The 144,179-nt window shown below is 32.9% G+C and overlaps 11 protein-coding genes and 2 non-coding genes across 16 annotated transcripts in view; 6 read left to right on the forward strand and 7 right to left on the reverse strand.

The window, feature by feature from the left end:
* Nucleotides 1-5,247: 5,247 nt before the first annotated feature.
* Nucleotides 5,248-7,163, reverse strand: LOC144543809 (protein ROOT HAIR DEFECTIVE 3-like). Of its 4 annotated transcripts, XM_078292217.1 has the most exons (5): nt 6,908-7,163; nt 6,610-6,676; nt 6,286-6,380; nt 5,935-6,003; nt 5,248-5,355 (listed from the first exon to the last, which is right to left on the reverse strand). In XM_078292217.1, exons 1-5 carry the CDS (start codon nt 6,999-7,001, stop codon nt 5,342-5,344), a joined length of 339 nt encoding a protein of 112 aa, XP_078148343.1. In that variant the 5' UTR covers nt 7,002-7,163; the 3' UTR covers nt 5,248-5,341. The 4 variants fall into 4 exon arrangements, 3 of the variants coding, with proteins under 3 accessions (XP_078148343.1, XP_078148345.1, XP_078148344.1); XR_013508081.1 differs by lacking the exon at nt 5,935-6,003 and having other exon boundaries at nt 6,335-6,423; XM_078292219.1 differs by lacking the exon at nt 5,935-6,003 and having other exon boundaries at nt 6,335-6,380; nt 6,908-7,162.
* A 340-nt stretch (nt 7,164-7,503) lies between these two features.
* On the reverse strand, nt 7,504-9,137 carry LOC144576213 (uncharacterized). The gene is made up of 2 exons (XM_078326515.1): nt 8,738-9,137; nt 7,504-8,001 (listed from the first exon to the last, which is right to left on the reverse strand). The coding sequence occupies exons 1-2, from the start codon at nt 8,967-8,969 to the stop codon at nt 7,682-7,684; spliced, it is 552 nt and encodes a 183-aa protein (XP_078182641.1). The 5' UTR covers nt 8,970-9,137; the 3' UTR covers nt 7,504-7,681.
* A 237-nt stretch (nt 9,138-9,374) lies between these two features.
* On the forward strand, nt 9,375-19,116 carry ABCF3 (general control non-repressible 3). Its single transcript, XM_078326512.1, has 18 exons — nt 9,375-9,716; nt 11,000-11,215; nt 11,686-11,875; nt 12,498-12,706; nt 13,484-13,627; nt 14,077-14,205; nt 14,300-14,401; nt 15,736-15,882; nt 16,277-16,339; nt 16,462-16,508; nt 16,624-16,683; nt 16,941-17,023; nt 17,233-17,327; nt 17,836-17,922; nt 18,028-18,115; nt 18,203-18,288; nt 18,436-18,498; nt 18,858-19,116. The coding sequence occupies exons 1-18, from the start codon at nt 9,513-9,515 to the stop codon at nt 18,978-18,980; spliced, it is 2,136 nt and encodes a 711-aa protein (XP_078182638.1). The 5' UTR covers nt 9,375-9,512; the 3' UTR covers nt 18,981-19,116.
* A 16,335-nt stretch (nt 19,117-35,451) lies between these two features.
* LOC144543936 (NAD(P)-binding Rossmann-fold superfamily protein) lies at nt 35,452-38,587 on the reverse strand. Its single transcript, XM_078292382.1, has 6 exons — nt 38,270-38,587; nt 37,918-38,077; nt 37,135-37,322; nt 36,770-36,893; nt 36,390-36,520; nt 35,452-35,935 (listed from the first exon to the last, which is right to left on the reverse strand). Exons 1-6 carry the CDS (start codon nt 38,489-38,491, stop codon nt 35,804-35,806), a joined length of 957 nt encoding a protein of 318 aa, XP_078148508.1. The 5' UTR covers nt 38,492-38,587; the 3' UTR covers nt 35,452-35,803.
* Nucleotides 38,588-42,293: 3,706 nt separating this feature from the next.
* Nucleotides 42,294-48,850, forward strand: LOC144543722 (DEAD-box ATP-dependent RNA helicase 48-like). Its single transcript, XM_078292096.1, has 11 exons — nt 42,294-43,057; nt 43,168-43,274; nt 43,506-43,561; nt 43,935-44,071; nt 44,607-44,694; nt 45,111-45,317; nt 45,814-45,897; nt 46,557-46,652; nt 46,951-47,166; nt 47,599-47,781; nt 48,510-48,850. Exons 1-11 carry the CDS (start codon nt 42,336-42,338, stop codon nt 48,735-48,737), a joined length of 2,124 nt encoding a protein of 707 aa, XP_078148222.1. The 5' UTR covers nt 42,294-42,335; the 3' UTR covers nt 48,738-48,850.
* Nucleotides 48,851-49,390: 540 nt separating this feature from the next.
* On the forward strand, nt 49,391-49,462 carry TRNAP-UGG (transfer RNA proline (anticodon UGG)). Its single transcript has one exon. It is a non-coding gene; the product is annotated as a tRNA-Pro (tRNA).
* A 56-nt stretch (nt 49,463-49,518) lies between these two features.
* On the forward strand, nt 49,519-51,143 carry LOC144543618 (uncharacterized). Its single transcript, XM_078291948.1, has 4 exons — nt 49,519-49,779; nt 49,913-50,035; nt 50,210-50,317; nt 50,753-51,143. The coding sequence occupies exons 1-4, from the start codon at nt 49,642-49,644 to the stop codon at nt 51,104-51,106; spliced, it is 723 nt and encodes a 240-aa protein (XP_078148074.1). The 5' UTR covers nt 49,519-49,641; the 3' UTR covers nt 51,107-51,143.
* A 362-nt stretch (nt 51,144-51,505) lies between these two features.
* Nucleotides 51,506-53,668, reverse strand: LOC144543965 (remorin-like). Its single transcript, XM_078292411.1, has 5 exons — nt 53,430-53,668; nt 52,879-53,067; nt 52,701-52,788; nt 51,973-52,054; nt 51,506-51,890 (listed from the first exon to the last, which is right to left on the reverse strand). The coding sequence occupies exons 1-5, from the start codon at nt 53,551-53,553 to the stop codon at nt 51,684-51,686; spliced, it is 690 nt and encodes a 229-aa protein (XP_078148537.1). The 5' UTR covers nt 53,554-53,668; the 3' UTR covers nt 51,506-51,683.
* Nucleotides 53,669-57,107: 3,439 nt separating this feature from the next.
* LOC144576265 (uncharacterized) lies at nt 57,108-58,527 on the reverse strand. The gene is made up of 3 exons (XM_078326582.1): nt 58,372-58,527; nt 58,202-58,263; nt 57,108-57,390 (listed from the first exon to the last, which is right to left on the reverse strand). Exons 1-3 carry the CDS (start codon nt 58,427-58,429, stop codon nt 57,271-57,273), a joined length of 240 nt encoding a protein of 79 aa, XP_078182708.1. The 5' UTR covers nt 58,430-58,527; the 3' UTR covers nt 57,108-57,270.
* A 579-nt stretch (nt 58,528-59,106) lies between these two features.
* Nucleotides 59,107-76,487, reverse strand: LOC144576215 (transcription factor jumonji (jmjC) domain-containing protein). Its single transcript, XM_078326517.1, has 31 exons — nt 75,062-76,487; nt 74,486-74,543; nt 74,263-74,385; nt 73,689-73,746; nt 72,649-72,944; nt 71,659-71,874; nt 71,086-71,238; nt 70,550-70,735; nt 70,259-70,324; nt 69,881-69,976; nt 69,320-69,406; nt 68,897-69,013; nt 68,387-68,594; nt 68,035-68,099; nt 67,640-67,698; nt 67,414-67,545; nt 66,910-67,060; nt 66,269-66,604; nt 65,683-65,868; nt 64,572-64,633; nt 63,714-63,789; nt 63,449-63,598; nt 62,441-62,574; nt 61,911-62,031; nt 61,748-61,818; nt 61,499-61,643; nt 60,558-60,707; nt 60,226-60,321; nt 60,012-60,107; nt 59,767-59,933; nt 59,107-59,559 (listed from the first exon to the last, which is right to left on the reverse strand). Exons 1-31 carry the CDS (start codon nt 76,345-76,347, stop codon nt 59,370-59,372), a joined length of 5,337 nt encoding a protein of 1,778 aa, XP_078182643.1. The 5' UTR covers nt 76,348-76,487; the 3' UTR covers nt 59,107-59,369.
* A 12,350-nt stretch (nt 76,488-88,837) lies between these two features.
* On the forward strand, nt 88,838-88,909 carry TRNAC-GCA (transfer RNA cysteine (anticodon GCA)). The gene has a single exon. It is a non-coding gene; the product is annotated as a tRNA-Cys (tRNA).
* Nucleotides 88,910-90,311: 1,402 nt separating this feature from the next.
* Nucleotides 90,312-95,510, reverse strand: CYP715A1 (cytochrome P450, family 715, subfamily A, polypeptide 1). Its single transcript, XM_078292229.1, has 4 exons — nt 95,173-95,510; nt 94,481-94,710; nt 93,471-94,091; nt 90,312-90,756 (listed from the first exon to the last, which is right to left on the reverse strand). The coding sequence occupies exons 1-4, from the start codon at nt 95,462-95,464 to the stop codon at nt 90,325-90,327; spliced, it is 1,575 nt and encodes a 524-aa protein (XP_078148355.1). The 5' UTR covers nt 95,465-95,510; the 3' UTR covers nt 90,312-90,324.
* Nucleotides 95,511-136,968: 41,458 nt separating this feature from the next.
* The window catches only part of LOC144576202 (U-box domain-containing protein 33-like), an 8,379-nt gene continuing 1,168 nt past the window's right edge, over nt 136,969-144,179 (forward strand). The window contains exons 1-8 of the mRNA XM_078326504.1: nt 136,969-137,370; nt 140,152-140,273; nt 140,502-140,623; nt 141,022-141,126; nt 142,144-142,507; nt 142,710-142,853; nt 143,166-143,654; nt 143,978-144,179. The exon at nt 143,978-144,179 is cut by the window's right edge and continues 524 nt beyond it. Coding sequence (XP_078182630.1) covers nt 137,190-137,370; nt 140,152-140,273; nt 140,502-140,623; nt 141,022-141,126; nt 142,144-142,507; nt 142,710-142,853; nt 143,166-143,654; nt 143,978-144,179 — 1,729 coding nt within the window. The 5' untranslated portion in view covers nt 136,969-137,189. The remainder of the gene's footprint in view (nt 137,371-140,151; nt 140,274-140,501; nt 140,624-141,021; nt 141,127-142,143; nt 142,508-142,709; nt 142,854-143,165; nt 143,655-143,977) is intronic.

The raw sequence follows: 144,179 nt of genomic DNA on the forward strand, positions 1-144,179 counted from the left end.
TATAGAAAATATTGTGATCCTTCTAGTACATTTAATTTCTAAAAAGTTATATCTATTTTTGAAAAAAAAATATAAACTTTAAGTTATTTAATGATTGTTATTCAAAAAAAAATTCAAAATAGATACAACATTTTAGAAATTAAATGTACTAGAAGGATCACAATATTTTCTGTTTTACCTAGAAGTGGTTTTTGAACCGCGATCAATAACTCACATTCAAAGCATATTTTTTTTTTCAATAACACATAAAGAAATATATTAATTTTTCTTACAGCCGCAAAAAATCCGATCTGAAAAATATTGATCCGGATTATTTGTTGCAGTCTTTCTAATAAATCAAAGAATAATTATATGAATCCCCCCACTCCCAGCCCCCCATCATCCCCCCATTTCTTAAACCCCCCCTCCCCATACACCTTTTTAGAGGTGGATTTTCTTTTTTTCTTTTTTCAATGTTATCCACATTTCTCACGATCTATGAGAAATTTTACGAATTTAAAATCACGAACGTATTCTATGCAATTTTATCTTTCAAATGAGATTCATGATGACATTCTTTTGGATACATCGCCACACAAGTATTTATACTTCATCGTGCAAGTATTTATACCTATACTTGTAAGTATTTATCCCTATACTTGTAAGGATTTATCTCCAATCGTGTTTAAGTTCCATAAACTAACTTAACAAACTAGTTTAATTAAATTTATTCAAAACACTGTAGTCTTCCAAGTTTAATTAAATTCATAGATATAAATACTTGGAAGATAATAAATTAATACTTGCAAACCAAGATATTAATATTTACATGTCTAACTTGATATGACAATATGGGGGACCACACAAACTACACGGAGAGAATAATCATACACGTTTTTAGATGTGATTTTTTTTTTCAATGTCGTCCACATTTCTCACGATCTATGAGAAATTTTGCAAATCTAAAACCACGAACGTATTCTACGCAATTTTATCTTTTAAATGAGATGCATGATGACATACTTTCGGGCACATCGTCACACAAGTATTTATACCTCATCGTGCAAGTATTTATACCTATACTTGTAAGTATTTATCCCCAATCGTGGACCCCGCATCTCCACATCAACCTTCCACAATTATCCCTGCGTCAACATTTCTCTAACAAAAATAGTTTACCACATAGATATAAATACTTCAATGCATAGGTATAAATACTTATAATACTTGATATTAATACTTTTAAATGTCAGCAGTGTTATATGTGTAAAATACTAGGTATAAATACTTAAATGACGAGGTATAAATACTTGCGTGATGACGAGCTCGAAAGTATGTCATCATGGATCTTATTTGAAAGATAAAATTGCGTAGAAGATGTTTGTGGTTTTAAATTCGCAAAATTCCTTATAGATCATGAGAAACATGGACGAGATTGAACAAATAAAATTGGGGGGATAATGGGGGGATGAGAGTGGGGGGACAATTATCAGGGCCCTAAATCAATTTATATTGTATTTCATCTATTTTCAAATAAATATATTCAACATTTCTAATATTTCAATATAAATAAAAAAATTATGTTTTAAAAAAAAAAAAACTCAATCTGATTATTTAATAACCGGACAAAATTCTTGAATTGGGTAGATTGAGTCCGGTTAGTTATTAACCGGACAAAATCAACCAGTCCGGTTATTTATTGACTGGATAGGGTATTATTCGAGATTCTGCTCAATAATTTGATAGAATTTTTGAGTATTAATAAAAATTTCGGCAACACAGCCCTAATTCCATCCTTGCCTGACTCTTCAAATCATAGTACTTTTGATAACTGCTGTTGTGATCAGAGGTTCACATTGCACTGATCACTATCAGAGGAAACGACAATCACTGTTAGATGTATAGTAAATAAAGCTTTACTTATTTAAGAGATAATCGAATTGGATATGTTTACAGTAACGTCTTATCTATTTATCGAAATAACTTTACTTCAACCAGACGGAATTAAATAATGCTTATTATCGCATTTGTTCATTATCAGATAATTATCCAGCACTCGGATTATTCTGCCAGAATTGATCGGTTGTTAATTTTTTTTTTTAAAAGTAAAGTTGGAAATCAAATTATCTAACTATTTAATATCCTTGTTATTACAACAAAGAATTTCTTCATCTGAGTTTCAAACTCATGACTTCTTAATCAGTAATGAATACAAAGGTCGTTTTAAGTGCCTCAAGTTTGGAACTACTGGAGAAGAGTATTGGTAACAGGGGTGTAAACGGTCGGATGCGGATCGGATAGTGGTCTTACCGTATCCGTATCCGTTATAATTTTTTGAATATGGATACATATAATCTCGGATACGGATACGGATCGGATATTAAATGTTACGGATACAGATCGGATATCAAAGAATACGGATATTTTTCATAATTAGCTTGTTAGTTACAAAACATATTATATTATTAAAATATTAGTCACTAATTATGTCATAGTGTTATATTGTTTATCAAAATATATATTTATATGCAATTTAATAAATTATTCTTACAATATGCAATTTAATAAATTAATTTAATAACATATATCACATTTGTTGTGGTTTAAAGTGTAAACGGTCGGATATGAATAGTAAAATGCCTTACCGTATCTGTATCTGTTATAATTTTTCAGATACGGATGGTCTCGGATACGAATACGGATCAGATAATTTAAGTACTTTTCCAGATTCGGATTCGGACGAAATCGGATATTATCCGATCAGTTTACACCCCTAATTGGTAAACTTGCATTTTATTTAGCCGGGGAATATTGGATTCAGATAATTTCAGTTTCATTTTGTTATGAATCCTGTATAGTTCATTTCATTTTAATTTTTTTGTATTTATATATGATTTTTTTAATATAATTTTAAATAAAATATCATGGATATACGTATAATTGACCTCCATTTTCAATATGAATTTTTTTATATAATTAATTTTCATATACGTTTGAAGTTTGAAATTTTAACTCTGCCTCAACAGGTGAGTGAAGTTCGTAACTTCTAAGGCGAATCTACTTCATGGTTTGAGGGTGATTGGTCACTCTCATAATATTTTTTTAATCATGTATATTAAAATTTGAGTGAGTCTATGGCAATTTTCATACTCCTGTTTTGGGCTCACATCATTGGCAACTTTTGTTTTTTTTAGACAAGTTCGTTGCATATGCATACTCTTGTTTTGGGCTCACATCATTGCCAACTTTTGTTTTTTTAGACAAGTTCGTTGATTGCAGGTGATATAGTCTTGTCATTTGTTCTTCACCGTGAAAATGAAAGACAGCAACTTGTGTTTTCCACAGGGATTTGACCGTGAAAATGAAGCATCATATAGCGCTTAAAAAAAATGTGATGGCTACCAGGGCGGATTCAGGATTTTGATAGAACATAAAATATTAACAAAAGTACAGTTTTTTTCTCATGATGAATCAGAGCAAAGTAGTATATAGGAATCTAATAAAGTCACGACACGATACGGTTCCGTCAAAGCACATGTGTCTGTTACGTGCTATGACTCGCGTGTCCTGTGTCATGACCACCTTTCAAAAATTTGATACAATAAGACACATCATGCAAAAGATTTAGTCACAATACAACACGTGTGGTCACATATAATTATGATCATTAGATCTTAATCGAATAGTGAATCATGAATAAACTAACTTAAATTATGAAAAAAAAGTTAAACATGACCAAACCTGACAGGTCACGTTTGGACACGTTACGTCATGGCGTGATTAACGTGCTCTGACTATTCACGTGCCATGATTATCCTTCCAAATTTAGTCACAGTACGACATGACACGTGATCCAATTCACGATACATATTCATATACTTAGTAGATGATCTTTTTTCTCTCTTAACAAATCAATGATTCTTCTAAGTAGAGTAGCAAATCAGACTATCTTTTTTTTTAATTTCTTTCTTTTACCCGAATTAGTCTGAACTGACTTTCTTTTCCGTACAATTTTCTTCTACTGAACTGTGAATTAAATTTAGAGGTAAGCATAAGTATAAAATACCATTGCATCTAAAAAAAATTCGAATCTTGCCTACCCCTAGATCCATTTGGATCCGCCACTGATGGCTACAGTCCCCAACTCTTGAGATTTAATATGTTTGGATGGAAGCTAGAATAGAATAGCTACTATTTGAGATTAGTAGATGAGAATAGTGATTTTTTGAAGAGTGTGAGAATAGTGTTGATGTGGTGCTATTCGGAATAGCAAAAATGTTGTTTGAATTGAACATTTAGAATAACGATGAAGGGAATGAATAAAATTATTATTGTATATATATTTTCATTGCAATTAACTCATATTTCCACCATAATCACTATTATAAATTGATGGCTTACAAAAAAAATATTTTTAATCATCATTTAAAATTGTAATTTTAGAAATTGTTTGAAAGCAAAGTCCTACCATTTACCATTACAATAAAATAGTTCAAAAATATTTTCCAAAATATTATCTCTTTCTATGATCCTACATTTCAAATACATCAGTTATTTTCATTTTAATACCAGTACCTGCCATAAAATCTATGAATTAATTAATTTCATTTCAAATTTACTAAAATAGTACTAATTATTGTTATTAAATAACAAATAAGGCAAAATAATTATTGTTATTCAATAATTTGTATTTCTTATTTGTTGTTCAAATAACTGGTATTTCCAACAAAATCACTATTATAAATCCGCGCCTTACAATATGAATATATTTCATTGTAAAATTGTACAAATTGTTTAAAAGCAAATATTAAACTGGACTTAATTTAAATAATCATACTCATCTGGCACAAAAAAAATTTACATAATCAATCAATTCCTAGAGGAAAACAACTAATAAACTGGATTTCTCTAAAAAAAGAAAAAAAAAAAAAACCTTTACAAATATTTCTTTTCTTTTGACTGAGATTTTTCATTTCCCATTCCCCACTATATAAAAGAAAATATAAAAAAACTAATCATCAATATATTTAAACAATATGGTCATGTTTGGTTGTGGAGTAAAGTTAAACCGGATTAAATTTCTTACTCCAAGCTAAACCGGAGTAAGTTAATCATGTTTGGTGGAGTAAGCTAAACCACCTCTCTAGGTGGTGTAAGTTACTCCGGTTTAGTCCAAATCTTACTCCATCTTAAACCGCCTATGTTACTCCTTAATTGACTCCTTAAGCGTGGAGTAAGAGGTTTACTCCACAACCAAACATGGCCATATATCTCAATTCACCAGGATGAACATTAGAATCGATTTCTCTAAAAAGCTGATCATTGCTTGTAAAGTCTATATTCTCCTCCCAGGGCCTCCTTGCTACGACAACACTCCTGCAGATCCAAACAAGAAAGATTTATGCTAAACAGATTACTCAATATACAAAAATATATACACTCCTAAAAAATATGTAACTACTCAAGTGTGTTGTCTTAGAGTATCTACATCCCTGAATTGCAATATAACATTAATGGCCCAAAATATTGGATCAATTTCATGTATACATCTCCAACAGTGATTTGCTCCACCCAATTTGCAATAAACATCAGTGGCCCAAAAATTACAAAATCTTTTAAATGAAATTCACATCTTTGAGTTAAAGCTAAGTCCTCACATATGACACTGCATTGCGGAGGGTAGCAGAAATTGACAAAACTACTGTCACATCTTAAATAGGAATGTAATCAAACAACTCCACACATTTACAGGCTAGGGAAAAATAAATAAAATGCAAAAACTGGTAAGAAGTCCAATGAAATTAAAGGAATGTCAGACCACTATGCAAGCTAAAAAGCTGACATATAATTTCAGTTAAGCTTGGTTTCAGCTCACAATACACTTAGGTAAAAGAGAATCCTGATGGCAAAATTGTCAACTATAATCAAACTCAGTTAAGCTTGGTTTCAACTCACTACGCAGATCTCTTGACTCTTTCCACTCCGAACAATGATTACTTTGTCCTTTGGTTCCTCCACTGGTACCTCTAATTGTAGGAAATCAAGTTTTAGAGGTGTGGATGCAAGATTTTCAGAGAGACAGCCGTGATATAATTTCAGGGTTTGACTAAGTAGGACAAAAATTAGACTGAAGATGAGTTTTAATAGCCGTAAACATTATTAATCAATCTGATGTTAGTTTGTCAACTATAAATTTGACATGTTGAAGAGTTAACATGTAATTTTGTTTAATCTCCAAACATAATCTTTAATTTTGCATCAGAAACATTTACACAACAGACCCTGAAATTAAACAACAAGATATACCTTCTTCTAAGCCCTCGAAAACATCATTTAAAAGCAAGTCCATACTCACCGTTAGCTTTTGCATAATTACGGAACAACTCCCACTGTCTAAGCCCCTGAAACGTATTTGTTCAGCTCAGTCCCAACCTCCCATGTAAACTGGATAACAAAGAAAATGGCATAATTTTACCACAATCAAAGTGATGTTAATTTGGTTTGGATCTGGCATGCTACCTGCATTAGACCTGACATGTTTGGCTATACATATCAAATACCATGCTCAAACAAGAATGTTACAAAGGAACTCCAAAGAATTTCAAAGAAGAGAAATATTATGAGCATTACCTTCCTCTAAAAGCATCCATTTCTCTGAAATTAGTCTTGAATAGATGATTAAGCAATGTGCTTTTACCTATCAACCAACAAGTAAAAAGAAACCAAATTAACATGTGCACTCATAAGTACACAAATTAAGCAATTTTTAAGTAACAGTAAAGCTCAGAGTTAAACACCTATTCCCCCACTAAATTCGTAACTCATTCCTTATATTGGGTAAACAATCAAAACCATTTCGGCATTTTCCAAGTCCAATTCAACAATTCAATACAAATGAGGCCAAATGCAAAAATTAATGGCACCATACCGCTGCTTTGTGGGCCCATGATGGAGACGACGGCGTAGGAGAGGCCACAGTCGGCCAGCCTGATCTCCTTGATGAACTGCTCTAATCCCTCCATGTTGAACTCCCCATCTCCGTCGATCAGCTGCGTCGCAGAATCAATCGGTACCAACGCAGTGACGAGCACAGTAAGGAGGAGCGGCCAGAGAGAGGAGAGGAGAGAGTTTCGAGATATCTATTTGTTCGTCATGAGGTGGAGAGATTGAAACCGACAGCCTTTCTCTCAATCGTTAGCTGTATCGACGAAAATATGAGTTTTTCTTGTCAAGAATTTTTTTTTTGAGCAACGCACCAATAGCTATTCCAACATTTTGGTAGAACAGCCGAACAGCGCTATTCAGCTTGTTCCGAATAGCAAGTGAGTTTGTTTGAATGGATTCAATAAAATAGCACTGCCATTCTGAGAATAGCACTATTTTCAGACGATCCAAACATACCCAAAATAACAAAAAAGAAATCAAGCTCTTGAAAGATTGACTACAATTTCACCTTCCTTTTTCAAGTCAATTGTCACAATCACACTGTATTTATTATTGTCATTGTTGAAACACCTTTACTTATTGATATACAACTCCCACCGCTTTTGGAAGCAGGGATTTTATGATATAAAATTGCATCAGCTTGAAGCAATTACCGAAACTTATGTTCAATTACTATCCAACTTTTAGTCTAACAACAACCAAAGAGAAGTTACATAATCCATTCCACAGAACAAACAAATATTGAACAACATGGTCATTAAACCGCAATAAACTTCTCGATAATGGTGACCAAAGCGGATTCGGGCACGGCACCAATAACAGCATCCTTCTTCTCCCCATTTTTGAAGATTATAATTGTCGGGATGCTTCTTATTCCGTAACGATTGGCGACTTCTTGGTTCTCGTCTGTGTTTAATTTGAAGCACTTGAGCTTTCCCTCATAGGATTTAGACAGTTTTCCTAAGACCGGGTGCATCATGCGGCATGGACCGCACCATGGTGCCCAGAACTCGACTAACACTGCCAAGTCAGATTCCAACACCTGCTCTTGCCATGATGAGCTTGCCACGTCAGGGACTACAAATTAGCCAAATACTCTGTCAAATTATGGTTATAGCAATACACAAACAAAAATTTTCTGGCACTCGTATGACCTCTCACGGGCTTTACAATTTCTTTACTGTTAAAAATGTAACTATAATATCTGCAATTATATTGGTTAAGGCTTATATTTATTACAATATTTAAAACTAAACAAAGAACAAGATTTGGTACAAATGAGAATATTTTTTTTTTCACAGAAATCCTTGTAGCAATACACTGTGATTTATTTGCTGAATACCAAACATAATAATTTTCCCAATACACTGATTTATTTGCTGAATACCAAACATAAGAATTTCCCAATACACTGTGATATGAAATTATTGTTACTAAAAAAATGAAGGTTCAAGGTATGGATGATTGAATGGACATTCCCATTTGATTGGAAAAAATAATATACTAACTAGCAAGTGTAAATGGTGAATAATAATTTAGAACTTGTAAGAAAATACCAGCTGGGTACCAGCTGATCCTGAATTCTAGATTTAATTATGTCATCATTCATTATACATTTTTGTTGATTAATTGCTTAATTGCTGCTATATGAGACCTTAGTTGAAACTAAAACAATCAACAAAAATAAATTACAGTAAAAAGAAATGCCCTTTTTGGCCAACTTTGATTGTCTCCTTCCTTAAAAAAACATTACTCCTCAGTCCTCATAGATAAAAAAAGAAATCAAAGAACAAAAAAAGATTTGACTAATTACCATCTAAAGCTGTCTCCTGAGCTTTACATACAATTGATCCACGGCGAGGAGTTGTACTCTTGACAACGTCCTTTCTCTGATTGCGATATATCCTTGATTCGCTGAAACCTGAGGAGAGAGAAATACCTCTTTGACCACCTTGCAGAGAACAAACTGTGGTAGAGACTGGTTTTCCAGCGCTGGAGCGGGCCTGCGGCGCCGCTAGGGTCCTAATTAGCGTGGAGGAAGCCATGAGCCGAGGAAGATGCTGATTGGGGAGAGAGACACAGAGGCAAAGGTCACGGTTCACGGTTCACGGATTAGTTGTTGACCGCGATAGTTGTGGTCTTCGTTCGTCGTATTGAGAATTTGAGATGCGAATGGTTCCCATGCTCGTGGAGAAATATCAAATATAATTTCCAAAAAAGGAAAATTACATTATCCAAAAAACTAGAAACAAGTTAAAAATTAAATAAATTTCGCATTTTTGTCGAGTTTGGTAAAAAAAAATGTAATTTTGCTGTCTGTCCCGGCCTCCTCCTATTGCTGATTTCTCAGATCCACAATCTAAAAGACCAGCCCGCTTATGATCCACATACAACGTAGAGGTTTCCAAATGATAAAATTAATTAACTAGCCCATCATTGGCCTGTATGAGGCCCAAATAACCTCCCGTTCTTCCTCTTCCTTCACTAGTCCCAGTCCCACACAACTCGCGAGCCGCAGCACGACTGCACGAGGCACAAAAGGAACGAACTTCCCTTTTTGTTCTGACAGCAAGCTGAGCGGGAGAGAGATGACTGAGGTGGCGAGCGCGGCGGTGCACGAGGTGCTGGGGCAGGGGCTTGTTGACCTCGACGAGCCCATCGTCGACTACTTCGTCAATGTTCTCGCCGACGAAGACTTCGACTTCGGCGTCGACGGCGATGGCGTTTTCAAAGCCATCGGAGATCTCCTTATCGACTCGGGATGTGTGTCTGACTACTCCGAGTGTCGCTCTGTAACTATTTTCTTCATTTCTTTTTCCTCATCTTACTTTCTGTACAATATTGAAATCTACTCATCTATAAGGGAGTTAGAAAAGCCTAATTTTGTGTCTCATTAGAAGTATTATCTTGTTTTCATTACAAGGAAGTTAAATGGTCTAATTTTGTGTCTCATTAGTAGTATTATCTTGTTTTCAGATTCCCTTATCCTCCACGTTTTAGCTGAACTAAGTTTTATTTTGATAGAATTCAAAAGGGTGGTCTCTTGGACCACGGGTTTCCTAGAAATGTTTTACGCCTTCCTCTTCACATATCCCAAGACCTCCTAGTGACATATACAGAAAACAATCAAAACAGCATGATCAGTTATACCTACAAACGATACCAAACTAGCAGAAAACACTTCACCAGGCACTTAACAGCAGATATTTTTGTGCATTATTGCAAGCACCAAAATGTACTCAGAAAACCCGCAAAAGACACAGCACACAGTTTTATGCACCTTATTATTGCATACATCAAAACCATGCTTAAATTCACCGTTATGCCTCTTTGTCATTTTTGTCTTTCCTCCGAACTTGCACTGTAAATTCTATTCTCATCCCTCTATCAGCGGATGCTGTCATGCCAGCTTGTGCTCCCCGGTTGCAAACCTGGGATCAATGAAACATCCACTTTATACGTCAAATGGTTATAAATTGCTTAATATGTTTAGCATCTTGCACTTTAGGATTTAAATATGGCATTGACTTGTTCAATTTTGCAATATAAAATCTATCACAAAAACATCCTTGACCATAGACAATTTTTTTTTATTAAAATAAGAAAGGCAAACCATCTGATTCGGGTGCTTTGTCAGCAGCAGATTTTAAAACGGCCAAGTGACTGGAGTCTCTAAAGTTTCCTGATCAGTACCTATGTCATGATTTCCCCAAAGATCTTTCTCTCAGCAATAGAATCTATTCAGATACAACATATAAAGATTGATAATAACAAAAAAAAAATGTTCACTAAGCCTATCTACATCATATACTTACCATTAATTTCCATACTAAAATCATATTTCCTTTTGCTACCACTAGCAATCTTATAAAAATATGTAGTATTAGGCCCATTTTACCAACACTATATTGATAGAATTACCGATCATGAATTATGATTTTCTTCTATGATCACATTACGGGCTACATGGCAAGGCTTGGAGAGGATATGAAAGAACTGCTGTGGCTCCTTTTTTCTCCTCATTTTCCAAATCAAAATCATATAATTTGATATTTTGCTATCTTTTGGAGTTCAGGTTTGTAGCAAGCTTTCAGAGAAATTTGGGAAGCATGAATCAGTCAAACCGAAGCAAGCAGTGCGAAGCTTAGCAACACCTTTACGAATGTATGATGGGATGGATGAAGAGGAAGCTCCTAAGAAGAAAGAAGATATTTTTGAAGGCCCCTTGCTCTCTGAAAGGGATCGTCAGAAGATTGAAAGGAGAAAAAGGAAAGACGAAAGGCAGAGAGAGGTAACATCATTTTCCTTTTTTATATCTGCACATGTTGCATTTCTTCATGTTAAAAATGTAAATATGAAACTGACACCATCCACTTGTAAAAAAACAAGCAAACTAAATATTAGATCAGTCATTACTGCTTGTCATATTAACTGCATCTCTCCTGAATCTCAACTTGACCAGCTTATAATATAAAACATCTTTTTTTTCTTAAATTTGATTTTTTGTGAAGTTGAACTAAAGAAAAACAGTCATCAGAGGTGTGGGTAAATTTCATTCTATCACCCACTTTTTATGGTTGAATATTATTTGCAGAATAATATGAAATAATATTTGATACTTTCTGCAAAATTAGAATGAATAGTGGATGTAATTTACCAAAGCCCTGGAGAAGCTAAACATGCATAGTTTTGAGACTATATTAGTGAACTGTTGAGCTCCCCAAATTGTCTTATTTGATTATTCTTTCCTTCTTTTACTAGGCTGAATATCAAATGCATGTATTAGAGATGGAAGCTGTTAGGGCAGGAATGCCGGCAGTTTTTGTAAACCATGATGGAGGGGGTGGCCCCACTATCCGGGACATACACATGGAGAACTTTTCTGTTACAGTGGGTGGCCGTGATCTGATTTTAGATGCAAGCCTTACTCTATCGCATGGAAGGCATTATGGTGAGATATTATCCATAATATACGAGTGAGGCTATGATACTATGCATAGTGCATATTAGTCCATACTACGGATCAATATCTCAATTTTCAAAGTTCAAACAATCGATCTGAAACGTTCAACATGATCTCCATATGAAAATTTACTTGTAGATCAAATTTTACATTTTTTAGATTTTTTTTTTTACTATTTTTTTAGATAGGTAGAAAATCACTTAATCTGAAAATTCTAGACCATTCAAAAGTAGTGATTTTCTACCTATCTAGAAAAATAGTAAAAAAATTTATAAAAAATGTAAATTTTGTGTGCAAGTACATTTTCATATGCAAATCATGTTGAACGGTTCAGATCGACTATTTGGACTTTGAAAATTAAGATATTGATTCGTACGGAGCAATCCGTGCTATGCATAGTACCGTAGACTCACTCTCATCAGTTTTCTGCATGTACACTTTGGTACTGAAATTTTGATTGGTGCAGGAATTACTGTATTGTGAATTGTATTGGTGACTTGTGGCCTGTGGGATTCTTTTTCCAAATGCTGCAATATTGATCCAATTATGTCTCTTTTTCTCAAAATTACTACTTGACACGCTTTTACTTGTTGTGAATATTTTCTACTAGGTCTTGTTGGGAGAAATGGTACAGGTAAAACATCTTTGTTGAGATCCATGGCCTTGCATGCTATAGATGGGATACCCAAAAACTGTCAGATATTGCATGTGGAGCAAGAAGTGGTTGGTGACGACACCACAGCCTTGCAATGTGTGCTCAATGCTGATGTTGAGAGAATCCAGCTCTTGGATGAGGAAGCCCGCCTGCTTGCTCGACAGGTTGCATTGCACTCCTTACCTTCCCATTTTTCTTTCTTCCTATATTTTTATTTGAGTGAGGCTAGGGTACTATGCGTAGCGCGGATTGGTCCGTACTATGGATCAATATCTCTGTTTTCAAAGTTTAAACAATCAATCTGAACCGTTCAACATGATCTCTGTATAAAATTGTACTTGTAGATCAAAAGTTTACATTTTTTATAATTTTTTTACTATTTTTTTAGATAGGTAGAAAATCATTTGATCAAAAAATTCTAGACCATTCAAAAGAAGTAATTTAGTCTGCAAAAGGTAATTTTTTTATCAAAAGAAGTAATTTAGGTAGAAAATCATTTGATCAAAAGAAGTAGTTTTTCATCTATCTAAAAAATAGTAAAAAGTTTATAAAATATGTAAAATTTAGTCTGCAAGTACATTTTCATATGAAGATCATGTTGAACGGTTCAGATCGACTATTTGGACTTTGAAAATAAAGATATTGATCCATAGTACGGACCAATCAGCACTATGCATAGTACCATAGCCTCACTCTTTTGATTTTCATAAAGTGAGATGGGTACAATGTTGGGGATTAAACTATCTAGTGTTCCTTTTCTTAATGTTTGTGTGATGACAGTGACTGTTTTTTTTCCTCTGTTCTAACCCTAACTTAGAACTCATTGACCCATACTGTAAGAGAAAACCTAATTTATTTATTTTTCTAGGAAAAACCTAAAGCACTTTTTTTTTTACCTTGTATTTTTTTGTCATTAATTCATTCAATAAGTTGTGATGTAGAGGGATGTAGAGTTTGAAGAAGAATCGGGAAAAAATATGGAGAAGGATACAGATGCTATTTCAAAGAGGCTTCAAGAAATTTACAAAAGACTGGACTTTATTGGTGCGGATGGCTCTGAAGCCCGTGCTGCTTCTATTTTGGCTGTAAGAGCTTGCATCCTTCCCTTATCCTTTTCCATTATAGTAATAAAACATGTTAATGTATGTAGAAACTTATTTTCTTGTGTTAATATCCATATATGAAGTCCGGATGCCGATATTTCTTCCAGTTGTTATATAACCTTTTAAACTGAACGTTTATGAAACACTGCTGCTGTTTCAGGTTTTATTTCCTTTTTTTCCATAGGCTTTTTATTCTTAATTGCACAATTAAGGATAAATTGAGGTTTTGTTGGACAGCCAGCTGTTAAGTGTCAAGTAATGACAAACTATATTGCCCAAATTAGGTGTCATACCAAAATCCCGAGCCTTACTGGTCAGGCCTGGATATCTGGTTCTGATGTGCCCTGGAAAACTTTATATCCTCCGGTTGAATATGCATGCTTGTTGCATCTAATGTTTTAAATTTATTGACAATTAACTGTTTCTTTTAGGGACTAAGCTTTACACAAGAAATGATGCTAAAACCAACAAGAGCATTTTCAGGTGGTTGGCGAATGCGCATAGCACTTGCACGTGCTCTATTTATTGAACCTGATCTTTTACTTCTTGACGAACCAACGGTAACTTTTTTTTGTTTTATTCTGGAATAACATATGTTATATAGTTATTCTTTTTACAGCTTAAATTTTATATTATTTTTTGTTTTATTTGCAGAACCATCTAGATCTCCACGCTGTCTTATGGCTGGAGTCATATCTGACGAAGTGGCCTAAAACCTTTATTGTTGTTTCTCACGCCAGAGACTTTTTGAATACAGTAAGTCAGCAAATATTTTTCTGTGTTGATCAGGTAAAAGTGCAGATCTTTGCTGCATGGATATGGATACGAGTATTGTATCGGATACAACGTGATACAGCAAAATGCAATTTTTCAAAATTATAAGATATGATATATCTTAAATATATACTTGTCATGTCTCGTAACACAATATTTTTGTAATATAATATTGTTAAATGATAAGAACATCTGTTAGAAAAGTATAGCCATTTAATTTTTAAATAAAATGTAGATACATTATTTGGTTGACCAAAAAAGTGAACTGAGAGGAATCAATTGGCAACTTTTTATTTACATCAGAAATGGATCAGTTTGAAACAATTAATGGTTAGAAAGGAGGAAAAATTCCAATGGTCTCTATTAAAAATGCTCTTTTATGATGAGTAGGAGATATAGATAAATTAAATCTAGCTAAAGAGAGAGTAAAAATAAAAATAAAAATAAAAAACAGTTTATAGAATTATTAAATGGAAATTCTTGCTTTAAGGAGGAGGCGCTGCAGATTCTTCCAACAAGTCACTAGGTGCATGTGCCCAGCTGTGTGGGAAATGAGATTGTTCTTGATGATTTTATGTGGCAGGTATACACGTATTTATGCGTGTTCATGGGCTATATCCCGCCATAATTTAATGATACATATTGGAGTACGCCATCTGGCATACTGGATACATATCACATTTGTATCATGCTCGAATCCGTATTTGATTCATTTCTGATACCCATACGGCAGTGTATTAGCTGTACGTAGATAACATAGGTGCAGATCAAGAAAAAGAGAAGAACAATCTTTTTTTTTTTCCTTTTGGAGGCTCGGAATTCAGGTGTTAGGTAAAGAAACCAAAGAGCAAACCATAATACAACATCTATTGAAGAAGATTAGCTTTGAAAATCTCCACCAGAGAATGAAGGAAGAGCACAGAAATAACAGACAATACAAAAGAATAAACAGGAGAGAAGAATATACAGGAAAAGATCCAAAAGAATGTTGGTTTAGTCCATAAGAGTCCTCGAACAAAATAAATAGGGACAATTAAAGGCTGTGATTTTTTAATTTGACAGTCTATGATTTAGTCACTACCATTTTAGCACTAATGCCATACATAATCTAAAATTAACCTCCGAAGATTTTCTTGAAATTTTTCTATGATCGATCAGCATATTTTTCTCAAGCAAATTATTTATAATTGATCCCATAATCCATATTCTTTAAAACTCTTGTCTCCACCCTGCATACTATGTTTTCTTTTGACAGGTTATTGAACAATCCAAATCCTATTTGAATAATGAAATGTTGGTACAATTAACCATTACAGGTAGTAACAGACGTACTGCATCTGCACAACCAAAAGCTGACAGCTTACAAAGGTGACTATGACACATTTGAGAGGTCACGGGAAGAGCTGCTTAAGAACCAGCAGAAGGCTGTGGAGTCCAATGAGAAGGCCCGGGCACACATGCAGGTCTCTTTTATATATCTTAAATCTTGGCATTTTTTGCTTGTTTAATACAATTTCCTTATCTGTGTAAATTAGTGTGTTCAAAATTAAAATTGAGGACCTACAAAGTTGTGCTCAGTATATGCCGGCGTTGTACTCTGGTATCATTCTGGTGTAGGGTGTTCTTCTATGGTTTATTAGTGTAGTTGTTAAGAATCAGCAGAATACCTTTATTTTACTTGTAAATTAGGCGTACCTAGACAAAGCCTGGTATGACTGAGTTCAAAATGATGGCACAAAAGTACCCTTATCCTAGACATTGGTGATGTAAATCCATGTACTCTTGATTTCAAAATTTCACAAAATTAGAAATTTAAAACTGATACTAACAATAATCTGTTGTTTGTTTGCATTTCAGAATTTTATTGATAAGTTCCGTTATAATGCGAAACGGGCCTCGCTTGTTCAGTCAAGAATCAAGGTACTCTTAATGGCTCTTATTACTGGAATCATCAATTTGCTCATTTCCTGAAAACAAATTCTTCTGGTGTCATGTTTTTCTTCTAATTTTTATTACTGATACTTGATATTAAAATCTTTCAGGCATTGGATCGGATGGGTACTGTAGATGCTATTATTAATGATCCAGAGTATGTTTATGGACATTTAATTCATTTGCTTGCCTCATAATTGACTCATGTAATTATTCATTATTTATGAACCTTCTGTTCTGACAACCTTACTTTTTTTGTCTTCTTGGTGCAGCTACAAGTTTGATTTTCCTACTCCAGATGACAAGCCTGGACCTCCAATTATCAGTTTCAGGTTTTGTTTAAAAAAAAATGGCTTACAAACTTTTTCATATATACTGCTGTTGAAATTATATATTTTTCATATTTGCTCCCCTTAAAATGTCAAATTTAATAGGCAAAAACTCAACACAAACTCTTTTGCAATATCTCGGTTTCAGTCTCTTCATATTCTATTATCGAGTGCTTGTTTGTGTTTGTGTACTCTGTACCGTTCAATTCATTTTTTCCTTTTTCTTTGTTATTATATTTGTTTCTTATTTCTTGGTGTAGCGATGCTTCCTTTGGTTACCCAGGAGGGCCTATCTTATTTAAAAATTTGAATTTTGGCATAGACCTCGATAGCCGCATAGCAAGTAAGTGTTCTATAATGTCTTGTGGTTTTTTGTTATTTATATTTGACCTGTGATTTCAATGGTGTATTGTTTTTGCAGCATTTTGTGTTTGAAACAAATGAAATCACTTTTCCTATGTTTTATTATGGTCAAATCAGTACCAAAGCTTTGAAATTACAAACCTGGAGTGGCACTGAAAGTGAGCTATAATTTCATTTCAAAATTTTCAGTGGTTGGTCCAAATGGTATTGGTAAGTCTACTATACTAAAGCTCATATCAGGAGATCTTCAACCGACTTCTGGAACTGTGTTTCGGTCTCCTAAGGTAAGTTCTTACATCTAATTTCAAGCCTTTAGCTTGAACATTGAGAAATATGGTCTCAAATGGAAGCATATTCTCATCTATTTAGTGTATCTAAACCAGAGGTTTATCTTTTTCGTCAGCATGAGTGGGATATTATTTAAAAAGTATGCAATACTTTGTAGTTCTTTTAAGGGATTTTAGGCTAGGTAGCTAGGAATGTGATTTTCAATCTTGTGTTGTCTCTCTCTCTCTCTCTCTCTCTCTCTTCGTCTCTATTTTTATGTTTTACTTTGTTTCCCCTCTCTAACCACATATCTTCTTGTAACTCTCTTTTTATTATTAATAAAGTCTTAAGTAGGCGAAGCCTACTTTTGTCAAAAAAGGAAAAAGTGTGCACTACAGTTGAGATTTAGATGAGATTGATGGTTTACAAATAAAGCTCGAAGGAATTCTTACCACAGCATGTTCCTTATTCTAATGTTATATTTTCCTGAATAATTTTTGTTCATTTTCTGTAAAAATGTTATAGGTTAGGATGGCTGTGTTTAGTCAGCACCATGTAGACGGTCTTGATCTTTCAGCAAATCCTCTTCTCTATATGATGAAATGTTTTCCTGTGAGTACCTCAAATCTAAAAACATATGCCTTTAATTGATTGGGTTCTGGGATGTACTACTGCAGTTCTTAATTGACAGATTTATTTGCTTTTCATCTCCTTCAGGGTGTACCAGAACAAAAGCTGAGATCTCATTTGGGTTCCTTAGGTGTCTCAGGAAGTCTTGCTCTGCAACCTATTTATACCCTGTCCGGTAAGCACCAATCATTGTTTCATCTGTAAAAATTTATATAAATTCTCTCAAATTCTCACTTAATTTGGGTTTTTCTTATTGCTGTAGGTGGTCAGAAAAGCAGGGTTGCATTTGCAAAGATCACATTTAAGAAACCGCATATTATTCTACTTGATGAACCATCTAACCATCTTGTAAGTTCATTTCTCACCCAATAAATAGGCTAACATTTGTTCCTTTCAGTTTTGCATTATTTGCATATGTTAAATGAACTTTTCATTTTTCATGTTTTTTGTTAGATTACTTGTAAATCGATTAACTGAACATGAATTTGGTTTTAGGATCTGGATGCGGTGGAGGCACTTATTCAGGGTCTGGTCATTTTCCAAGGAGGAGTCTTAATGGTACATCTTTATCATTAATTTGATCCAACTTAAAATATGTTGGATTCAATTTAACTTGATGCTTGTTTATATATTGATGCTTGTTTATATATTAAATTAGAAAAATAACCTTAGGGTTTATGGGTGCAATTTTCCTCCGTAATGTTTGATACATCATTTTGGCTTTGGTTTCCTTAAAGAAATAATAACAAAATAAATTAAAAAATGTTGCACTATTACTCTATATAAGCACAACCATAACATGAGAACCATAATTTTCCTAATGATACAAACTATTTAACTTCTTAGAAAATTAAACTACAAATATTAAGGACTTGAGAACTAGGTATTTAATTTAAATTCTGGAAACAATTTTGCAGGTAAGTCACGATGAGCATCTGATAACAAATAGTGTGGATGAGTTGTGGGCAGTTTCTGAGGGCAGAGTGACCCCCTTCGCCGGTTCTTTCCTAGATTATAAGAAGATGCTTAGATCTGCCTAAATCTTATGTTGGTTCAAGGAGGGAAAGTACATTACGGTTGATTCAATCAATCTATAGATCTGAAATTTTGTGCTTTATTTTTTCTTCATCTGAAATTTTGTTACTGAATGCTACTGCTAGGGTTTGCTTACTATTTCCTTTTGGCAAGTATTTGTTATTATTTCAGCTTTTCTCTTTTGTGGCAATATTTCTTTTTTCCTTTTGGCAAAAAGGTTAGTTTCAGACTTCTAAAAAAATGACCAGACCCTGAATAATATATCATTAATTTCACAATACAGTTATTCGTCAGTGTTTTTTTTTTTTTTTATGGTTTCTACATAAAAATTAAAAAAAAAATTATTTGCTAGAGTGAACAATTGGTAAATATTTGCGTCTCGTATTCCGTTTATTTCAGTCGTTTCCTCTCTCAAATTCCACATCTTGCTCATACTAAAATTTTATTATAATCCTGTTTCAAATAAAGGAAGAATCATAGGTCAGAGAAAGATATTTAAGTTTTAACAAAAGCTAAAAGATAGTCTGATTTTGAACTAAATTGGTAGAAACAAACCAATACATCAAGTTTATCGTAAAATTTATAGAAGTAAATACATACTTTCGGAGTCAAGAAAATACAGTGTCCAAATTATTTTTTTTAATACAATCCTATAGGCAAACTTTATTAATTTTCTGAATTATGCAATGTACATGTGAAAGAGCTTTAATGCAGGGTGAAATTTTAGTGCGCGGTGAATTTTTAAAACGACCTGAATAGTGATACAATGCTCCATTGTTGCCTTTACCATTTAATTCACTATCACTGTATACAGATCTCACGCAGTCAAATTTTATAGGATTATTATTTTATCAGTATATATTAATGAAGTACATTGATTTTGAAGCATTTTTTTTATTTTTTCTAACAATAAATACGTACATCAAATGAATAGAATTGGAGGTGGATAATCAAATCGTCCACTTTAGATGTTTCCACTTTGCACCCTTGCTCATTTCTCATAATGATATTATTATTATAAGATAAAAGGTCTTTGTCCACTGATCTTTGTCCACTATTTGTCCATAGAGACTTATCTAATCCCGTTTAACTAATTTTAACGGACTCTATCTTTCTTTTATAAACCAAATTTTTTTTCTCCCAGATCTCCGCCTCTCTACTTTTTTTCCTCTAGCAGCTTCTCTCTCTCTCTCTCTCTCTCTCTCTCTCTCTCAAGTATCGAGATAATACTGCAACGCTATTCAGCTGGAAAATAAAGACGGGACGAGTTGAAGGCAAGGGTATGATTACTATAAAAGGGACATGGCGCGGAGATCAAGCCTTCAATTATTCTAATAGCATGGCCCGAGTGCCTCAGATTTTTGAAGGATATTTCTAAGGAAACTGACATATGATTTTGTTTAGTTTTAGGATTCTAGAAATTAATATGGGTAATGTGTTGGAGTTATTGTTGCACTTCTTTTCTGGATGTTTGAAAATTTGAATAACATTTTTTATAAGATTTGTTATTTAAGTTACAGCATTGAATGATGAATTTTACAGGATTGGTGTAAGTGAAATGACAGACTTTTTGTGTGGTGAACAGATGATGAATATATGTATAGATTTAGAAATTTTACAGTATACATGGTATTATTCTATGGTTTATATTTTGAAATTTTACAGTATACATGATTCTTTGCAGGTTGTAGTTTAAGCTGAAATGTAGCATTTTTTACATTTTATCTTACAGTATACATGGTATTATTTTATGGTTTAGATTTAGAAATTTTACAGTATATAGGATTCAATTTTACAATATACAAGATTCCATTGAAAATTTTACTGTATACAAGATTCAATTTTACAGTATACAAGATTCAATAGAAAATTTTACTGTATACAAGATTCAATTTTAAAGTATACAAGATTCAACCCAGTGCAGACGCTAATAACTAACTCTAATTGTCAATAACCGCTAATAACTAACTCTAACTGCCAATAACTTCCTATAACTGCAATTTACGAAAGTACAGTTTGAAAGTACATTTATTTTCTCGTTGCAATCTTTTTCTAACTATCATGGGACCACTTCAAATAGTTGCTGGATGTTTTGTGATTAACTGATATATTTTATGTGATATATTGTAGAATTATATAGCATGTAGAAGTAATTTTACAGTATTCGCGCAAGTCAAAGCTGTGGATAAATGGTGGACAAAAGGCTGTGGACAATTAGACGCTTCCTTATTATAATGACAAAAAGAAAACTAATAACAAAATGGGCTGCCCTTCAAAATGAGTCTATTGAAAAGTAATTCTGTGGCGTCAGTAAACCGGTGTAGTTTCCAGTTCTACCAAAAATTTCTTCTTACGAAAAAAGAAAAAAGAAAAACAAAGAGGGTTTCTATGTTTTTCCTTGTAACTTCCAAAAACCTAATGCCTTTACCTTGCAAGAAAAAACTACTCTTTTTTTAGATGTGAACCTTCTTCAGAATTCTATTATATATATATTATATTATTTTTTCTATCTGTTATGTCCATATCTTTTCTATAAATTTTTTATGGTTTTTCTCACTAACCAATTCCTCTGCTGTCATTTCTTGGGTGCTATCTTTCTAATCAAACAGGGAAAAAGTTAAGAATAATCAGTTTGATTATTTATTTCAAAAAGAGATCAATATTCAAGTCCACTTATAAAACAGTCTCTCCAAAATTATCCTCTCTCATTTAATCAAACAAGTACTCTCTATATATCCTTTCTGCACCCAATGGATGATCATACATCTCCAAGGAGCAGCCAAAGCACAGTAGCAGGAACACACAAGAGGCATGAGGGGGCGATTCACTGGGTGGGTGCATCCATTTCTTCGGTCTTCTTCCACTCTCTCAAGCAATGCTCCTGCCATGCTTTCGCCAAGATTGATGCTCTTGAGTCTTGATGACGACGACTACGAAGAATTCAGCAATGTCTACCCGCTCATTTCTACCAAACCGGTTGAGCATGATGTGCGTGATTCCGACCTTGAGTCAAAGCACTGTCAAAGCACTAGCTAATTTACCCAGCCAGCTCGGCCATCTTGGATGGTTTTGTGGAGCTGTCTATGTCTCTTCTCTCCTGTTGTGTTTGTGAGTAAAAGGGCCCCGGTACACGTCAACGTCTTTTAGATGCTATTCTAGAGAATTCAACATACGTCTCTTCGAGGAGAGACGGGAGCTTGTGCCATTGCACTATGCCCAGTATTTGTGTTAGTACTCTGTAGCATCAATGGTGGTAATCTTTTCTTTTCTTATTGCCATTTATGTTTTTTTTGGTGTGTGTGTGTGTGTAAATAAGATCAGGAGGATTGCAGCTTACTTTTTTTTCTCAGTATTTTTATCGTACATCCGACTTCATGATACATTAATTTGAATAATTCTAGTGTACTTTTCGACAATTTATGTACATTCATTTTTATGGCACATTAAATGGTTTCAAATCACATTACTGTAGATGAGGCAAGTTTTCCATTTTTATATGTAACTTCATTAAATAGGGGCATAATTAGTAGAGTTTGGCACAGAAAATTTTAACTATGTTTTCTCAAAAAAAAAAAAAAAAAAAAAAAAAATATAACTATGTCAATTTTATTTAACAAGTCAAATTGGGTTTGGACAGTTTGGCTATAGAGGGGGTTGAGGATGTTTTAAATTTAGGAATTGCTTCGTTTGACTGTCAGTTCATTAAGTGTTTAAAATGTACTTGTCACTTTTAAAAAAGAGGATACCGGAATTGCTCGCATCAATGATATGCCATTAATAGAGAGAACAACCCGAACGACAGTCACTTTTCTCTCGTCTATGCATATCATTTTCTTGCTATTGCTTGTGTTGAAATTGATAGGCAAGCTTAATGATGATTCTCTCAGCAAGAGAAACAAAGGCAAGCCTATGGGCTTCTTAAAGCACAAAGAAAAACATAAATTTAAAAAGGAGAAAAAGTTTCTATCCACTAATTTTTGTTCACGATTTGTCAACAGCGTCTTATCCAGTACATTTAAACTTGTTTTAACGGACTTCGGTCTCCACCCTCATAAAAGACAGATCTCTTCCGATATTTTTCTTCTCTCCGTTTTTCCTCCAAATCAATTTTACCGATAAAAAAACGAATCTCTCTCTCTTCGGAAATTTTCCTTTAATTCGTTTTTCTCCAAATCAATTTGACGATTTATTTCATTCATTCATCCAAAAACAAACAAAAATTCATCATTTCGTTTGGACCTTTCCTTCACGATGATCAGATGCTTCAGACAAGGATTGACTTCAACCCATACATACGAATAAATTGAGATATTAAATTTCCTTGATGCAGATAAATTGAGATGAGAATAAGGTAGGCCATACAAGTCCCCACGAGCGACGAAACATCATGATTGTTCTCTCCTTTTTCTCTTCTTCATCTCTCTCGGAGGTTCTACTGGAGAGACAAATGTTAGGAAGAAACCAAACCGTACATGGGTGAAAATATGGGCAGTCCGATCGGCAGTTCAAATTCGTTCCGATGCTCATCTCTAATTCGCATTAACAGTCATGGATAGTTGATCTGCACGATTCTTAAGGCGAATCTGACCACACTGATCTAACACCCCCGATTCAAATGACGTTATTCAATCATAATTTGATCCCTTATAGTAAGCCAAAATTTAGGTTTGGATCTGGATCTGGACCTTCAGGTTTGTCTGGATTTAAATTTAAATTGAGTGAGTTATTTACGGATTTAAATTTCCTTAATGCATGTAATAGATTTATAGATCTTATACAATATTTTACAGGATCTGTCATTTAGGTTTTAAATTTCTGTAGAATATTTTTTAGGATACGTTACATAGTTTTACAGGATATATCATATATTTTACAAGATACATAGTTTGCAACATTTATGCAATATTTACAAGATCTAGCTAATAGTTTTACTGATTTAAATTTCCAATATTTATCTAATAGATTTAGAGGATATATACAATATTTTACATGATATATGAATCAGGTTTAAAAGTTATGTAGAGTATTTTATATGATATAGTCCACAGTTTTACATGATATATGTATTATTTTACAGTATATATTATTATTGATATTTACAGTTTTACCATATATAGTTTATAGTTTTACATGATATGTATAGTGTTTTACAAGATATAGTTCACAGTTTTACAATACCTACATGATATGCAATATTTTACAAGTTATTGATGTTTACAGCATATATGTAATATTACAGGATCTATTTAACAGTTTTACTAATTTAAATTTCCAGTATTTATCTAGTAAATTTACATGATCTATATAATATTTTCCAGGATATATGAATCATGTTTAATATTATATAGACTATTTTACAGGATATAGTTCACAGTTTTACATGATATATACAACATTTTACAATATGTATGTAACCTTTTACATGATTGTTCAACTAGTTTTTAGGATTTTGCCAATAATTTGCAGGATTAGGACTTAAAGTTTTTACTAATTGTTGATATCAATTTATAACCTTATTTGTTTTGTTTTTTTGTAGGATGATATTTTTAAATAATGCATTGTTCTAGTGATGAGACTTCTAACTCATCTAGACAATACTAAAAAAAAAGGGTTATAAAGTAAAAGTTTTGTATGTTGAATAGTATACTTGTGTGGAATGTATAAATTTGTGTTTAGAATATTATTGTTTATTTTTGCTACTGTTGAACATTGATGTTTTCAATAGTGACAATTTATGCTTGTGAATAGTTACTAATGTTTAACAATGTGGTTGTGAATAGTTGATGTATTAATGTTTTTATAGTTCGCATATGTTAGTTTTACTATTTACATCTGTTAAATTTATAATATTGAAGTTTGCAGTGTGTTTATCTCAGATTTATAGTGTTTTAGGTTTCAAATTTACAGGGAAAGAATTCGAAGGACTGCGTTATCTTCCTCTTGAGTTATGTGTACAATATAATCACGGACAGTCCTATAATTTTCACCCAGGTAAAAAACTTGTAAGATTATTTTGTAATTCTTATTTGTAATAAATCCAATTTGTTTCATTGTTTATTTTATTTGTATGCATGATGATATCTCAAAAGAACATATGGTTCTTGTGATGAGGCTTCTTACTCATCCCAACAATGATCACATGAGGTTTTAATGTAGAAGTTTTATCTTTCCATAGTTTTTTTTGATGATATTCTGGATGTTGAATGATATAATTAGGTTTGTTATTTTGTGGTGAATATTATGATTTGTGTTGAACAGATGCTGTGTGTGGTGAATATTATTGTTTTGTTGAACATATTATGTATGTATGTTTAGATTCAGAAATTTTACAATATACATGGAATGGATTTATAGTTTAGATTTAGAAATTTTACAGTATTGATTGTTTGTAGGTTTTATGTTTTGTTTTTATAGTTTAAGTTGAAATTTTTTATTTTTTACATTTTATTTTATCATTTTCATATGCTTATTTTATATTATTGAAATTTTATAGTTTTTACGCTTTATTTTCACAGTTTTATAGTATTGACAATTTATATTTTTTATTTATATTTTAATTGTTTTCATGTGCTAATTTTACATTATTTTAAATTTATAGTTTTTACTTTTTATTTTCACAGTTTAAGTTTACAATTTTACAGTATTGCAAATTGACATTTTTTAAATTTTATTTAATCGAATAATTTTACAATTTAGTAATTTTATTGTTTTTACCTTTTGATTTCATAGTTTAATTTGATAATTTTATAGTATTGAAAATTAATTTTTTTTAACATTTTATTTTATCGTTTTCATTTGTGTATTTTGCATGTTTGTAATTTTATAGTTTGTACATTTTATTTTTATAGGTCAAGTGGATAATTTTACAGTGTTCAATGTTTTAATTTGATGATTTATTTGTGTGTTCATTAAATCGTGGAAATTTTTTTTTAAAAATAATTAGAAAATTTAATTTTGCATTTTTATCACGTTTTTTGTCAAAATAACAGCTAATAACTAACCGTAACCGCCAATATCTTCCTATAACTACAATTTCCGAAAGTACAGTTTGAAAGTACAAATTTTTTTATCCTGTTATGCAAGTTGTAATCTTTTTTTAACTATCATAGAACCACTTCAAATAGTTGTTGGATGTTTTGTGATTAACTGATATTTGTTATGTGATATATTGTATTATTATACAGCATGTAGAAGTAGTTTTACAGTATTCGCGCAAGTCAAAGCTGTGGATAAATAATGAACAAAAGTCTGTGAACAATTAGACATTTTCTTTAAAAAACTATGAAATGTCACCGAATCAATAGCTCCAGAAAAAAAAATCAAATCATTTAAAATGAGTCTTGGCTTTACATAAGAAATAAAGCTTTCAAATTTACAGAAGTTGAAGTGAACCCAAATGATTGGTGTGTAATTAACATAATATAGCTACGAAGTCGTGGCGGCCGGGGCTCGAACTTATTATGGAAGGGAAATAAATCTGCTGTTATTCCTTGGGGATAACCGGACTCTGTTATTTGTCATCCAGCCATTCAACTTTATTATGATTCGTGTATGATAAAGTATCTTTGTTGAGATGAGCATATGAAAAAAAATTGAATGGCTGGATGAAGAATTGCAGGGTCCTGTAACAGCAGATTTATCTCCATGATGAAAGTGTCGAGAATCTCTTGTCCAAATATCATGATCACAGCCTCACAGGATAATCATCAACTTATTATTTCAAATTCCTACAAACAAGAACTGCAAACATATGCATAATAAAGGCAAAAGTTAAATAAGAGGGATATATTTTTTTAAAGACAGAACGTCAAACAAAATTGATGAATATCCTGTGACCATGAAATGTGCAAACAAAATTGTAGTGAAAAAGGTTGAACCTCCTGTCCTGGTCTGATTCCAATTTTATTTGACCCTTTAATATACATAAAACTGAGTTTTGTTGTGATGTAAAGAATCTTGTTTAGTTATGTGATCAAACTGGGCTGAGGCACAATTTTTGTCAGAACTATACCAGTTAGCGTAAATTGATTTTTTTTGTTGGAAACTGTATGTGTCTATATTGGTTGAGCTCAGATGATGGTCTCAAAGGACAGATTTCCTTCTTTGGGTTAAAAAAAAGAAGAAGCAATTAACAAAGGACCTCTCAATAGGGGTGTAAAGTGTAAACGGAGCGGATAATGCTAATATTAAATTCGTATTCGCATTTTAATGAGCGGATACAAATACAAATACGGATAGTAAACGGATATCAATATTCAAAACTAAATTCGTCTTAAACGGATACGAAACGGATAATCCACAAATACGGATTCAAATACCGATATTAAACAAATAATGATCGGATAATTGAAATATTTGAACTTTTAAGATATAAATATTAATTAAAAAATTAAATTTAATATTAATGAATAATTGTAAGTTATATAGTTTTTTGAGGAAATTCATATTTGATTTACAGAAAGCATGTTTATTAAACTGCAGGTACTGCATACTACTCAAAAATACAATGCATGTACGAGTTTATTCCAAAAAGGGAGAATTTCATATATACCACTCAAAAATAGTGAAATTATGTATTTAGTATTTACCATTCAAATTTTTATAATTACGTATTTACCATCTAAAAATCTAATAACTCATATATTTACCCAATATAACTTTAGTGTATATCAAATATATCCAAAACTCAGATTAATTATGTTTAATATTCTTAAAACAATAATTAATCAAGGATTAACTTAGCTCCATCTCTTTCTCTCCTTACACCATTTGAGTTTCCATCAGCTAAAAGACCCGCACTATTTGAGTAACAAAACGGTCAGTACGAACTGTTTTGTTGGAAAAAGTGAAGTGTTTAAAAACAAATTTTTAGATGATCAAGTTAGAGGTGGAATACTAATCTCCGAGTCTACTATCTTTCTCTCCGAGTTTCAGTGGGAGATATGAGATGAGGGAAGAGTTTCAGTATAAAGGAGAAAGTTACGTCAAAAAAAGCGAGAGGGAAATATATGCGTAGAAGAGGAACGGCTGGAGAAGGAGAAGAGACTAAATAAGTTATTAATTATATTTTATATAATATTAAACTTAATTAATCTCATTTTTTTTATTAATTGAGTAAATATGTGAGTTAATAGATTTTTAGATAGTAAATACGTAATTATAGAAATTTGAATGATAAATACGTAATTTTACAGTTTTTGAGTGGCATATATGAAATTCTCCCTTCCAAAAAAGCAGTTCAACCAAATTTTTTTGCTTTGATGAATTTTCCGAAATTTTTATTACTATTAAAAAATATATATATAATTTAACATTTTGCATTAAATTTCGGAAAAATTTCAATTCTGCCCAATTCGAAAAATAATTCTCTAGATTCAAACTTACTTTCCATAAAATTATCCGGATTGAGCAGGATTTTATTAGTTGACAAGATTTCGTTCATCACTCTGACACGAAATGATTTCATATTAATTTTGTTTCAAAATAGATACAATATTTTAGAATTTAAATATACTAGAAGAGATACGATATATATTTTTTTTATTTACTCAGAAGTGACTTTTGATCTGGAATCAATAACTCAGATTCAAAATATTTTTATTTTTTTCAAATAACACACAAAGAAATATTTTAATACAATAAATAAATAAATCATAACATTTTATGTTTAATTAAAAAAAATAAAACTTAAATACGGAGAATAATTCTTCGGAAAGTGAACCTTTTGATCTGAAGAATTATTTTCTGAAAAGTAATCTCAGATTCAGAGAATTATTCTCTGGATTGGACAGAATCGGAAATAATCCAAAAATAGATGCAAATTATTAGATTTTGCAACTTTTTTTAATATTAATAAAAATTTCGAGAATTTTTCCATACATTAAGGAATCACCACGCATAGAGATATCCCCTTTAATTTCAGTGGGTGGAAGGAAGGTCAGTATTTCCCCCTTTTTTTTTCTCGCGAAGTATTTTATTTAAAGACTTTTGTGCTGAAAAGCTAATGGTCAATGGATATTTGTATTTGAGTATTAGACTAATTGACTTCCATAAAATTCAGGGGTGAAAACGGAGCGGATAGTGATAAAACTATATTCTTATCTTTTCTTATTTTTTTATATTCTGAATATGAATATGAATACAGATACAGATCAGATCGGATATTTATTAAAATAATATAAAAAATTATTAAAAAATACTTAAGTTCATAATATTTATCTAACTATAATGATGAATAACATAATTTGTTTATAATATATATTAAATTATATGGTATATATCTACTATTTGAATATGGATAATTTTTTTGTATGGTTAGCAGCAATTACCACTAACAAATATATTAATAAAACGGATACGAATAATTAAAACGTAAAATCATATTTGTATCCATATCTACATAAACATTAAAATATCAAATATTTAAATCTAATTTTTCGAATATAGATCGGATATTATCCATACTGACTTCACCCTTACCCATTATTCATTGCGAAATTCATATTGTATATTTTCTTTTGAGAAAAAAATAAGGGCCACGCGGCCCACGCCTGTACCATTTACGAAGCAACTAATCTAACTTTTGTTTGGAAATTTACCTGTACATGCATGATTATATTATTAATATTATTATTACTAACTTTATTAAAGTACCTTTGAATATCTTATGAAAAAAAGCGACTGATGATATATATGACACATTCAAAAGCTAGACTGGGTTCATTCCAAGTCATTTCTTCTTCGGTCAACCCGTTCAAAACGGGTCGATTAAAACCGATTACATTAATGATTTTTCCCAACCAAAAACTAAAAAGGATAGCACTAATTACTTAATTGCTTTGAACTTTCTTTATAACAAACGGTCAATGGGTTTTCCTCTACAAAATCTACCTCGTTTTCGGTGCCAGTAGGCAGTAGCATTCTCCCAATCATCTCCCTATTAACCTTATAATCATAATTGTTTCTGAAAGAAGATACCGCATGAAGGTATGTTTAAATTCATTATAGTTTGTATATAATAGTGTTTTGTTGCTGTCGTTTTTCGTGGATTCTATTATGTTCAAATAGCTTATTTTATTTTATCATGCTATGCATATTGCAAAGAGGACAAAAGATAGATACGGTCTCATTTGTCAATTCAATTGATGTTGCAAGTTACAACAAACCCACACCATTAATTACATAATTAGTATATTTTTTGGCAGACGATATTATTTCTTAGTACTGTCGTATATAAATATATGTTTCAATAATACTATTACGATCTTCACTTATTATTCGGCCATTTTTATTAATATCCCTAAAAAACTAATTAATTTTAAAAAGGCCCCTGTGTACCATTTTTTTTTTTTCTGCCCTAACCGCCTGGGCTTCGGGCGGCCCAAAATACCAAATGAGGCGCCAGCCCCCCAGGCGACCCATGGTTTTTTTATTTTTATTTTTAGAGATCTTAGTATTTTGATTTAAATAATTTTGTAAATAAAATTTTTTCTTGTTTAGAGTGTATGCCAAAAAATAAAACATTTGATATATTTATGAAGTGATGTCGTAACTCTTTATAACTATGATTTTTATTTTTTATTTTTTTTGGTGAACTTTGATTTTATTTGTCAGTTGGATATCACGAGTCTAAATATAATACTAATTAAGGACTTGGCTTTTATTCAAAAAAATTTAAGTTTTAACAGCTTGTTGATATCTTTTTTTTCCGATTTTTATAATATATGTATAATATATACACATATACACATACACATATACACATACACATATACATATATACATATACATATACATATACATATATACACATACACATATACATATACACATACACATAGACAGATACACATATACATATATACATATATACAATTTTTTTTTATAATATATGTATATATGTATAAATATGTACATATACATATACATATACATATACATATACATATACATATACATATACATATACATATATATACATGTAGAGTAAGGCTATGCTACTTCATGAATTAAACGGGGCATTTTAATTCGTGTTCATATCTCTAGTTTCGAAGTCCAAATATCCGATCTAAACCGTTAGATGTTTAATCTATATTAAAATATGTGTTATCACATTATTAGACCTATCATTTCGACTTGTTTCCATACGAAAATCTATGTTTTGAACCAACAAAGGGTGCCTTTTACATTGAACATCCATAGAATGTGGTACTGCTAAGTTTTGGTTCTTACTTTGCAGGAATCAGGCGAAATTGGGTAAAATCAGGCAATTGGCAGACTTCAGGAAGCTCTGATGCGAGTCGCATTCATCTGGTGCGAGTCGCATCCAAGCCCAAAGCGACCTGCGATGCGACCCTCACTGCTCTCTCTTGAAGACCATCTGATGCGAGTCGCATCAACTGTTGCCGCCCAGTTCAAATTAAATCTGACAAGCCCAAAGTCAACTCTGTTGCCTATATAAGGAGGTCCTATGCCAGAATTAAGGGAGCTTTTTCCCCCTCTACATTCCAGAACACAAAAAGAGCGAAGATCAAGAGAGAAGAAGGAGATTGGAGCTTGATTGAAGAAGAAGAGAAGGGAAGATTTCAAGATCCTCTCCAATCTACTTTGGATCTTCGAGCTCCATCATGATTTGCTTATTCTCTCTCTCTTTCATGTTTACTTTTGTTATGCTTGAGTAGATCCCTGTTTCTTAGGGTTAAGATGTAATCTCCAAACCTTTTCTTTGAGTTGAATGATGTTTTGATCTAATGTTGAACTTGTGTGATTGTTGTTTGAGTATTCATTGTTTGCTTGATTGTGATTTCTTGATTGATTCTTGATTGTCTACTGTTAGATGTCTATAGCATCTCTTCTAGTAATTAGGCCTTGATGTATCTTGTAATTGTAATTGAGCACTTGAAGTAGATCTAAGATCAATAGTAACCGAGAGGTAAAATTTCTATTATCGAGAGGTTATAGATACTTCTAGTTAACCAGACAATCAATCTAGGTTAGATACCAGTAGGCGAGAGCCACAGGTCGAAGCCTCGCACAAGAAATCAACTTAGATACGAACTCATGTCAGCTCTGCTCGAGGGTCATGCGACCCGCATCAGAGATGATGCGAGTCGCATCACACAGGTCGCATCAGAGATGATGCGAGTTGTATGATAGGTCCAGAGAAGGAAAAGTTTGGAGATGAAGTCTGAAACCCTAAGAACACCTTTTATAATTGATTCAAAACCAAACCTTTTAATCACTTTCATTTACCTTTAATTGAATTGTCTTTTGAAATTTAGAAATTGAAACAAATCAAACCCAATTCTTCAAACTTCTAGTACCTAACTTGGATTTGTGAAAGTCTAGAATTGAGTTTAACCGTCCCTGAGGATCGATACCTTATTTTACTACACGGATAGGATTGTACACTTGCAATCCTAGACGTGAGTGGATTCAAGGTTTAAAACAAGTACAATTAGTTGTATTTGGAACTTTGTAAGCACACTCTGAGAAGCGAACAATATGCTTGGAGAACAAATTTTACATTTTTTTTGAATTTTTTTACTATTTATTAAGATGGTTTGAAAATCGCTGTTTTTAATGCCTACCGTCGAACGAAAACTTAAACTGAATTTTTGAGTCACTAAACGACATTTTTTTGAAATTCTGATGCTTCCGATATGACGATGCCAAGTGTACCACCGAGGCAAAATCGGATCCGTCTCGTCCTCTCCTTTCCAAAAAGTGCTCATACGCGTAAATTCGACTTTCCTAGCCAAAGTTATGGCTGTTTAAAGTTTTTTCAAAAATTAAACTTTGAAAATTCATAACTAATGGTAGAAAAATTCAAATAAGTTGAAATTTATATCAATTCTGTGTATTTTTGAATGCTCTACATGCTGGTGCAATCACTTTTGCAGTTTAGTCCCTATATCAATCCCCAGTACTTCATTAGAGGAATGTTGACGAGGAGACTATTGGAGGACTGAAAAGAGAGGATCATCATATCAAGTTACGCACGAAAATATTAATATCTTTCTTTGCAAGTATTAATCTCTTATTTCTCAAGTATTTATACCTATGAAAGTTGATGCATAAACTAATGCAGTGACTGAAAAAAGAAGGCCATAAAATTAGTGGAGACCATAATATAACATTCTTCTACTGTAGTTGCGATGACAAAAGAAAAACTGGAGTGCAAAAATGACTATAACCAAAATCTATGGTAAAAGTTTTTATTATAGAAATGTATTAAATATTTTGTAAATAATCTGAAAGATGGATTTTTTTTAATGGCATGAAAAAATTTTGAATTTGATTTCTTTAGACACTTTCTAATTGATTCGATCTTTTTGAGTTTGTATTGCATATCAACTATTGTCTATGGTTAATGATTTTGGTATGCATATAAATTTTAAGGAATCAAATCAATAATTTAGTTCTTTAAAATATACTTCAAATCAACTATTGTCTTATTTTTTGGCATACACTCTAAACAAGAAAATTTCTTCACAAAATTATTTAAATCAAAATACTAAGATCTATAAAATAAATAAAAACCGCGGGGCGCCCGGGGGGCTGGCACCTCACTGGCCTTATGGGGCGCCCTAGGGGCTGGCGCCTCATTTGGTATTTTGGGCCGCCCGAAGCCCAGGCGGTCAGGGCAAAAATAAAAAAAAATGGTACACAGGGGCCTTTTTTAAATTAATTAGTTTTTTAGGGATATTAATAAAAATGGCCACTTATTATTGCTCTAAAAATAAATATTTGCTTCAATTTAAAATTTTATTTTGCAAGTTTGGTTGCCGATCGGATATTTCATTCTTATATTAAGTACGTAAATGTCTTTATCTGTCAACGGTTGTGATTAAAAGATGAAGTTTCAGATTTAATATCATCCCTCCAAATCAAATAATTTACCTTCTTTTGGTTTTATGTATCTTTTCGATGATTTTCCACGTGTAGATGTCTAAATTTATTAAGACATATACTCGCTACATGCAAATTGTATCATCTTGGTCCTAATTTATTTCCATTATTTAAATGTCATGTAAGAAATTTTAAATTGATTGATAATTGATTGGTCATATGTTCATGTCTTTTCATTTTTTTTTATATAAATAATATCATTTGACATTTAACATGTCATTTAGTATAATATTTTTGTATAAAAATATGTCAAAAAAACAAAAACAAAAACATGTATGTAATTTGACGAAATTTGTCATTTAAATAATGTTATTTATATGTAGATGTCATTTAAAGAATGTTATTTGTTATTTAGTTTAATTTTTTATGAAAATATATTATTTTATATGAATTTTTTTGTTTTTTTATAATATGTTCCCGTTGCAACATATTAGCACGATACTAGTATATTTATTATGTACTTTAAATTACCAAGAAAATATATAGCAACATGGTAATTGATCAATTCAAACATGAAAGCATACATATGCATCACAAATTGCAAGTTTGGTCCCGCTTAATTTACTGATAAATTTGAGATGACTATATACCCAAAAAAGAAAAAGAATGAAATAGAAGTTTCTTTTAAGAGGAGGGTTCAAATGCTCTTTATTTTTTTTTGTCTCCGTCATGCTTTTATTTTTAAAAATGTTTATAGCTCAAAATTTGAAACTTAAAAGTCAAAATAAGACCGTTAGATATGGTCTATATCATTTTATCTATCTACGTGTCAAAAATTATTGCATTTTAACTTTGTTTTGATTGTCATCAAGAGCTTGTTAAAATGTATTAATATGGATAATTTCTAAATGTTTATTTTTTGACTTATTGATTCACATAAAACCAAATTAAAATGTGATATTTTTTTAATGAACACAGAGAGAAACTAACAGATTTATTTTAACATTTATGTTTTAAAAATTTGAGCTATTAATATTTAAAAAATAGAGGTACAATGAAAGCAAAAAAATCTAAAGGCATTTGAACCTTCCTCTTCTTTGAATATCTAATGTAATTAATATTGGGCTGTTTTGTTTCAGAACAAAATAGTTATTGAGGTGCAAATGCACTGCGACAAGAGCCGGTCCAAAGCAATGCAAATAGCTGCTTCAACAGACATAACTAACATATACATTTATTTTAAATTGATGTAAACAATTCTATAACTTTCTTGATTTCAATAATTAAACAGGAGTAGAATCAATAGCCCTAGAAGGAGATGAAAAGAAGCGCTTGGTTGTTACCGGTGATGGTGTCGATTCAGTAAACTTAACTAAAACTTTGAGGAAAAGGATTGGCCGAGCAGACATAGTAGAGCAAGGTGAGGTGAAGAAAAAGGAAAAAGAGAAGGAAGAAACGGTGGAAGAAAGTAATTGTAAGATTCAGGGGTGGCCTAGACAACCAATTTTTGTTTATGACTTGGAAAGCAACCCAAATCCAGGAGCATGCTCTATCCTATAAGGAAGCATCCTTTTCTCAAATTAGAAAAAAAAAAGGTACCCAAATCCAGGAGCATGCTCTATACTATGTAAAGTTTCCCATTACGAGAATCGACAAGAATTCTTCTAAAAAGGTACCTTTTTCAATACAACTTTGAAGCTACCCAAAAATACATTACAAGCTAGTAATGTTTTAGGTGAAAGGTGCATTTCATGGTCACAGGATAATCATCAACTTGATGTGCCTAAAGGATTTAAATTTAACGTGCTTGCTACTTAACAATCCCTCTCATGTAACTTTTGTTTTTATTCTGCATACGTTTGCAGATCTCATTTGAAAGACTTTGAAGTCACAAGTTGCACCCCTTTATCTTTGAATAAAACTAATACCTAGAAAGACTTAAACAAAGAAAAGAGAAATAAAAGTAATGTGTGTGAAATCATGAAATAGGAATGGTTTCAAGTGTTGCTTTAACACCATCATGGAATGAAGAAGGCTTTTTACCAAGCAATTCCACCAATCTCGTTATATCCATTGATATATCTGCAGGGGATACAACCCCTCGATTAATCTGCAAATTTTTAACCTCCATTAATCATTATAATTTTTGCTGTTCATGTCATTTGTTTCTCCTGCTGTTTACTTCTGTTTCTGTTTGTTAATTGATCAACTAATACATTCGACAGTTTACTGAAGTAACATGGTTACAAAGAGTCTGAATCATATGGTCAATAGGAAGAAAATCACCGCTCCAAAACTCTGCAGAATTTAATATATTGCAAGACCAGATTTCGGTAGAGCATAATTACTGGTTTGGTCTCAGAATTCAATTTTCGGGCCTATTTTTCTTATTTTTTCTTTCTTAACAACCCTGAGAGATTATTGATTTGTTGGTACAGACACAGTAACAACGCATGACCTATATAATCTTGCCACTTGGTAAATGACTCACAAGTTACAACTTCTTGACAAAGGTTAGTGATGCTAAGGTAAAGAGATGAGAGAGTAGAAAGAGGGCTACAAACCGAAGAGGCAGAAACTGATTTGATGAGAGAGAAACTATATCCTCTGTGGAGTGCAACTGACTCAGCCATTTGCACCCTTGAGACCCTATCTGGGCCCCCAGTATTTATTACAAGTTGCATCTTTTTCCCATCTGTTGAATTCGGGTTGTTTAGAAAGTTAAAGTTAGCTTAGATTGGCATGTCATAACAAAAGAGTTCAGAAAAAGAAAGGTTTGTTGTGTATACCAGCAAAATCTGAAATATACCATATACATCCAGTGAAATGAGCTAGGTAAATCATAGAAAATGTTTTGTATGATGTATGATTACACAATATATTTTCTGGTTTTGCAGGGTCACTGTATGTGCACCAAGTAAAAGTATCATTAGAAGATACATACCTGATATCCACATGTTTGTCAGAGACGAGATAGTATGTACCATATCTTTCACATAAATCGGACATCTATGTTCATCATAGAAGAAATCAACTTCTTTGCCTTGTGAAAGAACATTATCCATCCACTGCATTTGAGAAAACAAAATTTTAAAATAATTAATGTAAGCCACAGAGTTTTAGCTTAATTGCATAACTGACAGGCACCAAGGCTCGATTTTTTATTGATTTAAACTTAATTGTAAAATTTGGTTTGTGCTGGCTCTATGGTTGCTAGTTCATAAAGTTTTCATTAAAAAATGGTTGCTAGCCCATAAAGTTTCCATTAAAAATTTTAAAAAACAAAAAGACACATGCAAACTGAGTGACCTGAATAGGAAGGGACCTGGCAACTGGAGAGATAGTCTGCGGTCCATATATTATGCTGCTTCTCAAAATAACATAATTTTCATATTTCTCAGTAATAAGCTTCTCTGCTGCTACTTTAGATTTCCCATACATGTTCACTGGAATAGTCTCATCCTCCTCCTTATAAAATGATTTTACACCTTCATATACTGTTAATTATTAAGTCTGATCAGACCTTGTTTCAGAAATGAAGAAAACATGACTGACTACCAAAGAAGTTTAATCAGGTTGAAAAGAAAAAATTAAAAACTTTCAAAGTTAGCTAAGATATTTCTACCTTACTGTGTCCTTGTAAGACCATAGTACATGAAATATCTCAATTTTAAGGGTATGCATTATAATTCATGCTTTAAACAGGCAAATCATTCAAATATTGCATAGATTAAAACAATTCCAATTATAACCTGCCAAAAATCAAATGTCATGTTTACCCCTGCATTAAAAGTACCATCACCCTACAAAACAAAGTTATTACTTTAAAAAGGAATAAAAACCTCTTTGTTCCCTACTTACACGAGTTACCTGATCTTATAATCTTTTCTTATTTCTTACTTCTACCAAATGATCAAGAAAAGGGGGTAATTTGGGTTCTTTTAAATAATATAGCAGGAAATGGTTACAGATTATTTTTTCTGTGCTTTAAAAAGGGCATGCATTTTTTTTTTTTTCTGATGTATAAGCTCTCCATGATGTTACTATTGTTAATTTACAACATGGAAACTGCGTAGCAAAAAAGACAGATACCTTGATCAGTTGAGAGATGGATGAGAAGAGAATTGCGGTTTCCATAACCATGTAACCATTTTACAAGGGAAGAGGGTTCATTGGTGGCCATGGCCGCCTCTGCATCCATTTCACAAGCACGTGGTACAGAGATAGCCGCACAGTTCACCACCACATCAGGCTGCAAAGAACCATTATGCAAATTGGTTTTGCTTAATTTATTATTTTATATAAAAACCTATAATACAACAGGAACTCCTTTCAGCACAGCATTCAGATCTCTAATCAACAAAACAGCGCAATTCTAGAAATAATTGTAGTTCGTAAAAGAATTTAAATCAGGTCAGCCAAAGTGTTTGAGGAAATGCCGGACCTGGCCAAAGGAGGCAGAGACAGCATTGAAGCCTTCTCCAGTTTGGACGTCGACTTGGAAGGATTTGACGGAAGGGAGTGCGTCCAGTAGCTCCTGCGGAGGGATCGGACGGTGGTGGGTGAATGCGATTTCAAAAGATCTCGAGGTTGCCAGGAACTGGAGAAGATGCTGGCCCAAGTAGCCTGTGCCTCCGACCACTAGAATTCTTCTTCTGCCCTCCATTTCTTTGTCTTTTCTTCGTACAATTTGTTCTGATGATTTATTAACTGCAAGACTGCAACGATCTAAGATGCAGGGAAACGGGTTACCGGGAAAACTAGATTGAGACTGGATTTTGTGCGGCAATCTTGTGCAATTGATAATGTGTCTCGGCACGCAGGAGTAGGGCTCACAACGAGCCGGTTCACTCCGAGTTAGACCAATTTTATGGCTCACAAAAGCCCTTGGGCATGCTTTGAATAATTGAATCTGAAGAATTTGAACGGTCCGATTTTCCACAATTTAGTTCAAAATTTGAGATATTTTAGGAGATGCGAATTCCATAACTAACGGCTTGATTCCATTTTTTCTTCTAGCATTAAAAAAAAAGAAAAAGAAATAACATGTTATTTAGCTCACTGTGCTAAGTCACGGTTATGCTATTTTGTCTTGTAAATTAACTCCTGGTTTCAATCTAATGAAATGAACAATTTATATGCCTGTTATCAAAAAATAACATCTGGCGAAGATCTCAAAACTTAGCAAGAGCATTTTCTCAGAAAAAATTCTTTAATAATAATGTTTTACTTCTTTTATTTAAGCAGAAAATCAATGTTAAAAAATAAAATATTCTGTCGACAAAACGTTAGTACTAAAGTTTGAGATTTCAATAGGTACGTTCTATTTTTTGAACTAAACAAATCAAGTCTAAATTTGATTTTCTTTCAGTAAAACTGAATTAGTATAACAAAATAATTTACAACCATAATATAAATGCTAACTGATAATCCATGTATTAATATGTGCGGCATTGCAATATTAATATAATAGTTACTAACATGTCATGTAAGTTTATTTTAATTTGTTTGGTTTATTTAATTTTTAATGATGGGCTACGGTGAGTTGCGAAATAAAGCGACTATTTTACTTCACACTCATATTTTGCGATTTGAAAATCCAAACGACCGATCCGAACCGCTCAATATGATCTCTATATTGAAATGTGCTTGGAGACCAAATTTTACATTTTTTGTAATTTATTTACTGTTTATTAAGCAATTTTGAAAATCGCTGATCCGATGGTCCAGAAAATTTTACTGTTTTTTACTGTTCACAGCAAAACAACAGTTTTCAAAATTACTTAATAAATAATAAAAAAATTTCAAAAAATGTAAAAATTTGGTCTCCAATCACATTTCAATATGGAGATCACATCTAACGGTTCAGATCGGTCGTTTGGACTTTTAAAATGAAAATATGGCGAGAAGTAAAAACGCATTTTACTTCGCAACTCATCGGAGCTTATCGTCCAAAATAATTCAAAAATGAAAGATTGATTAAATAAAACCAAAATCTAATTATTTGAACGCAGTAAAATTCAAAGACGGATCTAAAACTTAATAAGGGGCTAAGCCACGTAGTCCTATGATTTCAAGATTTTAGTTATACATATTGAAATTTAATTGAATTGAATTTTTTTTGTAAAATATTTTATATAATTTAGTCTCCTCATAAAATATCATAAAATATTTTAGATCATATGGTTGAGCAAATACAGTCCAAGATAGAATGCACGTACTCTTTTAATATTCGTGTAAAAGGGGAACAAATGGGCCTAATCTAAACTCAATTTTTTTTTAGCTTGATGCTATCCCACTGCAGATCTGAGACCCCAATGAAGAGTGCGCATCAGCAGATCTTCACATGGTGGTATATCGCAATCCCCTTTGATGATGGAGATGATCCAGCTGCTTTTGTTGCTTAGTTATGAACATTGGAATCCAGTGGTATTTTATACTTATGTCTATTTTTGAATGGATATAGTGCATACTCTTGAATTTAATTTACGGTCCAGGTCCAGTAAAAGAAAATTACACATAAAAGAAAGTCAACCCAAACTAATTCGCGTAAAAAAAAAGACATAGTCTGATTCGCTATTCCACTTAGAAGAATCGTTGATTTGTTAGGAGAAAAAAGAGGTATGCTATCAAGGATATAAATATGTACTGTGTCTTTACTAGTTACCCCATAACTTGGATCACATGTTGTACTGTGACTAAATTTGAAAGGATATTCATAGCATGTGGATAGTGACAACACAATAATCACGCTGTGACCACACGTGACGTGTCCAAACGTGACCAGTCACATTTATCATGTTTAACTTTTTTTTTCATAATTTAGGTTAGTTTATTCACCATTCGATTAAGATCTAACGGTCCTAATTGCACGTGACTATGTGTCGTGATCAAATCTTTTGTGTGGCGTGCCTTGTCATGTCAAATTTTTGAAAGATGATCACGACACGTAACTGGCACATGTGCCGTGACGGAACTGTATCGTGCCGTGACGTATTCGATTGTGTCGTGACTTTTTTAGATCCCTATCAACTATTTTGCTTTGATTCATTAGGACAAAAAAAGTATACTATTATCAATATTTTGTGCCTACCCCTGATCAAAATCCTGAATCCGCTCCTGATCGTGTCCAGCATTTTTTTTTTCAGCCACCCTCTGACCATGGTAGAGAATACGTCCATTATTAGTTAGAAGGGAGGATAATTAGTTTAGCACTAATCAGGCCATGATAGTCTATAACGTTCAGATGACATTATACACTATCACATTTTCCTTATATCTCGAAAAAAATTCAGATTCGTTCTCCATTATCGATATTTAATTAATTAATTTTCTATTAATAAAAATTTCGAGTTTACAATTTAAGGTTTAGGATGTAAATATTAATTACGTCCTTTTAAAAAAATCTTCTTTTAATTACAATATATAATTTATTTAGAGAACGAAATACTGATTGCATTTTTTAACGCTTTTCTGTGATTAGTATAGATTGTATTTTTTTTGAAAATCTGCGAAGTTGTGAGGGAGAATCAAATTCTCGACTTTGAGTACAGTAACTATAGAACTTTTTTCTCGCCAATTAAACCACCTCCTCGCTTTTGATTAGTGTAGACCAAGGTTCTAAATAGCGATTATAGCGGCATAGCGAGGAGACCAAAAAAAAAAGCTATTGCGAATAGCGTAGCTATAGCGGAAGCTATCACACATAGCGATTTTCCCTTTTCAAACTTTATATTCTATATTTCTACTAATTATCAACATAATCAATATTAGAGAATTGATGTAACAACTAAATGACAACTAATCTAAGTCTATCATTTTTATCAATTACGCAAATAAGAAGGAAAAAAATATAAAAAGTAACATTACTTAATAGTTTATACTTCATGGTATTACATATTATAATAGACAAAGAGCAATTAATTTTATAAGGTAAATGAAGTCAATATACATATTTAAACATTTTATAATTATAATAATAATCGAAATCAGCTTTCAATTGAAACGAACGATAATAATTTTACAAATGAATACTATAAAAAGAGTAATCAAAATGAAAAATTAGTATTTGAATATTTCTCGATATAGAATGATAGAATAAATCACAAATAAAAATAGAAGCATATAGTTTGGTTTAGTATACTTATCGTAGAAGACCATGTAGCATTAGAAATAAGAATAGAAGTACAGAAGTCCATATAAATTGCAAAAAAAAAACCATGTAGCATAGCGGTAGCTATAGCGGGTCTCATATAACGGTAATAGCGGTCAGCTATTATAGCTATAGCGGTCGTAGCTGAGTTAGCGCAATTTTATCTTATAACTTAGTGTTCATAGTCCGGAAAAGCTATAGCTAGCTATTTAGAACCTGTGTAGACCGTAGAATTGTAGATTCTTATGGGATGCCGATGGTTCGATCTGACAGCAGGTGTCACAAAACTGGACCTCTCCAGCAGTAAACCTTAAACCCTAAACCCAGTCCACTCTACTCTAGTAATCCGAGCAAAGCCATGGCCTCCACCTTCCTCTTCCGTACTCGCTCCGGCTCCGACCACCTCCTGTCACTTGTCCTTCAACTCCCACAAATTTTGATCCTAACCCGTTCTATGGGAGGTGGGCCCCGCACTTTCCCCGGGGGCCTCACTAAGTGGCAGTACAAACGCGTGCAGGAGAAGATAGCGCGCGGGAAGGCAAACCGCCTCCTCCGCACCGAGAAACAGGTCTATCTCTCTCGTCTCCGCTCTGGGACCCGACCCGACCTGAGCCAGCCCGAATCCAAGGACCATATCAAGGCTCTCGCGGATCGGTTCACCAAACCTGGCGCAGAGGATCTTTGGAACCAAGATGATGGACCCGTTCGTGATCCACCTAAGAAGCTTCTAGAAAATCCACCCAGGATTCCTCAACTCAGTGCTGGTTCATTTGTTCAGAAGAGGGGATACTCTGCTGCAAGAAAATGGAGAGGCAATCCATCGAGCGAAGAGGAATCAGGAATGGAATCGGAATCAGAACTAGATTCAGTCAGGGGTCTTAGGAGGATTCCAATGTTCAGTAGTGCAGCTTTGAGAGTGTCTGAGTCCGTGAAGAGGGAAAAGACGCCGGGTGAGGGAAGGAGGTGGCGATCCAAGGAGATACAACAAATTTATGATGAGTTTAGCAATAGAAAGGAGGTAGCAAGGATGGAGGAAAGATGGGTAAAGCCGAAGGGAGAGTCCGTCATTTCCAAGAAAAGGTTAGGTTTATTTTTAAGGAAAAAAAAATTATATATCTTCCAGCAGTTTGAAACACAATGAGCCATTCACTACAATATTGCTTCATTTTGCAAACATTGCTTCATTTCAGATTCGATGAGTTTGGGATTTCTCCTCTGACAGTAAAGGCGCTCTCTGATTCTGGGTATGTATATGCAACTGTTGTGCAAGAGGCTTCTCTTTCTATTGGCTTAGAAGGTATTATGAGTTTTTTCCTTTAACTTGTCAATTATTTTAAGAAAATGTATTGAGGATGTAAGTTTATTCTAATTTGACAAATAGTATGGACTGTTACTGTCAGATACCTAGTTGTAAACAAAGATATTTCTAGACTAAATCATCACTATTTGTTTGTCTTGTCTTCATGCTTTTCTTTTCTTTTGTTTCTAATAAATTAACTTTGCAGTTACCTTCTTTAATACCATGCAGGTCAAGATGTCTTAGTAAAAGCTAGAGCAGGGACTGGCAAGACTATTGCATTTCTGGTACATGATGTTCATAATTTAGAGAAACATTTTCCAAGGAATGATACTTGTGTAATGTATTGTGTTTAGTAAATGCACATCAGTCAAGGCTAACTTATTGGCATCAGTCCAGATGGTACCAAAATTATCTGAATGTTTCTTAGCCTCAGCCTTCATGTAGTCTATTTAAGCCTCATTTTTGCAACTAGACAAGAAAAAGAGTGAAAGACAAAAAGGGCTAGAAGTTCGTTAGTATTACAGTACCAGTGCATACATAGTGTTATACCAATATAGGGTCATTTGAAATGGTATGGAAATCCGATACCAATTTATGAAATTTTCTAATTTGACGAATGAGGTTTTTTTAATAAAAGTTACTATTAAAGATAAACAGATCCCAGCAATCGAAGCAGTACTGAAGGCAAAAGAGAGGAGCGCGAATCTCCGTGTACCTCCTATAACTGCTCTTGTTCTCTGCCCCACAAGAGAGCTGGCTATTCAACTGACAGCTGAGGCAAAAGTGCTTTTAAGGTACTGGTATTATTCCCCAAACAGCTTAATCTGATAAGTGTGACAGATAAGGCTTTTTACCTTTTTAAAGTAGGTATTTTTGCATTATATGCAATATTAAAGGCCATTGTTTCTAACCGAATTGCTTCCTTGTGTTGATTGTGAACTTCAGATTTAGGGATTAAAAAGCTTATTAGAAGCAGCGCTAAAATTGTCTACTTCTAACTGAATAAATTTTTCCCATGATGCTAATCTAAAGGGCTTGTTATTTTCAAATATCTGGAGGAAACGTAGGTGTCTATTTCAAATATGAGAAAAAATGGGCTAAATCTGTGCATATTGCAAGATGTTGGCTTTATTTGCAAGAAAATATTTTTTTATAGTTTCTATAATTAGTTTTTCTCGCGTGCATTGATATTAGTAAGGGCCTTGATGGTTTTGATCTCAGAACCTCTTGCTTGTAGAGCGTTGCTTATGTATACTAACCTAGGAAATGCTGTACAAATAAAAGCTTTTAGTAATAGTTTTTATTGCTATTTTGTATTCTTCTTAACAGATATCATGAAGGGATTGGCGTTCAGTCGCTTGTTGGTGGCACCAGATTCAAGCTTGACCTGAAGCAGCTCGAATCAAACCCCTGCCAGGTTTTATTTTACTTCAATATATATTTTATAAGGGTTTTCTCATGCACGTGTGACTGGTAAAGCATGGTGTTATACTACCATTCCTTTGAATGAAGAATTGAGATTGATCATAAACTGACGAGACTGCCTAATTTATCCTAGTTAACTCTTAATAGAGGAATTATGTTTCCATGCTGAATCAAATAGACTGTACAATTCTACAAAAACATTCTCTATTATTTCACGCGAAAATGATATAATGTTTACAGATGGTATCTTACTCGTGAAACATGACATAAAAGAAGTTTAATTTATACAGAAATTAGTATAACAAATAAGAAAATGTATAAAAATCATTGGTTTTGTTAGTAGATTAAAGCATTAGTGTTATTCAGTGGACTAAGTTTTGCCTTTTTTGCATGATTGTTCCACTTCAGATTTTAGTGGCAACGCCTGGTAGGCTACTAGACCATATAGACAATAAAACAGGGTTTTCTGTTCGATTAATGGGTTTAAAGATGCTTGTGCTGGATGAAGCTGATCACTTATTGGATTTGGGTTTTAAAAAAGATATAGAAAAGGTTGTTGATTGCCTACCACGTCAGAGGCAATCTATGTTGTTCTCAGCCACAATTCCCAAGGAGGTATTCTATTTCTATCTTTTTTCCAGTTCTCTTCCTTTGTTATTGTCTAAAAATTGAAATTATGTATGGAGAATGATAGGTGTGGCAAAGAACTGTAATATCTGCTTTATATGCTTGTAGAGACTGGAAATTTGGTCTTTTGCAAATCTGTAATTCGCCCAAAGTTTATCTTCATTTTACCTTGGATTGTGCTATTACAAGTCTCAGCATCATCTAATTTTCACTTATCCTACATTTGTGCAACAAAAACTCAGTTGAACGAATTCGAACTCAATCAAATCAAACATTAGTTCTCATTTTGCAACCTAACACAAAATAGGTCGACAAAACTATGAAGTGGCCGAGCTGGTGTGGATTGTAAGTATGACTGGTATGTAATTTAATACAGAACCAGACAACAAAAAGCACCTATGGTTATAAAATGGTCAATCCAGCAGGATATCCCAGGACATTAGATATGGTATTTAAGATGGATGCATTTGTTAATTTATAACAGGTAAGGCGGGTGTCTCAGCTTGTATTAAGGAGGGATCATGTACTTGTGGATACAGTTGGCTTGGGAGTTGAAACTCCTACCCAGGTACCTTACTATTTATTACATAAAGAGGGATTATGTATTTGTGGATGCACCCATGATGAGCGACAGATTCTACCTTCTAAGGAATCCTCTTTTACATTTGTTGCTCTCAAAAGCATTTTCAATATTATTTTTTCTTTTTCTTTGAATTTTTTTTTTTAGAAATTGAAAATCCAGCTTTTGATAACTTGCTGACGAAGTTATGTGACAATTGTGTGTTCTTTTTTTGGTGCTGCTACCTCTAATCTACCACCACCTCTGCTAACCTTTCTTTTGGATGATTTCAGTTATACCAGCCAAATCTTAAATTACCGCATACATCCCTACAAAATGAGAAACATCAAGCTTAAAAGTTTTTTTGCATACCCCTTCTTTTCTTGGAAAAATCTCGAGACCGCTGTCCTATGTAGTTTAATGACGGAGACAGGAGCAATACTTCGGTTTTTTCTTTTTTTTCTTTTCTTTTAATTTGAAGAAATTGAGATAAAAGAGGGTATATGGAGATACTTTCTATATACTAAGGATTGTGAAATGTTTTTCCTTTTTCAAGGGTAAACATAGTAATTGGATGTTATAAGAAATAAAAATAATACTATTGCATTGGTTTCATGTTCTCGAGAGTATGTTTGGCATCCATGAGTTGACCTATTAGTTTTTTGCAGGTGCTCCAGTCATGTCTTGTAGTACCACATGAGATGCATTTTCATATGCTATATCGGTTTTTGTTAGAACATATTTTGGAAGAACCAGATTATAAGGTATACTATCTTTCCTTTTTACTTATCATTTTTTCCCTGGTGCTACTGGCCTCTTTTCTTCCAATTGTTTCTTTATTAATTTACTAGTATGCCATCTCCAAGCGCCTCATTTACTTTGATGATTTGTGGACTGAATGGCATATCTAGGGTAGTTTGGTATATTAATTGAAGAAGAAAAAAAATATGGACAAGTGTTAAGTTTATTCGTTTTCTATGCAGTGCAGGGATGTGCATGTTTCTACATGAGCATTTTTATTTAATGAAGAAGTAGAACCTGACATCACAATATATTTTCCAGGTAGTAGTCTTTTGTACAACAGCAATGGTGACAGAGTTCACTTTTGTAATGCTGCGAGACCTAAAATTGAATGTTAGAGAAATACACTCAAGGAAGCCCCAACTTTACAGGACCCGCATATCTGACGAGTTCAGGGAGTCCAACCGCCTCATTCTAATTACGTCTGATGTCACTGCTCGTGGGGTTAACTATCCTGATGTTACCCTTGTAATTCAGGTAAACTCATATCAAATTCTCCCTAGCTTATCTGTATCTTGCTTGTTACCAAATTGGGTACTTCAAATTAGTTTTTTTTATTTTTTTATATTTTAAATGTTTGGGTTGTGCTGCACAAATAAATTGCGATCTCCACTGGTAGGTGCTGGTATCTATCTCTTAAATGATAGTTGTTGTGCTGATTGCACTTCTGCAGGAGTCGTTTGGCCATATCTTGTGATATTAATATGTTAGCATCATTTTTTCTCTGAAGGTAAAAAGTAGAATAAGGAGGTTTTTTCTGAGGTCACATTGAATGCCAATTAGAAGTTTTGTTAAATTCATATAGATACTAAAAGGGGAATCAGATTTGTCAAAATCAGGTATTCACATTCTTGCCCTCAATGTTTTCAGGTTATGTGATGCATCTTGTGTTGCTGCTTTTTTTGCCAGGTTGGTATTCCCTCAGATAGAGAGCAGTACATACACCGGCTTGGAAGGACAGGTCGCGTTAGTAAAAGTGGGAAAGGAATTTTATTGCTGGCTCCTTTTGAAGAGTATTTCTTGAACGATATACAAGATCTCCCATTAGAGAAGCTTCAAGTGCCTCGGCTTGATTCAGATATGAAGCACAAGGTTAGGGTTTAAGACATCACTGATTTTCATATATGGAAAGATCTTCCATGTTTTGTTGCCAACCCAAAAAAATAAATTTGGTCGTCGTCTGCAAGACATGAAGTAAACACATGTGAAGTATCACAGGCATGGGCAAAACAGGGAAAATATTCTCCTATTCCAGTTCTATTTTTGAAAAGACATCCATAGACCATAGTGGGCTTTCTGAATTCATATCACCTAAAGTAACTCAAATTTTGAGTTTAGATCCAGACCGTCAGATCTGTTTTGGCACCAATATTAAAGGGATTGTGTGCATTCCACCTCGGGCTGGATTGCCCAAATTCTGATTGGACAGTCCGGATCTGAACTCAAAATTTGAGTGAGTTTAGAGGATCCAGACTCCCCGCTTTTTCCTCACCTCTACAGAGAGAGAATAATTTGGAGATATGTGATATTCCATGTATATGATAGGTCATAGGTGAGAAGGATAATACTCAAGGTGGATTTATATGCTCCTATACTTTGTGAGGAGCATGCACAAGAAGTGTTGTTTTACATGGTATAATAATTTGTAGCACTCAGGGGTGCACGTGAAATTGTCTATTTGCCTGTGTTGGTTCCTTAAGAGCTGTAATCAAAATGCATCCAACTTGCTTATACTGTATTGAAATTGTACCTGAAAACCTGGTAACATACTGTTTGTATTTACTGATGCGGTCTGTTGACACAATTTTCTTTCACAAAAGGTTGAAGAGTCGATAAAAAAAGTTGACAATACCATCAAAGAATCTGCATACCATGCATGGCTTGGGTACTACAACTCAATAGGGGATATTGGCCGCGACAAGACCGTGCTTGCTGCCTTGGCCAACCGGTTCTGCCATTCCATTGGACTAGATAACCCACCGCCTCTGTTTAGGAAAACTGCTCTCAAAATGGGATTGAAGGGTATTCCTGGAATACGAAGTAAATAGACCAAGTTGCTATTTTTTCTTATTTTAGTGTGTTAATTGACACGAGCCTTTTTTATTTTTAAGATGTAAAACTATAGATAGTTTTTGATAGTTGCAATGTCCTGTAATATCCATTATGATTGCTTAGTCTCATATTTTACACCGTTGGTTATTTAAGTCGTGGTTTAAATTAATCTATCTAGAGTAGATATTGGGAGAATGAATTGCTTTATATGACAGTGAGCGCTACATGCGGAATAAGTTAATTTATCCGAAGAGTTGGAGTGTAAATTAATCCATTAACTTATTCCGGATAACTACATTTATTCCTATTTTACTTGTTCTTTTTATGACTTAAAAGTGTCGAGTCTTCTCAATTAAACATGGCCTAGACTTTAGAGGAAAGGCCGTGTACTGTTCACTTTGGACGTCCAGTTTATGGAATTCGCATCCTCTGAGAAATCTCAATTTTTGCGTTTTTTTTCTGGAAAATCTCAACCGTTCAAATACGTTCTGCACGACTCTCAAAGAAAAAATAATATTGTCCCCTGCGCTGTCCCCGACAGGCACCGGACACGTCGGTCACGCAAATTGTTAGCCAGTCTGTTTGTTTCGAAATGAAAATTTTAATTTCATAGAGATTGATCTATATTATTTGGTTTTTAAGTATATGAGGGCGTTTGGTCTAGTGGTATGATTCTCGCTTTGGGTGCGAGAGGTCGCGAGTTCGATTCTCGCAACGCCCCATTTTTCTTTCGTTCGTTCGTTTTAGGCGGGAGTATTATTTCCGCATGATCAACCTTTTTCGCGTGAATGGAAACGGATTCAAAATTTAAATTCTATTGCGTTTCACCTATATATACGCGATTCGTCTCTCTCAATTCAAGCACTTGCTTAATCGGGAGTGAGAGACACAGAGAGCGAGATGAAGTCGTCTCTTCAAACTCCTAAACCTCTCACAAAATCCAAATCGAGGGAAAATTCGACTCCCGCCTTCACCTCTCTCCCTTCCCACGTCAAAACCTCCGATCTGAGCTCGAGCGCCATTCCAAGGCATCAAAAGGTCTCTCTCTCTCTCTAGGAATTTATGTTTTTCGTGCCTTCTTCTCTGTACCTAACCTCCATAAGATTTTTTTTGTAATTGTAAATCAATCAACACTTGCTTAATATTTCTAATCTTCCTCTCAAACTTTCAGATCAGACCGAAATCATTAGATACGGATTTCATGGCTGCATCTGAGCATCTCTTGTCAGATCTGCCCGATCCTTTGATGATCTCTGGTGAATCGGGTTTAAGCAGCATCACAGTTGAGGAAAAGGTCACTCTCTCTCTCTCTCACACACACACAACTTCAGTGTTTCCTAAATTGAGCAGAATTTCTTTCTTTCCTTCTTTTATTCTTTGCTATTAATCTGAGTATTCTCTTTCAATCTTAAGCTAATCAGAGTCCTTTTCTATTAATCTGAGTTTATTTTCATCTTTGCAATTGCAGTTAATCTCCAATTCAGACTGCTTGGCTGGGTCAGAGAATAACCTGCCAGATCTGTCTCATCTAGCTATGTCCTCAGCTAGTTCATCCACATCCGAGTATTCAGCTCAGGTATGTTCAATCTCAACAATTAACTTTTTTACCAGGATGTCTTTTTGTCTAAATATGATTTCTTAAAACTGACTGTAAATTACAGTTTAGATCGAATCAATTCAGTCTCAAAAGTACCATTCCTGATGCTTTGAGCTTAAACATATTAACTGTCACTGAGGATTAAGCTGATATCTTATTTCTTAGGCAAATAAATGCGTAAAACTTCAGATTGTCAAATCGAACCATAGATGAACTCTGGGAATGGGTATCATTATTGTTTATATTATATTGGTACCTTGTTCTTAGTACTCATGTGCGATTTCTGCTTAATCTCTATTCGGTTCACCAAAAAATATTCAAATCCCCATTTTTAATGATTTCTCCTTTACTGTTATTGTTCTTTAAGGCCTTGTTTCTTTTCTTTTTCTTTTTTTTCTTTTTCTCAACCAACAGAAACCTCTCTCATATGGACCCAAGGCAAATGCTGAAAGCCTGAATAAAGGGAAAGGTGAAAGGGTGATATCAGCCTCCGATCTGCTTAAAAAAGCACTTGCCGAGATCAGTGGATCGAAAGATATCACTGATGATACAAAGAAAATAATGGATGCAATGTTTGAGGCAGCAGTCCAGCAGCTTGAAGGGGGGCAGATTGGTGAGAGCACAGTGAGATTGACTAATCCTGTTTTCATGGCTAAGCTGCGCATTGCCTTCCTACTGTTAGTCATCTTGTTTTTAGCTGTGCGCCTTCTGTTAAAGTTTTGGTTTGTGGGAGATCAGGATTGGCCTTATGGATTAACACCTACTTGATATCTTGGTGAAATTGATATCTTAAAGAACATCATAGTAGGGAAAGATCATGTTGATTTCTAGTAAACTAAAGAATTGATACTTGTCAGTGGAGTTGTATAAATGGTGTTTGTTTGTTTTTGTTTGGTCATCGTTCATTGTATTCAATTTCAGTAAAGGGAATTTAAACTGCAGCTATGTTTATAAAATGGAATTCTTGTGGTAAACCAGCTAATAGAGAGAATTTATGCGCTTTCACAAAAGTCGGATCCTTTTGCTGCACTTAAGTATTCAGCAGCTAAATCCCCTATATAGCATGTTAGCATAATAATACATGCATATTGACAATGATTTGAAAAAAAAATGCGGTTGAGATCCTAACAGGTGTTATGATTCAAAACTCCAACAGATTTAACTCACAAATGTAACGGTTATATTTACAAAAGCTTCTTAGTAACTCACATCCTAATAAAAGGAGAGGAACCCAAATGTGCATCTAATCTTAATGGAACAGCCAAACCATTTACAAACATAGCACACTCCACAACTCACGATTGATAATTCCCTCAAAAACCTCTTTTCGACTTTTCACATATACTCAGGTGCTGGTACCACAACACCATGTTTTGTTGTTTGGAACGGCACCTGTGTTGTGATACTTTGCCGCCTTCACTTGTGCTTCAATCAATGCTTTCCCACGCTGAGCCTCTACGTCAGCTCTCTTCATTTCTGCCTCCTTATGTATCTTTGCCAATTTGTTTTTCAATTTCTCTGCATACGCTGCCTTCTTCTTTTCTAACTCTTCCTGTGCATATTGTTCAAGAAGTTTGTTTATCCATTGACAATAGTTAAAATCTAAGGTTGAAAAGAGACTAAATCAGATATACCTCCTTTCTCTTCAGCTTTGCTTCAATATCTGCCCCCTTTGTGTTCTCCCATGCGAGAATTGATGACATCTCCTTTTGAGCTCTGTTTTTTTTGCATCTTAGTAAAATTACTAAAGATCTGAAACTCTTATAAATACCCAGCATATTTCATAAAAAGGGATACAGCACCACTAAGAGAGCCAAGTAAGAAAAGCTTCAGTCCTGTAGCACCACTAAGGGATACTCACAAAAATTATTAAAATCCATAACGCTGACAGTAAGCCTTAAATTCCAGTGAGATTAAAACTGTAAAACTCTAGCATTACTCAGAAAAATGTCTAATCACAGTATCTCATACACACTGAATAAAATTCCAACCAAAATCTGCCTAGTAAGTAGCTATTAGGATTTGTCTGCCATAGTTTCCATCATATGTTTCCTTTATTTAATCTTACACTTTAGTCTATATTCGAATCAAGATATTCCAAACTGCCTTCAAGAAAAACAGTAAAAAAGACTCCAAAAATGATACAATTTCATAACAGAGCTTACCCACATGATGCAAAATCAGTTAATATGTTTGGTCACAATTTCTTATAGTAGCAATCCGTACTCTAAATGAGTAAATGGATCTTAACCTAAAAATAATTCACAGCTTTCTGTGATGAATTGTATATCGTATATGGGGTCTCACCCAAAATGCAACAAATTTAAGTAGAAATACATTTGACTGGATCAGGTCATCTTACTTGTTATCAGCCTTGGTCTTCTCACTATCCTCCCATGCCTTGATTATAGAAATTCTCTTGTCTGTTTCTATCCTTGTGAGGCCGGCCTCTGCAAAATTGATCTCAATTATATCACTATTTTCATTTTCAGAAACAGTCGTGAAAGCATAATGAAAAATAGTAATTTCATTCCCTTTACCTCTCCCTACTGGGGCCCTTGACGCCTTTTCTGGTGAATAGGTACTTTCTGTTGCCGAGGCCTTTGATGCCTTCTCTGGTGAGTAGGTACTTTCTATTGCGGGGGCCCTTGATCCCTTTTCTGGTGAGTAGGTACTTTCCATTGCTGCAGCTCCTGATGCCTTCTCTGGTGAGTAGGTACTTTCAGTTTCTGCAAAGTGAAGGAAGGTCAAATAAGATAAATCTTCGGGAATACCAACTGGTAACAAATCTTCTCTGGTGAGTATGCATTTTTTTTTCAGGGTTAAATTTAAGTAATCAAAAGACTATGAAACGGGTTTAGGGTTTAGAAAAAAAACAATCCTCAAAATTACAACAACAAATGTTTTTATTTATTTATTAAAGGGGTATAGGGTTTAGACTTCTCATATTTTCTTTCAGTTATTTTCACCCAGAAATTAACTAGTAGAGGTTGTAAAGCAACGATATATAGTTCTTCTATCCTCAATTAAAGAGACAATTTAACGATAAAATGAAAAAAAATAAGAATAAGAATATAAGTGCAAAACTAACTATTCTCCAAAGAGTGATCTTTGGTGACATCAGAACTGATCCTCTCCTCCGCTGCTGATTGTGGGACCTCCTCCGATGCTTTCGAAGGAGGTGGTATGTACGTTATGTTATTGTGCTCTTCCATTTTTTTGTTTTGTTTTGTTTATTTTGCCTGATCTAATCTCCTTCTGGGTGTATGTAGGTGTCTGTGTGTTTGGTTGGGGCGAGAAAGTTCTATACTTTGTAGTTTGTACTGCTGCCGCTTTTTTGAGGCCAATTTTGGGAGCATTTAAAGATGCTCGGTCGGCACTTGCCTTAAAAATATTTTAGCTTTGCTGTCTGTGAGACTGTGACCTTTGCAAGCAAAATGGTCATTTTAGCATTGCTGTGACCTTTGTAAGTAAAATTGTACTGGGCGATAAATTTTTGTATTATAATAACAATTAGATATAGGAGTGCTAATGTACTAAATTAGTAAAAAGTTAACCCAATTTTAAACTACAAAATAACAAGAGACTTGTAATGTTTTATTTATCCGGTGTTTATTTTACCACAGAGACAAAGTAGAAATGCTCAACAGTTATGCCCAGTAAGAATATAATTATCATTTCTGTATCCCAGTTATTAGCGTAATGGCCAATTTTGAGAATCAGTCGATCTATTGCCAAAGGAAATACACATAGTGATGGATTGTGAAATTCGGGTACTTCGGATAAATTTTTTTTATATACATATTAATATTAAATAATTGGATTGCTTGATTTTCAAATTTTACTTAAAAAAATATATTTAAATCTATATTTATAGTATTAAAAAATTAAAAATTAATTTCATATTGTATTCATGGATGTTAATGGTTTATTGCGGTTCATTGCAGCTGAGGAGTTGAGAGTCCAATTCGGTATAATTGAGTCGGCGCTTTCGACGAATTATTGCGATTTTATTAATTTTGAAAATTTTAGGAAGGATGTTCCTCCAGCTTTCATTTCTCTCATTTTAATGCTGTAAATAAGAATCGGAATTTATGGAGTCGGCAGACAGCGGCAAAATACGAGCTCGCATCTTCTGCATTAACTCAAAAGAGCATCTTTTGAGTAATGGATCTCAGCCGTCTGATCTGGATCAGAGCCAATCTGGCCCACACGGAGCCCTTTAATATTTAGTGCGGATCTCAATCGGACGGTCTGGATCTATTAACGCACGTTCCGTTAATGCAGAGGATTGGGCACATCTGATAAAAAGATAATGAATAATGATGCATGGTATGGTGTGCTGGCGAAACAGCACGTCTTTTGATCTTTTGACCAACATACGTGGCGACCCTCTAGTTCTTTCCAGATTAGACCTACAAATTGGAGGAGGTACTCCGATGTTTCCTAATTTACATTCTTCAATGGGATTTTGGAACAAGGCATTAAAGTCCTTCAGCTTCGCTAACATATTGTCCTGTGTCAAAATTCAGAAACATATGAAAAAAAAAAAGCGGTCCCGCTGACCCAAAAGCGGTGGGCGACTTTTAATCGTCTGGGCGACACCTCCGCTCATCCACTCTCTTTTCCTTCTCCGTATACATCTTTTGAGTCGGTGTTTCTGTGGTCACTACTCATGCTCTATCTTTGTTCGAGCATGTGCTTCTATTTAGCGGATTTTATCTTTTTGGTGATTTCACTTCGTGGATCTGATCATTGCTCTTTGTATCATCTTTTTGAGAATTTTATTCTCTAATATTAGCAATTTGCTTTTTTTTTTTTTTTTTTTTCTTGAGCTCTTCTTTCCCTTTTTGATAATGAAAGATTAGGTGGAATGACATATAATTACTTTATACATAGTAGAATAAATTTTCCGTTTAGCAATAAATGTTCATTTTTTGTGATGATAATGTTATGTGGTGTTTTGTACTACTCTTCACCTCTTTTTTTTCTCGTTTTGTTTCGAGGTGACTGTCGTGGAACACCGGATGGATTTGGGACCCACTTGGACTGGTTGATTTAATTCTCAGACTGATTTGATTCAGTGCCTTCTCAGCTGATAGGTGACTGTTCTGGTTCAGTTGATTCAGTTCTCAGTTTGATTTAGATTCGGTGCATTCTCGGCTGTGATATACGTACAAAGGAAACTATTGTTAGACTTCTATCACTCTAATTAAGTAAGAATGATCAATTTGTATTTGATATGTGTTTTTTGTTTTGTTTAGCTATGTATTTTTACATACAATAGTTGTCTAATTTTATGTAATAGCTACTTTGTAACTGTTTATTAATAAAACTGTCTACGAATTTTCTTCAAAAAAAAAAAAAGAATTCAGAAACATATATTATCAATTGTTCAACCTAAAGATTGTTTGTGAAAAAATTTCTCTCGCTCAAAATTTAACTATTTTTCCATTTGTACAGAATTATTTTTTCAAATATACATAACTTATTTTTTGTATACATGAAAATTCGTACCAGCACGTTGAACAAGACCTCGGTTCGGGACAAGCGAACCGAATTTTTTTCAACCTAATTCCAGTGTTGTAAATATTGGGATGCGCTCTTCGAACAAACAGAGTATCGCCAAGCGATTAATTAGAAATAATTGAGAATAATTGATCATAAACGGAAATACTCAACCGATTAGTCGAAAAATCTATGATGGTTTGATCATCGCTAACGACTAATCAGTCGATTAATCGGCCTAAACAACTATTTTTTACAACACTGCCTAATTCTTTGATGATCAACAAAAGGATAGTCAGGTATAGGGATGTAAATGGTCGGATATGGATCGAATAGTGGTTTTACCATATCCGTTATAATTTTTGGATACGGATATGGATAGGTCTTGAATACGGATACGAAATAAATTAAACGTTATGGATACGAATTGGATATTAGACGAATACATATATTTTACATAATTAGCTTGTTGATTACAAAACATCTATTACATTATCAAAATATTAGCCACTATATCATAGTGTTATATTGTTCATCAAAATATATATGTATACAATTTAATAAATTATTGGTATAATATGCAATTTAATAAATCAATTTAAAAACATATAACACATTTGTTGTAGTTTAAAAGTGTAAACGGTTAGATACGGATAGTTAAAAGTCTTACCGTATTCTTATCCGTTATAATTTTTCGGATACGAATATAGATCGGATAATTTATGTAATTTTTCAGATTCAGATCCGGACGAAATCGGATAATATCTTATCCGTTTACAGCTCGTCAAGTACGAAATCGTCTCTTTTTCTTCTTCTCCTCTTCTTCCCAGATTTGATAGGTTGGAACGGTTTGGATTCACTTTGTAAAGTCGATTTGATAGGTTTTAGAGTTGATGTTATATAGGCTAAAATGACACTGATGTTATATTAGCCAAACTCCCTAATAGTTCATACTAAAGTAATACTGTCAAAGCCACTGGTCAAAATAAACCAGCATCAGAGCTACAGACCAAAACCTTACTAAGCTAGAACTACAGGACACTAATTTATACATCCATTGTCAAACAGTTTAACAAAAGATAATTTTAGTTTGTCAGCTGCTATACTCAGTGGGAGCTTGATTGAAACTCTAAACAACACTACTACTTTAATTAGGATCTTACATTTAATATGCAAAAACATTATTGTTCAACAAAATTGTAAAAGATACTTTTTTTCCCACATTTCTGAATCTCAAGGATCACAAAATTGACAATCAATAGGTAAAATTGATCCTGACTAAATCTCAAGTGCAACCCAAACATTTTAAGTACAGAATGCGCCGCATTGTATGAAGATAAATGAATTCGCATACATTGAAGTTCAAGCACCATTAAAAGAAAAAAAAAAATCTAAATTCTCTTTCCAAATGGAGAAGGCTAATATCAATTATCAACCTCCATTGCTTGTGCAACTTTAGCCTTCGTAAGAGCAGACAATTTGGTCTTCACCTTCTTCCCCACCTTAAATTTCCCCCCCTTTCTTCTCCCCGCACTTCCATCAACCTATAAAAAGAAATAACATAAGCTAATCAGTATCCCCAATTGGAAAAAAAATTGTTCAAAATAGGAGCAATTTCGAATGTGCCCCTGCAGAACCTTGGAAAGATCATGTATACTTGAAAATGAAAAAAATCAAGCATGCCTCTAAAGCTAAAGAAATTACATATCATGCATGACAAAAATCTGACGTTTTCCATTTTCATCATGTATTCGGAAAATGCTAAATTAAGCTTTTTTTCTCACTTTTCTCTATAAAAATCAGATATGAGGACAACTATAGTATATGAGATGAGGTCAAGAAATACAGGAGGTGACTAAGGAGACTGTATATTAGAAACTCAAATCTCACTACGGGACACTCATAAAAAATTTCATACTATAATAGATTAATAGATGCCACATATTAGTAAAAATAAAACACTAGAGAGCCAAAACCAAAAGGCTAGAAGACTAATAGATGCCACATATTGGATTCTTTTATTTCTACTTGTATTTACTGAAATCAGGATTTTGGCTTCAAATGGTATCAATAACTGAAGCAGTACCAAAAGAGATAAATACTGGTTCGACCAATTTTTACACAGCTAAGCCCTTAATTGTGTAATCATAGATCAAATTTACCCAATACTAACCTCCGTTGTGCAAATATATTCAATTCATTAATTCAATTACTGGTATTCTCATATTAAACTCTACTTAGATAGAACAATGTTTTATCTTACAAAATGCATCATCATGAATTTTAAGTAATCAGCTAAATGTGTATAAAAGCAAAAGATGGTAATGAATATAAAAACTGGAGAGGAAGACAAACCTTCATCTTGGTTTTGCTGGCCTGTAGCTTCTTATCCCTCTTTTCCTTCTCTGCTTTCTCTCCTGATACCAAAAAAAAATACACATATCAGCCGCAATTAATCTCAAATTAACTAACCACTATAGCGAATCACACACAGCACTGAATAGATGTTAAAATCAGAGCCTTACTTCTCAGGTCGAATTCATGTTGTTTTTTTCTTTTTGAGAGATTGTTCTTCTTCGACATGTTTTCTTTCTCCAAACACAAACCCTAGAAGATGCTAACCGCCGTCTTGATCCCTCTCTCGCTAGTTTAAGATACGGCCTCTTGGAGCACTGTTGCAGAATTGGATCCGAATCCGATAACTCCAGTTCCTTAGATTAGTTACCATCTTGGGTCGGGTTTAATTGGTGAGCCTGAATTCTATTGATACGGCCCAATTGAAATTTTCAATTCAACGGCAACATCTTTTAATTTGCGTTTTACTTTCGTTCATTCTAAATTCTAATATCGAATCGGATTATGTATGTTACATCATAGCTTGGAGCAGCCAGCAATATCAATTCTCAACTAAAATTTTTTAGGTTAAACATTTTGAGAAACATAAAATTATTTAGCAATTCCTTCGGAATTAACAATGATCAAAACTCTTGTAACTATGACCATAATTAAGGCAAAATATATTCAGACCTACCCAGAAAGATGACAAATCATTAATATATTTTATACTAAACACACTCAACAGCAAGTCAGAGTGCAATAAATTGGAAAAATTAGACTTGACGCGCTCTTTCTTTTTTCAGTGTAGAAGGATTTTCTTATAATAGATAGATAGCAAATGAACACGAATAAATGTGCTAACAAGCTTTTCATTATTTAATTTTAATGCATGAGATATAGAACCGCTGTAGTTGCACCTTAAATTATCTACAATTAAGGTTATCTATGATTAAAGAATCATTTTCTGGTGTACAAATATTTTATCCCTATGAGATGAGAGCAGAATAACCTAAATAACACGACCTTAAACATTAACATTTAATCTACAACTACATGAGGCGAAAACATCCAAAGCTAAGTATTATTACATTCCGACCCTTGAACATACAACAGTTAAAGAATAATTAAATCGCCCGCCAAAATTACACATACATTATATACAATAAATGAAGCCCGCTAAGTTAAATTAAAGGAAACTCTTGAAATTAATACGTCTTCTAACTGTTCTATGACAGTGCCGTGCATTAACCTTCCATGAGTTGTGCAACTCACTCTTCAAACATGCCACAAGATCTAATGTCTCTTGCTCTTCATTTTGCCGTTTCTTACTTCTTTTAGAATCTGAGTTTACAGCACATTTTCCAGCTTTGTTTGTACTGAGAGAGAGAGAGAGAGGTTCAATATAAGAACAATACATGATTCATACATCCTTAGTTTACTATTTTGATTTCTTGTTTGTTTTTTCTTAGCAGTTAGGGGCAAATTGAGAATTCAGATAAATTAGGGATTTTACTGCAGAGGTAGGCTCAACCGAAGAGAAAGGAAAAAACAAGAAAAAATATAAAAGAAGTTTGTGCAGTTACCAGCTAGATGGTTGACAGGCATAGCAGTAGAACTTTTCCGGAACAGGGGCATGCAAATTTATGCAATCAAAATGATACCACTCATCACACATGTCACATGCAATCATGTCCTCACCATCATACGGCTTGCAGCATATGCAGTACAGAATGCTTCTCTCTCTCAACGCCTGCACAAATTACGATAACAATTACTATGCTTATACTACAATTGAGAAAAAAATGAAACGTTGAAAGATAAACTATACCTTTAATTCACTCTCACAATGAACTGGCAAATTCTCACCATCACTAACAAGATCATAAACCTGGTTAAGGGGAACCTTTCCTGAATCTGACACCACCTGAACCACATTTAAGTGTTTTATTAAATAGCTGAATATATCTCTAGAACCTGATGTCATTAGGCTCCTTTAAAATCTTTATGAAATCTGCTCTTATATTTTTAATTGTAGATTTTACCTGTTTGGCCTTGTCTAACCACTGAGTGCATATTTGCTTCACTTCCGTCACTTCTTGCATAAATTTATCCTCAAGTGGTATCCCTAAATCTAGGCCCTAATTGTCAGAATGTAGTAAAATTAACTTAGTATTTGATATTTTTCTACTTCTAAAATGGTAATATAGGAAACAAGAACAATTGATATCTATAAATTCAGGTTGCACATATCAAGTTTTAAACAAAAAGAAACAGAAAACAACTTGGTGTGCGACACACAGCATACTGCACAAGAGAGAGCAGAGAAATATCCATATAAAACACTTTTATAAAGTGATGTAACATGATTGTGTACCTCCTTTTCAAAGCACAACAATTGCTCCATGGTTGGCTTTGTCGAGTCTGATAAAAGCCTACTTATTCTAACTTTCCAAGAATATCTTGCCAATGCTGACTCAAGGCCTATGGTTTCATGCTCACTGTAGATTCCTGCAACTGCTGCTGCCTGTAAAAAATATATAGATAAATTTGATAAAGTTCAAGAATTACTTTTGGATCAGCTGTACAGGAAAACCAGCATTACACCATACCAGCTTGGTACAAATACAGTCCCTTTCAGTACTTAAATGTTTTTCAGAAGATTCTAGACCATCCAAAAATAATGATTTTGTACCTATCTAAAAAAATAGTAAAAAAAATTCAAAATATATAAAATTTGGTCTCCAAGCACATTTTAATATGAAGATCATGTTGAGCAACTCATGTCGATTATTTGGACTTTGAAAATGGAGATAAGGATGTGAGGCACGATTGAGGTATGAAAGACACGAGGCATTTGAATTCTACTCTTCCAATTTTAGGTTCAGGTAAATTTAGGATGGTCAACATCAGGTACAAATCGATTGAGATTTCAGGTATCTTATTCAATTAGGATTTTATTATGAGTTCAATCAGGTATGATTTTAGGGTGAGGCAGTCTTACAGTCAGTCCAGTTGGGAATGACATGGGTTCTGGGTCAAGACTGATTGTTATTTGCTATCACGTCTGTTCAAAAAAAAAAAACCTGGAAACTCTTCATTGGTTCAGGTGTGACTGGTTACACTGGATCTGTGTTATTACTACTTTTCCAAAATTCAGGTTTTGGTGGAAATTTCGGGTTAGATTAGCTTTTCTCAGATACCATCCTGCTCACAACATAACTTTGAAAAAGTTCTTGGGGTTTAATATAAAACAATGATCAAAGGACTCCATTTAATCAAGAAGCAAAATTTTTTTGCTAATAAAAGATATGCTACCTTGATAGCAATAAGAAGACCTCGCGACACAGTACTGAGATCTCTCTCAAGATACGAATTAGACTTGTTTAATATTTGCATGAGGCACGTCTTGCATTGCTTAGCCTGTCTCACAATCTCATCCACCAAATCCAATTCTCGGACCCTATTAAATAACAAAAAAACAAGAAGAAGAAGAAATCAGGTTCATTCTTAGCACTACGTTATGTACAGTGCTTGTATGGAAGCTGATCGGAAGTTTCTCATTACCCTGTGTAAGGGCCCTTGGCAACTGTCAGTTCAATAAAGGACTTCAACTCAGGCCTACCTGCTTTACAAATCTGCAATTTAAATCCATTTGTAAAAACAAGACATTACAAAACTATCACTAAACAGTCTCAAGTAGTGTTGCAAAATACACTAGGACACTTACAAAGGCTTTTGTTTCACTTTCTGATATATCTCCTCTTTTAATGTAGATACAAAAGGGACATGCTACCTCCTCTGTCTTATCAGGTATGGGAAGAAGCGATCCTACACATGAACTATGGTACCTGCCAATTAAATACAAAAAAAAATGCATCACAATTTTCCCAAGGCTTGAACACATATGAAGAAGCTCTAGTACCCTAAGTCAATAACAGCAACAGTTCAAGATTTGTTACAGGACAATGGATGAAGAACAGTCTATAGCCAAGATAAGGCAATAAAAAAATACGAAATGGGAAATTATGTATGTAGCCCCACATGATCTCAAATATCATATATACCCTGCAAAACCAGAGATATCATGCATACATGGCCTTGCCATTCCAAGTTCACCTGAATATGCCCACTTAATCCTCTTTATTTACAGTCTTCTCCATATATAAATGAGGAAGAAAGGAGGCCTAGTTTGGGTAACATATTTTAAGAAAATGAAGAGGGACATATATGGGTATTGTACTTAAAATTATTGCTCACCAGTCTCCACACAGAGGACATATATAGGCTTCTTCCTTGCCAGAATCACAGGGACAGCAAACACAGAGCTTGCGCTGCTTCATGCAACTAGAGCCACTATATAAGCATAAAGCCTTATCTAGAGATCTTTTCAGCTACAAGAGAAAATTTAAGTCCATAAGTTTATTGAATTATACAGAAATTTTCTCCTTTGGTTAGTGTTGAAAACACTGTGCCAAATTATATTCAGTATCGTCTGCTCAAGCCAAAATAATTTCCTCATTGTTGTACACAATATTTCGAATCGCATATCCTTGAAGTTTATAACAGACCTATTCAAAAACAAAATCTTCTTTGAATTTAAAAAAAAAAAATTCCAGTAGTAGTTACCCTCTTGTGGACAATAAATCTTAAAGGTTCAATTGGATACTGCTGAAGAAGAGGGAAATAAATCTGCTATCATTCCAATGGGCTGTTATTCCGATCGCAACTGTTCATATTTTTCCATGTGCAGATCTCAATGACATTTTTTTCATGAGCGAATCTCAATGAAGAACAACGGTTGGGATCGGAATAATAGGTTCCTGTCTGTTATTCCAAAGGAATAACAGCAGATTTATTTCCAAAGAAGAGACAACAACAATGTATCCTATTTAATTGCACCTTCCCAATTGGGTTAAGTGACATCAACATAACCTGTTTTGTATCCTCGAACCCAATTGAACCCACCGAGCTCAAACCAAAACAACAGCAGAAGCCACATAACTTAACAAACTACTTGACCAAAGAAAAGTAGAGTAACAGTAACTCCAGATAAGTTGTCTCATGCATATGAACCAGAATGGCTAGCATTCCTAATCGAATGACCGATCAACCATTTGCGATCCCTGTAACCACTTCCAGGCAATGCAGCGATCTTTGGTATCCATTACTACTGCTATTTATTCTTTCCTATGCTTCCTCTCTCCATATACTAGATGGCAGGTAATGTATGCATTCAAGACAAGATATATGATGTAGTGAAATTACTTTTTCAAGTTCGGTGGATAAAGAACTAGCATCTTTAAGAAAAGGTTGCATTATGTCGTGACATCGTCTAACCCACTTATTGACCTTTTCAAATTCAATATCAATCTCATCCATCTCCCGGCAATTAAATGCATCTGTTTGGCCACTTTCCTGCATAGACCGACACAATAGTCCACTACATATGAGGTTAAATTGACATACCAAAGCTTAATAATTGAAATTTAGATCTTTTTTAACCAGAAAAAAGCAGTAAGCAAGCACTTACCTTTAGTTTTAATATAACAGTCCAAGACTTCTGACCAGGAAACACGAAGAATGCACGACACTGCTCTACCCAACGCCTGAAATGCAGAAGCAACAAAGGAAGAGAGATAAAAAAAACGGCTCATACAAGACATGAAATGTGCTGGGACCGATGGTGGCAAAAACTGATGCAACCAGGACTGAACCCAACCTGACCTGATAATTGTGGAAACTCAAACGACCCAACCTAAAGCAGACTTGCGACGACCTGAAACTCGAGACAACCCAAAGCTCAATGGCTTGAAACTAGACCAAACCTGAACCCGAACAACCCACGACCTCAGACAACACAAAAGGTTTGACAGCCCGAAGGCAGGCAACCCACAATCCAACTCAACCCGTACCTAAATGACCCAGACCCAAAATGACTCAAAATCAACCAGGACTAGAATCTGAGATGACTGCAACAAAAAATGACACGGAGTCAACCAGACTAGAATCTGAGATAACTGCGACATAAAATGACCGACTGAAAGCAACCTGGTCTTAATCCAACTTTGACATGACCTGAAACCCGAAGCTGACCCAATCGGAGACAACACAAAACCTGAGATGGCCAGAAGCTGAACGACTTAAGATCCGACCTGACCCAACTAAAGATGACCCAAGACCCGAGAATGATCTGAAGCAGGTTGACCCAAAAGCCAACCCAGAACGACCGAGACACAACAATGATCCAAAGTCAAACCAACCCGCCCCGCACGATTGCCACCTCTAGGTTGAGACTGAAGGATCATTGATTTCAGCCAAAAGAAATCCCAATTAATCACAAACCAAAGCCCAACAGCGGACAGACGCAGGGAAAATTTAGAGGTCTAACCGGTGTTTCTTGATAGCATTTTGGAGCTGCGTAGTTATTTCTGGATAAGGCACCACGTCTTCCTGCATTGAAAGATTTATGCAAGAATTAGAAGTAACTTCTTCCAGAAATGAAGAAGGAACATCATCGACTACTGTTCTGATAAGGAATCAATGAAAGACATTCATTCCACGATGACCAAAGTAAAATTTTGTTTCTACGAAGTGGATAGTATCTATAATTTATTAATTTGTAATGAGGTACAAGCATTTTTTTGAGGAAAAGCCCACATGAATTCCATACAAATTAAGAAAAAGTACAGTAATTCCTATTCTTCACATCAAAAGCCCTTAATGTACCCAGCAAATTTCAAATATCTGCAAACAACAATTACCATTTATTCCTGTACATTTATGTAGAAAATATCAGGGTCACCAGTCACCCGGAGTGGTACGAACCATGATACGATACAAATGTGTTTCAAATCACTGTTGTCACGACTTGTACAGTAAAACCAGCAATCAAGCAAGGAAGACTGATTTTTTCACAGAACTGCAGAAGTACAGCTGAAGCACAGAGCTCACAACCCCAGTTTTAACTATATCTTAAGGTTCTAGAGCAAGAAATCCACTCTCATTTATTGATTTAAGATCTTAGTAGTTTTATCCTTTTTCTGTAGGAAGACAGAACAAAGTGGAAAGGATTTGGGATTTCATCCACAGCATTGGAGTTCGGAAGGTAATATCATTTAATTGTTTAAATGAACTTGGTGCATACATTAAAATTTAAAATTCTTGTTGGTTCATACTTTCACTGTGATCTAACCATGGGCCATACTGAAGAAATTCAAAAGGCCCGATAACCGTTACTGTTCTGTTGTCTAACAAGATATTGTTATATCAGATACAGCCAAGTATGTAGAATGCCAATTCAAACACTTTTTGTCACTTCCCACATTGATTTCTATACAGCAGTAAAGAAAAGGTCGCATGAATATACTGTGGAGGGCAACATATTTTTAAACGACACTAAAATATTATGTTCTAGCACAGCGGTAAACAATGACATTATACATATTTTACAGATTCATGTTATTTAATTTCAAAATATCTATCAGCGCTCAATAACAAACCTGATATTCTGCCAGAATATTTTCTACATCCTTCAGCATGCATCTTTTTTCAGAGGATTTAGGATCTGGAAACACAGAACTTGCTCTCCTTAGCCAGCACATTCCCCTAACAAGACAATCTGCTAAAGTACTATCTAACAAGCCCCCTAAATGGAAATCCATATCTTTAATTGATGTCTCCACCTCCTGCACAGATATTAAAACAATTAATTATCCACAATAGTGGAGGGAGGGAGGAGGAGAGAGAGAGGTAAGTTCTTGCTCAGTGGACACAAGTAATGAACTCAATCAATCCCACTAAAGGCTTGAGCCAATAGCTATAGGCATTGGGACTGACCAGTATGTAACCATCTCACATAAAATCAGAAACTAATGCTGTAATCAGGCCTAAACCTTATTTTCTGTAATTAATTATTAATTTATCCTGAAGATGCAACTAAACACCTACAAACTGAAGGGGATTAAAAATGAATACAAGAATAGTGCAAAGGTTGTGATCAAACTAGGAATTACAACTGGTAACAACAACACACTGTTCTCATACTCTCCTGCAATTCTAATCTTATTAATTATGCTTAGCAATTACCTTGGCTGAGGGGACTCTGAAACAAAAAGATAATGCAGTAGAAATCCATCTGGCAACTGCAGCAGCTTTTTTCAACAGAGGCAGTTCTTCAAAATCAAAACCGAGAGAAGAACCAGCTTCTACCGTTTTGTCAATTTTATTAATTAGCCCATCACATTCTTTAAGGAGGGACATGGAAATATTTATATCTGTTCCACCAGGAGAGAAGAAAATTCTTGATTCTTCTAACACAGTCATTGCACTTCGCATCCATCCTTCAGCTTCTTCCAGAATCTTAACCAGACATGCAGATGTGTCTGAGGTAGCCTTCAAACTTTTTGATTCATCGATCAGTTGCTACAATATAAAACATGCCAAACTGTTAGACATTTAGTTAAGGATTTGCATCTTGGATTTCAGTACCTTTCTAGCCATACACAATCCAGTCTATCCAGTACCTTTCTACCTCAGGTTTTGTTTCCTTCAAATTTAATGACATACACAACTTTGCTTTGCATCCTTGTCCTTCTCAGTTTAGTTCAATAATTTCTGTTCCTTTTGGTTTTAACAAGACTGGCATTTACATCTTCCTTTTTTTAGTAATCTTTTAATTGTGAATAAATTAAAAATAGAAGAAAATTGCCCATTGAAATGGCACGCACCTTGAGTTCAGAGAATTCAAGAACGTCACCACAAACTTTACTGGAGCGAGCGATATATGGCTTAGACCTGTCCATCCATGAATGAGTAATTGTGACAGCTCTGCTAACTTCTGGAAGAGATGGGAGAACAGCAAATATATCTTCTGAAGACCTGAATATTAGAATTATCACATAGATCTTAAATAATACCAAAAAAAAAAATGGTATACATATACAAGCATCAGAATATAGATCATCAAAAAGACCACTTAAACCACTACAACCAGGGTAGCTTATATCAGTTTGCATTTGCTAACATCAAATTGTTCCCTATCCAATCTGAAACCATGTCAAGTTTAATCAAGGTTTGATCAATACAGGCCAACAAGAAAAATGATGATTATCTGAAGAGTGTGTGTGCAGAACTGATTAGTATACTATGATATTTTAATACTTGCTGAAAAGATCGCGGTTTATTTCATCTTTTTGTTTTCTTGAGTGAATCATTTGCTAAATCAATATTACCGAATAAGTGCCTCGAACTCGAACAATGGGGCTGTGTTTTCAAGAACAAATTGGGCTTTCTCTTCCCAGGCATTTGCTTCTGAAAATACTTCACATAACTTGACAAATAATTGATCCCCCTCTATTCCCAATCTGAAAAATTAAAAAACAGTAGCATAAAAATAAAATTTCTCATGTTAAAAATTGTTCCCAAACTGGAAACATGAAGAGGCATATTGTAACTTACAAGTTGGCCTCTGTGAGCAATTGCTGAATCATGTCCAATGGAGGTTGGGCGGAGAGAGCCTACACATAGCCAAATAACAAGGTTCAAGAAGGTATACATCCATAACAATGTCTAAATGAGAGGGTAGGTAAATTGATGAGCCAAATATCAGTCAACTCTTGCCATGTGGACACTCTGGGTACAAACTATAACTACTTATGAAGTTGTTCAGGTCAACATAAGATAGGGTTATGCGGAGACCTTTTGCTTAAACTCAGCTTTGACAGTTAAGTGCGGCTTTCAAATAGCAAAAAATGTTGGGATTTAACTGCAATACAGCTGATGACAAAAGTCACCACGAAAAGACCAAAGGCAATGTGATGTGTGCATGAATTTTGGGTGCAAGATAGAAGTACCTCAGATGCTCTTTTTCTACATCTTGATCTCTCAAGTTCTTCTTCCACAACAGACAGCTCATCAACTGTACATCATTGAATAACCAAAGTAAAACACAGACAGAAAAAAATCACGAGATTTTTAGTAGATATTGCAATTCTCCTGGTGCAGCAGTGGTATGCATACAAACCATTGGGTATGACAGGAGTACTGCTTTGCTAACCATATATGACAGGAGTACATTCAAGCTTAATTACACAACTGAAGATTAAATGAGGCTTGACTTTTGTTCAATAGCTGATGCAAGGGACATAGCATCCGCCAGAAAGGTCCTATATAGAAATTGCAATACTTAAAGGGAAATTAACTTACCTTGTACTCTCAGAGAACCTCCAGCTTCTAATATATCAGAAAGCTCCTCTACGACATTATCATAGTCTGTTCTTTTGTTAAGACTTTGCAATAGATCATTAGCCCGGAGAATCCAATTGCAAGCATGAGCATGGTGTTCTCTGAGAAGCTTCAACTCTGAAATGTTGTAAGTGAGATTGTTTGCAGTTCTAAGGAACTCCTCAAGCTCCTGCCAAATGATTTGAGTCAAGTGGGTCACTCAATATTCGAGAAAATATAATGTCACTCTATATCAACTACATTGGCAGTACAAAACGGTATGATAGAAGCCACAAGCTTTTTAAACAGCCCAACTCAACCAAGGAGTTACGTATAAACATGAAATTAAGCCCAAGATGGGCAAAACAAGAAAAGATGATCACTATTTGGTACCTAAAAAATATACACATATTAAGTCCAGAAACTGGCAAAACAAAGAAAAGAGAACCACAATCCTCAATTTCAACACACAAAATTATTAGCATGACAAACCTTCAATTTAGTGGGACCCTTAAGGTGCTCTTCACACTGCAATTTCCAAGACTCGGCTTCTCTGCATAGCCCTAAAACTATATCCATCTTTGGAAGTCGAACTCGTAGCAGTTGCATCTGTGTAGGTGAACAAGCATGTAACAGTACTCCTTTAACAATCTCCTTAAGTATTAATTAGAAATACTAGATTACATTATTCCAAATTCAAACAACAAGGCATTGCAACGCACTTTCATGTAACATAACACTAAAGAAGAATATCCTGTGCATGAACTCTGCATCTATGTGCAGGGTTCATAATTTTGTTTGAAATCAGTAACCAGAAAAAACAAATTACAGAACTTAACAATTATCCCCGAAGCGTACTGGTCTAGATCTTTTACCAGAAAATAAGACATGTTTTACAAACAATATAAGACAGACCTCAGTTTTTAGTTTGTTAAGGTCGCTTATTTCGATGGCACCAGGCTCCTTCTCTTCTATATATTTACAGGATCTTTTCAACAAGACCTGCAGCATATTGCACTAGGAATAAGAAACTTCTTTTGTTCTTTTTCTAATTTAATAAAATTATTCCTCCAAGGAATAGATCAAATAACTATGGTAAATCAACTTTCCTGTTGAGGAATACCATGATAATGCACACCAGTATGAAGCATTTCATACAGCACATTGTACAGTAGAAGTACACATTGTTACTATACCCATATTGATTTAACCATTTTCCCCCTTTATTTTCTTCATCTCGGCCTTCTTGGTGTTCAATTTCACAACCAAAGGTAAATCAAGGGCAAAATTGATATTTAAACACCCGAATGAGAACTAGGCAAATTGAAGTACGGTTTGGCAACTACACTCATGCATTGCCATGCCATTGATCTCAGCAATGTTATTTTATCAGCTTATGTTCCAGTGGATGAGTAGGGACAAAGCATGTATACTATATGAATTTTATAGTTGATCTTGGTTAGCATCTGATCATACCTTAGCAGAAGAAATCTCTTTTGACAGAATGGCAGCCTCTGTCAGATGAATTGGGAATTTGTCGACACGACAATAAAGTAATTCCAACTCCAAAATCTGACAGACCATGTCAATAAAATTTATAAAAAAGCAAACCAACAGCTCCAATATCAAATGTACAATGCTGCTACAACCATAACCATGTAAGTAGATGCTCAGGGAGGGGGATAGAGAGAGAGATTACTTCGCAATTTCAGCCAAGTTTTCAACAAGAGAGAGAGGAGGGAGGGAGGGAGAATATTAATCGATCAAAATTTAGGAAAAACAATTAAACCCCCTAAAGTAAATCAACTTAATTGTTTAATAGGTACACTGTACTATAGGTGACAGGATACTTACAGTTGGACTGGAGGAAAGAGCCGTGCTAATTTCACCAATCAGTCTTTTTGCCTCCTCAGCGTACGTCTATCCCAAAAATAAAAATTAAAAACAACATAGGTAAACCTTAGCATTACATTAGGGAATATTCTGCATTAACCCCCAAACCAGCACCTTTGCTTACGAATCTCAGAACGAAAAAGAAAAAAAAGAAGAAAAAAAGATTAACTCATTCCTGGTACAATTAATCAGCACAAAACAAAAAATGTATCTAATTGCAGTTTCTAGGTTAAAATTCTTTAGTAGAAGTACCTTGAGTTGGTCAAGTTCGGGGAGACAGCATGGCACAGGGTTAACAGTTACCAGCTCTTGAACCTCACCAAATGCAACTTTATCTGAACTCGGTTTCTTTACATTAACTATTATTTTTGACAAAAGACCTCTGACACGCAGGGACCACTTCTGAGCCTGGGTCAATCTGTCTTCCATATTGCGTACCTAAAATACATTTGTTCAAATTCAGCAAAGGTAGCAGAGAACAGATCCAATCTCAGATTCCAGTACAATTTGTTTACTCAGTAACCAGACAAAATTATAGTAAATGCAGTGCCATGCTGGGATTATCCCATTTTAAATATATCATTTGCTAATTCGCTCCCTTGATGGCTGTTACATCAAACGAAGAACCAAAAATAACCAATAAAGTACAAAAAAAAAAAACTGGTGCAGTATCATGCCAATATTTCTCTTGTTTAAGTCTGCTACAATACAGGAACCTCTTAAGATTATAACCCCAGGTTTAAAATTAGCATGGATACAAGCAAGCATGTGTATATCAGTAAATATACCGAGTCCACATCATGGTCGGCCCAGAGGAATTGTTCCGCATCCACAAGGGCAGCATGGTAATTTGAGTCTGAGAATGGCATCTCGAGAATATGGTATGAGTTGGAAAGCCAATCCTCAGCAAGCTGAACAAAGGATTTAGTCCCACCTTTCACCTAAAATAAGGTAAGTATACACATGAAACTTCACTTTATTTCAGAAAAAGAAAATGGGATATAAATTCAAACAACTTCTAGGAGAAAAATTGAAGATTTAAGTGTTCTTAAGCTTTGGATCAACCCTTACAAGGACTAAATTCTTTAATTTTGGTGGTTTTTCAGTCCATGCTCATATAAGTATGGACTGGCTACAACGATGCTGGTAAATCTTAATTACAGAACTGAGGGAAGATATAGGAACTAATGTAGTTTAATTAGGGTTTAATTGCAAATTTGGGTGAATCAGTGTCTCCTAACAAACCATCAAGACCCAAAATTAAGTACAGATCAGATGGCCTACCATGATTAATTGAAACCTCAAAACTAACATAAAAGCACAAACACCGTACAGAAGCATGAGAGAAATAGAATACATACCTCTTTCTTCAGCTGACCAGAGGAACCCGTCATTGAGTTAAAATGGATAAGATTGCAAAATTCAGCGAGAGTATGACGGTACATAAGTTGATGTTTTTCTGGACTACACTCGCACAAATGTTTCCAGTGTTCTATACAAACAAGAGAGCCCGGTCGACACTCACATGCCACAGCCGAAAGATACAAGTATTGTTGACAAATGATGCATGTAGGATCCTGAAATAGTTATAGACATATAGCAAATAATAGAGGGCGTCAAAACTCTGCTCAATGTCTTGCTTCATTTCCCAACTTCTAGGCATTTTTAATATGTTTATTAAAGACAGTGATGACAATGCTCTTGTTGTCTTCATAAATTTTGTATTCTCGTTACTATCAATTTGGAACTTCTAGCAATTTATGAGAACATTCGGACCGCATATATATGGTTCATATGAACTATGCATGTTTCAACAATAAAGTACTAATTTTGGATCAAAGGTTTCAGAGGGTGGCTAGTGTTAAAATTTGGAAAGAGAACAGGAGAAAGGAGGAAATAACTATAAGAGGAGAATATAAAGAGGAAGGTGGCATCACAAGGTGGTTTACCAAATAGAAAAACTAAAATCTATTAGTTTGTTGTATCAATTTTATTATTCATAATGTTGAACTCGATAGACTTAAAAAGCTTAGCAACTAAAAGACTACCCAATTAAAAACTGAACTAATTTGACCCCAAAAATCAAGTTTACTTTTGGTAACAAATAGGCAGCAGATCTAGCTGAAATAATTTCATTTGTAACTATAACTGATCTTGTAAGAATTCAATCAAAAATTTAGAAAACTCAAGTCTATTAATTAACTGACTTGACTAATCCTAGACTCGAGTTGGACTCGACTTGACCATGCAATTTTTAGTTGCATAACAAGGACCAAAATTTCAAACAGCGACTGTTGGAAAGAACCTGCTTACTATTAATTAATCCTTCCTACTTTGCCAGTTTAATGTACCTCTTCATTACCAACATACTCGGGGTGAATTTTTGTAGACATCCATTTTGACCTGACAACACCACTGACCCATAGATCTTCTCTGTGCTTTTTCTCTCTTTGAAATACCCTCTTCATTTCTTCAGTTAAGAATGGCAGTGATTTAGAATCAATACCGTTCTTAGCCAACACAAACAGCAGCTCCTCATGTGATAAGACAGCTGCCTTGTGGTACCTTCGGTACAGTTCAGCCCCAACACCTCCATGTGGTAACCAATCAGCTGTGGCGAAATTCACAGCCTCAGCACAGTTTAACCCTGGATATGTACAGATGCAAGGATTTAGAAATTTACTATCTGATTATATGAAGCAATAAACAACACACCACAGACATATGCTTTAAGAGCCGTTTTTTTTTCCTACCACCCTCAAAAATCAGAATTAAATGAATACCACCCGAATAATCAGATTTCAGATTCCGCCACGTTCGCACCATGGATCTGCGGACGGATCGCCAACCCGTTCGCGGAATGGATCTGCGGACTGACCCGCTTGCGCCCTGACCCGCTCGCGTGACCCGTTCGCACCGTGGATCTGCGCACCGACCCGTGGATCTGCGCACTGACACGCTCTCTTTGACCCACTCGCGCCATGACCCGCTCGAGTGACCCGTTCGCACCGTGGATCTGCAAACGGGTTGGCGATCCGTCCGCAGATCCACGGTGCGAACGTGGCGGAATCTGAATTCTGATTTTCCGAGTGGTATTCATTTAATTCTGATTTTTGAGGGTGGTAGGAAAAAAAAAATGGATATGAACAAATTCTTTCTTAGGTGACTAAGCAATTCTCACAAAAAGTACATTTTTAGCCGTCCAAAGTGCAGGCGTGCAAAATTACTAAACTTGTAGAAGCAAATATTTGATTTAAGCACAGAGTTGTATGAGCGCTCTCAAATGCAAGTGTGATGATTGCAGATTTACAATTTAAAAAAAAAAAAACACAGATGATTTCAGAGCTATAAATATGAAATCACCAATATATAATTGTTAAGGTATGCATACCAGAATTGAAGCCTCCATGAAATGATCTGGGAAAAGTTATAACAAAGCTCCCTGGTTCCTGAAATTTCAAAAATAGTAAAAAGGGAATATGCCAAGCAGCAGCTTTTAGTCAATGAAGTAAAATTGAACGGTGTTGTAAAGTTTTTAATACTTTGCTAAAATATTAAACTCAATTCACAACTTAAATCTAAGGCTCACACACAACAAAAAGCTTTTGGGCAGCAATAATATACTTTATCCTATAAATAATACAGAAATTATCCACCACAGAGAATTTTCCTTAAGTTGAACCATGAATTATACATAGGCCGGCCCATCAATATTAGTAGCTTACGTAGCATAACAATATATCAATAAGTTATCAACTTTCACCAAACCGAATGAACCTATACTTGTGCAAATGCATTCTGGGTTATGTTTAGAGTCCTTGGGTTTTGGTTGATCCTTGCACTATTGCTCAGTAGGTTTAGTTACCACTGCCAAATATTGCACTACTACTTAGTACCAAAAGTTATATAATAATCCTTGAGTGTAATTCTATTAGTTTTGAGATTGAAAGACAAGCAGCTTCTACCTGAACAACACTATAAACAGGAACTCCATTCTGTTGCAACACAGATGGATTGAGCATGGTGACAAGCTGGAAGAGGAGGTCGGGTTGTGTATCAAACAAATCCGGCAGAGCATTTCGCATAACCTTCATGGAGAATTGCATAAGAAAATGTTAAGACTGATAGCTTTTTGTAGGTTACCAAATTATTTTGAAGTGCAAATGTAAATTTGTTCTTAAAGACTACCTGCTCAAAAGCATTTGCTGCAGATCCAGGGACTCCATACCAGCATTTTGGCTCTCCCCTGAAAATGTAAAGAAAACAGCTCAAGCTCTGATCTCATCACATCATGAAAAAAGGCAAGTTTTTGGTAGTACAAATGATTTCATTAGTTCCTTCCTCCAATATTATATCACTCTTTCCTTCTCTTCTACCTAAATGCTCTTCAAAACTTCCTATAAATTATTTTTTCTCGTCTTATAAACAAACAATCAGAACTTTGAGCAGACTCATTGAAACTTATATCACTACACTACAGATGACTGTAACCTGATCAATATGCAGGTCAACAGTTATGGTACAGACAACATCAAATGTAATCACAACCTACTTTATGGTACAGCCTCAATATAGTTAACCCTCCAACAGTGCAGTAGTTCGCAAAAGAAGCCTATCTTTCACCCACCCTTGTTCAATGAAGTTACATATATCCAACATAATTAATGAAATAAAGACAGCGATCCTTCACAGCTAGTTATAGGTGCAAAAAATAATTAATGGAATAGTAAAATTGAGATCAGATGGGTAGTCTGTAACCCCTACCAGTGCATATAATTAATGGAATAGAAACTGTGGTCCTCGACATGCCAACAAAACGCCGAAAAAAGCATCCCTACATAAAGCCACGGTACAATCACACCAGTGATATTCTCTCTCACACTCCGAAGAATTGAGCCCGGCAATTTGGGGAAATTATTCAGATTCCATGGGTTCACACTGTACTCCTTCCACAGACCTGGATCCACATTTGGTGGGCATCGATCACCTGGTCTAGGAAAACCTGAACCGTATATGGATGTATCTAAATCACTCCCATACATAACCTCCACTGGCCCAGCTTTTCCTTCAACAATCTCCCAGAATTTCTTTTCAATTTGAGACCTTGTCAAATTTCTTTGGCCAAACCACTTTCTCCTCATTTTATCATCCATTCTTCGAAACTCATCAAGAGATCGGTTCTTGCCAGGTACAAACCCGAAACTGTCCTGATCTGAATTGATGCACTCAAGGCAGTACCAGTTTCCTGAAGGAACACTCTCTAATGGTGGTGTGAGACAGTATGTGTGCCAGCCTTTATTACATCTATCACATAGAAGCATCACCTCTCCATGCAACCCGCTGTTACATTGTTCACAGATCTGATCAAATTCTTGGTTACTGACATTCTCTACCTCTTGCACTAATTTCTGACTAATCTTTTTTCTTTTATTTCTAGTATGAAATTCCATTTTGGTCTTTTCAGGATCATTCTTTTTATCATTGTAAATCTCATAGTCATACAAATGTTCGTAGTACAGCTGAGACAAGACATGCTTGGCACACTCCGAGACCTTCTTCACTGGCCGAATAAACTGTGCGACATCACCCCATCTTTTATCCTGACAGACCGCATTGTAACCACCAAAACGTTTTGCGGCATTAAATAATTGGCACAGATCAAGCGGCTCACCTCCAAAGACAGGAGATTTCTTGGGTGGTTTTCTCTGTAGTTGTGAAGTGAGGAACCGCAAGTAGTCAAGCCGAAATGTTGACGGGTCAGAGGAGGAAAGGCGTGACTGGAGATGGTGTATAGGCTGAGATTTAGTGGGAAAAGAAGACAAAGATAGTGAGAAAGGAGGAGGGGCCCAGGTGTCAGGTGGAACTATGCGGCAAATGCCGTATGGCTCTGCTAAAGGGCGTATATGAGCAAGGTACTGAATGGGGTCGCTGAATTCGGATTCTGATGGGTAGAAAACGGGTGCTAGGGGAATGGGGGGAGAAGGAGGGGAAGGGAGGGGAAGGGGATGGGTTAGAGACTTCTGTACTGCCCGAGGTCGACCTTTCCCCATCGGAGAGAAGGAAGGCGGTGGAGGGGAAGTCCGGGAGGGGAGTGAGGGTTAGGGTTTGAACAAGCAGGGAGAGTGAGATCGTAGGAAAAGGGGACAAAGGGTAGAACGGGGATTTTTTTAGAAGTTTGAGGTAACGGAACGGTCTCAAGCTCCGACTCGTCTACAATTTCGAATGCAATTTTGGTAGAATTTTTACAATTTTCGTTGATTTTGTAATTTTAAATCTTGAAATTTCCGAAAATTTTAAGAGAAAAAATGGCACAGTTGGATAATCTATTTATGAAAAGACATTATGAACCATTTCAATAAACGAAATGAATTTATACATTTTTTTTATGACTATTAAATTAGTAAGGATGGTAAAAACAAAAAGGAGTTGGTTATGGTGCTTGACGAAAAACATTATTGAAGGCGTCGAACGGAGATGAGGAAAAATATATTTTATAGTGTTTGACGAAAAACGAATAATAGAGAGATACTCGTCAACGGAATATGGCGGGAAGCCTTACAACCTTTTTTAGTTCAAGGATACTTTTAGTAACAATTAACAATGATGACGCAGATAAATTAACATTTTTAGTAAGATTTAAATTTTATAGCTTTTTTATAATGACATGAATATTAGTTCAGTTTGAATTTGACCAAGAGATATAATAAATAAATTTTCTATTATTAGAAAGTTGTTCTTTCAGATAAAGAAGAAAGTCATGAAAAAAAATTTAAGTTTGTAGCTTTTATTGAAAAGAATTTAAATGATCAATGCGTAAGTTTTATAATACAACCATTTTTTTGAATGATTGTGAGAATTTTGTACCTAAATTTAGTTCAAAGCATCATACACAATTGTTATCTTTTTAAAATACAATAATGGCAAATAGAATATTATTACCGATGCTAAATCAAGACAAAACCCTGAATAATTTATCATTTCTACGTAAAAAAAATATATTTAAAATATACTATCTCAGATTAAGGGCTCCTTGTCTTGTCTTGTAAAGAAATAAGTTTACTTTTTTCAATTATACCACAAAAATAGTGTGAACATAGTAAAAATTGTTACCTCTAATATTTTATGGTTTAGACATGCCAACAATTATCAACTAATTCATAGCATTGGAACCACTTTTGACGCACTTTCTTATTACTATTTTAGAACTGATAACATATTGTCTTTTTTATGTGAATTTGTTTTCTTAATCAAATTATAAAAAATGAACAAGAATTGAATAATTTAGATCAAGAACAAAAAATACATGCATCAATGTGTGTGTGCGCGCGCGCTGATGCAGGTAGGTAGCTATGTGAGGAGGAAAAAAAAGTTGTTGCAAAATGTATTCGTCTCCACTGCACTACTAGACATATAACTACGAGAAAATTTTCAATTTATCATGTAAGATTCTTATTTAAAAATCTTGTGCATATGAAATTAAAATAAGATGAATTTTACAAAGATAGTGGTAATTGACGTGATTATTTAAAACGTATGGGATATTATAAGATACCGCTTGAAACTTCGAAAGAAAATATTAAAAAATAAATATTTTAAGAAGCTTTTAAAAAAATGCTAAGAATCTAAAGTAATTTGAAGAATTTTGTGTTCAAAGAAAACGAAAAAAAAATGTAGGAAATAAATAAAAATAAGTATTAGAATTAAATAAATTAAAAAGAAGGAAAACAGGTTGCATCGAAAGGGATATAAAAGAAAAATCAGGATAAGATATGTCAAAAAAGAATGTAAAACAAGAGAAATAAATGGAAAAAAAATGATAATTCAATAAATATGTTGTCTATTGAAAAGATTATGCATGCTCTGATAATTTTAAATTTTTTCAAGATTACTACAATGAGTAAATTATATAAATGTTAATTAATTATCTAGCTTAACAAAGAAGTTGTGGTTCCAAAAGAAGAGTCCGTGGGTAAGATTTTATATATGTGAAAAGTCAAATATTTTCTCTTATATATCTTCCAACTCTTCTTTATGAAAATTAAAAGTTCATTGTTGTTATTTTTTTTAGTAAATATGCCAAACAAAATTGCTATAAAAAAATAGATAATGCTTAAATACTTTTTCGTTGTCGGAGATGCAAATATTAGATAAATATTAAGATTCAAAATTATATCCGTATTGATTGGATTAGAAACGCACACTAATTAATCGAGAACAAAGCTATATGAATTTATGAATATCAATACTAACGACAAATATGTAAGTACGATATAAGATTTTATAATACTAACATATGAATTTAAAAGTAAAATTGATGACAACATATATAAAAAAATCAAAGTACAATAAATAACAACTATACAAAGTTTAAGCATCTCTCCGAAAGAAAAAAAAAATCATAGTTTGGGATAAATGAAAAAAAATATTTAAATGAGTTGGTCGTCTTCTTTGAAAAATAACCTTTTTATTCGAGTATAGCAGCTATAATTATATATATTTTTTTCTTTCAAATGTCTTCCATGGATTGTCATTCTTTTAGGCTAAAGAAATTAACACCCTGTTTGGATGGAGAGTAGAGGAAGGAATAGGAGGTAAAGAATAAAATGGAATGGAATGGAATAGAAAGGAAGATTAACATATTTAACCTCTTCGTATTTGAATGATTAATGAGAGAAAATAAATTTAATTTTCCATTCCGTCTTATTTATTGTTTGGTTGATTAAAATTTACACCTTGTTTGGATGGAGAATAGAGGAAGGGAGGGAATGGAAAGGAACAAAAAAATTTCGTTGAATCGTGTTTGGTTGATAAAATTATGTCGGAGGTGAAGGGTACAGGAGATGAAGGGTTTAATCTTGTATTATTATAATTAATAGAATTAGTTTTAATCAACCAAACAACAGTCACCGAATTTAGAAGGTTAATAAGAAATTCGGTGACTGTTGTAGATTTGAGGAAAAAATCTTGTATGAGAAAGATATAGGATTAGACAATTGTGTCATTTTTTTTAAAAATATTTGTAACAAAATTTTTTTTCATCCGTTACACTCCAATTTGGAAGGGAAACTGATTCTATTAATTATAATAATACAAGATTAAACCCTTCACTTCCGACATAATTTTATTAACCAAACACGATTCAATGGAAAAATTTTGTTCCTTTCCATTCCCTCCCTTCCTCTACTCTCCATCCAAACAAGGTATAAAGTGGAACCATAACAAAATAAGACGGCGGTATTTACTTTTAGATTATTTTGTCCATGCCAATGTGAAGTTGTGACTGGTTGTGATTTTAAGGGATTCTACATAGATATTGTAGAGAGAGTCAAAACTCAACGGTGGCTTGTATGTCGAGGTTAACGCGCCGGTACCTTACTGTACACTGGACTGGATTTAGAAGGCTCAAATAATGGGCTTAACGTGCCGGACTATTTTGGAAAGATTAGTAGGATGGGCCCAACAATATTTTCTTACTAACACATCATATAATCAGACCGATAAGATACATACAAAGAATTTTACAGAAATGAGAATTTTTAATATGAAAATCAGAATTTTAATTTGTGAAAATTAAAGTTATTTAATTCACATGGAATTTTAGAATATAGGTGCTCGGCAAATGCATAGGAAATTTGTTAGGATGTTCGTTTGTTTTTCTTTTATAGAAGATGTAATACTACAATTAAACTATATTAAGCGTATTAATACTAATCACTTATTATGATCAATATAATTGTATATATTAGATTCTAAAAAAGAGATGAAATTGTTAAGCTTATGTGGGATGATTATGTTAGACGTCAGAATAGAACCTTAAATTAAAATTAACCTAATCTATTAAAATTAAATGTTGTTAGTTAATTATGATTGTTTAATAATTTATTGTATTATTAATTGTGCTTGTTTAGGATATTAATTTTTTTTATAAAAGATGTAATATTAAAATGTAATTTGAATTATTGTTAGTCTTGTATTTCAACTTTCGTATCTATGTATTTTAAACAATTTTAGCTTAATCACAATTTAAATACTTATTATTAAATTGTGTTTGTTTAATTAAGTGCTTGATTGTACAAATTAATTTAATTTTAATTAATTAAACAAGTATTAATTAGTATAATTCCTCTTTTAATTATTGTTAGTTTCTTTGATCAATTATTAAACAATTATCAGCTAACTTACTGTTAAAATATATTTTATGTCTCTGGTATGTTTTAGCTTTTACTTCTATTTGGGGAAAAAAACGGACGTAGTATATTTCCTACAAAAAATCAAAATAAGGCTCTGTTCAGCGCGTCGATGGGAATGGATGTGGACATAGAAAAAGTGAAAATTTAAACTGCTAGTAATGCGGCCGAACAAAACCTAAAGGATGGCAACAAAGTTCCCTTGGATATTAAAATAGGAAATCAAACTAGCCTCTGAACGGTGCATGGGAAAAATTAATAACAATTGTAATTTGCCTAAGAGAACCCAAGGGAATTGGAGACGCCAAAAAGACCCTAACTTTGCAACTCTCACATCTGTATGTTTGATGGTGTAATTTGATTGGAACAAAATAGAAAAGTGACTAATTAGAGATGAATGAGTATATTTCGTTGGTGTTTTGACAGAAAAAATTAATGGAGTAACTTGATTGGAATAAAAAAAAAATTAATGGCTATAGAAAAATAAATTAAACTTAAATGATTAATTCGTAATAAATAACAAAATTTAGTGACATCTTAAGAAATTACTAGCCTGTTTGAGCATATTTTTCTGATACTACTTGGCTTTTATAGTCTAATGAAATAAGTGAGCGTCATATAGATACTAGCCAGTGGCAGCCTTAGACAAATTAACAAAAAAAATATATCTCTATTCTATTATTAAGCACGTTGGGTGTCCGATCCGCCAACGGCTACGATTAAGAGATGAAACTTCGGATTTGATCTCAGCTCTTCAATTACATATTTTGTCTTCTTTTGATTAAATGCATTTGTTTTATGTATAAAAGTCTAAATTTAGTTAAAAACATACCCACCACATATGCTGCCACACGATACGTTACAATTAAAATTGAATAAATTCTGAAATTCAGCGATATATTTATCCGTTTTCTTATTTTTTTTGTTTCCATATTTCTCATCTTCAATTGAGAAGACTTCACATTTCATTTTCTTATTTATTGTTTCCTTCTTCGTTTCTATACGGATCACAATGAATTTTTTTTTTTTTCTTATTTCTCTTTCTTTGTTTCTATAGATATTGGCAATGTCATCAGAACCGGATCGGACAATGATCCGGTGAAGCTCTGGTTCAACGGTTTACTGGTCGGACCAGTGGTTCAATCGGTTCAACCGTTGATTTTCTTTCAATAGTTTTATTTATATTGAGTTACTATTTTTACCTTAATTAAAGTTACAATAACAGCCTATACACAACTTAATTCGAGCATCATTTGTTACATAAATTATTCAAAAATTAATATTTATATATTTATTTTCAATTCAAATTGATGCACACTAATATTTTTTTATAAAAATTAATTACTTGCTCATTATTGGTTTTATATTTTTGCATCAACAATCTATAGTGGAAATGACATTAAAAAAAATAATCACTTGAGCTAATAAACCACTTTATCTTTTCTCGAGTTCAATTAAAAAAATTTAAATATTAAATGATTAATAGGTTACTGGGCTAATAAAGGACAGTCTTCTTTGAGCCCGAACCGTAAATCTCACAAAGGTTAAAGTGGGTCCCCCCGTCATAATCACCTTCTTATCCTTTCCCCTTTTCTCTGTCACGCTTTCGATCTATTCTTCATCTAATTTCGTTGAATCTCAAATAAATATTTTGAACCGGACTATTTCACGGAATGGTCCAGCGACTTTTTAATTAAAACCGGCCGAATAAACCGGTTTTCACTGGTTCAAAAGCACAAACGATCCTTTGAGTGAACCAAACCGGACAAATGACCGGATCCAGTTTTTTCGGTCCACCCGCCCGGTCCGGTCCGGTTCTAATAACACTGAATATTGGTGTGGGCAATTTAGAATATATTCCCGATATAGAATATATCAATGTGTATGTGTGTGTTCTAAATTGAAAACAAAAAAGAATATAAATTGGAACGTGTGTGTAAATATATATTTTTCTTATAATGTGTGTGTATATATATCCTATACATATACACGATAACACTTTTTATTTATGTTTTTTGATATCATATTATATGTTGATATTGAATTGTTGTATGATATTTGATATTAGATTCGAATCGAGCTATTATTTGATATCATTGGTACTTAAAAATAAAAAAATCATCACATCATCAAATTATTATCAGAGATCACGATTAAAGTTAATTAAAAATACATAATCATATAAATTTTCTATTAACATGTATTTTAATTTTTAGATAATTATTATTTTCATTGATATATTTGTTTCTTATAATATGTACCCGTTGCAACGCACGGGTATGATACTAGTATATATATATATATATATATTTATAAACTATAGTGAGACGGAGGAGATGTGGATTGGAATAACTTTTTAATTAAGTTCATGAGAACTTCTGATTCGAAATCAATATCTTATGTTCATGCTTCAAAATCAATTAATATCTTATCTTCATGCTTTTTGAAAATTTAGCTCGAATTCTTTATTAGTGTTAACAATCAACTTTTTTCTTTACGATTCAAACATATTATAGGTTATTTTGTATGTATTTTAGCACACGTGCCCTTGAAATCTAATATACATCGAGAGATATTTTAAGAAACTTCATTGAAAATTGACATCAAGAGAGGCTTTGCATGTGGACAGAGAATAAGAAGCAAAGTTTGCATGACATATCATGCATATTTTATGAATTATATGAATGAACTCTAATGTATATCTATAGAAAATAAGTAAAAAAACTGTCCATAAAAAAATTATCTTTATTTATTTTTAATTTGTTTAAATGCACATTATTTATGAGTGTAAAAATGAGATACAAGATAAAATCAATTTATTTAAAATACACATTATGCCAATATTGTTTTCATCAAATTGCTGAGGAGTCTTTCTACCACTTTCAATTTCCATGTTAGGTAACTTTGCTCTGTTTTCATCCTCTTATTTTTTATCTATTTTTTTAAATACTATTAGTTTATTATTTGTTTCTATTTTTATGGTATTCTTTCGACTTCAAGAATTTTACATTATAAAATATTACAAAATATATCACCACGGAATATAAAAAGTTGAACGGTAATAATATTTTGTTAATGACCCAATCAAAAGCTAAAATTGAAAACAAAGTAGTGCATAAAGTAATTGGAGATGTTCTAAAGAGTAAATGAACTGTCCAAAAGAAAATTCATATTAGTCTAATAAGATAGGTGATCGTCATATAGATACTAGCCAGTTCATAACAACACCTACTGGTGAACAATATTACCTTTTTCCATAACAGAAATAAATGAAAGCCTCTTACTAACTTGAAAAAAAAATAGAGAGAGGAAGGGATACGGTTGCAAATTTAAGTGAGTATTTCAAGAGCTAAAAAATTTAGGAGAAAAATGAGTTACAAAGCTAATGTCATAAATCCAGTAAATAATATCTAGAATCTCCAAGTTAATGAAGGTTTTGCAGTCAAATCTTCTTAATCATTTATCTGATTTTGATTACACAAGTGGATGTTAATTGTTAGCATATGAATTTTTTTAGCTTCCAATGTAAGTTGTTATTGTTTTGATCCCTTAATAAAGATATAATATATATTTGTTTATTGTATTTTATATGCTAGAAAGTGTTTTATGCAGTAATAAAATGCAGCCTATGCGGCCGCATATGCGTATGTGATTGCGAACCGCATAGAAAAGTAATATGCAGTTTCGCATATGCGGCCGCATATTATCTAACCGGTCGCGTAAAATTCATATACCGCATAAAATTAGTATAACGGGCCGCATATTAAATCCGCATCCAATAAAATACAGGTCAGGTATCCGTCTTTAACCAAAACCCACTCATCCGGACAACTCTGTCCAGTCAAGCTGTTCTCCATCCGCAGTCCCTAGCCTCTTCTATAAGCTACGGAGCGACTTAATTTCTTTTGTTTGTAGTAGTGGGACAAAAGTGTTTTGATTTCTCTCCAAACCAATCCGGACGACACGTGCGCACATATACTTTGTAAATTAAAGGGTTGTGTTGTTGCTAGCTGGCTAGACGCCTCTGTGCTGTTGCTATCATGGACTGGGCCGAAGTTTGCCTTGAGATACAGACTCCCTTTGCATTAATTAAAAGTAAAAGTCTTATTGTAAAATCCTTTGGTGATCAAAGTAAAGCCTTATATGAGTCTGGTGATCAAAATAAAACCCTGTTTTCTTTATTTCCAATAAGGATATTTTTCTTTGTTTTCAATAAGGGTTTTAAAAGTAAAACCCGTTACTAAAGAATGACTCGTTCCAATAAGGATTTCGGCTCTTATTATGTATTATATCTTATTTTATTTGATCGTTTATTTTAAAATCCGCATATGCAGCCGCATATCATATATGCGGTATGCGGTAGCCTTCCGCACACCGCATAAAAATCGTATTCTATAACACTTATTTTATGTTAGTGTTTCTTATTCTTAAATTTTATATAAGACATATCTTTTTGTGTGTATTTATACTTGTGAGTGGCAGCTGATATTAATATTTCCCTCTAACTTTCACATAATTTTGTTTTCACGATGATAGTATTTTCTTTTGCAATAATTGCATCTTATAATGACATCTTTAATGTTTAATGGAGTAAGTATTCTTGATATATAGTCTGATTATTAGCGTTACATATGAATATGGTCGGATTATTAGTGTTGAGTTCTTATGAGCAGCACAATTTTTTGTGTTTTTAAAAAAAAAAAAAAAAATGAGCTCATGCCCCCAAATTTTATTAATGAAGAAGTATATATCACGGATCACAAATAGTAATCCATTATTATAAAGTATAAAGTCATTCAAGTAAAATAAAATAAAAATTAAGAAAATGAGAGTCACAAAGGTAGAAATAAACTAAGATAAAGAACTAATAACAAAGTAAGAGAGTTACTTAATTGAAATAAATGAAAAATTCAATAGCTATAGAAGGATAAATCAAATTTGAGAGACCAATTCATGATAAAATGACAAAGTTTAATAAAAATTTACTTTCATAAATATATATAGTTGAACCAGTTAATTTATATGCAATTCACCATGGATCATGTAATTTACATGAACAACAGATGCTACAGATTCGTCAACTGACAAGCCTAAAATATATAAAAACTAGACGTGGCCTCTCATTGCTTCAGCACTGGTTTTTGTGGCAGAGAGAAAGGTACATAAAATGTCTACGCAAGAAAACTATACACTACAAAAATTAATAAATTGATTGGAATATAACAAAAATTGTATAGCTGAAATAGTTGAACATGTACAGGGATATAATATAAACTGCAAATTTGAACATATTAGATAGTTGATTTGTTGGCATATCCATAACCAATCTTGCCACCTCCGTTTTCTCAAGATATGTTATCAACTCATTATTCTTTCTTCACATGGTTCTTCAATTATTAACTTTTAGTCATAATTTTGGTGTGAATCTTAGAATCAGTGCGTACATTAATTAAGTAATGAATATAAATGAACTGTGTGACAAACTACTATTTATAGTTTTATTTATAATTTTTACTTGTCAAATGAATTATGTATGAAAAATAGTTCATATAATTAATGTTAGCGACAATTGATATAAGAAAATATGTTCAATGTAAATTTACAATTTTTAATAATATATCAGAGCAAATCAACTTTTAATCAAATTTTAAAACCTAATCAAGTCTCCGCCACAACATTTGTTATTTGTTATGAGTGCTAATAAATAACACGGTTGGACATATTTGACTAAAAGAATTATATCGAAAGACTTGAGTGAGAACAACACTTTTTGGATTTTTAAATATTGAAACTAGTGCTACTAGAGTCTCGGGTCGTTTATATCGAAATTGATACACACGGACTGAACCATTTACTGAAAATAATAATATGGTTAAGTATACAATTAAAGCATATAAATCATTAATATACCTGCACCGAGGACTCTTAAATTAATGTTCATGATATTAATTCGATGATAGATTCCTACATAATTTTTGTTCTTAATTTAGTGTCTTTGAAACTTGAATGTCTTCGAAATTTCATTTCGAGAGTTTGACAATTTATAAGTGCTCTCAATCATACTATTTATTTACAAATAAATGTTTGAATTACTAAAGTAAAAAAAAAAAAGCTATAATTGCAATGTACACCTACCTTTTATAATTGGGAAATTTGAAATTTTCCCTTCCTCCGAAAATATCAAACAAAATACCCACTCCTAAATTCTCTTGTCAAAATGACCCTGTGGGTCCCACATTTCCCTTCACTTTCCTCTCCCTTCTCCAAATCAATATCCTCCCAGGTGCTGAAGGTTAAAATAGATAGAATCTACGGCCGTTCATTTTATTAACGATCACGATTTAATCTTGATAGCAACCCAACCTTACTTTTAATAATATTAAATTGACCAGCTGATTAGTCTCATCTCTCTCACGAGAGAACCCACGGCGTAATTCACTGTCCCACCTATAACCATTTCCTCCGGCTTACTTTTTCTCCCTCCAGAACCTCTGCATCAGCACCCGCATCCTCTCCGCCTGACCTTCTTTTGTTTCTCCATCTTCTATACCTCCACTTTGTTATCTAGAGTCTAGACTTCTTCCACGGGCACACCTCAGTCAATTCAGAATCCCATTTTCACATGATGAAGCTTCAAATAACAGAAGTATGCATTACAGCGTAGCTGCGTAGTTATGCCTTGAATAACTCCAAACTCTAACATGGACCCAAATGGTATACCCATATGAATTTTGCTTTATTTAAACCTCAATCATGCAACTTTTCCATTATTTGATATCCAATCTCAATACCTTACATTATAGCCAACTGCAATTTTGATCAGTTTACTCGTAAGAATTCAATTAAGTCACAATTAATCCTCCTCGTGTGATTAAAGTTAAATTTTATCATTTTCACCATATTGGCCTTTAAGCCTTAAGCATATTGTTAATCCTCAAAAATTCATAATTACTCTCATATATATTTTGCCTTGAGCTCTCCTTTGTGGCATGCCTTGAGTTACAAAAGCTGTGCCTCCATCTCATAAGTTGGTCTCGGAGTAATCGTTTCTCAGTTATGAGTTTTGACTTTTTCATCCTTTGATAGATGTTTTTTTTTTTTCAATAGAAAATGAGTCCTTCAAGCTTTTGAAATAGGACATGGGATGTAGTTGGTGGGGACAGCGGAGTTAGGCCGAGGATCCAGGTGGCTGTGAGGTGGCAGCAGTGCAACATCGACGGAGATACGGGAGTAGGCCGAGAGAACGCAGAGGTTCATCCAATGAAAAAATAAGATGGAGAAAATAAAAATAGGTGGGATTCGTGAGAGAGAACTTAAGAGAAGGGTCGTCGATCAGCCGGTCAGTCCAATCTAAAATGAAATATATATGTTTCCTTCGTATAGCATAGAACTATGCAAAGGGGAATGGAAAGTAAGAGAAATATGGACCCACAAGGTTATTTTGACAAGAATTTTTGATGGAGGGTATATTATTTGATATTTTCGAAAGGTGGGTTATTTTATCAAATCTCCCTTTATAATTCATGTTTTAGAAAATTATTATGTAAATTAGAAAATTATAAAAATAGAACGTGTATTAAATTTGGGTCATTTTGAAAGATGTTTAACAATCCATCAAATAATTTAAAAAATTCAAAGGTACGTTTTGATTGTTTAATGATGAATGACATGATAATCAATTAAATTTTAAATTGAATCAAATTTGACACACGTCCTATCTAGATAAATAAGAGCATACATCTGTAATTTTAATTTTTAACTAAATACTATTTTAAATACATATTCCATGACAGTCGGATATACAATGAAACTTGAGTAGAACTAGGGTGCTCTTAAGCTCACCAAAGTTTTGATGAGCTTAACTCTAAAACTCATTAAATCGATTTCAAATGACGAATCCAAACCGTTGAAACCCGCCTACCTTACGTGTGATGCATCTGCATGTGAAATTTTTAAACATTCGAATTAATTTAGTATAAAGTCAAGCGGTCAAAATTAGAAGGTTAATAAATTAATTTTAGTGCATTTATTTTTGAACGTTTTTTGACCGCTTGACTTTATACTAAATTAATTCGAATGTTTAAAAATTTCACATGTAGATGCATCACACGTAAGGTAGGCGGGTTTCAACGGTTCGGATTCGTCATTTGAAATCGATTTAATGAGTTTTAGAGTTAAGCTCACCAAAACTTTGGTGAGCTTAAGAGCACCCTAGTTCTACTCATGAAACTTTGTAAAGAGAAATCTATTTCAAAGTTTAACAATTCACACAAAACGGAGATGGCAAGATTGGTTGTTGACAGACCCTTTTTTTTATCTTCTTATAAGAAAATGTTATTGAAAAAAGCACATTGGGTCCATAGCTCAGTGGTAGAGCATTTGACTGCAGATCAAGAGGTCACCGGTTCGAACCCGGTTGGGCCCTTTTTATTTTTATTTTTTATATAGCCTGCAGTAAGCACCGCCCTTTTGTTTTTGTCAGTATGCACCATCAGAACCGGTCCGGTTGGGCCCTTTTGTTGTTTTTTCGGTCATGATTTTGGTTTATCCGGTTGGGCTCTCAAAATTCTTGTGCTCTCTTTTACATTTTTTCGGCCACACCAACTCACGAGAGATAAAGCAACTGTTTTTTTGTTTTTTTTGTTTTTTTTTGTTTTTTAGAAAAAAAAATAGAGTAGGTGTGGCAGCAAAGAATACCGAATTAAAATAGTAGGTGATAAACGGCTCTTTGAGCCTTGTACATTATAAAAAGAACTAGGAACCATGTAACATACGAACTTTTTCAATCAATAGAATTTTTATCTCTTCAGAAATTATTTTTCAACAATATTCTTAACAACAAAATAATTTAATTGTTGATTTATTTATTGTTTTATCATATTTTACAATCTACAATATATTTATTCTATTAATACAACACAGCTTTAGAGCCGTTAGAATTCATATTAAAAATTAGAAAAGGAGCCGATGGTAATTAATATATGCTAAACATATCCCTATAGAGTTGCATCTTTCATATATACATGAGATGTAAGTAGACGTTATTGTGCTCAACTACTTATACACAATCATTAAAATAAGTACAACTAATTATCTTTAAAGTTTCGATAGCAGAATTAAAAAATCATCAAAAGCAAATCAAAGATCTTAAAAATCAAAGTCTCCACGTGTAAATCAATCAATTAGATTACATACCTTTATCCATTGTAAAATGTAGAACAATACTTGAAATGTTCTTCGCAAACAGTCAAAAGAACTGCAAAGCGATTTCTCTCATCTTTCTCTTTCTAAGTAATGACAACTCGTTCTTTATGAAATATCGATGAAGAGAGAATCAACCTTACTGTTATAATTTACGTATATAATGCTTGTCATTAAAGCAATTATTTATAGGGAGATGAATTAACACAGCCAGTGCGCAGCAAAAGGGTGGATATAATAGTGCACATTTTCATAACGCATCTGTTATTATGGCATTATGCACTGTATCTTGCATTTTATGTTTTAATAGCGCATCTGTTAACAACGCATGCACCTTTCAGTCAAATATGATCGATATATACACTCAGTTAATATTGCGTAGCCTTTAATCAGAAACTATATGCACCCTTTAGCGCATGAGTCAAATTAAGTTATCATGCATGAACCTTGCGCACCAAGCATCTGTTATTATGGCATTATGCATCATTTAAATCACGCCTATATATATATGTGATAATCAAGGCCTAATTAAATCACGCCACTTGATTAATTAAGCCCATTAGTTTTATTTGGGCCACATTATTTTCTTATTACATATATATCAACACGTACTCTATATAATTAATGATCATATATGTCTTAGAAGGCAGTGAGTATAAGTTGGATTCCATTAGAAGGCCTAAGGGACAACATAATTTTTGGTTGATGCCGGTACGATGGAGATACTGATAGATGAAACTTGCGGAGAATCAGACTAAGCACAACCTTGTACTCTGTCATCGTGAGGTTCCTCCCAACACATATCCTCCCGCCAAATCCGAAAGGCAGAAATCCCATGCGGTGCTTGCAACCCCCGTGGACCGAATCTGCGAAACGGTCTGGACGGAATTGGAATACGTCTGGGCCCCACAAATTAGGGTCATGGTGCATGGCGACCACATCTATCCACATGTTTGTGCCCTTGGGGATAACCTTGTCTCCATCACCGATTTGTATGTCGTCCCGTGCCTGACGCTGCACATTTGGTGCCGGTGAGTACAGGCGGAGAACTTCATTAAGAACCCACCCCATCTGTATACGTAGCAGATCATATGCATGAAATAATTAAGGATATATCGATGGAATTTAATATATTGATTGAGTAGTATGTTTGCAAAGTGCAAACCAAAACTAATAAGATGTATAGTGAAAAATTATTTAGCTTCATAATAACTTGAGAATCAAGCTAGCTAGTGTTCCATAACTCGTTCAACTGACACTTGTACGGTACTATTTACACCCACAAATTAGTATTGTATCTTAATAAAATAATACAACAATATCAACTACCTCAATAGGGAATATCAAAATAACTAATGCTAATTCATATTTGAGGGTTGAATACATGCATTAACTTAGTAATATATAATATTAATTAGTCTAGTTTTGTTATATTCATGCATATTGAGGTAATCAGAAGAGAAGTTGGAGTTTAATTAATAAGCCAAGGTTTAACATTTTACCAGCCAACTAATTATTCCACGGTTCAACATTTCACCAGCCAACTAATTAATTAATTAATTATTCCATATAGACACGTTTCTACTGGAAAGGACAAATTCCTCTTTTGTATATATTACCAATTAAGTACATATGCATGTTTTATATGTTATATTCCGCAAGATCTTATGAAAGTTCTAAGCACGGATCAAAAAAATTGATGGAATCCTTAACTACTAGTCTACTACGTACAAACCTTTACGACTATATATGGGAACTGATGTGAAAATTCGAGCATGAAGTATTTTTTTGTTCTTCACTTTTTACTTTTAGTATTGTGACCGGATTCCTTTTGACCAGATGTGTAGTATTTTCCATTAATTTATCTATTGTAAGTTCTTGGGTTTGACCAGATTTGATATTATTTTTAACACGCAATATAAAAAGAGAAAGACAACTCCAATTGATCTAACTACTATGTACGAACCTTTTTGGAGACAAACTTGCTAATCAGTCATGATAACTTAAAAAAGAACATACTAATTGTCTAAAGATCAATAGTATCAACAACCTCAATGAGGATCATGGGACCCATTCTAATATTCCATATAATAAGTATCTTTATAATACTGGGGGCGGAACCTGGATTTGAGTATAGGGATGCTAAATAATATTATAATTTTTTTTAATAGAAAATATCATAACACAATATAACACAAGATAAGAAGATTTTGTACGATTTGATTTCACAAAATAATACAATAAATAACTAACACTAACAAAGTATCATGTCTATGAAAATCAGACTAAAAACATAATATTCATATATTTATTTAAATTTTGTCCGATAATTTCCTAAAAAATCAAATGCAGAAATAATCTCATATGAAGTAATTTCGCCCTATTATTTAAATAAAGTCAGATGATTTCCTTCACCTTAAAATAAGTGTCTAACATGAACGTCTTTTTCTTAAACATAATATTATCTGTATACAAATTACACAAAGAAATATATCACTTCATCCTTAATTCCATACATAAATTATTCTTAACATAACTTACTGTTTTTACACAAATTCAATAATTTAATAGATGAAGATGTAAATTTTTTTACGCAAACCTCTTGAGAATCAATGATTTGAAATATAATAAAAGCGACTAAGAGAGTAAATTATATATTCTTACAATTTACTGAGGTGTTGTATTGCTCCTGAGAACCGAAGAAGTTAAATTTGGTGGAGACGATCCAGGTGGAGACGCTAAGTAGTTGCCTAGTTGGAGTCATGCATGGAGAACGGAGAGTCGGAGGCACTTAAATTTTGTAGGATCAGACGATTTGTGCTATAATTTATAATTTTAAATTGTCTTCTTCAATTTGAGAATTTGTCTATTTCAAAGAGACAGTTACTTAGTGCTATAAAGGATTTTAATTTAATTTGTTCTTTTTAAGCACAAACACATAAAAATAGAAATAAATCTATTTTTGTAATCATAAGCCCACTGATATGACTGGACCAAATATAAATAAATATAACTTTTTTTTTCGAATTTTACATTGAAGTCCTATAACTTTGTATATTATTATTAGGGGGGGAGGGTTATACATGTAAAACAAACTATATAGTACTGTTTTTATATACTTAACAATAAAAAGTTTCAAATCTTGGGGTGGCTTAGCACCCCCCAGTCATACCTATGCATGATCCGCGCGCCACTGTGTAATACTTGACATCCATTTTGTGTAATGTATATATATGCGCTCAAATAATAATAATCATAATATGAAATCCATGTTGCAAATCAGTAACCTTAAACTGCAATACAGAGAGGTCTGTCATGCATGCAGGGGCGGATATAAGGCTTAGTCAAAGGTGGCTAAGCCACCTCTGTGATTTTAAAATTTTAATTATATGTATAGGAATTTAATTGAATTTTATTTCTTTTAAACTCTTTATATAGTCTAACCACCCTTAATAAATAACAAATATTTAGTTGTAGCCTAGTGGTTAAAGATCTATTTTGTAATTGAGAGGTATTGAGTTCAAATTCCACTATCTACAATTGTGCATTTTAATTTTCAGTCATATCTCTATTAAAATTTTCTAGTTCTGTTCTTGCATGCGTGTAAATAAAACTAGGATTTTATTTTAGAAGAGAGGCATGTTTAATTCTCGATAATAACATTTAAAAGAAAATAAAGTATATCGGAATTCTTTCATAAAAGAATATATAAAAATAATATATTTGACTTAATTTAGTGTAGAACATCAAATTAATGTTTCTGTTGAGCAGCTACATATACATACCTTAGTCAGTCTTGAGAGCACATCTGAAGTTAGTTCACCACTTGGATCAGTTGCCTCCATGACCTCCGCTCGCAGCGCCGACTGCCATTCGGGATGAATTGCCAACATAAGTAGTGTCCATGACAATGCCAGAGCGGTCGTCTCGTGGCCCCCAAAAAAGAATGTCTTGCACTCATCTACAAGCTCTTTCGTAGTGAGACGTCTCTCCTCCGCCGCCTTTTTGTCGTCTCCAGCCAGCATTAGACCAAGCAAGTCGGTCTGCTGTTGCACTGCATCCTGCAATCCTCGCCGCCTTCTTGACTCGATGACTGCGAGGAGGAGTTCATCGATTTCTTTCCCTAACTTCCATGCATTGTATGACTGTTTCGGGTTTAGGAATTTACTGAAGGGGACTCCCACGAGGCGATTGGTTTTGAATAGCATCCTTTGCATGGATCGGAGTTTTTCGTAGACCTTTTTGCCGTGTTCTTCATTGATGCCGAAGCTTGCTTCTGCAATGATCTCTGCAGCGTTTTCAGTGACATCTTTTTCTATGTCTATCTCCCCTTGGCCGGAATGAACCAAGTTGATCCATCGGTTGAGCATCTTGCTCGTGGTCTTTTCCATTAAGCCTATCATCGACTGAAATTGCCACGCATATATAAACCACAACACACTTAATAAAATATCGTTCCTTTGTCTTCAAATTAGAAAAATTGGCTGTAATTTTACATTTGAACGTTTTCCAGTTTTATGGAAATTATGAATTCTATCTTAACAGAATAGTCATTGAAGAAAAAAAAAAAACTCTTACACACATAACATACTTCATTGCATAAATAATGATGAACTAACTATTGCTTATTATTTATTTAATATATAATTTACTGGAGCAACTGAACTTTCACCATATCATTTACTCTATAGATACGAAACTCGGACTGAAAGTGCAAAAACAAACAAACAATTAAATTACTCGGAGATCGATCAATATAATTATTGTTCATGAAGAATAAATATCAAATGCTTACATTTAGATTGGTCATCGAGAATGCCGGTGAAATGACATGCCGATGGTGAGTCCAATCGTTTCCCTCAACCATTAGTAGGCCATTGCCAAACATTGGCTTCCGATCATGCTTGAACACATTCGGCTTTCCCCATTGCTTTCCGAGGATACCTGAGGTCACCTGTTTTAGGAACACAGGGTCTGCTATGTACAAAAAGGGTTCGGTCCCAAGCCAGTAAACAAACACGTTTCCTGCGATAAATAACATAAAACATCATAATTAGTCAAATTATTAATTAGTTTGCTACTTCGTTAATTACCCATGTTCTACGTCTACTACGTCTGTATAATCGAGGTGCATAATTCATAAACATATAACTTCGTAATTCAGGTTACTAAAAAACATATGCAAGGTTTGATGATGCGCCATGTGATATGATATCTTATATGTAACATATCCATATATAATTAATGCAAATAGTATTATCTGAAGAGTAAAATTAGCGGGTTCTTAAGCTCATTAAGGTGTTTGGTGAGCTTAACTCCAAAATATATTATATCGGTTTCAAACGACAAATCCAAGCCGTTGAAATTCATGTACTTCACAAGAGCACATGCATGTGATGCTTTCTTAAACTGCCATCTTATGAAGAAGAAGAAGAAGAAAAACGCATGCATGAAGACAGTTAATTCAATTTTTTTATTCAAATTTACCAAAGGATTTTCTCCAGCGAGCGAAGTACGGAAAGGCAGCTGCATGAATATCATGAGATACTACTGAAGTTGGATAAGGAACAGAGGTGGCATGTTTTTTTCTTATTTCGAATAAGTTTCCAAAGGGAAATTTTGGAGCTGGGCCACTGAAGCCATTTCTTTCGAGCTTAAATTTTATTTTCAGAGGTGCAAAGCAAAGGATAATGGAGATTATAAGGGTCCACATGAGGAAGAGAATTATGGATCCTATGACATAGTTTAGGGTTTGCATGGAGAGAAGAAGAAATGCCATGGCTTGAGTTTTCTTTCTTTCTTCTTCTTCTTCCCGTTTGAAAGTAGCTAGGGATTTGGTCTGATGAATGAGGCAGGTTTCTTGCCCTTTATATAGTGGGGGGAAGAGAAACAATGCTTGCTTCTTTTTTGTTGCTTATTCCTTTTTATCTTTCCCAAGAGTCATTGGCATGTGTTATGTGGATGATAATTGGAATATATGACATCACGGGCTTTTTTAGAAAACAGCTGAACTTTATTCTTTTCCTACTAAATATTTTATGCTGAAATAATTGAATACATTGTTTTAACTTTTAACAAATCAAATATTTTTATTTTCAAATTTAATATAATAAAAGCTACAATATTAATATTAATAACAATATAACATGTATATATAGCAAGGTTCTAAATAGCGTTTATCGCATCATAGCGGAAAACCTACAAAAAAAACTATAGCGAAAGCTATGCTACATAGCGTTTTCTTATTTTTATAAAAATTATATCATATATTTGTACTAAATATCAACATTATCTAAGTCTCATAGAACAATAAATAATATCAAATTGATTAAAAAATTATAATATTCATATTGAACCAATACAAAGTCCAAATTGCGACTCAAAATATCCATAGTAATACTAATATCATAAAATATCAATATTTTTCTATTCAAAATATATTCAGCATCATGACATAATATATCTTTTTTCTATTTAAATTTCAAAATAACCTAGACATCATGACATAATTAACTATCTTAATATATTCATAATATTCAAACTACTGTATAGTAAGTATCATTTTGTTACTTCAAGAAATATCTTAATATATTCAATCTAAGTCTTTATTTAAAACCAATATAAATTGAAAAGAAAAAAAAAAAGCTCATGTTGCATAGCGCCTTCCTTATTTTGATTTCGTTTGATGGATCTCTCATTAAATATTTAATAGTTTAATATAAAACTTAGTACGTCAATTGCAAAAAAAAAATTACGGTTAAAATCCAATCTGAGTCTTTATTTAAAGCTCATATAAATTGAAAAAAAAAACAGTAAATGTTGCATAGCGGGCGCTATTTGCGTTACACGCTATGCGCTATAGCGGACCGCTATTACCGCTATAAAGTCCGTAGCTCAAATAGCGCGTTATTATGCCATAGCTTAGTGTTTGGGGTCCAAAAATGCTATAGTGTGCTATTTAGAACACTAATATATAGGATTGTTGTTCTAAATTTGTAATGTATGTAATACCATAATTAGTTTTGAAAGCAAAGTCTCATAATACATTATTTAAAAAAAATTGTTGGAATCAATTTTATAAATATTCATTTCTTTTTTTTTAAGGTTAGTAGCTTTAATAAATATTCATTTCACATCATGACTTAATTAGTTAATATATTATATGATATGGTATGGCCAATGAGATTTACAAGGACACAAGCTAGTTCAATTAAACATCACTCAAGAGGAGAAAAGCTGAACATAGCAGTGGATAAGACGTGAAAAACTCAACTCAAATAATAAAATTCGTATATATTCATTAATTGTTTTACAAAATAAACACGGCTTCTCTTATAGTAGAAATAAAATAAAAAAATTGGAAGGACCAACGCAATGTTGTATATTTTTAGTTTGGTCTCTCTTAAGTAGAAATTATGGTATCATGCATATCACAGATTGGTTAATTCGTACTATGAATCAATATCTTAATTTTTAAAGTTCAAATAATCAATCTGAACCTTTTGATACGATCTTCATATAAAAATATACTTGCATACTAAATTTTATATTTTTAAAATAGATAGAAAATAACCACTTTTAAATGGTTTAGAATCTTTAGATCAAGTTATTATCTAGATATCTATTTAGAATAAATAGTAAAAAACCTATAAAAAATATAAAGTTTGATCTACAAGTACATTTTATACAAATATTATGTTGAACAATTAGCTAGATCGACTGTTTAGATTTTGAAAACAAAATTATTAATTTGTAGTACAAATCAATATGCTGCATAGTACCATAACCTCACTCATATATAATTATAGTACGTGATTCATCTCATGATGGTTTCTATGCGATAGAAATCTCAAATATATATAATAAAAAAATGTTGGATGGTTCCCAAACGTACCCCCATCAATTTTATATATTAGTTAGAATCAATGGCGGAACATAAATTTAAAGTGAAAGAAAGCTAAGTTATCCTTATGATTGAAAAATTGTATTCTTGTCCTTTCAATTTTTACAAAAAATATTTTAACTTAGCACGAATCTCAAAGCATAAATAATATTACAGGCCCTCTGCGCCATCTCCGTATAGACACCGTTTAGAATTAATTTGGACCGTCCGTTTCAATTTGTTTGAGTCAGGAACCATACGTGTTTTTGGGCTCAGATGGTCATATTACATGCTCTAAGCCTTTGACCAGAAAGGTCGAAAGACTTCATCTACGCGGCCTACGTCGCGTCGTCAACTCGTCGCCTGTATTTTAAGGAAATTAATTAATACTCTATAGTCTATAGTACTTAAATTAAATGTATATCCTAATTCTCGACATATGGTGTGAATTGTGGGTTGCCGCCTTGCCAGATCTCTAAACAAACAAATAAAACAAATGTGGAGTGCGGTCGTGCGGATATGAATTCGATCGTATGCTCTGCATTATTAATTCAAAAGAGAATCTGCATGGTGAGTTAATACATCATGATTATCCCATCCCATCTGTTTTAAGATTTATACGGATTAGAGGCGTTCTAATATTAATATTAAAAGGTCTCATATGTTATAAGTTGAAGTCAGATTAATTCCGTTTAAAACACGAGCCTATAAATCTTTGGCTCCACTTGAGTGCACTCCTGAGGATATAGATATTTCCTTACCAAACTGGATGGAAATTGACTCATAATATGAACTCATAATTTTTATTTTTAAAGTGTAAACAATCAATTTATAGAGATTTAAAAAAATCACAACGTGTCTGGATACGTCATTACATAGCACGTGTATCGGTAACGTGCAATGTTCATCTTTTAAAAAATTTGCACGTCATGACACGTCACGCGAAAGACGTGATCATGACATGGTACGTGGTTACACAAGTCACGTGCAATTAAGACCATTAGATCTTGATTGATCATATCACGGCACATGTTCGTTACATCACATGATTTTTTTTAAATGACGTGATTAAAATAGTGCACAACAATCACATTTTTTTTTAAGATCTTAAGTTAGTTCTTCGAAAAAAAAAATTGCAAAATATATTAAAAATAAAGATATAATGTTGAAAAAATATTATTCACATCACCTCAAATCAGTTTATATAACATATCATGACGTACTATTTGTAATTAAAAAAATATATATTATGTTACGAATGGACACCACAGACGAATCATATAACGTATCAGCATGCGTCACATATCCTACGGTGATGGAACCGATGCTCCTTCACTGAGTAGGCGACTAAGGCGAGTACCGATCAAATAGTTTAATTATTATTGTCATTTTCTTCGATTCTTTTCAAAAGCAAAGTATGATAAACATTCAACATTAAGTAGAACGTGTTTTTTATTGTTACAAAACGGGTGAAAATAGCATACAACAACGGTCTATTCAAGGAGCCGTAGAAATTGGCGGAAATATCCGCAAACGGCACGCGCCGGGATCCGCATCCACGTGTTTTAGACGGGTCATGTCAAAGAAAACATGTGGAATTGAGCTGTCAGAGCCTTTCGATCTTTTGCTTGAACGGTTCTGATTTATACCTTATCTTCTCTAAGAATGATGATTCAAAATTTTGTGGCCAACTGTGGAATGAGTAGATCTTTGAAAAGTGATTGGTCAAATGTTACTTTTTTCGGAATAAATTTTCAAAACTTCTTATAATTAAATAAAATAAATCAACTTGAAAGAATAACTCGGATCGTAATATCATTATTGTTCTTAAATATATTTCATTTCTAGCATGCAAGATTTGAAATGACTATAGAAGGACCGACAATAACTCTGCAATATCTCATAGTTAATGAGATTTAAATAAATTAAGAAAAACAATATGAAACGAAAGATCAATCAAAATTGATTCATTTTCTGTGAGAGTAAATCAAGAAATTCTCAGTTCTCATGTTTATTTTTTTTTATTTTATTTCTCGGATACAAAACAAAACAGAGAAATAAATGATAGAGAGAAAATTTAGTCACTGACATATAACTACAAGAATGAGACAATTATGATGATAAAAAGTAACTATTTTCGAGGTATATAAAAGTGTTTTTTTTTTTTTCTTCCTGAACATGTCGGTATTACTGATGAGAGTGTCCGCGCTATTATTTTCGCGAATACTGTTTCATTCTTATAATTAGAGTGGAAAAAACATATCGTGTCGTGCCGTATCGTAATTAATACGCCGTGATTTTGGTTTCGTGCCGTATCAAATTTTCTAAAGATGGTCATGATACAGAATAATCACAATACGGAACACGCGAATCATGGCACGTAACTAACACGCTGTCGTGCTGTTCTGTATTATAACCGTGCTATTTTGTAACGAAACCGGCTCCGCGGTGCCATTTTTTCTACTCTGCCTTGTAACGAATATGAAGAATGACAAAATGTATTTATAAAGGTGATTAACGGAAAACTGACAGAATGTCATCTTTAATTTGAGATGACAGCAAATGCGTTGAGTCCAGATTAGAAGCTGTGCATTATCTCATCACCTTTGAATTTAAATTTTTAATTAATGCATAAAGTTCTTTTAAAGATTCATATCAATATATATAAACGGACCAGATTCAAATTTAAAGGGTGAGATGCCTTGGGTGATCTACATAATCAAATATATATGAAGACTTGATCAGGGCTCAAATGCTTTATTATTTTTGTGCTTCGATTATATTTTATATTCTTACTTCTATTTTTAAAGTTTAAACAGATAATACAAAATGCTCAATATTATCTTTATATTTTGAGGACTTAGAGCAGAGCTCAAATACCCTATTATTTTTGTGCTCCAATTATGTTTTACATTCTTATTTCTGTTTTTAAAGTCCAAATAAGCAATACAAACAGAAAAACCACTAGTGAAAAAACTGGAATCAGGAACGGCTATAAGAAACAATCGATACTAATATCTATCTGGATCGTTTTTATTAATAAAACCGATCCTAAAAACTAATAAGATCAGATTTTTTTGTCAACCGATCCTAATTAATGCTCTATTCGAATTAAAAGCAAATTGGCACAGTGACAGCTTCAAAATTGAGATAGCAAATTTCATTTTATAATTAAATTTAAGTTTAATTGATTTATGAATTGAAATTTCTACAAATTAGTTTTTTTTCAATATTTTAAAATATTTATGTTTGTAATTTTAATATTGAGAAGTATATGTAATTAGGCATTTGTGTTATATGTAATTAGTGTGGTGATTAATAGAATATATATATATGGCTGTTGTATATGGCATATGGTTCAATTATAAATTTTTTTTGATGAAAATTAATGTAATTTATATTATTAAAATTTATGTGATAATATAATTAATTATTTCACATTGATATTTCATTTTGAAGTCATTTTGACTATTGAATTTTTTTATACAATCATGCATGATGCATCAATGACTTGTGCCATATAATAATATACATAGGACTTGAACCCTTGTTGTGTGGGGTTGTGAAGGAACGAATACGAACATCAGCATTTGGTCGATCGGAACTGTTAAAATGAAAGAATGTCATATTAATTTCACCATTATAAAATTTGATACAATTCGGGATCCGTTTACTAGTTCATCAAAGCAAAATAATATAGCAACATCGCACGGCCGTAAATAGTTTACGTTGGATCAAAACTTACAGTTGTCAGGCCTTCGACACTTTTACGTTATTAATGTTCCATGTTATATCTTGATCATTTTAAAAATTATTACATGTCATTTAATTAAAGACCCATCGTTGGATGATCATGCAGAAATGAACGGTCTGCATTTCATTTAACAATTTGATGCCATTAATAATAATAAAATTGTACAAAATTGATCATAGTAGAGTTGATTTAGCCATACAAACACAAATAAATATTTTTTATATTTTTCACATTTTTCTTAATATTTATCCGTGTACATGCATTACCAAACATAAAAGAAAATAAATGGTAGCCATTTGATGGTTGATAGACCATCAATATGAGTGGGGTTTACCTCAGTGATTCTTCTTATATATAGTATCAGGATCGGTTTTTTATAAAAAACCGATCCTGATACTATGAGGATCGATTTTTTATAAACAACCGATCCTAATACTATTTTTTTTCAAAGTTGGTAAAAAAAAATAGTATCAGGATCGGTTTTTTATAAACAACCGATCCTAATGATAACTCCCTATATAACCTGCTTAGGGTTCTTCTTATTTTCATTTTGCGCCTCTCATTTTCAACTTAGCGTCTCTCTCTCTGTGTCTCCATATCTCCCTCTCAAATCCTCAGTACTCTCTCTCTCTCTCTCTGTCTCCGTCTCTCCCTCTCCTCCGTCTCTCCGTCTCTTCCTCTCAAAGCCGAGCCTGTCGCACCTCCGGCTCAATTGTGTTAGTTTTTAATTTTTTTTATTGTTTCAAAAATTAATTAATGGTGTTTGTATATTGTTTTACAGAGGACATCTCGCTCAAGTTACTTAATCATCCGGCCGATCAACTATCATGGTATTAGCTTTATCTAATTTTCTCATTATTATACTTTTAAAACACATTTTTTTGTATTTTTTATTGGAAAATGTTTTTCCATCTAATTGTTACCTTTTTTTTGTTTTTATGGTCTTTTTTAATCTCAAGTGATGTGATTGCAAAAGAGGTAATTATTGATTTTTTTTATTGTTGTGCTTTACATTAATTGCATAAATGTGTGTTAATTGAAGAAATAGCCCAATTAGTCACTTGTATGTTTGTTAATTAATTTTTTTTTGGATTTAAATTTCTTGTTATAATATATAATGCTTCACAAAATGTTGGTTCTTGAAAAAAAAAAATTAGGATCGGTTTTTTGAAACAACCGATCCTAATACTTTTTTTTTTTTCAAAGATGGTTCTGCAAAAAAAAAAAAAATAGTATCAGGATCGGTTGTTTATAAACAACCGATCCTGATACTATTTTTTTTTTTTTTTTGCAGAACCATTTTTGAAAAAAAAAATATTAGGATCGGTTGTTTCAAAAAACCGATCCTAATAGTTACTATCAAGATCGGTTGTTTAAACAACCGATCCTGATAGTTTCTATTTGGATCGGTTATTTAACCGATCCAGATTATTGTAGTATCAGTATCGCCTTCATCAGGATCGGTTGTATTCCGATACTAATATGCGTATATAACCGATCCTGATTTCATATTTTCCACTAGTGAACGGACAGAATGTCATCTTTTGAGATGACAGCTAATGCACCTTTTAATGAAAAAAATGTTAATTCAAAAGGAATCAGATAAGTGAATCTCTTAATAAATAATCTGATGAGGTGTTAATTCCATGAAATTCATGGGTGCATGATCCAATGGTTTACTGATGCGTTGAGTCCGGATTAGAAGCTGTGCATTATCTCACCTTTGAATTTAATTCTTTAATGCATAAAATTCTTTTTAAAGATTCATATCAATATATATACACGGGCCCGATTCAAATTTAAAGGGTGAGGTGCCTTAGGTGATATCATGAATTCCTACTATGTTGCGGTCCCTTTTTCTGCTGGTATTATTTTGGATAACTGATATTGTTGATCAGATGGCTTGTTCAATCTACTCTTTTGAAATTTAAATGTATGTACCTTCTATTCTTATAGTTCATAAATCAAAATCAAAATAGGTTATAGAATGTATGATATTGATATGTAATGAGAAAATCTAGCTAGGTAATCAAATATGAGGTGGGCTCAAGTGCTCTATTGTTTTCGTGCTTTAATCATGTCTTACATCTTTCTGTTTTTAAAATCCAAACTTATAATATGAACTGCTCAACATGACCTCCATGTTAAAATGTGTTTGAAGACCAAATTTTGTATTTTTCAAGATATCTTGCTATATTTTTAGATATATACAAATCGTTATTTTTTTAGAAGATTCTCGATCATCCAAAAATAATGATTTTCTATCTATATACAAAAATAGTAAGGCTACGATGCAATGGGTTGCATAGAGGGCCTCTATGCAACGGCTCAATATTTGAGTTTACAAAATCCTAACGGTCGATCTGAACCGTTCAACATGATCTCCATATGAATATGTACCTGCAAACCAAATTTTATATTTTTTAGAATTTTTTTACTATTTTTTTAGATATGTAGAAAATCACTTGATCTAAATTTTTTTGCACCGTTCAGATATTTGATTTTCTACCTATCTAAAAAATAGTAAAAAAATTCTAAAAAATGTAAAATTTGGTTTGCAAGTACATATTCATATGGAGATCATGTTGAACGGTTCGAATCGACCGTTAGGATTTTGAAAACTCGAATATTGATCCGTTGCATAGAGGCTCTCTATGCAACTCATAGCACCGTAGCCTTACCCCTACAAAAATAGTAGAAATTTTTTTAAAAATATAAAATCCGGTCTCGAAGTATATTTTAATATGTAGACCATGTTAAGCGGTTCGAATCGAATTCTTAAATTTTGAAAACAAAAATAAATATACGGAACATAATTGAAACACTATCAATGAAGCATTTGAATCCTCATCAAATATATAGGTGATAGAATCTATAATTTTGTTTACATGTACATATTGAAATATCTTCCAAAGAATTTTTTTTTATAATGAAGAAAATTAATCCATGTAATAGCTTTTAGCCTTTTATGCACTTTAGTAGACAGCAGGGGCGGAGACAGGATTTTGAGTAATGGGGATTAAAAAAATACAAAAAAAAATGTGAAGAATGGTGAGCTTGGAAGTAGGATTTTCATGGAAGTTGAGTGTTGGATGGGAGAGAGAGAGAGTCAAAGTGACATGTGAAGAATAGTGAGTTTCTCCACTTTTGAAAAAAAAAATATATATATATAATACTAGAAGTTTCTAAGGTGTACGCGTTGTACAATGGTCTTTTTTTTTTTTTTAAATGAATAGGGGTCAACCAGTACAAAATTTTCATAAATTTATGAGAGTCATTTCTAAGGTATCCCTAATATTTAACTATAAATAATACAACAAAAGTATATATAATAATTAGATTTTAAAATTGAATGGAGGTCAATTGACTCTCCATTGGATCAATGTCAATCCGCCTCTGGCAGATAGTAGTACATAAAAGAGTACGTATTGTTTCATCGGAAGTTGGCGTAGGACCAAATCAAATAGAAAAAAAAAAAAAAAGTAATCTATTGCAAATTGAAAACAATTAATCTACACAGATGTGATTGATTAGTATGATTGGTTTTAGGTAAATATGATTGAAAGATAACACTCACTGCCCCTTTCAACACTTTACACTATTGAGCTCTATCACAAAATTTTAAAATTCTTATGAAAGTTACATGCATGAACAACGCTCACTAGCTAATTTCATCCCATTTGCATCAAATCAAAATACACATTTTTTTACTTATGAATCGGATTAACCGATCAGAATCCGAATCAATTCCTTACAATATTTTTTTTTCTTAATGTGTCTATATTGTATCTTTAATTTTTAAAAATACGACTAGCAATTATATTTCGTCAAATTGAGAATTTTAATTTTAATTTTAATTTTAATTTAATATATAGTTGATATAATATCTTTTATAGAATATTACAGGTATAAAATTCATATAAAAATATTTATAAATATTGGCACATTTTTATTTAAAAATATTAACAATCGTGTCAAAATTAAGGTCGGCGAATCACTAGATCTGACCGATATTAGCTCACACTCATCAATCATATATCTGTGTACATATATAGTAATTAAGTTGAATATTTCAATATGCATGATTGTCCATTTCAATGATATTGACATAAAAAATTGTGCTAGGACTTTTAGCACCTCTATTTACATTATTATGTTGTACCAACCCCTATTTTCAAGAAAAAAAATTGATGAGGTTTTTTCTTTACTGCATATATATATAGTCATTACCATGTTCTACTTCGAATTCTGGATTAAGTAAGATAATTGACCAATTAAATACAAAAACCTGGGATTTCTTGTATAATTTAATTTCTTAAAATCTCAATATTATATTTTTTTTTAATTTACATTTTATTTATTATGGCAATTGCATAGTACAAAAAAAATATTAACTGTTCCACTATCATTTTAAATTATAATAAATCTCGCATTAATCTAATTCATTGTTTTTTTTTCAATGAAACTAACTCGATCCACATTTGTAAATTATCCTATACCTATTTGCTAAATTAAAAATGCTCATGTCTTCTTAAAAAAATATTAAAAATTCGAAATTATCATGTTTTAGACAGAGAAACATATAATTTCGAATTTTAGAAATCAAACAAGAAATTCTTCCATTAAATAACATAGTTCAATGCTCAACTAGAATTACTAAGCCCTCATGCAGAAATAGGGGGAATGTACGTATTTCTCTTGGGGAGGGAGGGATAATTAAATAGAAAGATTAATAAATGATGCCTACGGTTTTAATTAGGGTAATAATGATTAGATCTAGATATGCGAGACAATATATAATTAATTCAATTGGAATTATGGAGATAGTCTAGTAAGTGGGTTACCAAATCTGATGTAACTAGATGAGATCATGGCCTAATGTGAGGCGATGTAATAACTACTCTATTCAATACATGAACGCTTAGCATTTAGTATGTAAAAATGAAGATGAATTATACAGACTTTTGGCCTCATGACTTGATCTAAAGCTTTTGGACTATATATTGAATGTTTTTTTTTCCAAGCCCGTAGGCAGACTATTGAGTGTTGAATATAGACATGCTTATATAACTTTTTACATATTTAAGGATCTCCTTCTTAGTGCTTTTCCGTATGTTTCTTGAAGTTAAGAGGATATAGTTCGGAAAATGCTAATATGCTACGCGTAGCGTAGAGGATTTTCATGCAACGGTTCAATATTTAAGTTTTCAAAATTCTAAAGGTTGATCCAAACCGTTCAACATGGTCTCATATTTGCAACCCAAATTTTACATTTTTCAAAAAAAATTTTACTATTTTTTTAGTTAGGTAGAAAATCACTTGATCTGAAAATTATGTACCATTCAGATCAAGTGATTTTCTACCTATCTAAAAAAATAGTAAAAAAGTTTAAAAAAATGTAAAATTTGGTTTGCAAGTACATATTCATATGGAAATCATATTAAACGGTTCGGATTGACTGTTAGGATTTTAAAAACTCAAATATTTAGCCGTTGCACGGAGACCCTCTATGCTACGCGTAGCCAACTCCATATATAGTTCATATGTATGAGGATCGATGTAGGTTTTGTTGGGGTTTACGGTGCTGTAACCAAAACCCGTTTAGGCTTAAGCTGCGGAATGACCGTAGAACAAAAATTTCTACAGCCAACTTAAGCTCAGGATTAAACGGGGTATGTCAGGAAACTTTCCAAGGCAGTCCACCTTCAGTATTACTTTGGCATCAAAACCCAATTTAATCCTTTTTACATATCTACTCCATGATTGATTTCTAAAACTTTAATCTACTTACCAATTAAATAGATTAATATAGCATATTTATACCTTGTTTCCAAATCACAGTTGGAATGCAGACCGAGCGAGTAGAGCCTCACCAGGGAAGGAATCGACTCGGAGTATCACACGTGTGATACCTCTATCGGTTATCCACCAGGACTAACCGGAGAGCGGTTTATTTCTTCTGCCAGAAATACCGTAAACCGCGGAATTATGCAAAAACACTATTCACGGGAAAAAGACGAAAACCCGTAAACACGAATTTTCGGTTGCTCAGTTTCATCAATATGCAAAACTGACATACCGCGAAATTCGATAAAACACTATTCATCAATCCCGTAAATATACTTCACAACAACTCGCAAGATTATACGTCAACTACGTATAACTTTCTTTTCTCAACCGAAACACTATTTGGGAGAGAAACCGAGAAAGATAGAAAATACCGATCCGTTTCGACACGAAACAGTATGAGTGAATTAGCGATTTTTCTCTCTACCCCTCCACCCCTATTTATAGGGTTTAGGGTCAGTTGCCAAAAGACCAAAATGCCCTCCAAGTTCGGCCTATTTACAAGATATGTCATTGAATGGATAAGGATGACATGTCATGTGGATAAGATCGATGACGTGTCATCTAGATAGGATCGATGACATGTCATGCGGATAAGGACGAATCTAAAAAGACCCGAATGCCCTCGGCCCGAATACAAATAATATTCGTATAATTATTCTGAACAATTATATATATTTTTCTTGCGGTTGTTGTTTCGGTAATTTATACAACGTGTCCTGCACATTTATAAATTAACCGGTTAACTTTTATACAACGTGTCACACACGTTTATAAATTAACCAATGTTTTTGCTTGTTATTTTACATAACATTTATAATTTAATTATAACACGTATAATTAATTATAACCATCTTACTATTGATCATAACCAATTTATAATCAATCACAATAAGATTCTCCGATTAACTCCTATATGGTGTGACCCAATAGGATCTGTGTTATGTTGGTAAATAGAGCTAAAACTGTTTTAACTTCTATAATCATGAGCGGCATCTGGCAACACATCATGACCATCCAATTACACAGATGATGATGTACTGTACAATATCACGATCCAGTAAACAATTTACTTGTGTCTGTTCTTCTGTCTCATAGCTATCAGATTAGTTTCAAGGTAGATGTGTGTCATCCTTGCTAACTGAATCTTTTCTTGATCTTGAGCAGATTATCAAATATAATTACTCTTGTAATTATACTGCTAGCAGATAATCTTACTCTATTAAGGGGCCCAGTGATGCTATAGCTCGTATAGAGATACGAGAGACAATAGTACTTTTGGTAAACCATCACTACCTCAGCTAAGCCATGTATACCGAAGAGCTACCGTTATAACTGCATTTTACCGACAACGTTTGATAACAATCACACATATGCATTTCTTAGTAGGAAAGATGAATACCTCATACTTTAGAACTTAACACTGAATGAAAACATTAATGACACAAACACAATTCTATTTAATGTTTCATTCGGGGTCTGTCAAATACCATGTTCCTAGAACATGTATCTATGTAATTAAAATGACATCTCGTGTCAGGTGGTTTGTAAAACTTAAACATCTTTTAATCCACATACTAACCTTATCGCGGTAATTAGTGTTCCTGCTAATTACCTTGGTCAGTGACTATTTAAGAGTATATATCATCTATATTATAGAGTTTCACAATTTCAGTCGTGAACTCGAAATGATCCATAAATGCAATAATACTCAAGACAACAAAATAATAAACATTCAATTCATGAACAAAGCTTTATGATAAATTATCGTATTATTGACTTCTAGATTATTACACTAACAGGTTTTTCATTAGGTTCATCAAAAGCGAAAAGACTTGTAGTTCAGTTATTTCAATATTTGAAGATAGAAGAATTGAGGAAAGTTTTTAATATTATGTTATTAGAACGCTTAGATAATTAATAAGAAAAACATGCGTACTAAGAAAGTAGATATTAGTAGAACAGTCATAGAATATTATAATATAGGGGAGGATCATATAGGTTCATCATGAAACTTTATAGATATTAGTAGAACGGTAGATATTAGTAGAACAGTCATAGAATATATAGGGGAGGATCAGGTTCATCATGAAACTTTATAGATATTTATTAGTAGACACGTTTTATAGACAATTAATAAGCGATTATGGTGCACCAACTTGATTCCATAAAAATAAGCTTAAGTATTTTAATTTTATTACCTTCTTCCATTTTAAACAATATGAAACTTAAAAGAGTTAATTTAATCATGGTTTCCGTGCATTAATTAATTGCTCATGAACTAATTAAAGTATACTTTTTTGTAACTTTTAAGAAATTAGGTTTGACATTATATAAAAACCAAGAGTCGTGAATTATTAAATTTGATTTTTTTTACATATACACATATTATCCGTCAACTAAATCAATTTTAACAATTTAAATTTATTTTATAAAATTAATCCGTTAAATTTTAGAAATAAGTTCACAATGAATTTGGTAAATTTGAAAAAACCCTGATTCTACTCAATAATAATTGCCTTAGGCAAAAGGAATAATTGATTGCCGCAACGGAGCAGCAGGAATAGAGAGAGTGTAGTTTGACAAGGCCTCTCACCAGTCACCGCTAGTCGCTAGAGCCGGGTCACATCGCACGAGTCATAGATTTTTTCCATGTCAAGAACCGTGTGTCCGTGTCTCCGCGCATCCTCTTAAGTCTTAAGAGTCCCAATCTACACATGTTATACACCTGTCAAGTGTCAATGGCTTGTGCCATACTACTCGCTAGCCGCATAAGCGATCGAGCTCTTCAAATACCAGTCACATAAATAAAATCGCGTGTTCCCAAAAGAGACAATAAAGTACTTTTTTACACGGAGGAAATAATTAAAATCATAATACTTCGTTTGTAAATTGACATGCCAAGTCATGAGCTGTGACTGTGTGAGCGCGGCCGTGTCAAAATAGATTATACGGCGCAGATACAACTAATTAATCACGGGGCCGGCACTTCAATGAAATCGGGATTTTCTATCTCTTCAGTCAAGCTACCGATCTGTGTAGCACACTATTTGTCTTCTTCTACAGCGATAAGCATAGTGAAAAATGAATTATCCAAATGCTCAAATTTTCCATGTTAGAATAGTCAGGATGATTAAATATGTAATTTTTTAATTTACTCTATTTCAAAAATATTTTATTGAGGCAGTACAAATATTTTTATTAATTAAAAAAACATGTTTAGAATAGACTTTTTCTAGTCACCGTCATCCGCCACATAGTTGGCCATTGACCACACGCTAATTTGTTGCGGAGGATGCCCTTTTATTTTCTTTTATTTTCTAAGAATTCATGAAATGATTAGGGATAGGGGTGTCAATAGCACTCTTTTATTAATTCAGCTGATTCGTATCGTATTTGATAAGATAAATATGAGTAAGATATTTTTTTCGTAAACTTATCGGGTATGGATATGAAAACTAGTAAAGATTATTTTTTTGTTATATAAACAAGTAAGGATACATAATTTTTTTACTATTTATTAAGCCACTTTTGAAATCGCTAATCCAACGACAATAGTAAAACCAAAATGCACTGTTGGATCAGCGAATTTTAAATTGGCTTAATAAATAGTAAAAAAATCTCAAAAAAATGTAAAATTTGGTCTCCAAGTACATATTAATATGGAGAACAAGATGAAAGGTTCAGGATTTCTCTCTATATATATGCAAGGATTTTCTCAAAACAGGCCCTTGTTTTATAATTTAATTGCTCTTGTGTTGCATTACAGCATTAATCACGTATATCACATGTATTGTTGCAATTTATCTAGATGCAGGACGGAATGAGAAAATTAAGATTGAGGTGACTGGATGACTAAGCGTAATGTAATTTTATTTTATGAGAAAGGCTAATAGTAATTTTTTTTTAAATTAAAATTTTTAAAGAACGCAATAAAAAATTTCAATTAACAGGGAAGCTTAATTAGTCCTATTTTGCCAATACTTACTTTCGCCTCTATTTAGAGGGGTAGAGATATCGACGGAGCAATTTCAATTTCATGCAGCAAACAAATCATATACAATGATATTTTGTTTTGACTCCGTAAACTGTAAAAAGCAAAAACTACACTGCCAATATCTTTACTCTGTTCAGAAGCCCCAAAACAAAACACTATATAATAAGGTACTTATACAAGTCTAGTTTTGACAGATAAGATCTCAATTAACTTTTCAAGTGAGAAAATTTGAAGCAGCTATTGAGCATATATAATTTAGTAGCAAATAAATAACAATGTGAAACAAATTAATTTCCGTCCATGAAAGATAGCAACATTTGTACAATCATGCAAGCCAAGAAAGATAGCATGAAATTGTGGATAGAGATTTTATCTACAGTTGTAAGTCACCGCCAAGAACCTTGACACCACACGGGACGCCTAACGGCCTAAGAGCTTCTCCTCAAAAAAAAGAAAGACACACATGGGAGACAAGCTAGTGACAACTGATGCATGCAAGCGTATCAATACTGCACTCTGCTGGCATGCAACTTGTCAAATATATTCTGACTTGTGATTGGTCGGATGAAGTATATATGACTCGTTTAAAACGATTATATTGAAATATATATTAATGATGCTAGCCGTATTCGATCTAACTTGATCCTTAATTAATTTGACAAATATAAAACAAAAGTTCCAGTTAGCTCGCTAGTCGCAATATTTGAGCCGCAATATTAACTTGCTTGGCCGTCAGGAGGACAATATATATATATATATACCAGAAAAGAATAGAATAATTTTATCTTGCAACTCTTCAACATAAATAAAGTACATGACGAGAACGACCCATGCATGAACATATAATGAAATCGAAATGGACGGTGATATATGTAATGGTTTTCACTATATATGATTTCGATGAGGAGAGTTTTAATACCTCATGTTTTTTCATACCTCGTATTTTATATCTTTATTTTCAAAGTTTAAACTATTGATCCGAACCGCTCAATATGATATTTATATTAAAATATATCTAAGGATGAAATTTTATAATTTTTAGAAATATTTTACTATTTTTTAATATATGTACAAAACCATTGTTTTTGGACTGTTAAAAAAATAGTTGTTTTCTAACCATCTTAAAAAATAGTAAATAAATTTCAAAAATTATAAAATTTCATTCTCAATCATATTTTAGGATGGATATCATGTTGAACGGTTCAAATCAATAATTTAGACTTTAAAAACAAAGATATATAATATGAGGTATGAAAGACATGAGGTATTGGAACCCTCGTCAATTTGAAAATACATAAAGCAGAAGCATATCTACAACCAATTATAGAGATCATTTTTATAATTTTAAAATTTGAATTATGTATATTGAAATTTAAATCAACTTATTTGTTTTAAAAGTTTTATACAGTCCAGTCTTCTTAAAAAATATTAAATATATATTTATAGTTAGTGATTAAATTCTACTTTAGAGTTGTTATGCATTCTATATTTCAGTTTCCCATTCTAAATTTTTTTAGTCTTTGTCCTAACACATAAAAGTCTGAATAGTTCGAACTGTTTGTGGTATTTGCATATTTTGAAAATCCGACCTGTGCTTTAAAATCATAATAGAACTATTAAAATTCGATGCGTTCAAATTTCAAAACGTAGCAAGTTTTATTAAAAATATTTTTTTTATAATATTTTAAAACAAAAAAAAAATGCCCAAGAAAAAAAGAACTATGATTCATATTGGGCCGATGGGCCTTTCATGTCGAAAATATCATTATGTCAGTTGACTCCGGCCCAATTATAAATTTAGGATTAGTCAGTTACGCACCCACGTGGCCTTGAAACGAAATGGTCCGTCGGTTCCCCAGTCAAAAACGAGGAAAAGAAAAAGAAAGATGCGAAACAAAAAGGGTCAAAGCAGCTGACCCGAATGTTCAAACTCGGTATAATCTCGGTTTGTACGAGGAAAGCATTTTGTATTTTGCCATCGCTGAAGGAAGGAATAATAGAATTAATTCGAATAGATTCTCTATTTCGGTCAAACAAGAAAAATTGCGTAAAATAGTGAAAATGAGAAAAGTAGAAGTTAAATTCCTACTTTCTACAAATAAATCCTTTCTCTATTTCTATATGAATCAATTGTTTATTTTAAAAAAAATAGTAGAATAAAATTGAATTTGTACTTTTGCAGCATAATTTTTTTCCCCATCACTTCATTTTCATTTACGATGACAAAATTTGCTGAAAATTTAGCCGATATTTTTAAAAATATCCATTTTGTAAAATATTTTAATAAAAATAATCAAGATTTAGCCGAATTTTTAAAAATACCCAAACCGTGAAAAATATCCAATTTTAGTTTATTTTTTTTTTCATAATTTTCAATATGACATTGATTGAAACCATGCACAGCCACACATTTCTTCTCATTATAAAATAATATATTTATTCTCACTCTCACTTAGAAGATTGCAGGCCACACATTTCTTGAGCTTAAATATAAATTAATGTAGATTCTCAACGGGGAGTCTTTGAACCTCATTTATTATATAATATAGATTCTCAAAAGATAAAACATAAATTGATCTTATGTGGCTTAATATTTAGAGCTTCATTTATAACAGGTTGGTACCAAGATTGTTCTCTTTTATAAGAAAAGATCGTCATATAATTATACAAAGAAAATTCACTACCAAGTTTTCAAGAAATGTGTGGCCTGCAATCTTCTAAATGAGAGTGAGAATAAATATATTATTTTATAATGAGAAAAAAATGTGTGGCTGCACATGATTTCAATCAATGTCATATTGAAAATCATGAAAAAAAACCTCAAACCATGGATATTTTTCACGGTTCGGAATTAAAATTTCAAGCCTTGAAATATTTCCATGGCTTGGATATTTTTAAAAATCCGGCTCAATCCTGATTATTTTTATTAAAATATTTTATAAAATGAGTATTTTTAAAAATGTCGGAAAATTTAGTGTTATGAAACAAGGAACCTGAATACAGTTAGAATCGATCTTCCTCAATTCCGCTCTCTTTCCTTTTGTCTCACGGCCTTAGAAAATATTTGAAGTTCTTGGTAAAAACCAAAGAATAAATGAATAATAAGGCGGCTTCCATTGTTTGCATTCTCGCTGCTGGAAATTGGGCCTTATTACAAATTTATGGGCCCGAAAAATAGGCCGAAAGTATGAATAGAAAGCCCAATTTGGTTGAACTCTTTGCCTATGAATTCAATACAGACATCTTTGTGGAATTCCTTTGGTTTCTAGTAGAGTTTGAATAAAACCCGGGTCGGGTATACCCGACCATACCCGCCCGTACCCGCCGCCCGGGGTATCCGTGCCCGAGCCCGGGTATGGGTCGGGTACTCGGGTACGCGGGTACGGACAAAAACCGGACCGGACCAATACCCGACCATACCCTACCCGAGTTTACCCGTACCCGACTACCCGAGTACCCGTACCCGTATACCTGACCACTGTTCATCCCATTTCAAAATTCAAAAAATCTGATTTTCCCTCTCAGAAAAAAAACAGAAAAAACCAACAAAAAACCAGAAAAAAACAGCAAAAAAAAAAAACCAACAAAAAAAAGAAACAAAAAAACCAGAAAAAAAATAGCAAAAAAAAAATAAATAAATACCCGTACCCGCCCTTCCCGTACCCGTACCCGCCTTACCCGTCAAGGGTACACAGGTAAGGGTATAGGACGGGTAGGATATGGTTTTTGAAAATTATACCCGCCATACCCGTACCCGTATACCCTTGTACCCGAGTATACCCGTACCCGTACCCGCCCCGGGTATACCCAGGGTACCCGTACCCGCCCGAGTATAAATACACTAGTTTCTAGACATTCTTCAAGATAGAACTTCCAAACTATAGGAGGTGATTCTCAAGGTGTACTTTGCAAATGATCTACATTCAAATCATATATTACCAGAATAATTTTTAAGAGAGGCGTAAATTTTAGAGATATGTTAATAATTGTCGTTAGTATATTTCGCTAGTTCGTGAATGGTAGCGTCTATATCTTTGTTGTATTGTACAAATTTCGCATTTATCCGAAAAATTCGCATCAAGTTCGCATGCATAATGTGCGGTCATTAACGGAGAAATTTCTAGACAATAATTATATGCATTATTGCCATTGGATCATTCTTCCTTATAAACTGGAGCCTGGAGGTATTCCGATAGGCATCAAATCAAATAAGAACAATTTGATATGTATTAAAATTTATGTGGACAATTTATATTAAAAGTTTGTCTATTAATCTAAACCGCTCATGAACATTGATACTGATTGATTATCAATCAGATGAAATTTAATCTGATGTTGATGGGACCAGTGTTATCAGAACCGGACCGGACCACTGGTTAAACCGAAAAAAACCGGAACCAGTCACTTGTCCGGTTCGGTCCTTCTATAAGACCGCCTAAGTAGTTATATCGGCTACAACCCATTTAATCGCTGGGTTTTTGTTAAACCGTCGAACAAAACCAAAGGAAAAAAGCCGGTTCAAAACTGATTCTAAATCTCACAGACATGCGTATTTCTCTATGATCCTCCGATTTTCTTGCCTTTTCTCAAATCACTAAGATGAAAAGCACTGAGAATTTGAATCTCCTTCTTCCTTCCTACGACAACCAGTAATATTTTTTTATCTATTTTTGTGTTTTTCACAGTGACAATATTATTCTCGAGGATTAGCTTAGATGATGAAACGAAATCACAAAATAAGTTGCTAACATTCACTACAGTAAGTATTCTCATTTAATTACTTGATTCGAATTTCTAAATTGCATGAAAGGTTTGAACTTTTTAGTAAATTTTTATTGTATGGATGCATGCACTTGAAGTGTTTGATGAAATGCTCAAATGAAAATAGAAATTTTGGTGAGAGCAGTGTGGTTGCCAATGATTGCCAATAACTGATAACATAGAGAATTAGTTTGGTAATCCTTGAATAATTCATAGGGAGATTAATTTTGTTCGGTATTAGTAATAAGTTCTAACCAAATCAAACATAATAAATCCAAATTAGCATTGATTAGATCCAACATCAATGCTTAACTGGTCCAGTGTATAATTATCTTCGGTAGCCGCTGATCCGTAATACACGTTTTTTTTTGTGAAGAAAAAATGGAGGTCAGGGACTCCAATTTTATATTGGCAAATTTTCATTAATGAAGACAGGCTTTGTCATCCGGTTTCAAAGTTTCAGATGTTACATATGAAAATCAGTAAATAATAATGAAATCGAAATATTGCATATTATATATGAAATCAATAAATAATGACAGTAGAGTGCTGCACTATCGCAGGCTTATAACTTCCTAATAATTGTGAATTCTACGTGATCTGAAACCGACTGGTAATCTCACTGGTAATTTTCATTTGCATCAAGAAATCAAGATCAGACTTTCCATCTAGGCCTTGTGCGTCATGTGCTGATATGTGTATAAGTTTCATCTCTGTCCATGTGTCAATGAATATATAATTGGGTATCTTTTGCATTTTTTTTTATTGTCACAATGATAATTACAAGTGAAGATACAGGTAAAAAGAATTAATATATAAGATATTTAGATTAAAAGCATAGAAATAGAAAAGAATATATCATACATAGAAAACCAGCAGTTGAACCGGTTAACCCGCCGGTCCAACCGGTGAACCATTGACCCGAAACTTTACTGGTTCGACATCCGGTCCGGTTCTGATAACATTGGATGGGACCGCAAAGTCATCCGAATTGTTGATAAGTAATTAATGAATAATGAAGTTTTATTTCAAATCGTGGTTGTATTAAAACTCGGAAGTGATAACTTGTGCTTTCAGTTGTCGAACACCAACAGATCAATCAATAATTATTTTACCCAAATAAACCATTTGGGTATTATTTTTTTATTATTTGTTTTGCTTTAAAAGTTTCGAATAGGATGCGGGTGTGAATAGGTACCATACGGATCGGGTGGAGACATTTTCATACCCATACCCATTAAAATTGACTTCAGCATATTCTATCCATACCTATTAAAAATTGACCTTACTCTACCTTACCCTACCCTTACCCGTTAATATTATCGGCTAACAAAACAGTAACGGATGAATAACAGATAATACTAATATAATAATTAGTTTTATTATATTTTACAAATTAAACATCAAAAACGCATTCATTTCACACATATGTAATTGCATTTCTAATAAAAAATAAAACCAAATGTGCAATCAATTCCATCTAAAATATTTTTTATAAAGGAAGAAAATTCAAAAACACGAATATATATTTAGGTGAGTTGAAAATTGAATTGAATATATATTTAGATTTTATAATTACCCTATAGGGTAATGGATACGAAATAGTCATTACTTATATCCTTACTCATTTGATTAACGAAAAAAATTCTTATCCATACTCATACTTAATAAACTAATGAAAAAAGAAACATTACCCATACCTGCCTTATCGAATACAATACGGGTCGGATAAACGGCTAAAAAGGTACCATTGACACCCCTATGCGCAACATGTATATTTTAAATATATTAACAGTGTTGATTTACCTTTGTACAGCGTAGATTTTTTATGCTTAATTTTATCATTTGTGTTGTACATTTTTACTATGTTTTGTGACAAGGTTACAAAGTTTGTAGCACATGCTGCTATAAAACTTAGATGATATTTTGTTGATTGTCGAGCTGTTTGAATGATTTTTGTTAAGAGTGAGGCTATGATGCTATGTATAGCGAGCAATGGTCTGTACAGTGGATCAATCTTTGTTTTTAAAGTTCAAACAATCGATCTGAATTCTGAATTATTTTACAAAATTTCTTATTTAAAAAAATAGCAAAATAATTTAGAAAAATATAAAATTTAGTGCACGAGTACATTTTTATATAGTGTTTATGGTGAGCGATTTCAATCGACTATTTAAACTTAAAAATAAAAATATTAATTTAATTATAATCCAAATTAATTCGCATTGTGCATAGTACCATGACCTCACTCTTTTGTTAATATATATCTGTCCACAAGCGAAATCGAATAATACGATATGCTTATAAGGATATATACAATTCTATCATGTAATGATTTTTCTACTGCTATCACTTTCTGGCTTATATGTGCTGAGATCTACTTTTTGTCCTGTTCCGGGTAGAAATTCAATCAAGAACATGGACTTATCAAGATTTTTTTTGGAGTTCTACAATTCTTTTATAAATTATTTTGAACATATTAAGGGTTAATTTTTTTGTTTGGTCCGTTATTTTAGCCGCCAATATATTTATATTTAAATTAACATATATGGTATATATTGTTTTGAAATTCAAATTTTAATGCGGGATCCAATTACAAATTGCAAATAATGTACTAAACATTTTTAAAAGAAGTTGTTAATAACTAAATGTACTGACAATTGTTCTAAATCAAGAATGTAAATATACGGTCCGTATGTGCAACTTGTATGGAACGCGTACCTGGCCGTGACCAGATATGGAAGGCGGCAGCTGGCTTTTGTGATGATATGGAAGGTGACAGCTGGGATCGGTTTGAGATTTTCTTTATGTTTCTGAGTTATTTTGTTTCTTATTTTAGAAGATTGTAATAATAAGAAAAAGAAGTAAAAAAAAGGAAAAAAAGAAAAGAAAGTAGGATCTAGAAAATTGGAGGGAGATTCCGTCTATAAAACCTATCATTCTTCCTTTGTAAGATTTAACTATTTGAAAAAAAAAAAAAAAAAGGGTGTGTGTGAGTGTAGAGGATGTAGGTACCAAGTTAGTACTAAATCTCATTAAATTATGTGTTAAAGTCTTTGTGTGATTGCTTGTACACGGACCGTGTCCAGTGGCACATATGGACCATGTGTGAAGTTCCGCTGTTCAAATTGTTATAGTGACAGTATATACAAAACAAATATTATATTTTGCTGATTGTCGAGTTGTTTGAAATGATTTTTGTTTTATGTATATTCGTCCACGAATAAATTCATTTGTAAATAACACGATATGCTTCTAAGAATATATAATCCTATCATGTGAAGATTTTTCTACTGCTATCACTTTCAGGTTTACATGTGCTGTTATCTATTTTTTGTCCTGTCCAGGGTAGAAATTCAATCAACTATAAATCTATATATTGTTTTTGTGTTTAATATCGTTTGTGTATGAAATATATCACTTTCTGATGACTTATATTATATAAGGATGTCAATGTGACGTGGCAACAGCTCGGTACCCATTGTATCCGTCTTGATATGAATTCTTAATTGGAATCCAATGGGCATAAACAATTCAGACTCTAGCTACTGAAGACAGTAACTTATTACTAACGATGGGATGACCGATGAGGTAGGTAGTTAATAGTTAATAGTTAGTTACAGCTGCTGGTAGTTAGTCAGAGATGATTCTGTTTGAGTATGTAACCCTGATTAGAAAATGATTGTATTACTCTATACATATTAGAGATGTAACGCTTGTAAAATACAATTCAGTGAAATACAAGGAATGTTTCTTTCTCTATCAGCTTACTTCATATCGGATTTTTTTTTTTTTTTTGGCTTTAAAAGTTTCAAATAAAACGCATAACATCTCCATTATATTATTAAGCACGTAGGGTGTCCGGTTCGCCAACGGCTACGATTGAAAGATGAAATTTTAGATTTAATCTCAACTCTCTAATTACATAATCTGTCTTCTTTTGATTAAATGCATCTAAATAATGTGTTAAAGTATAAATTAAACTAAAAACATGCTCATTACAAGATGCATTACAATTAAAATTAAATAAATTCTAAAATTGAGCGATATAATCTGTTTCCTTATTTCATTCATTTCTTATTTCTCCCTCCCTAATTTAGCAATATAATTATATTTCCTGATTTCTTCCATTCCTTATTTAATTCCTTATTTCTCTTCTATGTTTTTATAGCTATTACCTAATAATTCTATACATATCACAATTTTGTTTCTATACAGATCTATACATATCACAATGAAAATCAATTAGAAGCACAAATCAACGGGACAGAAAGAAGGGAAAGAAAACAAAATTGAAAAGGTCAATAAAATTTGAAATCATTGGTACTTAAAATACCAAGGTATTTTTAATTTCAGGTTTCTTCGTTCAGTTTGCTTATGGCATGGGTATTATATCTAATCAGCTGTATCTGGTATTCTATTTTGTACAAATTAATTTAAAATTAGAAAGCTATTATTTCAAATCATTGGTACTTAAAATACATAATCATCACATTATGAAATTATTATAAGAGATCACGATTCAAAATAATTAAAAATACATAATCATATAATTCTATTCAAAGAGATCACGGGCAAGCAGAAATTTTACTTTATTGAATAATTATTTATTTTATTGAATGTGTTTTTTCATAAATTTTTTTTACTTATAGTATGCTCCGTTCCAACGTACGGGCATAATACTAATATATATATATATATAACCAAGATCTCTTATCTCCGATGTTTTTGTGCGGTAAAGATATTAATATACTTGTTTGACTTCATGCGGTTTACATAATGTTGGTCCCAAAGGCACCTAGAGGGGGGGTGAATAGGGCATTTTTAAATTTTAATCTAAGTTATAAAAATCGAGTGTGTCATAAAGTTATTCTTGACGGAAACTTAGAATAATTTTGTCCCAAACTAAAAATATGAAATAAATAAAGTAAAGAGTAGAGTTTAGAGACACTTGACACAAGAGTTGTTTACGGAGTTCGGCACTAACATCTACATCTCCGGGGCCCGCGACCTTCGAGATGGCGTGCCTTTCTTTACCCAATGAGAAAAGATTACAAAGTAAAACCGGTGAGCCTTTACAATTTTCTAGGAAGTCACACGGCCCGAACAAGGAGCACTAAAGGCTCAAGAAAGACAATCTGATTCGCGAGCACTCAATGATTGCTGGATGAGTACAAAGGCTCGAAGTAGTAAAAGGTTGGTCATGCAGGATCACTTTAGGAGTTGTGTAATTGATTGAATAAGGTTGAGATTGATTGTAAGTATTGGAATTTAAGCACACAAGCAACAATGGCTTTCTCTAGATCTGTAAATACAAAATATTGAAGTTGGGGGCGGCTAGAGTGTTAATCTAAACTTTGGTATAACTTCTATTTATAAAGAGTTGTCAAAAAGGAAGTAAGTAGTCCTGACTGTTGCAATGGTACATGGACCATTACAACGGTAGGGTAGTTCAAACAGGTTTGGATGCAACAGTCAAGGACCGTTGTAACGGTCTCCACAACAGAAGTCTTTGTCTCAACTTTCGGCTGGAGCCGGTTGATTTCGATTTAATGTGGCGCAGTCATTTCTGCGACTTGATTTATTATGTTGCAACGATTCTTGGACCGTTGCAACGGTAAGCCTCACTTAGTTCAGTCTCAAGCTTATTTTACCAATTTTACATATTAATTGTCCTTAATCTTGAGTTATGCTTTTGCTATCCATTCTCTTGTGCTTCATAACCACATCCTTGATGTTATATTACAGTTCATTGATTCATCCTCGATGTGTATTAATTGTATCTCCAGTTGTCATGAACTTGCACATGTCTCAAGAAGAAAAACTGTAAAATGCAATTGTGTATGTTTTGCAAATCTAGTCAAACAAGTAAGTCGAGGACTCTAAAAGCCAACACATAATTTATGATTGATTTTATTATTTGTGTCATATGAAGTTAATTTGTTATATAATTCTATTCAAAGATCAGGTCCCTCAATTTTTGAATAATTATTTATTTTGTTGAATATTTTTTTTAGTTATAGTATGTTCCGTTGCAACGCATGGACATGATACTAGTATATATATAATCGAGATCTCTTATGTCCGATGTTTTTGTGTGGTAAAGATATTAACATACTTGTTTCACTTCATGTGGTGATTTTATTATTTGTGTCATATGAAGTTAGTATGAAGTTAAATTAGCACTATTAATATCCTTTTCACTATGTTTTGTGACAAGATTACAAAGTTTGTAGCACGTGCAACTATACAACTTAATTAGATGATATTTTGCTGATTGTCAAGCACTTTGAATGATTTTTGTTAAGAGTGAGCTATGATACTATGCATAGCTCGGAATATTTCATATTGTGGATCGAGACCGAAATTTTTATAAATATTCAAAAATAAAACGAAATTACGAAATCTATTTAATTTTTGAAAGAATTTCGGAAAATATCCAATCCGGTTACTCAACAATCGAATTTTCAATTTCTTTCCGCTCACTCAATGTCCAGAAATGAGCAAAATGTCCGCTTACTAGGTAAGTGGAAATATTGAGAATTTCCGCTTATTCAACAACCGGTAAGAGGGTCGGATTACTTGGTAACCGGAAAGAAGATTTTTTTTTTATAACTTCTGAAATTTGACTAGAATTTATTTAATCTATATTTTTTTTAATTATAGAATATTAGAATAGTTTAGAATATTGATTAGAATTATTTGGAATATTGTTTAGATTGTTTATATTATTAGTTCAATAATTTAGAATAGTTTAGATTGTTGTTCGAATAATTTAGAAATTTTCAAAACGGTTTAAATTATTGTCGTAATAATTTTGATAATTTTGAAATGGTTTAGATTAGTTTAGAAAATTTCAAAACGGTTTAGAAAATTGTAAAATAGTGTAGAATAATTTAGAAAATTTTAAAATAGTGCATGAATAATTTAGAAAGTTCCAAAATTATGCCCCAATAATTTAGAAAATTCCAAAACAATTTAGAGTAATTTATAAAATTCGAAAATGGTGTACTCAGCATGCGTGTGTCTATTCAGTGGATCTGGTACCGGAATCACTTGAAACAATCCGAATTGCCGCATGTAGCGATCCGGATAAGTATGCACAACGATCCAATAAAATATCAATGGACCGCGATACAAGTAGTGGGGCTGATAAATTTAGTAAGAATGTGAGTTATAATTTATAAGTACGGTGACATATAACTAAATAAATAACTTGATTGAAACATACCCTTCCCGCCGGAGTCACTGTCGGAAGCTTCTTGTAGACCCTCCCGTACGGCTCCCAATTCACATGATCTTTCGTCAAACTCTGAAACTGGCCCCGCGGGATACGTGCACCCTGGGTCTTGAAGTGGGAGGATGACACGTATTTGTGCGAACAACACCATTTGTACGCAAAAGATGCGCATGTATCAAGCGTTGGAACGCCCCAGGTACGTTCCCAGTTTTTAGTTTAAGGCTCAGGCCGGAGAACTGGAAAGCGGGTCCACGACCAGTGCTGCAGAAGCATCAACGGACCATGCATAGATCATCTCCCGGGCTCGGTAGCGACACATAGATGCCGATACAGATATGCAAGAACCGCTTCACCCTAATTGTACTGTACCGGCTGGTCCAAATTCACAATTAGATCGAGATACCACAATGGTATCCCGTCCCCGCCACTGTCTGGGTACAAACTGGACGACATCAGGTCCAAGATATATGCACGGGCATACCTAGCAAAATTCAAGACAAGGTGAGTACATTATTGATAGGCTAAAGCACGAATAAATTGATATATATATATATATATATATATATATATATATGAGAGTGGCTAATATGCATTCGGTTGCATATGGATCGAAGTGCTTATGGTCCAAATTTGATTTTTCAAAATCCAAACGGTCGATCTGAACCGTTCATCTTGTTCTCCATATTAATATGTGCTTGGAGACCAAATTTTATATTTTTCTGAATTTTTTTACTATTTATTAAGTATTTTACAAAATTGTTGATCCAATGATAGCTGCTGATTTTACTGTTTTGTTAAGCTACCGTTGGATCAACAATTTTGTAAAATACTTAATAAATAGTAAAAAAAATTCAGAAAAATATAAAATTTGGTCTCCAAGCACATATTAATATGGAGAACAAGATGAACGGTTCAGATCAACCGTTTGGATTTTGAAAAATCAAATTTGGACCGTAAGCACTTCGGTCCATATGCAACCGAATGCATATTAGCCACTCTCTCTCTCTCTCTCTCTCTCTATATATATATATATATATATATATACTTACCACTTCAGCGTCTGCTCGTCGCGATCTGCCGGTAGCTCCTCAAATTGTTCACGAAACTTAGATTTCAGGAAAGTCAACTCCATGCTTCTTTCATTTCTCTCAGACCCCCGTTTTTTCAAAAGTTCACTCTGCTCATGCTCTTTGATTCCTAACAATTTGAAGAGCTTGCCTTTTGCATTCCTCCCGTCTGTACTCCCCGTCACTGGGACTCCCGTAATGGGCAAACCCCACAAACAGCTCACGTCCTCCAAAGTAACTGTAATTTATCAAATAAAAAAATATATATTTCTTCATTTGAATTGTCAGTAAATTATCACAAAGAACAGATTTATTTGAAATAGTTTCGAAGTTAATACCTGTCATCTCTCCGAAGGGAAGATGAAAGGTGTGTGTCTCAGGACGCCACCGCTCCACAAGTCCGTGTATCAGGGCCGCATCGATTTTTTTGTGAGGCATGACTGCGATATGGTATAAACCCAATCGAATCAAGAATGGCGCGTATGCAACGTGGTACGCGGTTTGGCAACGGTAGTGCTTCACGTTTATAACCTCCTTTTTCTACATTACCGAAAATAAAAATTAGAAATTAAAACAACATGATATTTCTGAACAAGTCAGAAAAAAAGAAATAAGTAATTGCTTACCTCCTCAGAAGCCTGACACACCCTGTGACTGCTATGCGATATCCACAACATATCACTAAAAGTATCCCGCGCCATAGGTACTTCATCATTGATTTCGTCTGCCATGCTACAAAATTAATTCAAAGTTAATTCATTGTTTTCGAAATTTTTAAACTAATCTAAATCGTTTTGGATGTTTCTAATTATTTCTAAACCAATTTAGATTACCTAAATCATTCTAAACCGTTTTGGAACGAATTTGCATTTTTCTAAACTATTTTACACTATTTTAAAATTTTCTAAATTATTCTAGACCGTTTTGAAACTTTTCTAAATTATTATCGACTATTTTGGAACTTTCTAAATAATTCGGGCACCATTTTAAAATTTTCTAAATTATTCTACACTATTTTACAACTTCCTAAATTATTTTTCACCATTTTGGATTTTTACAAATTACTCTAAACCATTTTGAAACTTTTTGAAATTATTCTACACTATTTTGGAAGTTTCTAAATTATTCGGGCACCACTTTAAAATTTTCTAAATTAATCTACACTATTTTGGAACTTCCTAAATTATTCTACACTATTTTGGAACTTTTATAAATTATTCTACACTATTTTGCAACTTTCTAAATTTTTCGGGCTACTATTTTAAAATTTTCTAAACAGAACTAAACCATTTCAAAATAATCAAAACAATATTCCAAATAATATTCCAAACAAATTCTAAACAATCTTTCAATATTCCAAACAATATTCCAAATAATATTCAAAATAAATATTCCAAATAAATTTCAAATAATATTCCAAATAATTATTAGAATAGTTTCAATTTCACTTTTCGGTACAGAGACATGCATTTTTGTTATTTCCAAATAATATTTCAAATAATTCTAAACAATCTCAAGAATCTAAACAGTATTCCAAATAATTTTAAACAATCTAAACAATCCAAACAATATTCCATGATTCTAAACAATCTAATTAATATTCTAAACTATTCTAATTAATATTCTAAACTATTCTAATTAATATCATAAACTATTTTAATATTCAAAAAAAAAAAAAAAACCTGATTGAAGCCTCTGGTTGAAAGCCTCCTCTTCTCTTCTCTTCTCTTCTTCCCGCAGTTCCCAAGCAAATGCCAAAACTGAACTCAAATTCGAACTAATTTCAGCAGCTCATCCACGGGTCTACAGTGTCTCTGCCATGTGTCGACGCCCCGGTGCATGACCCCCACGCATTAAAAAAAAGAAAAAAAAAGGTCTGTCCGGTTCACCACTAACCGGACCTTTCTTTCCGCTAAACCGCTAACCGAACCAACAAAACCGGTTAACCATTAACCGGACCCAAACCAAATTTCCAGTTAATGGTTAACCGGACTATTTCAAAGGGTCCGGTCAACCGTTAACCGGAAATTTGGTCCGGTTAATGGTTAACCGGTTTGGGTAGTTTTCAAAATTTATGACCGGTTCGGTTATTTTTTAAAATTTAATTTATTTTTTGGATATAAATAAAAAAATTGGGATTTTCTACCTATCTAAAATAATAATAAAACAATTCAGAAAAATGAAAAATTTAGTATACATGGACATCTTCATATAAAAATTTTAAATTTAAATTAAAATAATAATTCATAATACAAATTAATCCGTACTATACATAGTACCATATCCTCACTCTTAGGTTAATATATATCCATCCCCAAACAAAATATTCAGTAAGTTTGAATGAAACAAATAATAGAGTGAGAATAGAGCTAATCTCGAGTTTGAGAATAGTAGCTAACCCAACTTTTGATTGGGTTAGTAGAATAATGAGCTAACCCATATAAGACAAACAAAAAATAGTGAATTATTACTATTCTTGCTCCATCTAAATATCAAGTAATTCAAAAGAATAATACTATTTTCGAGTTAGTACTATTCTTGCTCCATCTAAACGCACCCGATTAACACGATATGCTTCTAAGATTATACAATTCTATCCCGTGAAGATTTTTCTACTCACATCACTTTCAGGTTTATATGTGTTGTGATCTATTTTTTGTTCTGTTCCGGGTAGAAATTTAATCATGATATGGATCGGACCGGATAAGGTATGGACTTATCAAGCCCAACTCGAAAATAATGTATGTAATTATGTATATATTTTTCAAAATATGTTGTGTGTCAGTATATATATTTTTAAGTTTTACAATTCTTTTATAAATTCTTGTGTACATACATTAAGGATTATTTTTTTTTTGTTTGGTCCGTCATCATAACCGCCAGTATATTTACTATTTAAGTAATCATATATGAATGTTGTTTTGAGATTCAAATTTTAATCCAATTACAAATTGACATAAATTTGGCCAGCTCATTGCCATCTCCTGTGGAAGAGGATGACTTGAGAAGTCATATAATTAATATAAGATTATGATAACTACTTCCAAGTCAATATGTGACGAATAAAGATATAGTTGATATCTAGATGGTCGCCTATGTATGTCATTGCTGATGTTTAAAAGATCATCTTCTTATCTATTAATTTACTTATATTAGTTTTCACTGTTAATTTACTTATTATAGAAGTTGTATATATGCACATCTCTATACAAACTCTAGCTAAGAACCAAATTAATAATTTGATTTCTTTTGTGACCTTGAAAAAGATTTTCATCTTTCTGGTTCTTTGTAAAATATTTAATACATTTCTAAAAAAAATGGTTTTTATTGCATATTCCGAGATCGTAAATTTAAATTCAAAAGAAAGACATTAATTTTGCCTGCTTCAACAAAGATTATAAAACTAGTCCAAATTTATTATTGCGTGTGGCAGCAGTGATTTCATTGACTGAGTCCAATCAAGCCAGCGTGGATTAGCGACCTGTCACATGGTCTCATTCACTTCGACGCGCACAATCGGAATTTTTTTTTGGTAGAGAATCAGAAATTCATTCACAAATTTGTCGAGAATCTAGCAAATTAGTTTATTTTGTAATCATGAAAATTTGAATTTAAATTCCGATTATCACACAATATGTATTCTCCGCATTTTACGTTTCAAGATTTTCAGAGTAATATCTTTAGTTCTGCTTCTGTCAAGTCGTATTAACAAGTTATGTGCATTAAATGTAACCAGTGGCATCAACTTTTCTTCCTTATAAATAAAAATAATAATCATTACGCGTTAGTATCTAGTTTACATAATTGATTATTGGATATTTCTACATTGTATTTGTACCATTCAATTGTGCATAAAAAATAAATAAGAACAACACTTGTATTAACTATTAATTTATTTATTAACACTACTTGACATGTTGAAGAATATCCCCTCTCTTGACTGGAATATGCCAACATAAATAGTCAACATTTTTCCTCTATCGGTTTTTAAGCAATATTTGATTTTATTTTTTATTTTTCCCCCAATTTCATTGGATGAATAGTTTCAACGAATTTATACAGGCATAATTAAATTCTAAACATGTTTGTCCGACTCTTCTAATTTTGGTCTGTGGTCCGAATCGGGTTTACAGTTTCGTGAACCGGGTTCACGGGTGTGAATTTTCATTAATCAGCTGGTCGAGATGATATTTTCCTTCTTTTCTTTTGATAACGAATGAAATAATATAGAATAGAGTTAGGTATTTTTTTTTAATTTAATTTCAAAATTTATGGGAAAGATTTTAAATGATGAATCTTAACAATTGAAACTGATTTACTTCGTAAATGATAAATTTTTATATGTCAAATTCATTATTTTTCGAATTAATTTAGTATTATGTCAAGAGGTAAAAAATATTTTAAGTTAATTCTAATACATTCATTCTTTTCTTTTTTACGGCTTGATTTTATACTAAATTAATTCAAAAATTTATAACTTTGGCTTGTTTTTTGAGTAAATGTTGGAGGTCAAGCTATCCAACTATTTAATATTTTGAAATGATTGTTCCTTCCGGATTTCAAACCTCGACCTTGCCACTAGATCAAAAATTGATTCTCATAAATTTGATATATAAATGCATTACTCATGAAATAGATCGGTTTCGTTGGTTTAAATTCGTCATTTGAAATCAATCCAATAAATTTTGAAATCAAGCTTATCAAAAAACTTCGTAAACTTAAAAATACCCAAGTTTTACCCTGATAAGAGTAAAGCTAGGGTGTGATGTGTTCATTAAGAGAATTTGGTGAGCACAACTTCAAAAGTTCATCGGATCAACTTTATACGCCGAATTCAAACCGTTGAAATCCATGTACTTCATGAGTAATGCATATACATGCAAAATTTTGAAAGTTTTGAGTTTATTTGCTACACGGTCAAGTGGTCAAAGAAATGAACATTTTATAAGTTAATTTATAAGTTATTTTATATATTTAATTTTTATTATTTCTTTGACCGCTTGACATTGTAGCAAATAAATTCAAAACTTTCAAAATTTTGCATGTATATGCATCACTTATGAAGTACGTGGATTTTAACGGTTTGAATTCGACATTTGATGTCGATCCGATATACTTTTGAAGTTGTGCTCACCAAACTCTCTTAATGAGCACATCACAACATAGCTTTACTCCCCTGATAATATATGTATTACTGATTTTAAAAAGAATCATACCTCATTTTCAAAGTGGAGGAGACGCAGCCGGCTTTTATTCTTTCTTGCTTCAAAAAGAGAAATAAATTTAAGAAAAAAAGTGATAGATGAGAAGAAACGAGTTGTTACCTCAAAAAGAATGAGAACAGAGAGGCGTTGGTTCTTTAAATTATCTCTAATTTTATCTTTGGATGCGACTAATCATGTTAAATAAAACATAAAAAATAAACTTTTAATTAAATTTTTTTATCCAAAATAATTATGGTTCCAAACAATAATTTTAGTACAATTTTTTTTAAATGAAATTTATAAATTATGTTCTTTTTTCTCTGTTTGCTATACAATGAAAATGTAGTATTATATTATTGTGTGTTTGGTGATAGAATTTCATTCTGTTTTTTTCAAATTAATATTTTGGTCATTAATTAAAACAAAACATATTACTTAGCCTATTACTTACTCGGTTTGGCACCCTGAGATTTGAATATCTCTCTTTTTTCCTTCTCCCTCGGTTTTGAATCTGAGAAGAAACAATTATAAAATATTTCCTTGACCCTCCCATTCAACTTTTTTTTTTTTTTATCATTTGTCTCTGATTAATTCTTATAATAATATTACAGAGTTATTATCAGTTGTTTTCATAGTCGTGCCTAAAGAGCGACAACTTTGAATTATCTTGATTGTCATTCAAAATCTTACACGATAGAATGGAATATGCTAAAAAAACAATGTCTCGCACACGGTCCAATGAATATACTTCAACTTAATTTTTTTTTATTTATTATTTACTTAACTGTCCAAATTTTCTAAAAAATTGTTCTAACATTAGCATCATGTTCACTTTTCCACAAAAAATAATAAAGAAAGAAAAGACGAAATAAAAAGAGAAAGGGAGGGAGATTCCAAAATATTCAACTAAAAAAGATTATATATTTGATGAAAGGGACATTTTATATTGAATAAGAACATGCAATTTGCCCCGTCAAAAGAGAAATAAAATAAAATTAATGAAAATTAACAGCAAATATAATTGATGGGCAAATTTACTTACAAGGATACTAGCAAAGATTATTTAATTTGTGAAATATGTTTTTATTTTTAGTCACCAATGAAATACATACAAAAAGAAAATCCTAAATTTCTTTAGTTAGATGAAAATTCGAGGATTCTGTTAGACAAAAGAAGTCAACAATATCACGAGAAAATAAATTAAAAAAACAGTATTCTTGGAAAAATTGTTGAGAGACAATTTCAAAACACCGCCAATACGATATCAAATTGCATTGAAAAAATAATGATAGAGTATAACAGATGCTTTTTGGATAGAAAATTAGAACATAAAACGAGTTAGACTATTATAAAAAATATTTATGTTTTAATTAAATAGAAAAATTCAAAACAGTCAATCCGATTGTGAAATAATCTACACATTAAAAACTTATAAGATACTCGATTATATATTTTTCAAATATTTAAAATTTGACCATATTATAGTAAAAAAAATCTGTATATCAAATAATATTATTAAAAAAAACTGAATATTTCTTATAAAATTTTAAAAATTGAAAGTTTTGTATCCTTAAAGGCTAAAAAGAATTTATATGTGTAAATCACATCGAGCAACTTGACTCAGTTTAGACATGAAAAAATAAAAGATTTTGATCACTTAATATATCAGCTGAAATATAAACTTTTTTTACATTAATCTCAACTCATATATAAATATCTAGTACATATTTCGCATTCTTTGATAGTTTGCAATTTATTTCTTTTCAAATTGTTTAGAGAGATCTCTAACTAAGGTTATAAATGAAAATCACAAGCTGTGGAAAACGAAATATATTTAGAATTGCTGTTGTGTTTAAAATGATTTGCACGGAAGTGATAAATCTTAAAGAAATAGTTGGAGTTTTAATTTAATTAGGGTTTTCTTACAGTAACTGCTAACTTTTGGGAGGAATGAGTAATTCGTATTTTAAGTTGCACATGGTGTAAAACTATTTGAATTATTTTTATCAATGACAATGGGCCCCAATTTCTTGTGAATAGGATCACTTGACTTGACTTGTTCTTTTTTTTCTCTTTTTTATTAGGAAAACTTGGTTTTATTCCTGGAGCGAACAGCGACTCTTTCTGTAGGAACTTGAGAATGCTTCCCTCTTAATGTAATCCAACTATTTCATCCTTATCTCGTAATTAAAGAGAGGGAGAGGAAAGCTTATCGTAAAAGCTAATTCAAAAATAAATAAATAAATAAAGTTATGAAACTATCAACTTCATTAGCAAAGAGTCTGTGGAGAAATAAAAAAATTACAACTACTTGAACCATTTTTTGAATTTCCCTTTTATCAAGTTGCTATATTTTGAATTTCTGTCTTATGGAGATTTATTTGCTTAGTTTACATTGAAGGTGTCCGTTTGATAAAACATAAGAATTAATGGAAGTCTTTTATTTTTCATCATATATTTACGAGAAAAATATCGTATTCCTAGAGACATGCATGATGCATATGATCGACTAATAAAAAAGCCTCCTTATAAATTCAAATTTCGGATGAAGTCCGTATACAGTAATTAATAGTAGGCAAAATAATATAACAATCATGAAAGCAAAATCTTAAATTTAATGGGATCGGGTGCGTTTCGATCAACATCAGATTAAATTTGGTGTGATGCTCCATTGAATAACTTCATGACTCGTAATAATCAAATATTAATATACTGTTCAGATCTTAAAACACCACTATCACTGGATTAAACCTCTTTAGATTTAACCTACGGATTAATACAATCCAACATATATACTTCTTAATACGGATTAAAAAATTTAATCCTACTCGTGGAACAGCCCCAAAAGGCATGCATTTGAAGTTTTGAACACAATCTGCTCCAAAGAGGTCTGAATCTTCAACACTACGTGTTTCAAGGTTTTTGTCATTATCTCCGTACACGCTAAAAGATATCACATTTCACATTTCTAGGAAAAGGACGATACATGTTTAAAATGCTATTGATTTCATGTTTCGAATAAAGTCTATGCGTGCATTTCATATTAAAAAAGCTGTAAGCAGAAACCAGTTAAATATATAAGTTATTTTTTAATAGCAAACTGCAGAAATGGATAATGTAAAACTGATTGAAATTTTGTGCGTAGCAAATTATTTATAGTTCTTCGCATTTTGTATAGTAATTTTGTATTTCCATTGTATTTTCATATAAAGACATCCATCAGTGTGTCTATGTCTATGAAACGTTCAATTTCGCTAAACTGAATTTAAAAATTAAGTCCAAATTTCCCAAAATAACTTAACTTTTGAGTTTAAATCTGAACCATCTGATCGGAATCTGAGTAATTTGATTTGAAGCGGTCTCTATCTCTCTCTCCTTAAATCTTAGAGGAGAGAGGATTTCAGGACCCATAAATCCGACGGGGAATTTCAGCGGATCTCAGTTCATATTTGATATATGGTTCATGAACTTAAACTGGCCAGCTGTATTATGTCCTTTTTCTTGACTATTGTCGAACCGAATCCGCATCGTCTGCATTTACTCAAAGAGCATCTTTTCAATTAATATATATTGTCCGTCCGATTCTAAACGAAGCCAATCCGGCTCCCGTCTAAAACATGAGAGTGTCTTCAATATTAGTGCGGATTTAATTTGCACGAATCGTAAAGCTGATCGGACGGTCCATATTCATTAACTCAAAAGATTCCTTTTTGAGTTAATGCAGAGGATACGACCTATGTCGATCCGACATGGTCCCTTTCCAGCTGTCATTTTTTAAAAGTCAAAATATAATAGCTTCACTTATTCCTTTCAAAAGTCTAAGGGCGTGTTCGGCCGACAAATGGGAATGGGCGCGGGCACGGGATTTGAACTAAAAAACATTGTTTCCGTGGGAAAAAAAAATTCAGTTGAACTGAATTTTTTTTTTTCCACGTGAATAGTGATCTGGCCGAACACGCCCTAAATATTTTTCACAGGTTGTGTTTAAAACATTAATAAAAGTGTAGGCGTCAGTCCAAATATTGGGTCCGAAGGAAAAAAAAAAAAAATCTGATTTTAGGAAGAAAAAAAGTAAAACAAGTTGTTATATCTTCACAATAAAATGCACATAATAATAATAATAAACTTCACAAATAATTTATAAAAAGTTGTTAAATCATGTTATTAAAGTCAAGGTCATTTATTATATACTCCCCAATCCCCATGATGAAACATGTAAATGCAAGTCACGACCATTTTTCATAATACTCCCCATCACCAAACAATTAGTATTAAAATGTTTTGTCATTATTAGTGCTGCTTCAGTTCCCTGAAATTAATTTGTATAATCAACAATCCTATCAAGATTACAAAAGCATATTAAATACTTAAACAAATCTAGAGAAAATTGCACTAAAGCCAACGATTTGGCATGTCATGCGCCACGCCTCTTGCTTCTAAACAAAATTTAGAGTCAGTCATAGAGCCACAAAATTTATCAATTTTTTTGTCAGTATGTCAGTAACTTTTTTTTTACTGTCTGATTTTATACTAAATTAATTTTCAAATTTATAATTTTTGTACATAAATGCATCACTCGAAATACATTGGTTTCAATGTTTACTCGTTTAGATTTAATGTCTGAAGTCAATTTGATATGTTTTTAAATTAAGCTCAACAAAAACTAAATGAGCTTAAGAACATCTTAATTCTACCCAACATTTCATATATTTTTAATTAATATTTAACAAATTAAGTGAGATTTATTCAAATATAAATGAAATAATTTTGTTTAAATGTAATGATTTTACAGAAACTCCTTTGATAATTCAAGTTCCTTAAACGTATCAGTTATAATTATATCATAAAATTTGCATAATAAATGATATATTTTTTCTTTAACAATATTTATAGGACAGAGCATCAAATTGGTGTGATGAGTTTGAACTAAATATGATAACAAAATCTGTTAATGTTGATGGAAAGAATTACATTACCTGACATGTATGATATATGGAGCTGGGAAGCCTCCGATATCTGGTTGGAATCGTTCGATCAATTTAAAAATCCATGCTGAAAAACTTCAAAATTTGTATTGAACAAGCAGGAACAAATTTTGATACAAATTGAACGATTTCGGCTGATATTGTGAAAGTTCCTATCAAATAAGACTAGGTCCTTATCCTTTTTTAAAAAAAATAATAATGAAGAATTGGTTTCTATTAAGTGCGGTTTCTCGCTTTGTTTTGGCTCCATTATGTTGTTAATTTTTTAAAAAATTTAAAACGGTGTATTTGACTGATAATAACTAATAAGTTTTATGCTATTCAGATATCATTTTTTATTTTTTTTTTATAACATATTACTTTTCAGCAAAACAATACATGTATTTTTGATAGAAAATTCTGCATAACAAATATATGAAAAATAAATAAAATCATAAAGAAAGAACGGTTGCTCTTTTAAGAGAACGCAGTAGATAATTAAGATAGTCTCCAAAGGTCACTATCTATTATTCTATTTGCACACAGATAAATGAGTAAAAATAAAAATCTGAACTTATCTAATCTTCGGACTTAGTAGCGAATCGACGACGGAATAAAAGAATATTCCAGTAATATAGGTTTTCCGTGCACATTTGCAGATACGCTACAAATGTTAAAATATCAACAAGTGTTAAACCAAAATAAAATTTAAAACATACTGGTGCAGTGCTTTATGTACCTTTTAATATGTACCCTTAACTGTGCAGATAACTCAAAACTGTATTAGGTCTAATATAATGAGTCAAATTACAGATTTTAAGCTGTTTATATATAAAAAGAAAGAAAATACTACAGTTGGACTTAGTTTTTTTTTTTGCAATGAAAAAACTAGTTTCTTTCGGATATAGAACTAATTTAAACTTATTATACCTAATGTGATGAATTAATTAAACAACAAATGTTCATGTGATATATAGTTTAATTAAAATTATTATTTCAATTAGTACCTTTATATATAATTAAAAATATAATTATGTATGTATATTGAACTAGAGGAGGGTTCCAATGCCTCATCTCATCATGCCTCACATTTTATATCTTTGTTTGCAAAGTCCAAATTGTTGATCCGAACTGTTCAACATAATTTTTATACTAAAATATGCAAGGAGATGAAATTTTATATTTTTTGGAATTTATTTACTATTTTGTAAGATAGGTACAAAATTATTGTTTTTGAACCGTTCAAAAAATAATAATTTTCTAACCATCTTAAAAAATAGTAAAAAGATTTCAAAAAATATAAAATTTCATCCATAATCATATTTTAGTATATATATCATGTTGAACGGTTCGGATTGATAATTTAGACTTTGAAAACTAAGAGATAAAATATGAGGTAATAATTCAAATTTGATCCGAATATATTATGATACTAGACAAACTCGTATTTGAATTCTTAAATTCTTACTAGATGAGAATTCACACAACTTACAAGATCTTAATGAATTGGTATTTAATCCAAATGTGATTCGTGGACAGTCTATTTCCCATCCTTCCTTTCATATTATAATGCAATAATCAAAACTATGTTTCTGAGTCACCAATGAAAGAAACAAGTCATGTGGTGGAACAACAGCAGTGTACATTAATTTGTTAAAAAAAAAAACAATAAGCACAGTATGAGAACTCTCATGGTGGTCCCCACCATACTTGCCCTCCGATTATTTTTATTTTTCTTTTGCCTTCCAGTTGGTGATGAGATCCTACTCGTCGGTCTGTCAGAGTAGGAACTATCCCTAAAGTATGAGTTGTTTAGACACGGCGTACCACATTATCTCAACAACATTGCCCAATGCTTGATAAATGATAACCTTATTTACATGAAATATTATGCAGGACCATATATATGATGGATCTTATCCAATAGCAAATATATAGCATTTATCTAGTTATTTTTTAGTTACAGTATTTAAGGTATGAGAAATCAAATCTCCCTCAAATATGAAATGGTGTCATTTATATTATCTATTTTTTCTATTTTTTTTTCCTTTTATGTTATCAGTATCATTTTCTAGTAAATGTTTAAATAACGTTTATCGCGTCATAGCGGACTGATTAAAAAAACAACACTATGTCCAAATAGTGTCGCTATAGCGCTAATAGCGTCATAGTTTTTATGGTCTGAAAACGCTATAACGGCGCTATTTAAAAACTTTTTTTTTTCTGGTAATTGTTTTTTGAACATAGCGAACTTAATGGACCTAGGATTTATACACTATCAAATAATCATAATCACACCAATAATAAATTACCTTGAATTATGGTAATTTATGATAATTATTATATTAAAAATTAAAAGTTTGTGACTTCTTAAATACAAGAGCATTATTTTATCACAAATAGAACTTGTGAATTCCACTTTAGTCCATATACGGAACGGATCTACCATCCCCTCTAGAAGTCAGCATTGGTGTGCTCTCTATTTCTAATAGAACATGTCTATCTTATAATTTCTATGCCAACGCTCTTTCTCTATCAGACCCTTTCCATCCCATCGCCTTTCCCTCGCAAAAATCATCTCCAAAAAGGTCTACCCGTTTCTCTTTTCTCTAGTTCTTCTTCGATAATACGACAAAAGGGTCCGTACAAAGTAGCTCTTGTCAGATGTAAGTAAAGTAGTAAACACACTCCATTGGCCCACTTTTTTCAACGTATAGTTTGCTGTTTGCTGGCTGCTACTCTGCGAGAAAACGATTACTCAGCGAGAAGGTGAAGGCATCTTGTGGAAATGGAGGAACTGGAAGAGAGAAGGGAAGAAAATGAGGGGCTAGTTGAAAAAGTGTATGTCGCGGTGGGGAAGGATGTGAAGGAAAACAAGGCGAATTTGATTTGGGCTTTGCAAAATTCGGATAGGAATAAGAAGCTGGTGATTGCTCATGTTCATAAGCCAGCAACGACGATTAATATCAGTAAGAAACTTCTTCCTACCAAATTGATCCTCATTTTCTCTCAAGCTCGTCTCTATTATATTACAAATGAGTTCGCGTCAGTAGAAAGTTCAGAAAGTGAATACAAGAACCCCTTATTTTGTTTGTAATGTTGCCAATTAGCTTTTGAAGTTTTGGGTTTTCGAGAACCTGAGAATAATCCTATACAAAATTTCTTTCTGCTATCTGTCCCTTTTCATTTCTCCTTTTATTCTGAGTAAACTAAATTATTTCCGAGGTAGGTTTCTTTCAAAGAACTTCTGTTTGTGGCCAAGCAACAACAAAGAAAACCAAATACAACATTCTTTGTTTTGACTTTGTTATGAGGATTTTTGCTTCTGTTTGTCTAAAAATTGTTGTAGAGAATTTTTCTATATGAATAAGATAGAAAGTGATTTTTGTGTATCACTCGTGTAAACTGATGATCACCATTTCGTTGAAGCCTCAATTTGTTTTCTCTCTATATGCAACCATTTTATACTAGTGGCCTTCTAGAAGGGAAGGGGAATAAAGTATTAAAGTGTCATCTAATTAATTTAATATATGAACGGATTATTTTTGGGCCATATACGCGCTTTAGCCTTTAGCCCCCTTTATATATAAATATGGTTAAAGTGATCTGGTCGGTTGAGGCTTCCAAATATCAACAATGTTAGAGCATTTTTCACTCCTGATATTGTTAGAGAAGTAGAGATGATTGTTTTCTTTTTTGTCATATGAGTAACTTTTATATCTTCACCTCTAAAATTAATTTTAATTTCATTTGTGGATTAATAATTATGGTTTAAATTTGCATCTTTGTAATTATCAATTGTAATCAGACATGACACTTTTGGACATATTGCTAATTAAACTAGCTTACAATTAAGATTGAAAATTGCCACATTAGTTTTTTCAATTATTTAGCATTTTGAATGAATGTGCTCTTACATAGGATACTGGTGGAAATTGGGTCCCAAAATATATAATGGATCAGGCATCCAAAAGCCAATTAAATAATGACTTACTGATCATTGACAATAATTAACTTTGTAAAGTAGTTTAGTTTTAACTTTTAAATCAATACAAAAACTTAAAACAGTCAAAAATAGATTGTAGTCATATAACATATTGTTAGCCTTGTATATTGGTCTACACAAATGTTTAAGAAAATGTTATAAGTGGAAAGATTGAATAGAAATTATAGCAATAACTGATGGTGTTTGTTGCAATTTTACGGGTTATATGATGTTTTTTAGATTCTCAAGTGTTTTCTTATTCATTTTTTTTTATATGGGCTTAGTTAATTTTGTATCTATTTTTAGATGTCTCATACGGAAATCAAGTTTGCTTCTTTCCGTAGAGAGGCGATGTCCATCACCGTTCATACTAGGTCTTTTATTCAGTGTTACCTTATTCTATTGAGCATATTTGTGCCTATAATAAATATGTGTTACTTAGCAAAAGCACTCCGGTTAAACCTCACAAAAGCCCACTTGAATTTGTTCAACTAAGTTGGCCCACTTCTCTAATTCTAGGCCCGTAAAAGGGAAGGTCTGTTAGGATTTGCCCAACTGTCGATCTAAATACAGAATAAGCAAGGTTCTAATTGCCCGTATTTAGACTTAATAAGAACAGACAGTGACTTCTTTTGGAAATTTTCCAGTGGAACAAAAGAAACAAATACTTTTGTTAGCTGATTATTGGCTGCTGGGTTAGTCCATGGGTTACCAGCATGTTATCTTGTGCAATGTTATCCTTTCGCTACGTAGTTTTGCCTTCTGTTTTCATCTAGGATGCATCCCTTGTTGTTCTAATATTTAATGAATGTTAAAGAGGTGCAGGAGAATATTAATCTATCATAACATGATATCAGAATTGTGAATCTGTTCCTATTGTCATGGTGGCAGGCATGAGTTATTGAATTGCAGCGGCTGTCATCGTCTGAATAAGCCAACTAAAGTTTTCTTGTTGTTCAGTAGACATTTCTCTCCTCTGGTGTGTATCCCTATTCTGTTTATGAGTTATTGAGTCTGCTTCTAATTTAAAACGTTTTGTCCCATATGCAAGCCTGAATTTTCGTAGTTTAAATTCAAACTTACATGCACCAAATAAAAGTCCCAGTCATGGCACTATCCTACGCACCTTATTGCTTAAACTGTACTATTCATACAGGCTAATATAAAAGTTCTAATCTTCTCTTCTTTATAAATTACATGCATGGTTGTGCACGCGCACACAGAGAGTACAATTATTGCAGCCTCTACTTAGGCTTGAAGCCACCATTGAGCCTTCTTTATCTCTTTCTTGTTTAATTTCATCCAGAAAAAAATTTATATGATAAATCAGTTTTGGCAAACCAGAACAAATCCTTAAACACATTACATTTTCTTTCACCTTGTTTTCAAAGAGAAACTTTGTTTATTAAATTAAAGTGTATATATAAATAAAGCAAAGCTATACTATATCATGCTTGTGTATATAATCAGAGATACTCGCTTTAATCTTTGTAGTTTGCTCTTGTTACATGCCATACGAACTTGGTTTTTTTCGGGTTTCATTTTCAATTTTTAAAAGGATATATCTTCACCTAAACATTATTTACGAGGAACCCACCAATTGATATGAATAATACATTACAGCCAATTGCTCTCATTACAAAGAAGTATATTGTGATCAGCAACAAATGGAACTTTTTTTTGGCTTAATTGACTATTAAGGAACTTGTTACATCTGTATTGTAACTTTTTTCCGTATGTTATTAATTTTTATATTTAATTATAGTGGGTGCACAATTTCCTTTGAGCCAACTAGCTGAACACGAGGTGACAGCACACCGACTTTTAGAGAAGTGCAAGATGGACAAAATTTTAAATGAGTATATGGGCATATGCTCAAGTCAAAAGGTTTTTTATTCTCTCTCTCTCAACTTTTTTTTTTTTAATGATCATGTTGTAGGTCAACTATTATTTAATTGGTTGACATCTATTGTCTGGTTGGTCTTGATCCTTTTCTTCTCCAAACATCTACACGCACTGACGAAATACCTATAGCCTTTCTATTGAGGTTTAGTTCTATAAAGAACAGCTGGGAATTAAGTTCTTAATCAGCACCTGATTTTTGAACAATCACAGGTGGAGGCAGAGAAGATAATAATAGAGAATGAAAACACTTCACAAGGCATTATTGACCTGATACGTAAAAATGTTGTCACTGAACTTGTCATGGGTGCAGCTGCTGACCGCCGTTATTCAAGGTGAACCTATAAAATTGTTTCAAATACATCTCTTTTGTTTAATAAATTAGAGTAGCCTATATACTTGCGAAGCAGGTTGATAGACATAGCCTAAATTATGTCAGAACACGTAATGAGATTTTAAAACTTTTCACTCGAGAACATGGATTTCCAAAGTTCCACCTTGCTCAATAAGAGAACCTGATACTAGGTACTACAATCACTTAAAGTGTTTTCTTCTCACGTTCTTCTTTATTTTCAAAGATAACAGCCTTGTTGGTTTTGTTTTCTGCATTTCAACCATCATTAATATGGGGAACCCTAAACTACTGTGTTATCTGATTGAGTTGGAAAGTGTAGTACCTGGTACTTCTTGATTAATTTTAATAGTAAGGCATTAAGTGATGTATTTTCCTCAGGCGATTGAAGACACTAAAATCCAGGAAAGCAGCATTTATTGAACAAAAAGCACAACCATGGTGTAAAATTTCATTTATTTGTCGAGGAAACCTGATATGCACTAGGTATGTCCATATTTCTTTTTCTCTCTATCTCTTATATAATAAACTGTTGTTTTCAATCCTTGATGCATGGTTAACCTCACAAACAAATAAGTTTTACAGAAATCCAATTGGATGTTAATTTGGTTAGCAAATAGTTAAGCAGAAGTACCTTTTCTTTTAATGTAAAAGGTCATGTTGTAAGAAATAAAAGCATCTAGATATGCTCCATATTTATTTGTTTGGTGTGAAGATGCAGGTAATCTTCTGCAAAATGTACTCAAGTATATTCATGTGGACTGATAAAAGCATCCGATTGGTTTTGCAAAGATTATTTTATGCACTGATATTTGTAGATGATTTGCATGTATATACTGTTATAGATGCATAGTCCACAGCAAATCTGATAGATTATAAACACAAGATAGTATAAAGTAATTGAATCACCCTCTCCATAAACTTAAAACTTGTAGGACCCTAAATCATCACTGCCAACAGTCGTTGTGCATTATTATTGATTTAGTACCCTACCTGTGTTCATGGTCTAATAGAGAAGTTTTTGCATCCCTAAATTTTCTAGTTAACATCTAGAGTGAAGCTATGGCACTATGCATAGCGGAGATTGGTCTGCACTATGGATCAATATCTTCATTTTCAAAGTCCAAATAGTTGATCCAAACCATTCAACATGATTTCCATATAAAAATTTATTTGCAGACTAAATTTTACATTTTTTAGAATTTTTTTGGATAGGTAGAACCACTATTTTTTAATGGTTTAGAATCTTTAGATAAAGTGATTTTCTAGCATATCTAAAAAAATTCCAAAAAATGTAAAATTTAATCTGCAAGTACATTTTCATATGAAGATCATGTTGAACGTTTCAGATCGGCTGTTTGAACTTAAAAGAAATGGAGATATTAATCCATAGTACAGACCAATATGTGCTATGCATAGTACCATAGCCTCACTCTAACATCTATCTATTATTGGGCTTCATTAGTGTTTAAATAACCTTCCTGTTTTTATGGTCTCTCATAGGGAAGCCAGTGAAGGCATCAGTCCAAGAGCACGTTCATCCTCCTCAAGCAGTCCAAGCCCTAGGTTCAATTCAATCATCGCTGATTTACATAGTCTGACTGGTCCCCCCAGCATGCCGATTTCTTACTTCCCGCCTAGGTCAAACTCGGTCAACTGCACTTATGCGGAAGACATGCTCCTTACAATGGCATCAAGCAATAGTAACCAGTGGACCGATGGGTCGTTCCAGAAGGAAACTATGGACAGTTACTCGACTGAGAAATCAGGTCCTTCGTATGTGCTTGAAGCGGGGCCCAGCACGGTGCCTTATGATGCTGAAGAGGAATCCCAGACAGAGTCGCCCTCTGCACAAAATGGCTCAGCAGTAAGCTACTGTTCTTATCTCATTACTTCAGATTCAAGTGTATTCATAAAATCATTCCAAATATCATGGTGCCCGCAGTTTAGTGCATTAAACAAGTAGAGAAAATATATTTTATTATTAGCTAGTAGACGGAGCAACAAGTTTCATTATTTGTGTAAAAGCAATGTTAATTTGCATTTGATGGATGAATGAAAAATTGTAGGATGATATTTCTCTAGAGGACATTGATTTGTATGAACAACTGAGGGGTGCAATTACTGAGGCTGAAGACTTGAAGAATGAAGCCTATGAAGCAACACGACGACGCCAGAAGGCTGAGAGAGATCTACTCGAGGCTTCCAAAAAGGTAAAAGAAATCAGATACTGGTGGTTTATCTTGTAAGGAGCTAATTCAGATCTGCATAAAGAATTCCAGATATTTAATACATTCAGATCATATACCAAATCGAAGCAAAGAACCCCAAATCTCACACTTGATCAAAGCATCAATGTTGACTAATACTTGGCTCAAAACCAAAAAAGGGAAAAAAGAAAGGACGGAAAATAATTAAAATTAGTGAATAAAGTAAGAGAAATCATGAAACTATTTTTAAAACATATTTTAACTATCTTCTTTTTTCCAACTTCAGAATAAAACATCTTATTTTTTTTATGGTAGGGCAAGGCCACAGAGGGCCTTCATCTCCAAGAATTGAGGAAAAGGAAGGATGTGGAGGTAAGGTTAGCAAGAGAGAAGCTTGAGATGGAACAAGACAAACAACAGTTAGACAACATACTTGCCCAAATAAACAGGGCAAGCGAGCAAAGGATAGCACTTGAGCTTCACATCAGTGAATCCGAAGCAACGGTGAATGATTTTGAGAAGAAGCTCTCTGAGGCTTATCGCCTCCTTGAATCACTTAGAGAGGAACAGCTGATGAACTCAGAAAGAAAGGAAGATGTTCACTTGTCTAGCAGAGATCTTAAATCCACTTCAAGGGAGTTTGTATATCAAGAATTGATTCAGGCGACTAATGGCTTTGATGAGTCGAAGAAGATTGGCGAAGGCAGTCATGGAAGCATTTTCGTGGGGCTTATCGACAACACTACTGTGGCGATAAAGATGTTGAATCATGATCATTACCAAAAACATGAGTTTAGCCGAAAGGTACGATTTTTCACAAAAAAAAGGAGGCTTTGAGTATGATTAATCAAGTAAATTACACGAAGTCTTTCTTGTTCAAGAGGTTTCAATGTTTATATATATAATTGTTTATCATTAGATTTGTTGGGTCTATATGGTACTGTTGATTTACTGTTCTTTTGGTTTGATATACTGACCACAACAGAAGCAGAAGGCCAAATGGTAATACTTATAAGGGCTGAAGTGGCACTTTAATGCTTGCATTATCAGACCCGTATGAATTTAATAACTTCATTGTGCTATGGTTAATGAATAAAATATTTATATGCTTTTAAATTTTTATATAGGTGGAGATCATAAGCAGCATAAAACATCCTAATGTCAGCTCTCTGGTTGGTGCTTGTATGGAGGCCCATGCGCTGATCTACGAATACTCCCCTCATGGAAGCTTAGAAGACTACTTGCACAGAAAGAACCATGCAATGACTTGGCAAGTCCGTGCCCGTGTTGCGTCAGAGCTGTGCTCTGCTCTGACCTACCTTCACTCAA

This window comes from Carex rostrata, chromosome 25 (genome assembly GCF_964058835.1).
Source record: "Carex rostrata chromosome 25, lpCarRost1.2, whole genome shotgun sequence".
Lineage (NCBI taxonomy): Eukaryota > Viridiplantae > Streptophyta > Magnoliopsida > Poales > Cyperaceae > Carex > Carex rostrata.

Coding starts and splice junctions, on each gene's coding strand:
- LOC144576215 (XM_078326517.1), bottom strand. CDS start 76,347: ATGGGGAAAGGTCGACCTCGGGCAGTACAGAAGTCTCTAACCCATCCC. Junction 74,386..74,485: donor CAGCAAATGCTTTTGAGCAG/GTAGTCTTTAAG, acceptor TTCTCCATGAAG/GTTATGCGAAATGCTCTGCC. Junction 62,032..62,440: donor TGTCCTCTGTGTGGAGACTG/GTGAGCAATAAT, acceptor TTTAATTGGCAG/GTACCATAGTTCATGTGTAG.
- LOC144543809 (XM_078292217.1), bottom strand. CDS start 7,001: ATGGAGGGATTAGAGCAGTTCATCAAGGAGATCAGGCTGGCCGACTGT. Junction 6,381..6,609: donor ATGGATGCTTTTAGAGGAAG/GTAATGCTCATA, acceptor AATACGTTTCAG/GGGCTTAGACAGTGGGAGTT. Junction 6,004..6,285: donor TTTCGAGGGCTTAGAAGAAG/GTATATCTTGTT, acceptor CTACAATTAGAG/GTACCAGTGGAGGAACCAAA.
- LOC144543722 (XM_078292096.1), top strand. CDS start 42,336: ATGGCCTCCACCTTCCTCTTCCGTACTCGCTCCGGCTCCGACCACCTC. Junction 43,275..43,505: donor TCTTTCTATTGGCTTAGAAG/GTATTATGAGTT, acceptor AATACCATGCAG/GTCAAGATGTCTTAGTAAAA. Junction 45,898..46,556: donor GAGTTGAAACTCCTACCCAG/GTACCTTACTAT, acceptor AGTTTTTTGCAG/GTGCTCCAGTCATGTCTTGT.
- LOC144543936 (XM_078292382.1), bottom strand. CDS start 38,491: ATGGAGGGCAGAAGAAGAATTCTAGTGGTCGGAGGCACAGGCTACTTG. Junction 37,323..37,917: donor CCATCTCTCAACTGATCAAG/GTATCTGTCTTT, acceptor AATAATTAACAG/TATATGAAGGTGTAAAATCA. Junction 35,936..36,389: donor AATCAGTTTCTGCCTCTTCG/GTTTGTAGCCCT, acceptor AAAAATTTGCAG/ATTAATCGAGGGGTTGTATC.
- LOC144543965 (XM_078292411.1), bottom strand. CDS start 53,553: ATGGAAGAGCACAATAACATAACGTACATACCACCTCCTTCGAAAGCA. Junction 53,068..53,429: donor AGATCACTCTTTGGAGAATA/GTTAGTTTTGCA, acceptor TTCACTTTGCAG/AAACTGAAAGTACCTACTCA. Junction 52,789..52,878: donor AAGGGCCCCAGTAGGGAGAG/GTAAAGGGAATG, acceptor TCAATTTTGCAG/AGGCCGGCCTCACAAGGATA.
- LOC144576265 (XM_078326582.1), bottom strand. CDS start 58,429: ATGTCGAAGAAGAACAATCTCTCAAAAAGAAAAAAACAACATGAATTC. Junction 58,264..58,371: donor ACATGAATTCGACCTGAGAA/GTAAGGCTCTGA, acceptor TTTTGGTATCAG/GAGAGAAAGCAGAGAAGGAA. Junction 57,391..58,201: donor CCAGCAAAACCAAGATGAAG/GTTTGTCTTCCT, acceptor TTCTTTTTATAG/GTTGATGGAAGTGCGGGGAG.
- ABCF3 (XM_078326512.1), top strand. CDS start 9,513: ATGACTGAGGTGGCGAGCGCGGCGGTGCACGAGGTGCTGGGGCAGGGG. Junction 16,340..16,461: donor TTGTTCAGTCAAGAATCAAG/GTACTCTTAATG, acceptor AAAATCTTTCAG/GCATTGGATCGGATGGGTAC. Junction 17,024..17,232: donor CCTCGATAGCCGCATAGCAA/GTAAGTGTTCTA, acceptor CAAAATTTTCAG/TGGTTGGTCCAAATGGTATT.
- LOC144543618 (XM_078291948.1), top strand. CDS start 49,642: ATGAAGTCGTCTCTTCAAACTCCTAAACCTCTCACAAAATCCAAATCG. Junction 49,780..49,912: donor CCATTCCAAGGCATCAAAAG/GTCTCTCTCTCT, acceptor TCAAACTTTCAG/ATCAGACCGAAATCATTAGA. Junction 50,036..50,209: donor GCATCACAGTTGAGGAAAAG/GTCACTCTCTCT, acceptor TTGCAATTGCAG/TTAATCTCCAATTCAGACTG.
- CYP715A1 (XM_078292229.1), bottom strand. CDS start 95,464: ATGGCATTTCTTCTTCTCTCCATGCAAACCCTAAACTATGTCATAGGA. Junction 94,711..95,172: donor TCGCTGGAGAAAATCCTTTG/GTAAATTTGAAT, acceptor TATTTATCGCAG/GAAACGTGTTTGTTTACTGG. Junction 94,092..94,480: donor TCTCGATGACCAATCTAAAT/GTAAGCATTTGA, acceptor TGGCAATTTCAG/TCGATGATAGGCTTAATGGA.
- LOC144576213 (XM_078326515.1), bottom strand. CDS start 8,969: ATGGCTTCCTCCACGCTAATTAGGACCCTAGCGGCGCCGCAGGCCCGC. Junction 8,002..8,737: donor TCAGGAGACAGCTTTAGATG/GTAATTAGTCAA, acceptor GCTAATTTGTAG/TCCCTGACGTGGCAAGCTCA.